The sequence below is a fragment of the Mastacembelus armatus genome, chromosome 15 (genome assembly GCF_900324485.2).
Source record: "Mastacembelus armatus chromosome 15, fMasArm1.2, whole genome shotgun sequence".
NCBI lineage: Eukaryota > Metazoa > Chordata > Actinopteri > Synbranchiformes > Mastacembelidae > Mastacembelus > Mastacembelus armatus.
The window spans coordinates 5312010-5456188 of record NC_046647.1 but is presented as its reverse complement, the minus strand read 5'-3'; the positions used below and the strand labels follow the sequence as shown (position 1 = coordinate 5456188).

General features: G+C 40.1%; 5 protein-coding genes and 1 non-coding gene across 7 annotated transcripts; 3 read left to right on the top strand and 3 right to left on the bottom strand.

Moving 5' to 3' along the window:
- Nucleotides 1-83250: 83250 nt before the first annotated feature.
- trnai-uau (transfer RNA isoleucine (anticodon UAU)) lies at nucleotides 83251-83344 on the bottom strand. Its single transcript has 2 exons — nucleotides 83307-83344; nucleotides 83251-83286 (listed from the first exon to the last, which is right to left on the bottom strand). It is a non-coding gene; the product is annotated as a tRNA-Ile (tRNA).
- Nucleotides 83345-85012: 1668 nt separating this feature from the next.
- Nucleotides 85013-87689, bottom strand: hcar1-3 (hydroxycarboxylic acid receptor 1-3). Its single transcript, XM_026309642.1, has 2 exons — nucleotides 87578-87689; nucleotides 85013-86401 (listed from the first exon to the last, which is right to left on the bottom strand). Exon 2 carries the CDS (start codon nucleotides 86330-86332, stop codon nucleotides 85349-85351), a length of 984 nt encoding a protein of 327 aa, XP_026165427.1. The 5' UTR covers nucleotides 86333-86401; nucleotides 87578-87689; the 3' UTR covers nucleotides 85013-85348.
- A 2448-nt stretch (nucleotides 87690-90137) lies between these two features.
- Nucleotides 90138-92190, top strand: LOC113131983 (transmembrane protein 229B-like). The gene is made up of 2 exons (XM_033325567.1): nucleotides 90138-90156; nucleotides 91709-92190. The coding sequence occupies exons 1-2, from the start codon at nucleotides 90138-90140 to the stop codon at nucleotides 92188-92190; spliced, it is 501 nt and encodes a 166-aa protein (XP_033181458.1).
- A 1430-nt stretch (nucleotides 92191-93620) lies between these two features.
- Nucleotides 93621-104385, bottom strand: haao (3-hydroxyanthranilate 3,4-dioxygenase). Its single transcript, XM_026309473.1, has 10 exons — nucleotides 104240-104385; nucleotides 103988-104066; nucleotides 103323-103406; nucleotides 102953-103059; nucleotides 96785-96874; nucleotides 96653-96696; nucleotides 96412-96557; nucleotides 94608-94676; nucleotides 94373-94455; nucleotides 93621-94258 (listed from the first exon to the last, which is right to left on the bottom strand). The coding sequence occupies exons 1-10, from the start codon at nucleotides 104326-104328 to the stop codon at nucleotides 94186-94188; spliced, it is 864 nt and encodes a 287-aa protein (XP_026165258.1). The 5' UTR covers nucleotides 104329-104385; the 3' UTR covers nucleotides 93621-94185.
- An 888-nt stretch (nucleotides 104386-105273) lies between these two features.
- On the top strand, nucleotides 105274-120851 carry papolg (poly(A) polymerase gamma). Of its 2 annotated transcripts, XM_026309855.1 has the most exons (24): nucleotides 105274-105629; nucleotides 106364-106522; nucleotides 107926-107992; nucleotides 108174-108255; nucleotides 110555-110664; nucleotides 111288-111341; nucleotides 111966-112077; nucleotides 113330-113419; nucleotides 113759-113897; nucleotides 114022-114094; nucleotides 115615-115735; nucleotides 115958-116042; nucleotides 117277-117330; nucleotides 117528-117647; nucleotides 117978-118087; nucleotides 118189-118310; nucleotides 118410-118567; nucleotides 118719-118819; nucleotides 119069-119271; nucleotides 119366-119449; nucleotides 119545-119604; nucleotides 119755-119858; nucleotides 119961-120061; nucleotides 120393-120851. In XM_026309855.1, exons 1-24 carry the CDS (start codon nucleotides 105613-105615, stop codon nucleotides 120566-120568), a joined length of 2502 nt encoding a protein of 833 aa, XP_026165640.1. In that variant the 5' UTR covers nucleotides 105274-105612; the 3' UTR covers nucleotides 120569-120851. The 2 variants fall into 2 exon arrangements, with proteins under 2 accessions (XP_026165640.1, XP_026165641.1); XM_026309856.1 differs by lacking the exons at nucleotides 115615-115735; nucleotides 115958-116042; nucleotides 117277-117330; ... (9 more) ...; nucleotides 119961-120061; nucleotides 120393-120851 and adding an exon at nucleotides 114289-114859.
- Nucleotides 120852-123801: 2950 nt separating this feature from the next.
- rel (v-rel avian reticuloendotheliosis viral oncogene homolog) lies at nucleotides 123802-136396 on the top strand. Its single transcript, XM_026308838.1, has 11 exons — nucleotides 123802-123916; nucleotides 124301-124339; nucleotides 125463-125602; nucleotides 125766-125914; nucleotides 126689-126780; nucleotides 132577-132717; nucleotides 133422-133526; nucleotides 133748-133966; nucleotides 134109-134174; nucleotides 134262-134336; nucleotides 134463-136396. The coding sequence occupies exons 1-11, from the start codon at nucleotides 123910-123912 to the stop codon at nucleotides 135377-135379; spliced, it is 1950 nt and encodes a 649-aa protein (XP_026164623.1). The 5' UTR covers nucleotides 123802-123909; the 3' UTR covers nucleotides 135380-136396.
- The last annotated feature ends 7783 nt before the right edge of the window (nucleotides 136397-144179 follow it).

Genomic DNA, 144179 nt, shown 5'->3' with positions numbered 1-144179 from the left:
TTAGGGGGCACCAGCTTGAGTCTGAGTCACAAGCAGCTTTAAATGCTATACTAAATTGCATGACATGTAAATGGATATGTTTAAAGTATATTTACCTGTCTGCCTGTCTGTGCAGCTCTCTGTCTGTCATTCTGTCTCCATAGACCACAGTACTCCACATGACAAACAGTCTAAACACAACCAGCTGTGCCCTGGACTGCTGGGAGCCCCCATTGCACAGATCTGCTTTCTGTACACACACAGTCAGCGACACAAGTAGTTACAAGTAAATACAGTATGAACACTTGGATGTACAAAAACACACACGCAAATGAGCACATACATACTGAAAACTGTGTATGTGTACCTTGGTGTGGAGAATCTGAGTCAAACATGGCAGAATGGAATAAATTATATACAATAACAAATCTCATCATATGGACTTTATGTATATCTAAACGTAATTACTCTTCTTCTACTTGCACAAAAGCCAGATTTTGTGTGCGTGTATGAATTTTTATATGACCAGGTCCTGTGTATGTATATTTATACATGTACAAGTTGCACAAATGTCCAGTCAGTCCAACAATCAATAAAAGCCTCTTTGTTTGAAACGTATTAGAAGCAGTAAACCTCTCTATGGGCCTTGCTGTGCCATAAACACCACTTATAAAACCTTAGGAATTGGCATTATCCAGCACAGATCTGACAGTAAAAAATGTATTTTCAGTACTGCCTTGGCTGGTGTATATCAGTAACAGCTTTAATAAGTTAATAGTGAGGGTGTGTAGAAAAGCTATGATGACAGAGGAATATGTGCCATACAGCACTGAGCTATAAACAGTGACAGTATGAATTGAACTGCATTTCAGCACCACCACCAATTAGAGGAAGGAGTGTAGTTGGGCCAAGGTTAATATGTGTTAGCAAACAGTTGCCTATTCGCACATCCTGCAGACACAAAGCAACACTCGTATTCAGCTTGAGTTGTATTTGTGTACAATTTTCACTTACCTTGTACAGTGGCTCTGTTTTTGGTCTCCACCATTTCCCGACAGAAACATTTGACTCTTTGCTAAATGCTCCACTATTTCTGCAAGCTAGTTCTTGTGTGCAGTCGACAATATAGAAATAAAGGCACTGCAGAGTTGAGTGATTATTTCTGTGGGTTGAAACAAAACTTTTCACTATTGAGTCAGTTGACCCATTGTTAATATAAAGATATGAATTGAATCACCTTTCAGGTACTACAGTGGAACAAGAACACAAATGTCAGCAAGCGTAAATGTAGATTGAACTACAACAGTGAAAAACGTAGGTGGCTCTGCATCTTCAAACCTGGCTCCACCAGCCTCAGGCTGGCTTCAGTTAAGGTAGACAGCTCATCAAAATGACTGACAATTGCTGAGGTGGGGAACTTGACCAGCCAAGAGGGAGGGGAGCATGAATAACAATATACTATCTGCCTTCAGGCTGAAAAGTTGCATAATGGGGCTTCAAGTTGTGTCTTGCATTAGCACCTAGCTCTGAGGCCATGAACAATTCAGTAAATTTCAAACAGCAGCTAATGAATATCAAACCTCTTATCTATCAGATATGAAATTAAACTTCAAAAACTCCCCTGTCAGGTAGAGACTCAAAAAGGTAAAAGTGAATCATCAGTCTTGGCTTTATCTGAAACATGCTATGGCATGGTTCTAAGAAACCTTTCATTTTGCATAGCAAAAATTCTCATGTCGTCTTCTAAAACTAGGCCAAAGAATGCTATCTCACCATGCTTAGAGTCTCATAAAATACAAGAATCAAATTTATATGTACATGCAAGAGGTTTGGTATGTGAAGGGTCCATCTTTCTCTCTTTGAAAGCAGACCAAGCATTCAGCAGCTGTAATACTATGCTTTTGACTTCATGTTGACTTAGCCATTAAAGGCTGCAGCAGGTCTGAAATCAAAACCTGCACAACTGTTTGGCTTGGACCGAATGTTCCTCATAATTGTACAGTGGGGCTAGGTTAAACACTTGTACCACTGACACAGTCCTACAGGTCACTGGTGCATCTCTAAAAGAGGAATGTCACTCAGCTTTATATGTTATTCTCATGTACTGCACAAAAATGAGTAACTCAACATGTCAAACTGAAACGTTTGCTTTGAACAAGAGCAGACTGGGGTTTCTGAAAACGCGTGCATGTTTGCCCATGTGTGCAGATGGGTGATCAATTGCCATGGATAAGCTAAAACAATAAACAGAGGAAGAGTGAGATTGTTTGCATCAACCTGGCTGTCATGTCAGGCTCAAACAACTGCCCTTTATAATTGTTAGCTTTCTTTCTCACAATACCTTTTCTTCTGTAAGATGGTTTTGCAGTGGATCAATGTATGTGCATGTGCCCCAGTGTCTATCAACACACCAAGAACCTTCCAAAAACCTCTCAGACTGATTGTTACACCCTATTACATCTCCTACAGGTTGCATGAACCAACTCGTTTTTCATCCTGTGTTTTTTTTTTTCATTTTTGCTTTGACGTTATAAAGACATTTTGGCATATTGTTGGAACGATGTTTAAAGTTCTTCCAGATGGACGGCTGATGGGCCTTAAAAGAAGTCCTTGTTTTATGGAATCAAAGTGGAGTCAGGCCTAATTAGAGTTGAGAGTGACATTAGAGAAGGAAAGGAAAGGAAAGGAAAGGAAAGGAAAGGAAAGGAAAGGAAAGGAAAAGAAAGGAAAAGAAAGGAGCGGAAAGGAAAGAAAGGAAAGGAAAGAAAGGAAAGGAAAGGAAAGAAAAGATGGTTCATCTTTCCTTTCCTTCTACTTCCAGTTAACCAGCTGCCAACCACTGTCCCTGACAAAATCGAATCCCATAATGTTTTCTCCACTGTAAAACAAATTAAAACTCCAATGAGTCATGTGACCTTTGAAATGTACACTTCTTGTACATTCACAGGATAGATATGACATATGGGTGTGTGCAATGCTCAGCACTGGGCTGAGGTGATGTATTTTATTTTGTATGTACAGACTTTATTTTTTAAAAGAGGTGCAACCCAAAAACTACATAGCAGTCTTCCTCTCCTGCTTAGAAAGCATCTGCTGGCCCCATTACTCAGAGCCGAATTAAACAGTCAAGCCAGGGTCCTGGGACCTGGAAATACTGAGCAGATGACTAACACATACACCAGATGACTAACACACACACAAGCATGTGCAAGCATGTGTTTCAGTCAGATATGAAGTTCCTTGATGAAGTCCTCCGAAGATGTCAACACACCAACATGCAAAAACACTCTCACGTGTTATGTGCATCATATTTCAACAAAAATCTCCACAGATGACGATACATGTCCCTTTAGTTATGCTGCTTAACTGACCTCCAACTCCCATGCAGTGATTTCAGGTTGATGAGGGGGAGCAGTGTAGACATATTAAAACATCAGCTGCTCAGAGCAGGGATAGACAATACAGCCACAGTTTGTAACAGTTAGCCTTGAAGCAGCACAAGGTACACCCTGTTCTTCTTTCTCAGCTAGGACGCAGGCCATTCACAACATGCTCACCATGCTTGGGGGAGCAACCTTTTTTGATAACTTATACTTTTAGATGGATAATAGTTCTTTGGGTATATCAAATTTGCACCTGTCTGGCCAAATTCCTCTGTGGCAGACCTAAATGCATTTTGTTCAGATGTCATTGTTGTGTGTGAAAAATAAAACCCCACCACCTTTGTGGTTTTCTGCACACCACTGGCCAGGTACACTTAGGTTTACCATTTAATGCCACTTCATAGCAATTTTGGTAGCATCATCTAAATAGCTACAATGGTTCAAGAGTCAATTTGTTTTAAAATTGCACTTATTGATTCTGAGGCAGACACAACTTTGACTTCGCTTTTGACTTTACAAAGAAAGTCAATTAATGATGAACAGGTTAGCAAACAGTTTTTTACTGCTTTGACGTGGACATTAAAATTATATAAGGATCTTTACTAGCAATCAGGTGCTTTCAGGAACCTTTTCATTGTTCTTAGAACTGTGAGGGGAAGTTCCCCTTTTTGTGTGTGGCCACACCGTGCGAACTGAGAACTATAATAGTTCTTAGAACGCTATTTGAGGGACTTTTTTAGGTCCTATTTAAGAGCAGGTACTTTTCAGTACAATAGGAACCACAAGTGAATAATATATTAATAGGCCTATACACTGATGATTAAACACTAATGTAAGTCAATGCAGCACTGACACCATTTTTAAAGTTCATTTCAGTAGTGTAAATATCAGCTTTCAACATGGAAAACAACACACACAAAAATAGAACAATGCTGAAGTCTGGGCTGCCTGCACAACGGAAAACATTCACAAATCTTGATGGAACAACAGGAAATATGAAATTTTTCACTATCATTGTTCAATATTGTGCAGAAGTGACATGCTATGACAACCATCAGCCAGCTTATATTACTTTAACATTACTACTGGTTGGTGTGAATATGAACAGAAAGAACACACTTACAGTCAATAGTTCTTGGGTCTGTTCCTAAGTGGGTTATCTCCTAGAACTAGTTCCCTAGAACCGATAGTTCCAAAAGCACCTACAGTCATTTTCTACTTCTATGTATATGAATAAAACCCTCTATAGCAATTTTTTGAACCCACAAGTGATATGATCATGCTGTGTGATCAGAGACTCTTAAGTATTAATCCATATAAACAAATGCTGGCTTATACATGTATATACTTTGTGACAAAAACAGATGGTAAACTCCCTCAAAAGTCTTCAGAAGGTCCTTATTACTACTACAGTGTAGGCTTTTAGCCAGCCTTTTCTCTCTGTCTCTATTTATTAATAACATTAAAGCAGCCCTGAACTAACCCTAATAACTATACTACAGTCTGATGGTAAGAGAATACAATTTCATTCACTTCTGTTGTCATTCCACATGCTAACCAGTTTGGTTGCAGTAGAAACATCCCTGTCATTCTTCTCACTATTGTCAAGTTATCAGATAATTAATATTTTCTCTCAGAATAAGCATTAACAAATTTGAACCAAGGCTGAGAGCTGTAACACAACAAGGCAGCAAAACACTGGCAGGCAGACCTGTTGACACACACAGGCAATTCACAGGCCAGGACACTCAGGCACACAATACTATACACATATACTGTAAGCACACAGACAAAGCATCAGCTGGGTAGTTATTGTGTACAGTTTTGTAAACAGGAAATATGTCGCAGGACCTCATGGTTCGTCATCAGACCTCCCAAAGCTTTGGTACACAGCAGAACAATACAAGCAAGACTCTAAAAATACTAAATTTACACACACACCTGACACACACGCCCACCCACACTCACACACACACATACACGGACACACACAGGCTCACGTACAGTAGATAAACTCGCACACAAACATGCATGCACAGACATGCACTGTCACACATGTCAGGTATGTTCAAATCTGGTGTGTGTGTGTGTGTGTGGTTAACTACGTTGGTAAGGAGGCAGAGATACAGTACAAACAAACCTGTGGTCTGTTCTGGAGAATGGAGCAATTTCCTGGTACGCGCAACAAGATAAAGCCTTGGACAAGTTAGGGCAGAGAGAATCAGAAAAAAATAAGGGAGAAACAGATGGAAAAAAAGTATGGACAATGATTTTCTTTTTCGTGTCGCTGCTTTCACAGGAAATGCTGTGGATTCCACTTATGAGAAGGATCATTTTCATTACAGCTCTCATTTTTAATCTATCAACCACAAAAAAGACATGCCTAAATGGAGGGTAAAATGCCAATGTATTCAGAAATACTTCAAAAATGTATATATGCCTTCTTAGAAAAAAATATTCATGCCAAAATTGAGTGAAACACTAAAAAGAGAAACTATGGACAAGTTCTACATATAAAGAACTGAAAATAAATCTGAACTTCCAGGTTCCAGTCAACAAGTCGAGAAACCACATTCAAAACTTCTAACTCCCTAACTAAATGACTACCTTGATGCATTTATATAAGTGTGGTGATTTAATAAAATACCTTATATTGTAATTTCATTATTTAATATTCAATGTACTGCTTGTGTGGGTTTTCTCCAGGTACTCTGGTTTCCTCCCACAGTCCAAAAACATGTATGTCAGGTTGATTGGTGACTCTAAATTGCCCATAGGAGTGAGTGTGAGTATGTGAGGTTGTTTGTCTCTATGTGGCCCTGTGATGGACTGGTGACCTGTCCAGGGTGGACCCCTGCCTTTCACCCAAAGAGAGCTGGGATAGGCTCCAGCAGATCCCTGTGACCCTGGTTAGGAATAAGTGGGTATAGATGATGGATGGATGGAATATTCAAAGCACTGTACTCATTTCCTATGAGCCACATTTGCCTGATGTTGCCTTGCATCTACCTAATACTGTACGTACTGTAAATAGTGCAAACAGCCTACAGAAACTTTCCCACCTTCAGAAAGTGATAAGTTTGACCCGTGTCCACTTTACTCACTCAGTGTTAATAAGTCCAGATAATGACATGCAGCAAAAGGCCTGTTTTTAATGTCAAATTAAATTGGGTAATTGCAGGTGCAGGTAAATTGTTCTTAAGTGAAAACAGGCTGGTTGTCTTTTGTTTTCTCTGAATGACATATGACACAGCTGAAGTTTGACGTTAGCGGCACATCCACATACTGATGTCACTGGACGATAAAGAACAATCTTCTTATTCAGTCACCTGAAGAACTCATTCTACACACTCACACAGACACACACACACACACACACACACACAAACTAAGAAGATGAAAGCAGTACATTTTATACATTGCTCTGACTGTATTTAACCTGCCAAAAATTAACAGAGCCTTTCCTATATTTAGCTTGGAGCTGGGCCAAATGTTCTCACAGCATGCATGTCTGACTTAACTTTCTTTATAACTGATTAAGATTTGTTCAGCCACACATTCTCACACTCACATGCACAAGTCATTAGTGTGCGCCCTTCACTAACACACTTAAACCCTTGCACATTACTCTGGGGATAAGCCTTCCTGATGATTTTCATTTGAAGTGTGGAGATCAGCACATTTAAATATTTTTAAAGCTTAAACTGACCACGGACGTGATTTAAGATTTTTTTCTGTTCGGATTCAACTGTGTTTTTCTGTACTAAAACAAAGAGGGCTTGTTTGTCTGCAAAGTATCTGGATTGTGATTAACTCTTTCATTACTGAGGGAGATGGAGGGGTGAGACTGAGGGAGAGATGAAGAGGGAGAGACAAGGAGAGACACAGGGAGAGGGTGGGCCAGTGGGTGATAGTGCAAGAGGTGATGAGATGAAACGTTGTGACAGCTCATCTATGCAACATGACACATATCTCAACAGCTAGTGTTTGTGTTTATTTGTAAGAGCATGGCATCATATGAGAGTCTCACACCTTTAGGTAATTGGACACACTTCTACGGTTATCTTTGTTTTCCATTATGTATCTAGAAAGTGTGTGTGTGTTTGTGTATGTGAGGGGGTGTTTGCTTCTGCATGATGGTGAAAGATTTACTCCACCTTAACTTTGAAATCTGATTAATATAGATATTGCGCAAGAGTATGTGCAACTACCCAGTGGTTGTGAACCAGTACAGCACAGACACCATTCAGTGTGCACAACACATGTAGCCTTTTCACATTGTGTTCAGTCAATTAATCAAACTGTATTTGTGTAGCATCTCTCACACACATTCATGCAATTCAATGTGCTTTACAGATGACTGACAAGGTTATAGTAACGCCGAATGAATGCGAGCAAAAAAACTATTTGGGACTAATGCACATGAGAAAAAAGATGAAACATATTAAATATTAAAGTAATAAACCTCCACAGAACAGATTAAAATAAAATACAAAATGAGATAAAAGACAATTAGAAATAAAATATGAGTGAAGAAAACATTTTTAAATATGGATACAATTAAAAAGTGTAAACAAACAAAATAAATAACTACATGAAAACAGTACCAGGTGTAAAAACATTCTAATTTTAAAAATGGTTAAAAATGTGGGTTTTTACTTTGCGATTAAAAACATCAGTTTTTAGCTGCTTTCAAATCCCCTTCAGACTGTTCCAACGGTTCTGAACAGAAAAACTTTAGAGCAACTTCCCCAGTTCTTTTCATCCTGTACTTCGGAAAAACTAAAAGACTCATGTCTGAGGACATGAGAGGCTGTAGGCCTACTGGTTCAAACCTGGGAGCATGTCAGACCAGGAGGCTAGTGCAAGAACGTGAAGTGCTTGAAAAACAAGTAAAAGTATTTTAAAACAATATGGAACCTGACAGGCAATAAATATAAGGACTTTGAAACAGGTGTGATAGGTTCGCTCCTCAGGCTGCAGAGTAGACCCGATGGGAGAGCATTACAACCGCTCAGTCTGCTGTATATAAAAGCATTCATCAGTCTTTCTGTGTCACACAGATAGAGAAATGTATGCATTTCAATGATATTTTTGAGATGATAGAAGCCAGATTTGGCGCCAAACCTCATATGTGCATTCAAATTCAGTTCTGATTTGAAAATGACACCAAGGCCAGTTGGCTTGGGGTAAGTCCTAGAGAATTTAATTTAGTCATATGAGTCACTACATTTATGACTGATGTATCAGTTTTACCCCAGTTAAGCTTTAAAAGGTTATGAGAGATGTATGCACTTACATCTAAAATACATCGAAAAGGAACATCAACTGGTCCTGTGTCATCAAGAGATAATGTTTCTCCTCATGGGTTTTAACAAATATAGGGAAAAAAAGAGCTGGCCATAAAATTGATCCTTGAGGAACACCACAAGTTATTTTACAGGTTTTGGTTAAATGGTCACTAACAGTTACCAAGAATATATTGCCAGAAAAAAAAGATGCAAATCAATTGAAGCAATTCAAGAAAATCCTTTGTGTTCCTTCAGTCTATTTACAAGAATTTGGTGTAAAACTGTGCTCAGCTCAAGCATTGTTAAGACTGAGAATTTACTGGCATCCAGATTTAATTTAATATCATCTCTGTGTAAGTCTCTGTACCATGACTGGTTACAAAACAGTCTGAAATTTCTTATTTCTTATTTATTTTCCTTTCTTATTTATCTTAGGTAACAGAAGGACAAAACAATCCGCAAATTCCTCATATTCCAGGGTTAAAAATGTGGTCAGCTTTTTTGTTGCTTGTGTATCTATTTATCAGATGTTAATAGTAAAGTTTATTAGCAGTCCAAATCCATGTATGTGCCTGTAATATAGTGTTCTGTCTTCTGCAGTTTTAATATAATGGTTTCTCCATGGTATGCTGCATTTTATATAGTTTTTATAGGAGCAACAGCAGCAAAGGCAGTAACTAAGATGTTATTAAATGCATTTACCAGATTGTCAAATAAGGAGGCTATAGATATAGTCAGGTTTTCATAAATATACTGCATGTGCTAGAAAGCTGGTGGTCATTTCATGAGTAAGGCAGCATTCTTTAATATTTTCGCTGTGGTAGTTGTCAGTAAAACACATTAAACAATATACACTGATAGTGTGTAATAATGGGGGAAATACTCATCCTGAGCCTATATGATGTTACCAGATCTACAGTGTGAGCTAAAATATGACTTTGCATTTTAAGTTGTTTAAAAACCTAATACATTAAACAAATTTTGCCTTACAATTGATCACATTAATAGAAACCATGTCAAATAATGTCAAATTAAATTGGGTAATTGCAGGTGCAGGTAAATTGTTCTTAAGTGAAAACAGGCTGGTTGTCTTTTGTTTTCTCTGAATGACATATGACACAGCTGAAGTTTGACGTTAGCGGCACATCCACATACTGATGTCACTGGACGATAAAGAACAATCTTCTTATTCAGTCACCTGAAGAACTCATTCTACACACTCACACAGACACACACACACACACACACACACACAAACTAAGAAGATGAAAGCAGTACATTTTATACATTGCTCTGACTGTATTTAACCTGCCAAAAATTAACAGAGCCTTTCCTATATTTAGCTTGGAGCTGGGCCAAATGTTCTCACAGCATGCATGTCTGACTTAACTTTCTTTATAACTGATTAAGATTTGTTCAGCCACACATTCTCACACTCACATGCACAAGTCATTAGTGTGCGCCCTTCACTAACACACTTAAACCCTTGCACATTACTCTGGGGATAAGCCTTCCTGATGATTTTCATTTGAAGTGTGGAGATCAGCACATTTAAATATTTTTAAAGCTTAAACTGACCACGGACGTGATTTAAGATTTTTTTCTGTTCGGATTCAACTGTGTTTTTCTGTACTAAAACAAAGAGGGCTTGTTTGTCTGCAAAGTATCTGGATTGTGATTAACTCTTTCATTACTGAGGGAGATGGAGGGGTGAGACTGAGGGAGAGATGAAGAAGACAGTGAGAAACACAGGGGGGAGGGCTTTAGTGTAACTGCTGCTGCGCTGTCAGAACTCTGCACTGTAGAAAAAAAGCTTTTACTGCATACCTGCATTTTTGCTGCATCATTTTGAATCGAGTTCAGCAGGTAAAGAGGTTTTCCACCGAAGCAGCAACTGGCCAGCTGAATTAATGGACAACAGTTGTGAGTCCATCAAAAACGAACTAAAAGGTAATCAGGACTATAGGTATCAGTCTTAAATGTCAATGTGCATACTTAACAAAGCGACAAATTTCTCATATCTCATGACAAAATTTTCTTCACCCTATAATATCACACTATAATATGATAGACATTAGAATTACAAGGTGAAAAAAAAAATCAATAACTGTGCTGGAAATTTGTGATAAAAAATTTATTTTAGGCAACTCTATTTTTTAGATGTCAATTTTCGATGTATTACATTCTGGCCCAGTTTATTTTGGTGGAGACAGAAAGTGAGATATCAAAAGGTTAAAATTAAGATTTAAGTAAATTAATAATGTGTTTTGTAAACTGAGTGAGCTTATCTTTCACGTGTTAACCACAGACTATAGACACAGGGTGGTTCAACTTCTCAGGCTTTTACTGCAGAAGAAGCTGAGTACTCCCAATCCTAAGGCTAAATGCATGATTTATTAACTCACATTGTTGCTGTAGCATGTAGGTATTAGAGCAGAAGTGATGTATGCTGTGATATGGATATCACTGTCATAAATGTAAAGATTTGTCAGATTTTTTTTTTTTTTTTTTGGCTGGCTTTGCCTTTGAACTGCATTGCATGTAATAAACTCTGAATTCCAGCACAATTTCCTGTACCACTGGAGGTGCTTTGTGCTTGGGCGATGAACCCACAGTTTATCTCATACATATGTGTATGGATGCACACCCACATCTACCCAAACATGCTTGTCATACAGACTGATTGCAGGACCCTAGGGAATCCAGATAAGGCTTGAGTGTGGAGACATGTACAAATTAAACTCAAATACAACCCGTCATGCAGGTTTACAGGACAAAAGGCTGTATAAAGACAGGCTGTAAAATGCAGACAGTAAATTCCTCCTCTTAATCCTCTATCTGTTCTACTTTGTTTCAAACCTGCTCTGCTTTACTAAATCAAAATGAATCTAAATAAAAAAAATTAAATCTAACTCATTTCAAGGAAAATGTATTTTGTCCAGCTAGCATACATCCATCCATTATGTATATCCGCTTATTCCTATTTCCGGTCATGAGGATCTGCACGGGCCTTTGTCCAAAGGAGGCGCATTCTAACAAATTTCTATTCATGCTTAGGGGCCTATTTAGCATGACACTATATCACATATTTAGCCTATTTAGTCTGTTAACCAACAGACAAGAGATGTGTGTAGTGCACAGAGGTATGCTGTAGTTCAGAGTCTGGTCTCCAAGTTAGGTCTGACAGCATTCCGACTGAACTTCCACTCCTCTGGTGTACAGCTTTTTAAACTGTTGTAATACTATTGCATACTGGAAGGTGCGGTTCAGTTCTAATAAATGCAAGATGAATGCTAAATGGTATTCAATGAGACTGATAGGATACACATACCAAACATTTCTCAAGTTTTTTCATATAATGTCATGTCAAGTTAAAGAACAATGAAAATGATGAAATGATGGTGGGTGGTACAGTGGTGCAGTACCAGAGAGAACACCAAAGAAAACAGGGTCTGATGGTAACCTAGATATAGAAGTCTACAGGAAACCCACACACTGACCAATACCTTGTTTTTGACTCCGATCACCCACTACAACACAAACTAGGAGTCATCAGAGCTTTATGCCACAGAGCAAACAACATCCCTACATCCATGGAGGCCAAGGGAAAGGAGGAAGAAGACAGCCCTCAAAACCTGTGGCTACCCTGGGTGGGCTTCTAACAAGGCAAAATCCACATCAGGCAGAAAAACAAGAGACACAGTTGAGCCTCAAGATCCACAGAGGAAAAACCTCATCATTCCCTATGTAGCAGGTGTTTCAGAGAGAGTAAGATGGATTGTTGGGAAACATCAGATACCAATCCACTTCAAACCCAGCAACACACTGAGACAGAGACTGGTTCACCCTAAAGACCAGACAGCAAAACAAAAGAGGAGCAATGTGGTGTATGCCGTACAGTGTAAGGAAGAATGCTCAGAACTCTACATTGGAGAAACCAAACAATCACTTAACAGGAGGATGGCCCAGCACAGTTAAAAGAGACAGGATACTCTTTTGAAGACGGTGATGTACACATTTTGGACAGAGAAGATAAGTGGTTTGATAGAGGAGTCAGAGAAGCTACCTATGTTCAAGTGGAAAAACCCTCCCTCAACAGGGGTGGAGGACTCAGACATAACTGTCTTCAACCTACCAGGCTGCCCTTTCATTTGTTCCCAGGAAATTAAGGAACAAATCAAATGTTTCCCAGGGAGGACACACTCTGCAGACTGTTGGTGAATCAGAGGGGTCATATGAGTCCACCATTAGATCCCAACAACCCTCACCTGAGCTCACTTCCTTTGTTCACCTAACAAGCCTATTCAGGCCAGGTGTGAAGTGAAACCAACTCAGGAATGTGGGTCTAATGAATGTCACCCGATTTACATAGCTCATCTAATGAGCCTATTTGGTCTAGGGGTGGAGTGAACCCAACCTGAAAGATTAATTGGAGTTTCCATACCAGCTTTGTCTTAGACAGATGAAGCTACTTTAATGAGTAGTGAAACATTTCGACCTAAAAATTAGAAGTCCAGTTGCTATGACTCAACCTCTAGATAACTTCACCTGAGAATCTCCACACACATACAGTGGTGCATTGCTGTCCAAATATCTGCATGGGTTTTCTCCATGTACTCTAGATTTCCTTCCATGTTCCAAGACCTGTACATGTTTTGAGAAACTTTTAGGTTTAAACCTCATCTGTGTTTTATTACAGTGTCCTGCTTTAAGGGCTAACCAGTGGAAGCACATTCTTCTTACTATATGTTTTCTACTGAGCACCACCATTTGAGCTGTTAAGAATTATGCACTTTCTCAATGGCAGCTACACGTAGTTGTTAAGCGAGGGCAGAGAAGGTTGAATTGAACTCAATTAAATTGTCTTCTTCCCAATACTTTTGTGCTTGAAAGTGGGGTGTAAGATAGAGATAGAGATCTCAGCTAAATCAGCAGTCCTCACTATCTAATGTGAGTCCTCCAGGCTACAGTTTCAGTAATCCAAAATCCCAACTGATCTGCCTCTCTTTGTCTTGCACACAAATCTTAAACAGCAGTGCTGATTAAAATCAGAGTACATGTCTATCAGATGTGCCTGTTATTTTCCTTCTTATGTCATACTGTTGGGGCCCTGACATGCTAAGGCCCCACCTCTTCTTTCAATTGAATGCTCCTCAAGGACTCTAGCTCATTGCCAACATGCACATATTGTATATATTCCATAGTTAAAACATCCATCCAGTCCAAGTAAAACAAAACCACTGCTCAGAAAGGAATGAATCAGTAATAATATTTCACTATGTTAAGGGCCTTAACTTTAACTTTTGGTTCTTCGGGTAGATTTTGCTGTTAATACTTCTGTACCTTTACATGAACTGAAGTATTTCACACTACAGTACTAATCCTATCTAAATACCTCTTCCACTAAGAATATGTCAGCAATCCGAATTGCTACTTCTAAAGAAGAGGTAGATGTAAACACAAAGAAATTAAACACTAAAGAGACTGATTCATTGCTGAACAGTCAGACAGAACTGCCTCACTGATTACCTCCTATTCCATCATATTGATTCAGTCACCTTTAGTGCTAGTAATGACGCCCACACTAAGTTTAACTGTATGCAGAAAGAAGCCCCAGGCCACGGTCAGTAATAAATACTAAACAATGGCCAAACAATAGGTGACTGTCTTGATGTGGTTTTGGTTGTGGCCTTGGACTTGCAGCATTTCACTGTATCTTTCAATTTTGGCTTCATTCCACAGTACTTTAACCACCTCAACCTCTTTTCTCTCCAGTCTTTGTCTCACTCTCTCTCACACACTCTTTGCCTATCTCCCTCTGTTGCTCCAGGACATTGATAAACACAGTTGATCCTGGCCCTGTGCACTGAGTAGGGAGTGTTTGAAGAGCAGCCTTTCTACTCAGGACCTTGTTTATTTTGCCCACTCCCCGTCAACCATGTTTAATGTCACCACGGCTGTTCTCTCTACAGAACACACACACACACACACACACACACACACACATAGTCTGTACATGAGTTGTGAAAAAAAAACTGAGAAAGTCAGAGGAGGGAAAGAAACTGACAGCAGCTCCATGTGTATGTGTGTGGATATGTTATGGCAGGAGGGTTGCAGTAATGCATGAAAGCCAGAGCTGCTGATTACATCTGTTTTGATGAATATGTGCATGTACTTGTACTGCTATCTTTGTGAGGGCCATTTTTGGCTTAATTCTATTGGAGTAAGAGCATTTGTCAACATGGGGTCAGTTTGGCTAGTCCTCACTTTTTCCCAACACTTGGTTTTAAGGTTAGAGGTAAAGGGCAGGTATTTAGTTAAGTGGATAGTGATAGTTAAGGTTAGGGTATGGGGCTAGAGAATGCATTATGTCAACAAATGCCCTCACAGATGGAAGTAAATATGTTGTGTGTCTGGTTTTAACCACAGTGTGGGGACCCAAACCATTGTGGGGTCACAGCCTTCCTCGTGGGGACCAAAAAACATTGAGTTTTTAGGGTGACACCATGGCTTAAAGTTATGGTAAGATTTAGGGTTAGGGAGGTATTGGGGTTAGGGTAAATCTCCAGGAAGTGAATGTAAGTGTGTGTGTGTGTGTGTGTGTGTGTGTGTGTGTGTGTGTGCATGTTTATCAAACATTATAAGGATCAGTTTGGTTCAGTGTGAGTTGTATACAATGGGATTAAGGACATTTTGGCCTGTCATCACGTTCTCATACCTCTCGAAAGGGTTGTGTGAGGACTAAGCGTTGGTTTTTGGGTTTTGGTCAGGGTAAAGCTTGGGGTTAGTTTTGATGGATACAGTTAAAATAAGTGGCTATGGAATGAATTATGTTGAAGATAGCTGTACAAATGTGTGTGTGTGTGTGTGTGTGTGTGTGTGTGTGTGTGTGCGTGTGTGTGTATTGAGCCGCTAACACTAATGTTGGGTGTATGATTTGTTTGGTGCATGTGCCATAAATGCAGGAACCAGCAGTGTTCACACACACACACACACACACACACAATGTACATCCATACTCAAACATGCAAACAGCCCCCTAACGTCCAGCCTGTTTTACAGCCACCTTTCCAAAACTCCCAAACCCCCCATGTCTGCTGAGTTCACAAAGAATTTATTAGCCAAGAGGAGCAACATCTGCAAGCTATTACAGCTGCTGTTGTTGAGTCAGGCCAGGTCAAGGAGAAGGATTGGACACTGCATCCAGCTCTTGCTTACCTACCACTGCAGCCCATCCTTTGGGTCAGGAGAATTTCCCATTTCATGTTCAGGGGGACTCTGGTTCTACAGCCATAAGGATACTGCAACAGCGAAAGAATAGCTCTTTTCTTAATGATTAGATTACCATTCAAATGGTGCGCATAGAGTACAAGCCCTTCGACATTCATATTAATGGTCCTTATGCATGTGAGTGAGACAGAGTGTGTGTGCTTTGAATATTTGCATGTTTCATTAATCTGCTAACATTGATCCTTGGGTGGGCCATGTGTGACTAGAAGCATTTAAACTTTCCACTATTTTATGCATTTGGTCTCTGTTGAATATGGATCGTCTATTCAACCACAAAATAAAAAAGAATCAGAATCAAAATGAGCATACAGAAAGTTTGGGTGGCCCTGTTGTCTGTGCTAATGTGTGGAACAGTGTATGTAAGTGTGTGTGATCTAGCAATCTACAGTAAGCCCCATGCACACAGACCACCATCAGTGATCAATAGGCCTACCTGATGAGAAGACCAATAATGGGCACACTCAAATAAATAGCCTGCTTGCAAATGGATTACACTGCACCAAGAGTAGTCATCTTCTGTTTCATTGCTTTTCTCCTCCCCCCCAGATGCACACTGAGTGTAATCCACTGTGTGTGTTTGTATCGTCCATGGCCGTCTGGATTACAGCAGCTACACAGGGAATGCTGCTGTTTTCTCCAGAATATACTGGACATTTAGCTAACCTTGAGTTTGTTCAAAGTCTTTATGATCATCTGACTGTTGTTTCTTCTGGTCAAGGAATTATTGTTAGTCTTCATGGCCAAGCCGCAGCAGAAAACATGGTCAATATAGTGTTATTATGACCAAACAAGCAAAGTTAATTATCAAAACTACAAAAATAAAACCCAAGTTCTTATAAACCAGGATAATCCTTTTGATCTGCTAAATGCAGCAACAGAGGGGCACAACAAAGACTCATGAACAGAGACAAACATCCTCTCCTCCCTGTGTCTGCTGAGGGCAGCAGCAAATAACCTGCCCATCACTTGTTCTACAACTAAGGAAACCACTGTCCAAACAAGATACGCTGCCCCTCTGACACTCCGCTCTGACTCTTCTGACTCATCTTCCTCATTTTTATCACCAACACCCCTTTCCCACAGCCACATCCAAAGCCATTACTAAACAGCTTCTGTGTCAAAGGACTATGTTGGGCCTATGTGGTTTAAGGATAGAATATAAGAGTCCAAGACAATACAGTATCCTAAAATTGTATGTTCTTGCCCGAATATTGCACATGATTAGAATTATACCAATCACTCACACTGATTTTCAAAGACATGTCACTGTTAGATGTCACTGTTAGATCTAAAATAGAAGTATCATGTCTTTTATTGATGTGTAGCAGTGTGCAAATTAAGCTTTTGCCACAGTGACACCACTACATTTACTCTCTAGGCTTTGCGGCTATTCGATGTTCAAGTTCTGTCAATGCAATGTTAAAGTGGATATATTACCTAATACACATAGGAACAGATGGCAGGTGTCATAGTCACGTTCAAAATGGCATGTCAATGTACGAGACGCTTGGGGACAGCATAGGTGAATGCACGCTACATTGGTTTGACTTGGTGTTTTAGTCAAGCTTCCCATATTTCTATAAATTTTTGACAAAATGAAAATCCAAACTGTTGTAATTTGATGGCTGTTTTGAATTTTAGAATTAGCTTTGAACAAAACATTTCCAATAGTTTCCCTCTATAAAAAACACCATTGGTTGATTGTCAAAATCATGCAAGGCAAAAGCAGTTGTAATTATATTTGCTCATTTCAAATGACAGCTTGTTGGCTTTCTCTTAGACCACCCCCTCCACCATCTGCATGCATCCGAGGTTGGACACATCTGTAAATATTTAGCTCAGTGAATTGTTTGTCTAATGCTTATTTTGTGATTCCATCTCACTAGCTCTTTATTAAATTTATTGTCACTGTTGCTTCATCCATGAGTGTTGTTAAATTGCTCTCTCGTGAGATGTTCTCTCCTTACAAAAATGATTCATCTTAAATGATTTGTACATCCAGGTTTAGCTAACAAATATAGACCAAAAGTTGGTGATGATGGTGTGATTGCAGAGAGCTGGAGGCCTGGTATGGAAAAAGAAAAGGAAAGAGTGGAGAGAAAAGAAAAGGAGGGGGTGGACGGGAACAGAAAGCAGAAGGGCGGCATTCATCAGTCAGTTATATAAGCCAGCTAAATGAGTCAGTGCAGAAATCAGAGCTATCAGACCAATGAAACGACTGACTTGGCCAAGGAAACTGGAACTCTGCGAGGAATAACACACCAAACGATAAGGCACTGTTTTATGGCCTCTTGGCTGCTGAGTCATGTTGTGTCTTAGTGTAGTTTTAATAAATCTGGAGATTGAAGTTTGTACATGTGGGTCCAGGGGTTATTGCTTTTATTTCTGTTTCCTAGTTTCTCTTAAATACATTGATCACATGCAGGTTCTGGCAGGAAAGCTGTTGATCACACATTTGTAAATACCTCCCCATCACTGACTAAACTTTCTGGCATCCTGACTGTGCTATCCATTTGCCAAAAGACCCATTACAGATATTATCTTACCTTAGGAAGGTATGCACATGAACACAAACATTGTAGAAATATGTGTGTAGTTGATTAGCTTGAGATAAAGACAGAGGTGTAGGATTTCATTCCACTAAACACAAATTTAAAATGAGCTTAGGTGTGTGTCTATTTAGGTGCATGCAAGAAAGTGTTCCTGTAGTCGTGTTTCTGAATGTGCATGTGTGTTGTGATGCCACAGAGTTTGTTTGCACAGCCACCCGAGACCCAGCAGATCCACAGATTCAATCAGACAGGATGTGGTTTCCCTTCTAATTTTACACAAACAGTTTTGGATATGCTGTGGGTTACTGTAGAGCCAGGGATGAATGGATGTACACATGGATGGGTATCAGGACACATGAGTGTGTGTGTGTGTGTGTGTGTGTGCGTGTGTGTGCAGAACTCCCAGCTCACTACTTTTATTGGAGAGCAGTAATGAGCTTATTAGTCTGGGGATGTACTTAAAGCAGGTCACAGCAGTCTGGAGTATTAACAGCAGACTAAGAACAAGAACATGTGATTTATGTGGTAGTGGCAGTAGTAGTAGTTCAGGCAGTGTCAGTGCTTATTGTTAATGTTAATGTTGCGGTTGTATAATTTGTAGGTTATGTAGAGACATCTTTTTGACAGGAGTTTTGGTTCCTCGGTTTAACAACCTCTCTGAGCAAGACGAAAGTGATGGCAGTAACTGAGTAAAAAGGTGGGTTTTGACACAGGTCAAAAGTCAAATTTTATTATTAAGGCAAATATTGACCCACTGACATGAGACCAGGATCCTCAAGAAAACAGCTCCATAAAATGAGTAAGGTGAGCAAGGAGGCTGCAAGACATTACTTGTCAAAAGTTTTTACTGCTGGTTCAAGTCACACCACAGGTCCAGCTCTCACTCTCCATTTTAATGAGGGCAGAAGCATTCCAGCAATGAGACCACTATTTGAAGTTCTCTTTTTTTTCATTCGCATTCACGAATCAAGCATTAGGAATTAATTTTGGCTCAGATAAAAATCTCTCTGACATTTACAACACTTAGATCATAAAAACAACAGGTTGTGTAGAAGGAATGAAGTGCAATAGTGCCTGACACTTGAAGTTCACTGAAGAAGAAACCAATGTGGCTCCTTAATAATTAACATTATATTGTTTGCTCATTTAGCTGCTTCCCTGGATTTCTATGTTAATTTTTTGTTTTGGTTTGTTTTGTTTGTTTGTTTTTAGATTTTAACACAATCTTTTAGTTATCCAAGTAACTCAACAATTACTCTGAAACATTCTTGTTTGGATTATTCACCCTACTGCCCAAGCCTTCCAAGTCCTTCTTAAGTTACAGTTTTCTATCTCTGACATCTGCATGGAAAAATTAGACCCTTTAAAGGTTTTCCAGTCTCTGAGGTTGGACAAAGACCCTTACTGCCTTTCATAGTAAATTACCTATATCAGTGTATGTATATCTTAGCTATATCTTCAATTGCTTGCTTTTGCTTCCAGTTGGCATTCATTATGAATAACTCTTGAATTTCAGCCAAGCAACTATCTTGATAAAGATCCTAGGGTGAAAATCTAGAGTAGAGGCCATTTTGGTTCTTCAATGACACGTAATGGAGGCTATTGAGTGGTCCCTGGACAGGAAACCATGGGCCGTTGGGGGTCGTTGACAGGCATCACTGACCCCTTTCTCCAGTCATCTGGAGATAAACTGGAGCCCGCCAGCTGACAGCACAACATCTCCTCACATTCAGAGGCAGCCCAAGATTTGGTGCTAATAGCTGTGGAATGATGATTGTCCCTGCGGTTGGGTTTCACAGAGAAGCCGTTTGTGGACAAAGGACGGGGAGAGGACACTCAGCTCAGTGTCAGACACTGTGTGCATCTAACCTCCTATAGGGACAAGAGAAATTTTTAAATAGAAAATAGCATTTGTTCTGAAAGTGTTAACACCCCAGACATCCTGGACATCCCATAATGTTACAAATTTACAAACACCAGACCTTCCCACAGGAGAGAGATGTTCGATTCCAGTGTGATCGAACATCTCTGTACCTTTAACCACTTTTAAAGCAAAATAACCTTATTTTTCCAAAAAAAACATATTTCTTTCTGCTTCTGTGCAATTAAAATACATTTTGTTTGCAGGTGGGTTGATATTGCTCTCTGTTGCAAACCCAGATACCAGAGATATCCTTTAGTATCCCTATGAGACACCAAACGTAAAAAGTATCAGTATTTGACTCCCTGCAAATATGTTGAAAGTTTGTTACCACAGTCAGTACATGAATCTTGTAAGTTATGGATTCAGAAGGCACAGCCAACCACCACAAGACCTATATACACAACGGCTCTTCTCAAATAATGACATATGCAGTGAATCAAATGATGAAGGGACACCCAGTCACACAGATCCCTCTCTTCAAACGCGAACTCAAACCCACCACAGACGAAAAGGGAGAGGCCAAACTCCAGCTCAGAACCAAACAAACCAGATTTGCCTAAGACAAGCAAGACGAAGCAGGATGAGAGCCTTTTGCAAAAACACCAACATGAAAGTCATAAAGGAATTATTTGGATGACATAGACAAAACTCTACTTTACTTTTCAGACCACAATTTGAAGTCTGAAGATCTGGATGTAGGTCAACTGTGCCAGTCGCCTTCTCCTTCTGTTTAAAAAGCATCCAGACCTTAGCTTTTCAGCCACAGATATCCTCTAATTTCTGCCAAGTCTTCCTTTGGCTTCCATCCAGCAGGCAAGCGCAAACCTCCCCTCCCTGATTCCACCCCACCATCCATCCCTCCTTCTTTTTCTTTCTGTCTGTTGTGTAAACCTTGTAACTACAGCCGCAGGGATTTTTATGTTTTTATAAGAAATGAAGTTTGACATGGTCCTTAAAGGTAGAGCAAGATGTGTGACCCACAGGTGACCTGAAAGCAATCCAAACCCGACAAAGGCAAATTAAAAATGCATTGTCATTAATCTGAAGTGACGTCTGTTTCCATGGAAGATTTTTTTTTTTTTTGTAAATTACGAGCTTGCAATCCCATCCGTCCATCTGCCTGGCAAAGCACTATTACCACTAATCCTGCTGTCTGAATCAAGCCGTTTTCACATGAATGTCCAATAGGGAGAAACCCCATCTGGGTGCGGGCAACCAAAACCACACAGCTTTATAAAGGATGTGCGAAAAAGTCAGCTTCATACTGGGTTTGGAGTAATGAGATGGAACCTAATGTAAAGCACGGAAACATAAACCCTGTTTCTTTGTTTTGTTTCTTTGCCCACGTCTTTTCTCTGTTCTTTCCCCTCATGAATCAGTGAATCTCTGTTTGTGTTGCTGGTACATTCAAAGAGCTGATAGTTGCATCAAACCTAATTTACATTGGCACAGGTCAAAAGTAAATACCAGTGCTCCAGCAGTCATGCACTATACACACACACACACACACACACACACTTTCTTTGTTTAAAGATACGATATCATGCCTGGGATGTAAAATTAAACTTGTTTAATCAACAAAGTTCATGTTTCTAGTGATATGAAATTGTCAGCAGACCCTCATTCAGTCTTTGAATTTGCCAGCAAATGGACGAGTAGTAGAGTCGTAAATTTCATCAACATTTTCATGCCAAAATATGAAATAATATATATCGCTTTAGCTATTAGCATTTAGCCATGGTGTATGCATGTGAATGTAGACACAATGGATAAAATAGTCATGCCAGAACTGGCCTTTGATGGTTCAATTTGTCATTACCTTCATAAAAGGCTGCTATCACCACTGTTGCTCAATGATGATAGCATTTACTGAAAGGGCAAGTCCAATCCGCTAAGTTAACAGATGAAAAGTCAAAGGTTACCCGGCTTTTGTCTCACAGGATAAATCTGTTTCGGGAAACCTGCAGAGTATCATCTTGCTTTGCTGAGTAAAGACACATATAAAGCCTTAGTATTAACCAGCTTTAGCCAACCCATTAAACACACATGCACACAAACACACTCACAAGCACACACATGTACAAAAAAAGCCAGATTCAAATCCCAGTGACAAGAGATAAATGGAGAGCCTAAACATGACACCCGCTGTATCAACAGAGCTGGAAGGGTCACCGAGTGAGAGGTTTCGGCCTGTAACACCTGTGTCTTAACAGCAAACACACAGCCAGAGATAATCAGAATCTGGAAAAACACAGGTGACTAATAAAGGGATCACCGCCCCAAACCCACAACAGACTGTGATATGATCGCTAGTAACTGAAAAACAAAATGGAGTTGATCCTGCATGCTAGCTCAATGTTATGCTGCTCCATTGTATATTTAGTGCACCCTTTGTATTAAGTTGGTACATTTAACATACACTCGCAAACAGTACTGCGAAAAGAGCCGCTGTTCTTAGCAGTCTTTTATGACTAATGTACTAAGCTTGATATATTCAGACTGCCAGGAGTCAAAAGGCAAGAGCTTGACTTAATGGTTTGCATTCTGATGTCAAACTATAGAGCTGTGAACTCACAAAAATCAAAAACCTATGGCTAAAGTTAACAATCTGTAATGAGGGCTAGATAACAGAACAATAAGGCTCATTTACTGCCTTTCCAATCTTAATTACAACCTGTTTTAGAGGGGAAACACAGTTTTGGCTTTGGGCTTGACATAGACCTTGAACAGCAGCTTATAGCCAAAACTTGAATGTCACTTGCATAGACCACAATGTTATAAAACTAACATTAAAGTGTAACTACAGCCTAAAGCGTGTGACTATAATAGTCACAAAGAAGACAACAACTCAGTGTAGCCAGCTAGAGTGTAGGAGCTTTAGCTGGACTAAAGTTTTACATCCAAGCAAACAGAAACTAGCTACATTTCAGCAGAAAGGGCCATTCTTATTATTCACAATATAATTTTTTGGCTACGTTTTAAATAAGTGTATTCAAAGTCAAACTCATCATCAGTTTAACACGTGATGGTGATGATGTGAAATAAAAAGCTACTTTCCCTTAATGCTGAAAAGGAGACTACTCCTCAAGGACTGGTTATTTTCCTCTTCACACCCTGTCCAACATACCATTTATTTTGGCATTTCTGAAGTGCCACTATTAGGTGCTATTACGAGGTCATTTAGTGTATATCTCTCCACACATATGCTGGCTTCACTGACACCGTATATGTGCATACACTGTACATACACCACCCCACATATACGCAGCAGCTGTTGCTTTGCTCACTCACCCATCTGTACATGTCAGACACTGATAAACCCCCATTACTTTAATAAGAAAATTACAACCACGTGAAATTTCTCCCATGGCTCAAACATACAGCGGCTGGAAACCGCACAATATGGCAGCCTGTCGCTCTGGTTCCATGCTTTTTTCCCGTCCCCTGCCACAATTGTAGATCAGCCACTTCAAGGTTTGCCAACCATAACACAGTTGGCACAACATTGGCCATCGTATCACTGCTGTACACGCAAAAATTGTTTCACTTTTTTTTTTCTTTTTGTCCTAATTTGTTTTGTTTTTTTTCTAGTTTTTCTTTTCCGAATGGAAATTTTGAGGTTGACTGGTGTTGCCTGTTCCGGGCGAGCAGTTCCAAGCACAAAGGGTAGGATGAGGGATGGGACGAGGGTTGAAAAGAGACAGAAAGAAGTTGCAGGGGAAATTTAGATATTTTAACCAGCAATAAGAGTGCTTCAAAACAATTCCCATGTGTTCTTTATTTCATCTGGGGTTCAATGGCAAATGGAGCAAGGCAAGAGCTGGCGAGACCCACTACTCAACATGCATGTACTGTATGCACACAAATTTACACATAGAGAGAGAAAGATGTACATACTCTGCCCACTTTTCCAATCCCCCAACCACATCCATTGACAACAAACCAACACAGAGCAGAGAACTGTACTTTCCCAGACCCTGCTGCCAGTATGGATTTATTATATTACCTAGAATTGGTTTATGACAATACAGCAAGCCACCAAGGTTTTAAGGAATGTAGGACTGTCCTTCAAAACCATGAATATACGCATACTGTAGCTTAGAAATATCCAGGGTAGGCAACTGAGAACACTTTGTCTTTCCCAGGATAGTCTGTTTCACATTCAGTCAGTTTCAGGCCAGGGAGCTGCCTGTGGGCCTTTGGCCACAGAGCAGTGCTTCCTGCCTTGCTCAATCAACAATGCAGCTGATGAGGCTACAGAGAAGATTACTCATTCACGTCTTCATCGTTCTGGCTGGTTAAGAGATTGAAAGAACACCAGTCTAGCCACAGCCGCAGTGTGTCATACTCAGAAGACCAATTTCTTGGCCACAGCTATTAAGAGAAAGCTCTGGTTAATTGCAACCTGGTTATTATTCTCATTATTTTGGACATCATTTCTATGTGTAATAAGGTTGTACTCACCAAAGTAATTACTGAGCTCTGGGAACATGGTGACATTGCTGTAACAAAGACAAAAACACACACACACACACACACATAGTCAAGTAACCAGAATTGTTGTAAACAAACAAAAGTTGCCAATGTGCACAACTTCTGTATGTTGTGTTTATCTGTGATCTGTCTGATCAGCTGATTTTTCTAACTTTTCAGGGATATTTTCACAGTCAGGGACCTCAGTGGTTAACTTATTATTAATAGTGACATAAATATGGTCTAAACTATTAACCCTGCTTTGGGGCAGTACAAGCTAGTGATTAACTGGGTCTGTGTCAAGCCCCCAGGAACAGCACTGAAGCAAATTTGGCCTAGTGGTAAAACTTCAGTAGTACAACTTACTACAAGTTACACGTTCATCACATGACACTTGCACAAAAGCCACAAAAGTGGCCATGTTTTGACAATGGAGCAAGTTAAAGCACCTGGGTAATTTTTAGACATGTAATCTAAGGTAGTTTTAAGTGGTCTTTCTAGTGTTTTAGTTTTAAGTGCAGAGTGGGTTCCCAAGAGCTTTGTTCTCATGAAAAATAACGCCCTCCATAAAACCATAAAAAGAATGAGCTGAAAGACAGAAAAACATTTGGGAGACATTTTCACCTTTCATTACTGATGAAAAAAATTAGAGCCAAACTGTAATATATCAGAATTATCCTGAAATCTGTTTGACTAAACTATGCATTTGATCCCATTTGTGACATCACCTATGTTCGTAAGCAATCCTGAATCTGAATGCAAATAACTAGCACAAATTACATGTTCATTTATGCTTGTCAAACTTTAATCCTTCAGAGCAAATGTTTTGCTTCTTATTGCTAGGAGGAAAGGCGGTCATGGAAACAAGCATATTACAGATAAACACAGGAGGTGAAGCCCTCCTCTGTTTGTTCTGCTGTAAACATGAACGCACTTTCATGCTGGTGGAATGCAGACTGTGTGTGTTTCTGAGTGCACGTGTGTGCTTTCATGTATGAATGTGTCTAGAGCGCTATGTCTGTTTATTCTCACCCTTGCATGTCAACAGCATTGCTCAAGTTTGACAGATCAGCTATATCACTGCGATATGTTTCGCTGAACAAACTTGCAGCCATGTGTAGGACAAATGTAACTGCAACAGGCAGGATGTGTAGCTGCCCTAATCTAGGCTGCTAATGGGAGCTGGCGTTTCAATGTTCAGCTACATATCCAACAATCTTCAACCTTTTCTTCAGTGAATACATATCTAGCATTCAAGACATACAGAACCAATGGCCATAAATATACACAACATAGAGTCAAAAGATTGGGCATACTTTCCCAAAAGGTGTAGTGCATATATCATCTATATATCTGTTATGATGAGCGGTGTGAGGGGATGAAGGAGAGGCGAAGGACCCAAATGCAGGACAGCACAAATCTTTTTTACACGATTTCCCCAAACTCAGGCACACACACAGAAAATCCCTGTCCGGGAACGAAACGCCACTTCAGCGAGGACAGGCAGGCGAAACACAAACTTAACCTCAGCATGCGTCAGGTAATGGTCCAACAAGGAACAAAGGAAACGAGGAGGTATATATACAGTATTGTTCAAAATAATAGCAGTACAATGTGACTAACCAGAATAATCTAGGTTTTTAGTATATTTTTTAATGCTACGTGGCAAACAAGTTACCAGTAGGTGCAGCAGATTCTCAGAAAACAAACAAGACCCAGCATTCATGATATGCACGCTCTTAGGGCTGTGCAATTGGGCAATTAGTTGAAAGGGGTGTGTTCAAAAAAATAGCAGTGTCTGCCGTTGACTGTACAAACTCAAAACTATTTTGTACAAACGTTTTTGTTTCTAGGATTTAGCAATCCTGTGAATCACTAAACTAATATTTAGTTGTATGACCACACTTTTTTATAACTGCTTCACATCTGTGTGGCATGGAGTCAACCAACTTGTGGCACCTTTCAGCTGTTATTCCACTCCATGATTCTTTAACAACATTCCACAATTCATCTACATTTCCTGGTTTTGCTTCAGAAACAGCATTTTTGATATCACCCCACAAGTTCTCGATTGGATTAAGGTCCGGGGATTGGGCTGGCCACTCCATAACATTAATTTTGTTGGTTTGGAACCAAGACTTTGCTCGTTTACTAGTGTGTTTGGGGTCACTGTCTTGTTGAAACAACCATTTCAAGGGCGTGTCCTCTTCAGCATAAGGCAACATGACCTCTTCAAGTATTCTGACATATGCAAACTGATCCATGATCCCTGGTATGTGATAAATAGGCCCAACACCATAGTAGGAGAAACATGCCCATATCATGATGCTTGCACCACCATGCTTCACTGTCTTCACTGTGTACTGTGGCTTGAATTCAGAGTTTGGGGGTCGTCTCACAAACTGTCTATGGCCCTTGGACCCAAAAAGAACAATTTTACTCTCATCAGTCCACACAATGTTCCCCCATTTCTCTTTAGGCCAGTTGATGTGTTCTTTGGCAAATTGTAACCTCTTCTGCACGTGCCTTTTTTTTAACAGAGGGACTTTGCGGGGGATTCTTGAAAATAGATTAGCTTCACACCGACGTCTTCTAACTGTCACAGTACTTACAGGTAACTACAGACTGTCTCTGATCATCCTGGAGCTGATCATTGGCTGAGCCTTTGCCATTCTGGTTATTCTTCAATCCATTTTGATGGTTGTCTTCCGTTTTCTTCCACGTCTCTCTGGTTTTGCCCTCCATTTTAAGGCATTGGAGATCATTTTAGCTGAACAGCCTATAATTTTTTGCACCTCTTTATAGGTTTTCCCCTCTCCAATCAACTTTGTAATCAAAGTACGCTGTTCTTCTGAACAATGTCTTGAACGACCCATTTTCCTCAGGCTTTCAAATGCATGTTCAACAAGTGCTGGCTTCATCCTTAAATAGGGGCCACCTGATTCACACCTGTTTATTCACAAAATTGATGACCTCACTGATTGAATGCCACACTGCTATTTTTTTGAACACACCCCTTTCAACTAATTGCCCAATTGCACAGCCTTAAGAGCGTGCATATCATGAATGCTGGGTCTTGTTTGTTTTCTGCTGCACCTACTGGTAACTTGTTTGCCATGTAGCAATAAAAAATATATTAAAAACCTGGATTATTCTGGTTAGTCACATTGTACTGCTATTATTTTGAACAATACTGTACACTAAGAACAAAGGCTAACTAGGCACAGGTGAAGCTAATACAGATAATGAACATAAAGCTACCTATCACTACATAGGCTACACAGGATACCAGAAACCAAAATAAAAGTCCAAACTGGAACTCAGGAAAAAACCACATCATGACAATATCATTCAGTAACAAATACAGTAAAAAAAAAATGGGTACGTCACCTTCTGCAGTTGCCACAGAGATGACTTTTTGTATTATCATAGAGGTATAAAAGAGCCATATGTACTCTGACATATTCTTATTAAAATCTAAAATTAACATGAGCCAAAGATAGTATTGTAAAACAAGACAGTCTTTAGCTATGCTATCAACTCGAGAGGCACAAGATCAGCACCTGATAAATATAATTTTGGAGGGCAATAATATGAAATGACATTTGAATTGGAGTTGTTGGTGGCCAGTTGAATGGCTCAGGCAGAGAAGCTTTCTAAAATGTATGTCCAATAAGACCAAAACTGAGCAAGCCTGAAGAACTCTTGGCATGTTTGCCCAATGAGCATTTCACTGGACTAAACAATACAGCATGAATTTCACTTATTGCATCTATGGTGTAAACACAGAACTGTGTCCCTAAAATTGCTCTGTGATGTCATGCCATATGTGGAGCTATTCTCCAGTGATGACAAATACAGTTGTGGTTTTTGAACAGAATGCACTGCACAGGTGTGGCAACATGTTGCAGCAGTTAACACTGCTGTCTCACAGCATGAAGTTTCTGAGTTTGAATATGTGGGGCCAATATATATGGAGTTTGCTTGTTCTTGCCATCCCTGAGTGGGTTTTCTCCAGGTATTACAACTTCCTCAGTTTATTGATGATTCTAGACTGAATGTGAGCATGAATGTTTGCCAGCCCTGTGATAGACTGACAATATGCCCAGGCTGTACCCCGCCTGTCACTTGAGTCGGTTTGAGATTGGCTATAGCTCCTCAACTAGAATCTCAGTGGGGGGGGGGCATGTGCCCCATTGTTATTTTATTTTGAATAGGAGTAGTTCAATTGCTTTTAAAAAGTCATGGGTCACCTCAGCTACTGAAACTGTGTTGGGCAACAATGAGCAACCTGTAGCCTTCCAGTCTAGACATACTTTAACAGGTTCCCTTGTGACTGTGATTAAGCTCTCAATCTCACAGAAAATATCAATGATCTGTGCTAAATAACTTGGTCTATAGCCTTGAATTACATACACACACACACACACACACACATATACACAAATGCACTGTGTAGATTGGCCATTTGGGTTCCTTTCAGACACAGGAAAAGGTGTGGTATATAACATATTACTGGGATATACATCGATCAGGACATTACATTGCTCCCCCATGTTCCCACACGCTGTTCAGACAACCATTTAAATCAAGCCAGAACCTCCCTTGGGGAGAGCTAACAGCAGACCAGATGTGGCTGTATTGCCGTTTTAATGTTGAACTTATATTAAAACGTCTATAAGAACGACCCCTTCATCCAAACAGCCTTCAACACATCATCATCAGCACTAGGGCCACGGTGAAACAGTGAAATCCCTTGTCTAAGGATTAATTTAAGCTTCAATACAGCAAGTTTAGGCACTAAAAGACTGAGTGTGGTGCTGCGGTGTGATAGTATCACTGCCAAACATTTGGATGTTTTATCTTTCTTAATGTTTGGGAGTTCTGCTGTCTGCTGATGATGTTTGTTAACATTGCTATGGAAATGCTGGACATAACAATTATTATCATAAATTCCCTCATGATGAGGGAATTTCCACTGGAGGAGAGTATATGTGTTTGTATGTGTGTGTGTGTGTGTGTGTGTGTGTGTGGATCTGTGGAGGAGATGTAAGCAGAGATGGGACAGATATCTGTGTGATGGTAGTGATGCTGTGGACTGAATCATCACGCACGTTGGTATTGCCAAGTTTCGATCTGATTTCTCTCCCCTTACTGTTTTCCTGACTCTGTCTTTTCCTTTCTCTCTCAGTAATTTCATTTTATGGAAAATAGTGTTGTTTTTTTTTGTTTGTTTCATGACCTACCAGATTTTTTAGCAATTATCACAGCTAATGTAAAAGACTTTATGAAAATAAATAAAATAAAGACTGACTTGTGATCAGATTAAAGAGTTGTGTCTGGAGTGGGGATGCCTGTGCGTGTTTGTGTGTGTGTGTATGTGTGTGTAACCTGAAAAATCACTGCCTCCGTCCACTGTGTCAGTGTGGCTAAATATAAGGTAAACGTTGCTGTATAACAGATGTCATTTTAGAACTTATAACATCATAACTTTTGCTTTTGCTACTGTTACACTGCTATTACCCCAAGGCCTGAACAGATGTCAGTTTCTCCTTGGTACTAATACTACTTGGTGCTGGAGCAGCCTTCCTAAAGCCTGGAGATGTGTTGAAGCTTCTCCCAAGTCAGCCTCAAAATATTTCTAGTGATTTAAAAATTCTTTCTCTTTTGTAATGTGCAGGTAAAGGGCACTGTGTGTTTTCCTTGTTGAAAAAAGTTTTGTCAAAGAAAATTACTATATTACACAACAGATTTCCTTAAATACAATCCATGGAAATTAACATTGTATTACCAGCTGTGGGTACCACTGTAAGACATTTTCATGATTTATGTCAAAACGCATAATCATGGTCAATTCTGGCACCATCAGGCAGCAAAGGTAACTGTTTTCACTGGAAAGCTGTAGTTAGTTTTTTATTCTTTAATCACTTTCAATTGTTCATTAATATTGACTCAACAAATTGTACAATAGCCCATTACATATATCTGTTTGTATGTGAGATTGTGTTTCTCATGCACTTTGCCAGGACTCTGTGTATCCTACTGTGAAGTGCTATGTGCCAGTAAGTCATCATTGATGTAACAAGAAAATCCTTGATATTTATTATACTCTGTGATTTAAAATGAGCCTTTTCCTGATCTAATGAGATGGAGCTGCAGACAGCATTTGCCAAACATTCCTGAGAGCGAGTTCCAAAATAAACCCTTGCAGACGCTGGGGTAAGTCTGTCAGTCTTGTGAAATCAAATCCATTAAAATCTTCTCGCTCCTCCTGCTCTTCCTTTACAGTAAATGTTGAAGAGTAAAAACACGCCACAGAGGGAGACAAGGCAAACAGAAAGCCTGCGTGGACTCTGCTCTGTTTAGTTCTGTCTCTCGTCATTCATTTTCCAATTCTTCTAATAAAACCATGACTACACACACTATTAGTAGTACGAGTTAAAGCCGAACTACAAGAAAATTTCATTTTTGCTGCAGTATCAGAATAACATATGGCTGTTCTAGTTGTAATGATCAAAACCATGTAATTTAAATAATATTTATTTTTCGTCTGCCCAAGCATCCCTAGTTTTGGCTCAGGGAAAGTTGCATAAAATACACATATATAATATTTTTTGTCTTGTTTGCAGTCGGAGATGTCCTGCCATATCATTGGAACATTGTGCTAATGCTAACAGCAGCTTGCCTGGCCAGCATCATGAGTCCTCCAAATGCTCGAAGGTTAAAAAGGGCCTATGATCTTAATTCCACAATGAAATCAAATGTGTTTATTCTTTATTTGACAAATGTAAAAATATGCACAACAGCTGTAAAGTCATCATAGAACATATTTATTGATCCTTTTGATTTTGTAAATATGCTATACTCTGCTGTACTACATCGTAGGTACATTGAAAAATTAAACTAGCACACAAAACAAACAGACACTCAGGAACAGCAGCCAAGCAGTTGCACACACACATGCACACATCAGACTTTTCCCCATATTTTTCTACCTGATTAAACACTAAATGAAAAGGTCTTCCTTCCTTCATTTTCCCTCTTGGGGACTTTGGCACACATAGTCCCATAATTAGCATGTATGGGACTTACACAATTTCCACATGGAAATCCATGGAACAATATTGATGTTTTTAAAAATAAAAATTTCCAAACCCCCTCGTACATACATACACTCTATGAGACAAAGAGTTCATTGAGGGAAGAATATTGAGCTAAGCCCTCTTGATTGCTGGAGCAGCCTATTCCTCAGACTCCCTTGGGTTACCTGCTCCTTCTTAACCACACCACAGCCGTTTCTTTTTCTTTCTTTACATTGTTTGCCAACAGTTGGTCAAGAATGTGTTAGGCTGCTAACCATGTCAGCCGATTAATTGAAGGCGTTTCTCTTTGATCGGAATGGCAGTAGTTAATGCTTGAACTATTTAAACCCAATCAGCAGCAATCAATTAGAAGAACAATAGCTCCAGGGTCCAGTGGAGGAGCAGTGAGTGCCCCCTTGTCGTTTTTCTCTTCCTTCTTCTTGTGTTATTTTTTCTCTGTGCTGATGATGACCCCCCAGCCAGCAATCAGGGCTGTGCAGGAAGGATTAGATGGACATTAACTATGATTAATGGGAAAAATAACAGGGCAGCCAAACAAAGGCTTCGCTACCATGGCATCTTGGAACTGCTTTGAAGAGGGCTTTTCTTTTTTCATCTCCCTGCATATACCACGCACACATGTACAATCATAAATGTGTGTGTGCAAATATGCACAGATGTACATACAGAAACACATACATACAAACCACACATTCACACACACACACACACAAAACACACTCCCTTCCATCTGTGGGCCACTTTTCACTCTGACTGAGGACCTATAAATCAAAGCCTGAAGAAAGAAGAGTCCGGGGTTTGAATTCGCGATATAAAAGAGCAGAGTGTCTGTGCATCCATGTATGTGTGCGTGTGTTTGTGAGAAATTTAAGAGAACTAAGGATGAAAACCCCATGGGCTGAAAGAGAACAAAGGGCAGACATTCATTAATCTCTTTGGTCTCTATTCCCTCCACTCTACTGGAGTACAGTCAACCACACACATACATTTTGCTGCAACATTTCTCATATGTGAAAACCTACCTCTTCAGTGTGTACGTCTGTGTGTTATCTCAAATCAGCCCCATATGGAAACACTGCTTCTTGAAAAATGCATTTTAGTGTTTATGTATTTCTTCCATTGATGTGGAAGCAAATAAATAAAATATTTTATGTGTGTGTGTGCTGTGTGGTGCTTCAGTGCTTCAGAGGGAGCTGGTGCTTAACTCAAGCCAGGGAGGCAGGATGTTCCCATGCTATGGAGTGTCAGGCAGTTGGTTGGACTTCAGCCAAGCCAAACCTGTGGCGGCTGGAAGGAGAACAGCCCAGCACCGAGATCCAGTTACCATTTCCTCAATCACAGAGTGAGAGAGAAGAGACCTGATGAAGAGTCTTTCCTGTCTACACAGAGATGCTACATTGACAGATTTGGGAGGCTCGGCTGTGGGCTAATGCCCTGTGCCAGCTAAAGATAAAAGATAAAAGCTGCTTTTCAAATTTCACTCGGAAAGATAAATTGCCGATCTTCTTGTAACTTTTTCTCCTGCCATCATGCTCATCGATGTCCACCCATGGGGAAACTGAGGTAGAGGAATAAAAAAGGGGGATGTACCTCATATGGAAGCCATTGTCCTGTCTTTGCTGTACTTGCTGCTGGGAATGTTTAGACATTTTCTGGAGATGAGTGCTGTGATGTCACACACTGGCACAGTACTGCTGTGTCAGGAAAGAGGAGGAGAAAGAGAGAACCAGGAGAACCAGGGGCGGTGATGGCAGTTGGCAGGAGGAGAGGGAGGGGAGGGAGGGGAGGGAGGGGAGGAGAGCAACTTGCTGAGCCATCGGTTTTTTCTCACCACACTGTAAATTAGCGTGCTGATTCCTTGATGGAAAACATTTGGGGGACAACACCGAGGGGGCCCCTGAAATCCCAGAAATGTGAGAGAGTCATGTTCTGCCGGAGTGGAGGGGGGTGGAGTTCAGATTTTTGTGTCTTTTTAATCCCAACAGATGAGTCCTACTCTCATACTGCTCTCTGCTTCTAATAAAGTGTCTACACACTCCCCCCTTTATGGAAAAATCAGAGGCAGTACAAACAGCCTGGCCTTGCACACCACTGGAGATAATTAGGTAAAAATAGAAGTGCACTTTCCACTGGTGAATATTCCAGATCTGCGGTGATGTCCCACTGACTCTCTCTTGAAGTGGGAAATTCTGCACTCTTCAGTCATACTCTCCCGGCTTTATCCACTCATATAGACACCCTGTGATATCACTAGATAGACCGACAGGCCTTACCTGCCGATTATGGTCTTTGAAAGAAAGACCAATAAAATGCTGGACTTAAGCACTTCCATCCATCAATTCATTATCTATACCTGCTTATTCCTATTTAAGGTCACAGGGATCTGCTGGAGGGCTATGGATCTGTTGAAAGGCGAGGTGCGCAGTATTTATGAATCGAGGTTTATCTGGAGAAGACACATGAGCAGGCTCTGACGCTCAGTGTGTGTGTCATACTGCCAGCTGCTGTTTAAAATCAGCTGAATTGAATAGATTCCACAGCTCCTGTATGGACTTGTGAAGTGATCCCTACCGTTTTCTTGTTCTGTATTACAGACTCAATGTGAAACACATGTAAACAACAGGAATCAGTTTGACCTGACAACTTCTTTTTGTCCTGAGACATGATAGAAAACTCGGGGGGATGCTAGCACTAGTCAGCCACAATCAAGGTCACAATAGCTCTCTGACACAGCTTGATTGCTAGTGAAAAGATAAATTCACACAGCTTATTTAAGACATTTGTCACCAGTCACTGTCTCATAAAAGTCGAAAATTCATGCCTCTTTTGTGGTGTATACACTATGATTAGCAGCATTCAGTAAACTGGACAGTGCAACACATCTGACACATTCAGATTCTTCCATTCAGCACTTTGAGGACAATTTGCTCTGGTCCGTTGTGGGGACTTGCCAAAGTATACCAAAGTTTTAAAGATTCTCATGGACTTACTTTTAGTAGTGTGCACTCAGTTGGTATTGTGTTACATAATGTATGAAGCTCCTTGAAAACAGGTGGTTGTATTTTGGGGGTTGTAACCTGTCGTTTCAATTATGTCTCAGAACTGAAAGCTCTGCAAAATTAAAACAGTAAATAGATCTTTGTAAATGTGTCCAAGGTTAAGAGTGAACTCTCATGCTCAGTTAGTCCACCTTATCTCTAGGTCTTCTGTTAAAGAGTATGAATATATGTAAATTAAATATTTCAAACATACAATATCTGGTATTTAAAATGCCAATACTGAATAACCTTGCACACATATATAAGAACACACTCCTCTGTTTTTCTCTCTCCCACTTGCAGCTGTGCAGAGTACAGGGCTCTCATTTTATAGATTTAAAGAAAGTGGAGTAAAAAAAAATAAAATAAAATAAAGTGGCCTGTCTTTATACGAGGCTCTACTGTATTGGCCACCACATAGGTGGTGAGGTGTTCTGTTGCACACACCTAAATTTAAGCCATTCCCAGAGGCCAGGTCAAAACCTCAGGAAAAGGCCTCAGCTCTGGTGTAGTGGACTGGCACAGAGCTGCGAGTCTGTAAAACAACAGGAAACACATGTGGAGGGCTCGATACTGGTGGTGGTGGGGGGGCTGAGGCCTGACCTGACCCAGTCAGTTCCCACTGACACTTCCTTATCCGCTACATTAGGGCAGAGGTCACAATGGTGGGGCAGGCTGGGCAGATATCAGTGCTGAGCTCAGCTACAGGAAGCAGACTGGGCACAGAGAGAGGGATGGAAGAAGTGAGACAAAAGGATGATGGATGTTTTTATCCTGTCTGAGGCTCAGTCCTTCAGTCGCGTTGTCATGCTTACATAACAGACCAACATACTACTAAATGCTTTTGAAACATACCTGTGTCTCATGTTGAGGTGGACAAGTGTTATTCAGCCATGTTTGGCTTCAGAACAAGACTTCATTTGTAGGATTACCAAATGATTTAAGCAGCTGAGATGTGTATGAAGACTTCCACAGGTTCACACACATCAGACCACTAGTATCACTACAACCACAATGCTCTTCCTCATCATTATCATCCTTACTCACTGTCATCTCATTTCAGCTGTATCTTTTCTGTTCTTAGTCATCTATCAGCAAGTCAGATAGAAAGCAGGGCAGAGTTTGGGAAACAGCAATCTCATTTTCCAATCTATTCCAGCCACTCAGCTCACAGCCAGTGTCAATGTTTAGCCTGACAGTGAACAGAGCAAGCCAAGTGCTTAGTGGGTGGAAGTGATATCAGTTTCTAAATCTGACAAACATGCATAAAGACAACTGTGAATATGTATCCTCATTTGTTTTCTTCACATTTTTATTTCAGGCATTTATTTTCTTTGTTCTATTTTTTTTGTGTTTGACCGAGCACTTATTTTCCACCAGGACCTTATTTTTCAAAATTTGCAGTCTAACATGCACAATGAGAACATTATCATGTTATGTGTTTAGCAGTGAATAATGTTTCTCAGCTACAGGCATAGTTTAGTGTGTCAGCATGCTACCATATTTTTTAGTAGTAAACACAAAGTACATCGATGGCACTGTATGAAGAGTTAAGGGATTACAAAATAACATGACTGACATCAACCCCACTTAGTATTTATAGAGTTTTTAAATCAAAATACAAACCAGTAATTAACACTGACAGGAATTTAAAGCTGTGCAATTTGTCCAGCAAGTTTGCATGGGTTTGTACCTGAGGGTCACACAGTATTGGGTTTGAAATAGGTTGGACAGGTTTATGGTATTCAATTTACACTTTTTTTTTGGAACATATAAAAGCAGGAAAAGGCAAAAGCTTTTCTTAGTCTCGAACTTTGTAGTGCAGCATATGACGATACGCTGGAGGCGATACGAGCGTAAACTTGTTTGTCCTGAACTCACAAAAATACCAGTAAGAATAATTTGTTTGATTATTAGCATTAGAGATTTAATCAGAGTCCAGAGGCAAGATATAACACGAAAAAATGAAAATAATAACTGTACCTAAGACGCTAAATCAGCGTTATTAACATGCAGATACTCAAAAGTCAGTAGGACCCTTTCTCTGGGCAAATGTATAATCTGTATTAGTTTATGTATTAGCTCATATGCCATATGAAGATATTTCAGTGTAGACTTACATGGTGGACTGCCCATTATCCCCAGCCCTACAGTTGCAATACTAATGTGAAAAAATGCTGATCCACTCTTCTAGGTTGCCTTTGATTATCATCACGTGGTTGCAGTTACACATTGTACGAGTGGCAGATAAAATTGCATTTTTGCCTTTTAGTCCATATTACAAGTTGCCTATTGGTGGATCTTGTTGGCACAATATGCAGCCTTACTTGAACCTCCACAGGTCTCAAAAATATGCTGACATCTAAGTGCATCCAAAAATGATTACAGATGTACCAGCACATTCTAACCAAATGTCGAAAAGGTGTAAACGCATCCATCTGTTGCAGAAACATACAAAGCCTTACTCTCCACTCTGTAACTACAGTATACATCAGTAGGAGCTCAGTGGAAATGGCCTCTACAGGGTCTGTTTCCTGTGCTCACACTGAAATCAGCTGTTGTCCTTCCTGCCTCATTAAAGTGAGAGGAAAATGCTGCTCCAGTGATTTCAGTATATAATCTATTATCATGCAGCAACGTGTGGTACTGATACTGAACCAGTTCAGAAAATGAATTACGTACGGGAGTAAGAAAGCAGTCTGTGTAGGAGAGGGAGCTATAAAAATGGTTAATTCATGTGTGTGTGTGTGTGCGTGCATGTATTTTGCACAGTTGTTTGGTAGCTGTTGAACTGCTCTAAAGTGTACACACAGTATTTCTTTTTCAGTTAGATTACAACCACTCACTGTGTTTGAATACAGCTGACCCTCATTTGCATGATTTTCATCATACATGGGAGAAGCAAGGTGGTTTGCAATCAGTTGGTGGTCATGCCAACAAGAGACTAAATGTGTAAGTATCACATAAATCTATGAAATCTGAAAACAGATTTTATCTATATACAATACTCCTGAAATGAAAACTGGAACCAGGGTCTTAATTTCAGAGGGAAATTAAGGTTGGCTTATAAAAATACAGAAATTTAGGCCATGTCTGTAATTCTTCTGTCAGATTCACAGACGTCACAAAGAGAAGGGTCAGTACAACTTTTTATTTGTCTCCCTACGCTTTGAAACCAAATCTACTCAACTATATTTCACTGGTATTTTGACACACCCCTGGCATGCAGTGATTCATATTTTCATGTTAAATAACCTATATATGCTGTATTCCATTCTTCCTTTTATGAATCACATTACGTTACCACTGGAACGACACACTTTCCCTAAAGGATCATTAAAGTTTCATCTCAACTTCAAAACAAACACTATTTCTCTCCACACTGTACTGCTTGCACATTTAAGTCTTCCTGCGTAAGCTTTTCTGTGTCGTATGTGTTGACAGAATCATGCGTCAGAGCCCTGTGTAAAAACCCACACCCCGATTCAAAATCATGCAGCATGCCTCATAAGTAAAACTTTATTTCTCAAGCGTTATTGATAATATGCCCTGTCAGAACACAACAGTGCAATTCAGTCCTCGATCCAGAGTCAACATCAAGAGAGAAGGAGACAGTTTAAGTCAACAGTTTTGCACGTGTGATCTAGAAGGGACTGGCAAAAGGAGGAGAAATGTGATCCAGTAACACACAGATGAACCAGCAAACACACAAAACCTGCACATGTACCGACAAGTTTTCCATAGCCCTCAGCCAATCAACATGGGAAACAGTTGATTTATTGGGTGCTCTTTATTGAAAAAAAAAAATCAATCACTTGAGATGCATGTTTAAACCATGGAACTGGGGAGTGACTTTAGGATTAAACCAGCCAGGATTAATTTCTTCTTCTTTCTGTCCTCATTCACATGGAGTGCACAGGCAAAGCTATTCCAATACATAATAAAAACAAACACAAGCCTTGGGAATCCATGTCCATTCCAAGAGCCATTCATCTCTGAAGCAACCTCATTCTTATATAAGAGTCCCTATTTTGATTTGGTTCACATCACAGTTTATTTTACTTGATTTCCCTAAATAGGGTCCTGATTAGGTTGCATAAGGAGGAGAGGGTGATGGGATGAGTAGAAGTGGGAAAGAGGGATCAGGAAGATAAAGAGGGGGTGAAAAAGTTATGACGGGGTGTTTTAAGTTGAATTTTCTACTTTATTTGTCCAAGAGGGAAACTGCTTTGGCACTGAGGAGTTACACTAACATTACTTAAATATGTAAGCCAGTCACCAGCACAAGGTGCTGAAAACAAGCGATGGAAGACAAATCATCACTGTCATCAACAGCACTGACATCTTCATCATCATCATCCACAGTCTAACATCATCAGTCACATTCATACTCCTCCAGAGAAATAAAGGATTTTTACACCACCAAGAGCAACTTTTTCCTGAGAACGCAATGGACAACAAACAGTAACCCTCATACCCAAAGGACTTTGGTTTGGTTTCTGTCTGCATCTATTTGTTAATCTAAGTGAACAGAAACCAATATTAAACCCTTAAGAAAGTCTTTATGGGTACTTTCACTGACAAAGTTCTTCTGACAGCTAAATGCAGCTGAGGCCTGAATGTCTTGTTCAGCCCCTCTGTAAGAACATATAAGCATTTCAGTCAGACACTTATGTCAAGAACTGACCATTTAATAGAAAGTGGGTAAACAGATTTAGTGGGAAACCTATGTGGTATTTCTTTAAGTCATTTAATTGTCTGACAGCAGAACCAAAAATCACGCTGCGAATGTTGATGGTTAAACAGTAAACAAGCACAGGAAGAGTGAAGCCAAGTTGTAAAATACATATGAACTGAAATAAGTCACTGTTTGCAAAATTCCTTTTTTCTACAGTCCAATATAAATAGTATCCACTTGGATGAAAGGACAAAGATGTGGAAAACAGATGTTTTCAGATGTATTGTATTCACTATCGTATTAACATGGCTATGGTTTGTTTACCACTTGTCTGCATCTCTAATGCCTCAACAGAATTCTTTTTTGTAGTATCATTAGTTTAAAAAGTAATTCAGCCTGTAGCTCTAAAAACAATTCCTCTTTGTTAACTCTGCCTGAAATCATTTTCCATAGCACTGCATTCAGCCAGTTATAATATGTAAAGTGTTTGAGAGAGAAAGAGCCTGGGAACCAGTAAGGCTGACCTCCATCAGCACTTGAATCTATCGAAATAAAACAGTTGGATGCAAGAGTTGAATTGGACTCTTGAATCTCAGAAAAGCATGTCCAGGAATTTGGCAGTATCTGACTCATAGCACTTCTAATGGTTTCTGGAGAAAGATAATAACCGATTGTCTACTTTCACAAGACTGTTTAGATTTCATGGATGTTATCCATTTGGTTATTTCAAATTGCATCTGCACCTGAGCAAAATATAATATCTTAACCAAGCTCCTCATGGCAGTCACTGACAGGAAATGACTAGAAACTGGAGACTCAGTAAAGGCCTTCCCATGGCTGCCTGTATCAGGGAATATTTTTGCAGATATTTGGCCCCCAAACACTTGCGGTCAGTACATCCAAGATAAATTTGGAGCTGAAAATGCTGCTGAAATAAAAACCCACAAACAAGTCTGATGATTTATTCGGAGAGAGTTCACACACAGCAGACACAACAACTGTTCAGTCAATAAAAAGGTACATGCACATTTCCACACAGGCTGACCTCACAACCCCCCAAAATGCAGCATCGCTACACAGAATCTCAAACTGGGATGAGTACCCACAAACAGGTGTGTGGCGGGGGGGGGGTCAGCTAACTTCGCAGACTTAATGTATAGCTTCCAAGGTCAGGTTTTCCTCCCACGCTTCTTTTCTGAATAACCCAGTGTGGTGGTCTGTCCAATGGCACATCCGGATGCCGACGCGATTACTACGGGGATATTGCAGTGTGGATTCTTGAGTGTCCACTGTGTCATTTCAGCATTAGTCATGATGGCTGATAGCATGAGCGCTTGTTAATTGCATTATCAATGGATGGCACTGTCTGTTCTGTTCAGCTATTCATATTTGAGGAACTCCCTGTTTTGTGGTATATCTCTGTTCATTCACGATTAGGATGGGAGTCAGATTACTTTTAACTCGTGTCAAAAACTGGATATCAGAAAATCTTAGCAAACATTTTGGATTTATCACAAATCACCTTTTAAAATAACACTCACTCTGTTCATCCTTTCTATTTCAGTCTATTTCTCAATAGGCACAGCAGTAATTTCAGATACAGTTTGAAGCCATGATACAGACTTTAAGCCATGATCCTCAGGAGATCACTGTATAGAGATTGGAAGTGATGGGCAGTGAGAACTATGTGGACTATGAGATCCCACTCTAAGCCCGAGGGATTGTGGGATAAGACGAAGGTTTGCAGAGGCGTCTTAGTGGAGTGCGAGGAAGCATGTTAAAACCAAAAAAAAAAACTTCATCTTCTCCCCTTCTCAACATCTGCAGCCACTCACAGTTTCCATGTTCTGGCTTGATGAGCCACAACACATGTTGAGTCTGAGGGAACACAAGCACACACACACACACACACACATAACAAATCAGGAGCAACAGAGCTGGTGTGTGTGTGTGTCTGTGTTTGTGTACACTAGAAGCAGGGGAGAGATGTTCTTGGCCAAGGCACAATCAGGAATCAGACATCTTTCTTTGCCAAGGACAAGTTTAACTCTATTCTGCTTATTTTTGGCAGCAGTGGCCCGAGTAAATCATAGCACTGCTTTATTGGCAATCGCTGACGAGCTGCCATGGGCTGCAGCCCAGCTCCTATTCATTCACTATGTCAACAATAATCCATGCCGTTCAGGGGGCAGAGGTCACATGGCTCTACAACTGCAGGCCAGGGAAGGGGCACACAAAGAGAAGAGCAGCAGTTACAGAGTGGAAAATTATTTCCCAAACGTCTGGAAAAAAGTGAGACAGCTGCCCTTTTTCTCAGTGACAGACTGAAGAGGAATGTACAGTAATACTAGACCATGATTTAAGGAGGGCCCTGACAGACAGTCGGTAGTTTCACAAGGCTTTCATAGACCAAAGAGTTTGTTAAAATCTTGCTGTTTTGGTGTTGGTCCAGATCAAGTATTAGATTGACATTTTGAAAAATACTTGTATTTGCTTTCCTGATTAGAGTTAGATGACAAGATTGGAACCATGTCTGTCTAGTAAATATGAGGCTACATCCAAAAGACAGCTTAGCTTAGCACAAGGACTGCAAACCAGAGGAAACAGCTGAGATTTAACAGAAAACCTACCTACTGACTCACTCATCTCAAGCTACTTTACACATTACAGCTTGTTTATTGTACGAAAAAAACAAAAAGTCAAGGTGATGTATTGCAGTTGTCGGGAGAAGTTTCCTTGAAGTCACTTCTCCTTGCCAGAAAACAACCAAATGGAAGTTGCACCTTTTACAATCTAAGGTTGAAGGATTTAACCTTTGGACAAAGGCAAGATAGGGTTACAGATAGGCAAGTTCTGTCCCTGATTCAAGTTTTTACGTTAAAGTAGGTTGCTAGCGGGACCAAACTGTCTTATTTCCTCAAGCCTCTAAATGGTTAAGGTTTTGTGTGGAGGGTAGGATGAACGAATGTTGCGATCTCTCCAGGGATTAGAGTATGATTAGAGGAGGATTATCAGAGAATAATCCAGGAGGTTACACTAAAGACAGCTGCAGTGTAATGTAGTTTGGTGGTCCTGGGAACTAAAGCCCAGGCTCATGAAGACACAGAACTGTATAAAATTTCATATAATTTAATGTGTAAGAGGTTCATCTACTTCAAAAACAGTGTTGTGTCTGGGACTGGAACATGTGGTGGCCAGGCGAAAGAGACCATCTTGGCTTCAAACTAGCCTCAGTGGAGGAGTCAAGTGTCTGCAGTGTCCCCGCTACAATTCATGCAAAGCTGTAACCAGACCTGCTCTCTGAAGAGCACTGGGAAACTGTGTATGTGTGGTATGCATGTGTGTGTGACCAAGCAATAAGAAAATGTAGTGGAACCCAAGGGAGGGGTGGGGGGAGCAGGGTGAAAATACACCACACAGAGCAGACTTGACTATACTGTATAACACTCAAACAGAGAGGTTACACTGACCAGACCTGCAAGTGTGTGTGTGGGGCACTGCCCATTGGCAGTTTTTATTTCCACTGTTGCACATTGTTCCATGTTGTAATTTCATACCTAAGAAACACATCCCACCTATCAAAAGAAATGCAACATGCAGTTTTTCTGAACTTTTCGGTTTAGACCCCATTCTCACTGAGGCATTTTGGGAAATAAGCCTTGTAACTTTCCTACCAAGGGTTACAGGAACATCTCACTATTACTGTGATTTGTTAGCATTAACTATGGCACTGGAGCCTGGAGGTGACGTTACTGTTCAGAAGCTAGGCATCATAATCTGAACACAGTTAGGAAAACAATATTTTATTCCATTTGAACATTACAGACCTTCAGTTCTTGAAACCTCTACACGTTAGATTATGGGTCTTGGTACACTACCAATTGAGAGAACGGATACAGCCTTGTATTTGACATCACTGCTTTGGCCTTGAAAAGAGCCAAATAGGTCTTCATTCATAATCGCTAACCATAGACCTGTTGCCTAGCAACAGCATTAAAAAACACAACTGTTATGGAACAAATTAGTCAACATGAGTCAAATTCATAAAAGAGGACATGAAGCCCTGGATGGCAACGGTTTGAGTCATGAGAGTCGTCATGCTGCACTAAAGAGCTTTAACACAATGCATGGACACACAGAGAAGTCGTCTTAATAACATATATCTATTATTCATACACTTTCACAAGCTGGAATATGCAAGCACCATGCATGCACACAAACACACATATATCTGTGTACTATGGAGTGCCTTTACAAATCCCTGTGGATGAAATCCCTTTATTAGTGGCCATTAGCCCGCTGGCTGCCTTTAAACCTGGCAGCGCCTGCCCGGGTCCCAGAGAGAGCGGCAAGCCATCTATAAATGTGATGATTGTTGCCCTGTGCTTTCCCCTGCACCATGTAAAAACCAGCCAATGACCTCGCTTCTTCCCACCCTGGCACCAAGTCTTAGCATCCCACTGGCCCCAGAATGGCTCCCACAACAGAGCCACAAGCTCCAGTCGCCTGCATTTAACTGTAATCTCAGCAATGTTATTGTGAATTCTATAAAAATAACAGCCGCTGAATCTTTCACCTAAATTATAGGGTTGAGTGTGGGGCACTTTCAGGACGGGTTGGGGGAGGGTGAGCGGTAGACAGGGTCTTGAGGAGTAAAAATAAGCAGTGAATCTGGGGGAATGTGCAGGCTGAACCCTGAGTTATGTCCACAAACTGACCACTAATGGACCAAACTCACACTCCTCTATGATTTGTGTAGGGTGAGGGGTCACCTCACAATTCTCTGTCCCTGTTCTGAATCCAAGAACCTCGCAACACAACCATTTATTTTCCCCAGCCTTCATTCGCTTCCTCTTTCCACTAACAACGGTGGTTCTCAATCTGGGCTTCATGATCCCCAGTGGAGTTACAAGACGGGTCAAGGAGTGTGAAAACATAGATATTTAATTCACAGCAACACAGCTGTGTGATTAATGCCTTTTTCCATGTGTTTGCAGTCGTCACCCTTCTAAAATGAATCACATTAAATAGTCTCAAAAAGGGAATATCATATTTGGTGTTGCAAAGTCACACATGTATGTTCACACCCATAGCAAGAGGCTCTCAGTTGGGTTAGGCTGAAAAATAATTTTGACTTGGACCAGTGTAAACCTTGCTAGAAAAATACAGGCACATGATGTTTCCATAGTCATCATTCTACCAGCTACGATACGTTTGTATCACAAACCAGTTGCTGAGATCTGGGAATAAGGCAATGTCACTTCAACAAGGTTCAACAGCAAAATCCAGAAAGTTGCAATTGGCGGAACAGTTAAAGCCATGTTAGTTTTCTGCTTTTTTAGTATAAAACTTCTTTGCTTTTCAGGAATAAGACCCACAGATGCTGTGTCTAACTTAACTAATCTCTGGCTGACCAGGTCGCCTTTTGCTGGACCCTAGAGGGAGGGTGTTTAATGGCTGGGTGGAGGTCTGAACACAAGTTTTATCAGAGGAAAAGTTACAACAACTCAACTGGGAGACATCAGATAAGCTAAAACTGTGAGGATTCTGTGTAGTTAGATTTAGCCAGTAACACAAAATTACTAAGAAAAGAGCAGATGTGATTAAAGAAGTATAAGAAAAAGTAATAAATGCACAAACACCAAAGATTAAAGATTCTTTTCTTGTGTGCACTGATGCAGTGCTATCCATTCAGCACATACAACACTTTGCCCTGTGATGGCGTTGCCCTGCCCTCCCCCCGTTTGATCAGAAGCCAACAAATCAGAGCAGCCAGCTGTTTCTTATTTTTCTACTGCAACCCCCCCAAAATCCCCCACCCACTCACTTCTCCAGATTCTCCATCAGTGCTCCCACCATCCAAATATCCAGCCCACCTCCCCTCTACATGGGAGCCACAGCGCCTACCTGATACCTAGATCACACACATATATGATTGGTTTTCACCCATGCTGGAGGTTGGGGGTGCTTTGATTGGCTTGTGCACACACAATACCACTCCTACAACAAATTTATTCCATTATGATGGATTGAGTTTAAAAGATGGATTTAAGAATTTGTGAGTGTGTTTTCATTCACAGTTTCATCCAGAGCATGCCTTTAGCCACTAAAAGACATGCTCTAGGTACCTCAGCCTTTGAGATGTCAGCTGTTTGCCTCTACAGTGAGAGAAGTACTGTACATGTACTGTAAACACTCCTACAAACTGTCCAATTAGATCCTGACATGAAAAACACTACTTAGTGCTGTTTTCTTGTAGTACTGAGTAAGCAGCACATATAAACAGTAGAAGGTAGTCACATAACTGACACGTCCTTACTGTCTTTTAAATATCACTCACTAACCTACCCTGTGGGCCTTAAATAGAATCTCTTCTTCTGGGGTTTTTTTTTTGTTTGTTTGTTTTTGTCACAGTGGAGATAATGAAGTGATCCTAAAATTTAAACCTGACTAATTAGGTCTATGGAAACAGGTGTGAGTGTCTGGGTGTGAACATATCTGGTATTGCTGACACTGTGGGGACTGCCATGTGGGGATCAAATGCTGGACCCCATCATTTAAATCAATGAATTTCACAACTATCAAAGTAACTACAACTTGGCTTATGGTTACGGTTAGGCAAGTAGTGGTTATGGTTAAGGTTAGGGTGAGTCTCCAGGAAATTAATGAACAAGTCAGTTTAGGGTCCTCACCAGGAATGAAAACAAACGTGTCCCTGAGAGCACTGACCTACTGTATGTAGGACACCTAACATATCTCCTGCTCGCCACTTCTTAGGTTTCATACACTTTGAACGTAAACAGAGGTAGCACAGGAATTCACATAAGTATTTTTTCAAAGCCTTTGCATTTGCATGTGATTTCTTTAACTTTTTCATGCACGTGTGCTCTTTGTGTGCATATACACACAAACATAATCACAAAAAACATCTATGTTCTTTGCCTATCTGGAGTGGGTGAAAGATACACAAGCATTCTTTTGGGGGAGATGAAAGCGAGCTGGAGTCTGAGGGAAGAGGAGAAGGTAGAGGGGAGGTGATGATAAGATCTGACCCTAATTATGTGGGTAAGATAGAGCCTTATATTGGAAGGGGGAGGGTTCGGGCTTCTCCTTCAGATCCAAAAAAAAAAAAAAGCTTTCAGATACTAGATACAATTGTTAATCAGGATATGGGCATCACAGAAACACTGTGATGAAACCATGTGAATTCTTTATTGGGAAGAATATATAAGAACAATATTTTAGTAAAGGAACAGTTCAACATTTTGGGAAATTATGTCTATTCTTTTTCAGAGTTAGATGAGAATATTGACATTTAGTCTAGCACTTAGCTTAGTATAAGTACTAACAAAAGGGGGAAACAGCAAGCCATGCCAAAACAAAATTCACTTACCACCTCTACCGTAAATCTCAGGAACAAAATCGGTTTTGTTTAATTTGTACTGTAATAGCAATTACACCCCATTCACACAAAAATATAGGCTGACACACACCGTATAATGTCTGTATGGATAGTGCAAGGTGATTCTGTGTCCTAGGATTGTCTAATTATTGTTTGTGAGAATAGTCATATTCATAGTTAAATTTGGCTCAAATCTAATTTCCCCCCACATTAATACAGGCATACAGCTTTAATTCTCCTTGATAATCAGTTCAATGTGAGATTACGCGTTCAGCTATAAAAGTTTAAACTGATGGATTCTTTGTGTGATCACTGAACGCTCCTTCAGGAACACCTAAAACACAGCTGGTCAGCAGGTGACACAACTCTCTTGGTGGAAACTTGGCAAGCTGCAAAAGTGTTTATAGATGAAAATTTCAAATTACATTGCATACATAGCTGATTTCATCTGAAAAACTAAAACATTCGATTATTTCTCACTGCATGTCAGAAAGGTTTTATTTTGAGGTATAGAGTTGGTAAATTATTCAGAAACATTTTAATTATACACTAAATATGATCACTTGCTACTAAGTACTATTACTTACTACTATATAAATGTTAATATAACATTTGAATTATTAAGAAATAATTTATATGAAGTGTGAAGTAAATATTTACAAGGTGTTAATTAATGGATTTTGGCTTAGAAGTTATGAAGCTCTTTTCTGGAATGTAAGTGGTCAAAAAGTGAACTTGGGGATGGGGATTAATTGAATGGTGCTGGTAATTGGACTGTTATTAAATTCATTCTAGTTTCATTTTAAATACAACGGGCTGGAGTAAGGTGAGCCATGACAGGGAGCCATAATAAGAGATAATGTGTTAATGTCCTAAACCTGCACTTCTCAAAGGATTTCATATCTAATGGCTTTTATTGTTAAGTATAAAAAATATAAATATAACATATTGTTAAACATAATAGATGGATCAGTTCAGTGCTCCTCCTTGCTCATCAGACACATTTTGATGTGCAACACTTGGTTCTCAAAAGGAAAATATGCAGTACGGTTGCTATTACGATGCCACAACCCAAGGCCTCATAAATTACACAAGAGCCAATCCTTTAATGTAAAACACTCCAGGGCATATTGTAAAAAGGAGTTATCAACCCAGGAGAAATGGAGGGAGGGAGGGGTGATGTTTGGATGGAGTATTTGTGGGGGTGGTTGAATGGAAGAGAGTGAATGGAGATAAGATTGAATTATCTGGGCAGTGTTTTTACTTTTAGAGTTAGTGATGCTGGTTGTAGTCCAGAACAGCTGAATGTGCCAAATGAGGATCAAGAAGAAAGTGAGTGTGCGTACGTGTGTGTGTGCGTGTATATGTGTGTGTGTGTGTGTGTGTGTGTGTGTGTGTGTGTGCGTGTGTGTGTGTGTGTGTGTGCGTGTATGTGTGTGTGTGTGTGTGTGTGTGTGAGTGATCATTCCCTAGGCATCATATACAAGGTCACTGGTCGAAAGAGAAAAGTTAGCTTGTATCATATGCATAAAAGCAGGTGTGCTCTCAGTCTGGCAGAATGTTTTTCTTTCTCTGTCTCTCTCAATCTTGGTTTCTCCTTCTTTCCATCAACCTCTCTCTTGCATGCTATCGCTCTATCAATTTCTCTCTCTCTCTCTCTCTCTCTCTCTCTCTCGCTTTCTCCCCTGTAGGGATTTAACATAGATTAGTGTGCCCTGTTGTAACCAATCACAGCCGCCCTGAAGTCTTTTGTGCCAAACTTCAAGTGTGTTTTTTAACTTATGTGTACTCAGTGGACCACAAAATCTAAACACACATGCACAAAAGCACACCCTCACACATGCACAAAGCATATAAAGGTATCAAATTCTACTGGTGTCATGTCTTCAGTGTATTATACAGCCACCATTTCTTCTTTTCATACTTACAGTGATGTGCATTTTATTATTGTGCCCAGCTTTACATCTATATACTGGAATATCTGCAGTGCCACTATACAGTATATACTTTAACACTGTTAAAATGATGCAGTTACTGTTACTAATGTGAGTAAAATGAAAGAAAGTCCTGAAGCATACAAATGCACTACACTACATATCTTGATATTAAAAGTACAGTGATAAATTACATTGTTTCCACAAATTGTGCAGAAATCTAACCTTATTTCAGTTTCAGACACTCTACAGTGTCTACTGCCTACAATAAATTAATTAAAACATGGACTTTGACATTTGTTGGTGTTCCTGTGTATGGGGAACAAGCAATGATAAACCCCTGATTCATTTTGAGTTTCAACAACTAGTATAAGAAAGCAGGATCTAGAGCTATGGTATTTTCCTATTCCTACAGTTCTCCCCTCTCTTTACACACTCTGCTGCTTTTCATTCTCTTGGATGGTGATTGCTGCCTGTTTTTCAAGAGCCCAGCAATAGTTCCCTAGTGAATGGGGGCCATGATACTTTGCAGATGTGTATGCCTCTCTGGGTGTTTGTGTGTGGGAGTGTGATCACGCCAGTGCAGTTTCCACTGATCTGCTCTTGGATTTACGAGCGGGCCTATCAGATGAAGAGAGGTCCTGAAATGTTGCTGCAGGTTTCATCTCACCTTCAGAAACTGTGAGCCTGAGGTATGTATGTGTGAGTTTGAGCATGTGTGCCTTGATGTGTGGCTCTCCCTGCCAACCAGCAATCCCTTTCTGTCGTTCAAAAAAGCAGGATCCAATAGGCCTGCTTTTATTAACAAAACCAATCCTTTGGCAATCCCACTTAATCCCCTATAAGTCCCCTGTAGCCCCTTTATAAATACTCCAAAAAGTTTACCTCATGCTTTGCATCATCAAGGGTCCATATTTCCAACCATCACAAGCAAAAGATGGAGAACACCCACCAATCAATAATCAGATACAGGCTGACTGATTGAAGAGTAGACAAAGGGACAAGCAGTTCTCGTCATTGGGACGAGTGTGTTAAAAGAAATGAGTTCTATTTTCATACATGTAGAAACAGAATGTATTCTCTATGTGCTTATCTCTGTTCTTGCACTTCTGTCCTGAAACTGAGCAACTGAAAGATTATACTTTTTGATGCAAGTGCAAATCTAAAACAAAAGCTGCCACGTAAAACGTTGTAAGGTGGAACACAACAAAACACTTTTGGAACATCTGTACTGCAGTTGAAACCTATGGCTGAGAAAATGAAGGCACTAAGGGTTCATCTCTGTGTAACTGCACAATGCATAAGACTTTGCTAGGGTTATCACAGAGACCAGACAGAGATGAATAAATATGTGAAGGACTGCATGGTGTCACATCGATGCTAGATGTGACATACACCATAAGAAAGAGTGACTGCCTCTATCAAATGCTGAGGTTTAATCAGGGAAAAACATGACCAAAAAAATGTACGCAAAGTAAACCGTTCCGAGCTGTTGTGATATGTGCAGTGCCCTTAAACAGGATACTAACATTTTTTCAAAGAAAACATTACTATTCATATAGTAAGCAGACAGTTTGCTCCTGGGTTTGCTTGATCTTTTAACAGGAATGGTTATTTAGTGATTAGATTGTAAAAGGGTTTATGGGAGGTTTGTTAAGGAGACATTAAACCACAGCAGTGTTAAATTAAGCAGGTTGAGTGCAATGAATGATGGTTTCATTTAGTGTATGCACATGGGGAAACAAAGTCAAAGACTTTGGATTAAATGCCAACAATATATAAACAGATGTTTTGATTTGAGATGTCCACATCACCATTGTAAGTTTAATTCAATTCAATTCAATTCATTTGTATAGCACCAAATTACATATGAAATCATTTCAAGGCGCTTTACATATAAACCCAGAAGAAAGAAACCTCCAGCAGAACCAGGGTCAGTTTGGGCAGTCATCTGCCTTGACCAGTTGGGGTGAGTGGATAGAGGAGAGAGAAAAGAACAACAAATAAACACAGTGCAGGTTGATAGGGCCAGTAAGTGCACATCAGTATTATACAGCTCTAGGACTCTCATAAAAGTCTAGCCTTTTGATTTACACACATCCCACAAACATTTCTCACCAGTGACCATTAACCAGGTTTGTTTACACATGTGGGGAATTGACACCATGTCATTCAGTAGAGAAGGGCCACATGCAATCGAGTAGTTTTGTGCAGAAATCTAGCTTTTTCTATTAGTTCTTCAGCTTCATTGACATTAAAGGGGGTGATGTATACATTAGAGAGTCAGTTCAAGGCTAGCACAGTAATCACAGCAGCACAGTCACATGTGTGTGGTGACAGGAAAGAGAGAATATATTGCTTGTGTTCTTGGCTATGCTCCAGCCACATCTGTGTCTGTACTTGAGGATTTGGTGTCTCTCAGCGCCTTCATCCAACTTCCAACATCTGAATACACACACACACACACACACACACACACACTTGTACTTCTATCTTTGTGAAGACACTCATTGACATAATGCATTAAGCTTTAGTACAGCCGTTTAATCACAATTAAATGCCTCTGTCCCTACCTCTAACCTAAACCTGATTTTAATCATAAATGTAAAACCTAAGTCTTAAACAGGACAAACCAAGGATGAGGACTGACCAAAATGTCCACACTCAGACAAAATTATACTCAAAATGAGTAGGGTAACAAAATTATAAATAAAAGTACACACACATATAGGAAATCTGTCCTAATTGTACAAATCCAGACTTCTCTTTGCTTTTGCCATCATTATTAACACATACAGTATATACAGTAAGAAAATGTCACACACATGCATTGTTATGTACACACTTACAAACACTGGCGCACAGGGTCCTTTGCATCTGCATATATGCACAAGCACACATAGATACAACCAAACACATGCTGACCACACAATGGTACAGGATTGATAGCTACATATAAGAAAATGCACAAACACACAAGTACTACAAACTCACTAATGCAAGTGTGGGATATAGATTATTAAGGCAATAATGCCAACCAACAAACAAGACTGGTTCAAGTCTAATTGCCAGAACACATATTTGGCAGGTGTTGTAGCAACCTGGTGGAAGATTATTCCCCACTGTTAGAAAATAGTGCAACCAAATCTGAAGCAAGTCAGGTCAGTAGAAGATGTGAGTTTCTTCAGCTGTTTGTGTTAACAGTAATCCATTGAATGTTCATGAGTATTACCCGCTGCTTTCATGCACACACATACTCTTCCTAATTTAAACCAGGTAAGAAATGGAGTCAGGTAGGAAGAGAATTATGCCTAAAATAAAAAACACACTTTTTAAAAAAGGATGTGTCCTTGTGGGCAAACTGCATCATGTATTTTAAGGAGTTTGTAATCTGGAATATACCTTAAAAAGTTGCAACACCAAGCAAAGCTTTAATTGAAGATATGGACTCCCCTTTGAGCAGCGTTGCATTTCAAACACTCACCAGTCATAAACCATGTTGTTTCCAAGACACCGCTCTAAAAGAGGGGTCATAACACAAGACAGGAGTCCAACCAGTGCACCTGATTTGTGTCGGAAAGGCTGTTACTGGAATAGCACTTGGTTTAATTCATGTGCATTACTGTCTTTATTTGAAGAGGCCGCAGGGAGTTTCTGATGCATGCTGGCACTCCAACAGAGAGCGGCAATGAGAAACAGACCATGGTTGGGTGGGAAGTGGATGGAGTAAAGAAACTGGAGGGTCTATATGAAAAGTGTGTGAGAAAATTTAATATCTAACATGTCTTTATGGCTGAAATATATCATATAAAACACAAACACAACAAAAAACATTTTATGCTAAATAGTACCAATAAAGCCTGATAGAGATTAAATGAACTCAAATTTGTAAATTAAAGCAAAAAAGTAAGTGGAGCAGCAGAGCAAAATGCAGTAAAACCAAATTCAACTAAACCATAAGTCATTTTGTTGGCTTGGCGGCCAGGTTGGCAGTGCAAGCTTAGAAGATCCCAAAGAACCCAGAGTTCCAATTAATTTTCAATGGGTGGATCTGCAGCCAAGGGGGACACATTCATGTCCCAGTGTCCCATTCATGCTTGACTTCCTGCTGTCCAAGCAGAATGAATAGCATATTAAAAGAACATCTGGAAAAATGAGTGGTGATCCAGAGGAGGCAAGGAAAGAGCAGAGGGAGACAGATGCAAAGTATGAGGGATTATCTTTTCCAACAGAGGCACAGCAGAAAAACAAGACTCCCTAGAGTGACAAAGGGCACCTTGCTGCAGTCTTTTGTTTTCTAATTTATTTTAGTTTTTCTTAATATTAAATGCTGATTATAATTATCAATCAAATTTTATAAACCTGACACAGATCTCAGATATAAAGACTCTCAAATGGTTGTCTTAATCTTTTTACCAGCTGCGGGGCACCTCAAGGCTCAGTCATGGGTCCTGTCCTATTTTCTCTTTATGTGCCCTCATTGCTGTGCATATGTTGGCAGCTTTATGTACTTAGAAACCTGAGGAACTCTTAGATTTAGCTATTGTCTAAGGAGATCAGTGCCGCAATGTGTCATACTGTTTTGCATTTCCCTCAAATGAGACATTTGAAATTTTACATCAGTACTTAAAGTGGCATTTTGGGCACTCTGGTTTCCAAGGAGTAATTTGTGTTTTCCACTTGAACATCATGAAACATCTTAAGTCTGTTATTTAGTCATGTTATTTTCACCATTTCCAACTACAGCCCTTCTTATTTTTTTAACAGCTCAAACAAACCATCCATTGTTTTGTCTCCTCTCATTCTGTTTATTGTAATGCACTGTATTTTTGTCTATGCCAAAAAGCTGTAGTGCACTTACAATAATAATTCTGCTGCATTTCAGCTTTCCCGCTGTGTACTTTGTAATACAAGCTTAGGATTGGAGCCAAAGTCTTTTAAATTCTTTTAATGGTGTTAGACAATATGGCTCCAACATGCAGTGTATCAGTCTATTGTTGCTGGTCAGCTACTACTATTTTCATGCACCTTGATACATGCAGACCTGGTCTGTAGAGGATGAATCCTTACCTTGTGAAATATTTCAATATCTACTGGAGGTGGCTCAAAATTAAAGGAAAACAACTGGCTGAATTTGCTACACAAATTCATGTCACCCTTTTACTTATTTGGTTTTATGACCAAATACCTGCCAAACAAATAACATTCCCATCAGGTTCTTCGTTAACACAAATACAGTGACCATACTAACATGCTTAGCATCAGCATGTTAGTATGGTCCTTGTGAGCATGTTTGCATAGTTGTAGATCATATCCTTCTGTTCACTGACTATTATGTATACAGTTTTGAATTACACCTGCATATTTATTTGTACAACTAACAATGGGTTTGTGCCAGTCAGACTTGGCTGTAGCTGGGGACTGTAAAATGGGGGAAGAGAAAGGCGGTCACAAAGGAAGAAGAAAGGAATTGTGATACAATTGGGGACAGATGGAAATAGTAACAGACTCAGGTCAAATTATTTTTAAATATTTCCTTTAACCTGCCTGGAGTACCTGTGGGTTAGGTGGAGTTTACATACACCATATAGTGTCAAGTTAAGTTGCCACCCACAGAAAAGTTCAACAAACTGACTTCCAAATACTTTCAAATGATTGTCTAATATTTCTGGCATTGTATTGTTCTATGTGGCAAATCCCACTCATCTGGCACCAATGCAGAGCCAACACAAATCATAAAAATTATCGTCAAAAATGATCTGGCTGACTTTTTGGGGCTCCTGCTGGGAAGAGAAGGAAGGAGAGATGGAAAAATAGAAAAGTTATTATTCCATCCATGAGCCTCTAGCTCCCCCAGTGGGGCGGCTGAGGTGTCTCTCAGGCATTCTGCATCCGTTTGTCATGTTCTTATCTGACATCCATTAAAATATAATGGAGAGCAGATGCCCTTGAGATGGATAGCTTACCATAACACCCACCCACACACACGTAGACACACTGAAAATCTCACAGACAATTGCAGCATCCATAGAACTAGGTCTTGTTGTCAAACACCCACGAGGTTCAATACAAAATGAACACCTATTTGTACCCTCGCACATACTTACAAATATAATTTTGCACAAATACCCAAAAAAAAAAAAGCTTATATTTCTGCATTTGCCTTTTTCTGCTTGCGATCATTCAATCAGTCACACATTCATATAGAGTGACGTAGCGATGGGGAAATGGAATAACAATTACCGTAACGCCTTGGGAGAGAAACGCCTATAAACTGCTGAGGACGCAGAGTCATTGGCCAAGAATAGATTGTCAGAGAAAAGAAGGAAAGAGGAAGAGAGGGAAAGAGGGGAAAATGTGCAGTGTCACTGAGACCAAACCACCATCATGCCTCTTCACCTGCCAAGAAAAACAGCCATCTCCAAAAACACAGAGGGAGAAAGAGGAAGAGAAAAACAGAAACAAAGGCACAAAGAAAAGTGGTACTGAGAGAAAGAATAAGGAAGCCAGTGTGAAATAGATAGTTTGCAGTCTTGTGCTGTGGTAAAGGCTAGAGGGACGACATAATTGGACAGCCTCTCTGAAAGTGATGATGATGTTGATTTTAGGTGCTGATTGAAGGTGAAGGCCTGACAAGACGGGGCCAAAGCAGCCGTCCGTTTACGTGGAAACAAATATTGTTATGAGTACAGTTTGTTCTCTGATGTCATCCCATTGCTTGTCATGGCTGGGCCTTCAGCCACACCACTGGTCTGCTGGTAACACACAGTGACACACATTTACACACAGGGCAGAGTGGTTAGTAGGAACTGAAAAGACACAAGAAAGCATACAAATAATCACTGATGTGAAATGTTTATAGAACCAGAGTTAATGTAAACATACACTTTAATATGCAAAGGTGCAAAACAGCTACAGTACTTAGACCTTTTGAATATAAAACCTCAACTTCCTATTTTACCACAAATCAACAAAGTGACAAAAATAATGAATGTGAGGATGATGATAATACAAGAGGATCCATTTACAGAAATGTAGTGAGTAAGCTGCTGAAAAGTGTTGAGAACTTTCCTCCTCCTACTAAATGGAGATTTGGGGTCTGAGCAAAGGTTAGGAAAGCTGGCTGTATCACTCTAGGCTCAGTCAGCATTGACTGATTCTATCTCCTTCTGGTTTTTGGCAAATGCTGATGGATCCTGTCACCATTGGCAAAGTGGGTCACCACATGCACAGCTGCTAGTCTCCACCCTGCAGCCTCTTAACACACATACACACAGTCAGCAAGAAGCACGGACACTGGTAGCCTAAAAACTGGAACTTAAATGTAACATTGTGTTCTAGTATATTACTAAATTTACTGGTTGTCTAGTTTCCATTAGGTCAGCACCGTGGGTTGGTGGTTAGCACTGTTGCCTCACAGCAAGAAGGTTCCTGGTTTGAAACCCATCAGGGGCCTTTCTGTGTGGAGTTTGCATGTTCTCCCTGTGCTTGTGTGGGTTTTCTCCAGGTACTCTGGTTTCCTCCCACAGTCCAAAAACATGTATGTCAGGTTGATTGGTGACTCTAAATTGCCCATAGGAGTGAGTGTGAGTGTGTGAGGTTGTTTGTCTCTATGTGGCCCTGTGATGGACTGGTGACCTGTCCAGGGTGGACCCCTGTCCTTCACCCAAAGAGAGCTGGGATAGGCTCCAGCTGATCCCTGTGACCCTGGTTAAGGAATAAGCAGGTATAGATGATAGATGGATGGATAGTTTCCATCAGGTGATGAATAAACTGGTTGTTACGCTGTGTGTGCGTTCGGAGGAGGAGGACCTACACGCAGATACAGAGACAATAAAAAGTTTATTAGGAGTTAGTGTTGGATGAGATGAGTGGTGTCCAAATCCAGTAATGAAAGGTCTCTCGAACAGTGGGGGCTGGAACGTGGACCGGATCACTGTGAGGGAGTCCAGCTGACACTGTCAATGAAAGGTAAGTCCACGAGATAGTAAGCCAAGGCGAGACACTACTGTGTAGGTAGACTGATGCACTGGCGGTCTGAGTGAGGAAGTCCAAGGCTTTTATTGAGAGGTACGTGAATCTGGGGGCATGCCATCTCACCTCGCGCACCTGTGAATAGTTAGACAGACGAAAACAACAAGACACGGAAGGAGAGAGGGGGAATGAGACACAAAAGGAAAAGGGAAATGAGGCGCCCAGCTGCCTCATGACACTGGTAGTGTGGTAATATTTCTCATTTTTGTAATTGATCATATGTACACAATAAAATCCATTGGGGATTATTCAGAGTATATTTTTGTGCTGTTCCTGCAGCACCAAAGTTTGGAGACCTCTGAATATACCTATGTTAATTTATCCAGTTATGCAATTGTAATGTAGCTGAAAACAACAAATTTCTTAAGTGACATTGGAATAATAAAACATGAGATATATTTCTCTTGTGAGGCAGTAAACACAACGCATGGGTCCACTATAACTAGGCTATTTTCAAAGTTTAACAAGATATTAAGAGTGGAGAAACAGTAAAATTATTATAACTTGGTCAGTGACACCCTCTTTCCTTAGACCTTCAAACTGGCCAAGGGCGAAACTCCCTCCAAAAACTTTTAACAAGAAAAAAACTCAGGTAGAGCAACTGAGGAGGCAAATATGAAATAGATGTAATATGTAGACCAAAATTAAAATATAAGGTATGGACAATTAGAATGACAAAATTATAACATACATACTGTATATGACTAAAATGATCCAGAAAGACATCAAGGTGCCACATGTGTGTGACCCACATGACCTCTCCACCATAAGCACAAGTACATAAACACATGAAGCCACACAGAGTTTTCCAGCAGCTGCTCAAGGGTGGTTAGCTCTGACCTCCAGCACCATGCCATGTAAAATGTTACTCATACATTGGCTACATTAGCCCCGTGTCTCCTCACCTACTGTATTTTCATGTACTATGGAGCCAAAATGCCTTGCCTCACACTGATGTTTGCCTTCCTCCTACCCCTACTCTTGTTTTTCTTTTTTTTTAAATATACTAGAATGATGAACAGAATCTGAGGACAGACTGACTCTGTAATTACTATTAGATGAGGTGTTAGGGGTGCAGATTTGTGGTGATTTGATGAGAATCAGCTCCAGCTAACAGTGCTTGGACTTGCTTGGGTCATAAGACACCCTATTCACTGAACTAAAAATAACTGATTTAACGCTTTATTGGGCCCATTTTGGCTTCCTGTGAACATACATATGCTTTAATTCATATATAAATGTGACTGTTAAAATCAGCATGATGTTTTTTAAAGTCCTATTTCAATTAATACAAAACAAAGTATTGCTTGAAGTGTTAGCTAGAAGCTATTGCCCTACACAGTGTATGCTAAAAAGCCAGCTTGGTGCCAGCTATTTGCCACCAGCGTGGACCTTGAAATGAAAAGGGACACACCAAGACAACACCATTAAACAGAAAGGAAATCCCAGTTGTCAAAGAACTCCAATCAGAGTATACAACTACTGAACTTTGCTATACTGCAGGTAGGGCCAAACAAGCTGTGACCTGCTGCAGGCATGGATTATTAATACATGACTGGATTTGTTCTCATACAATTAGGCTTGTTGATCTGCAAACACCTTGAGCAGGTTTATTTTGGCTCTGTCTCTGAGTCATGCCATGACATATGTCACAGAGGTGATCCAGGATTTTCAGATAATTATATGTATAGATTGTGTGATTGAAAATTTCCTTGGTTTAGTTAAGTGGTTAATGCTGTCATCCTAAACGAGGACCAAGACATGATCATATTTCAGAAGGCTGAAGTGTAAATTAGACTGATTCCCGAAAGGTAGGATTGGACTAAGTAGTTCAGTATTAGTGCACAGTAAGAGAAAGATCCTGAGGCCAATAGTTGAATAGGGAGGATCAAACACACACCTTATGGCTACACTGCAAAACCACAATCATAAATCTGGGAATTTGAACTACTGACCAATAGACTAACAGGTTGGAGTAGTGTTGAGGAATGCTCGTCTGTAAATAGAGGGTGCACTGAATCTTCAACCAAGGCATTTTGCCCAGGACTGCGCCATAAATAAAAGAATTGGCACTACAAGATGAAAGAACAAGGGTAAAGGTCAAAACATTTTAATAACAGATAATAGGAGAACCTATTAAGCAAGGTTTATAATTATAGTTTAAGTGCATGTAGCTTAATAAATGACTGTGTTTAACTACCCTTATCTGTGAAACCAAACCCAAACGCATTATACTTTTGTATACTGGTGATAAGTGCTCTGAAAGATATGTAATTGTTGTCCAAAACCTGCTTGTGTGGGTATGTCCTATGGGAAACCTAGATAATATAAGTCCTCTCATAAATTTGAAACTTTCTAGGAGCCTGAATGTTCTTTGGACAGCGATGATTGACTGCTCCAAGGGCCATTATTTTCTGGGTGAGTGGCTATGTCCTACGGGAGACAGCAAGTAACTCATACATCCAGGACCAAACCAATAAATCTGTTCACGTGTGTGTGGGCACAATATTCATGCATGTCAGTGAGTTTTGGTGTTTTGCCTCAAGGTTCGCTTGATGCTGCTACGGAGTTTATTCTTGCATGTCAGTCAGTTCTTACTTTACAATTGTATGGACTCAGAAACACAAAAAAATATCTAAATTCTGCAGCAACTTACTATAAGATATAGATTTTTTACCCCTTTGTTTTACTCACAAGGTACAGGTGGAACATGGAGTTGAATAAGTGATACATAACATTAGATGTTGATTCAAAACCTCTGAATGGACTGAATCCTGTGTAGAGGCGCGCATCATTTTTGTGATATCATATTTTTAATTGCTGTTCCTGTGACATTAGTCACCATCATTGACATGACAGTTATTGCACTGAAAAATATATTATGTAACCTAGCAGCAGGTGTGGTTGTGTTTTTTTGTCTCAAAACTGTTGCAGAGTACGAATGTTGGTAACTACAAAATTATGCAATTGATGTTATTGCTGACATTCTCTAGGAAATCTTCTGTTTTCTGATTCATCCATCCAACCTCTCCTAAAGAAGACTTGGTCATTTTTGTATACAGCACTATGTCACCCAACTCAAACCTCTTGTTCTCATTACTATACAATGGCCACTTAACTTTGAACTTACCAATACGATGGCGTCACTTGTTTTCAACACTTAACATAGATATTCATTCCACAAAAGTCATATTCCACCAAAGCTTGAGCAACAATGTATTTTCTTAGTCTTTTCACTTGTGCTGTACAAACACATATATCACGTGAGCTTAACTGACACATCAGGTGCACTTCTCCAAACTGACTTTACCAGTTACCAACTGATGTTCTGAGACATGAACAGGCCTGCGGCTGGCGCAATGGGGATGATTCACTCACCCATAATAACACCCTCTGCTGTGATTTGCCTAAATTAATTAAACCTCAACAACAAACGCAAGTCTTGTGTGACATTATAAAACTGAGATTTGAGGTGAACTGGGTCATGTCTGTTGTATAACCTGACAACCGATGCCATACGTTTCAATGTCAAGAACATATAGATTAAACACTGTCATTTTCAAATGTTTTTCTTATAATTTAAGTTGTTGACTACCAGTAAAGATGGTATGCTGTCAGTATTTCTTCATCTAATCAATTACAGATAATTATTGATTATTTTTTAAAAACAAAAAAAACATGGCATATTAAGAGAGGTTGTCTGAACCAGTGAGTCTCATTTTTCTGGTTCACTTCTGAACAAAACACAACCACACACTGACAGAAAGCCTGGCAGCCTTTTGTTACTCAGCTAAACTCTATTGTTTGTTTATAGCTGTGTGATGGCAGTGTAATCTGAGGAAATGTCAGCTGAGTCTGTGGTCTGCTTCTCACTGATGCTATCACATAATTTTCTCTCTAAATAGGAGGAAGAGTCTAAATCCTTCTGACGTCAGCAGGAAGCTCAGACACTGTGAATGGCTCGATGAAAAACAGTAACTGAAGAAAAGCATTGTGACAAAAGCTGTGTTCTTGTTGGTATTGTTCTGAAAGAGCAAAACAAAAGCGAAACATGTTTTATTTTGCAATGGAAAACTACTCAGCTCTGTGTGATTCACTTTGGTCAGTTTCCACCCTCGTCCGTCTACCCCCTCAAGATGTTTTTTAATGTCAGTGAAGATATGCCACAGGAGAAACTTAACTGGGGCATTTACACCCACAGCTAACAAGTTACAGTTGAGAAAGCAGAGACAAAGGGCAGCTATGTAGGTATGTATCGGCCTTCTGGCTACTTCCTTGTTATTACATGCCTCTTGACATGCCTTTCATTTTACAAAGTTAATTCTTACCATATTACACCATGTGGTAGAGATAAAATCCAAGTTTGAAATCATTTCAACAATGGGGAGAAATGTCAATGATTAATTGTGTATTTGTTAACTGCAGTTAATAATTCATTCATTCATTCATCATCTATACCTGCTTATTCCTTAGCCAGGGTAACAGGGATCTGCTGGAGCCTATCCCAGCTCTCTTTGGGTGAAAGGCAGGGGTACACCCTGGACAGGTCACCAGTCCATCGCAGAGTTAAACTACTAACAGTGTAAGTGTAAACCTTTACATTGTGTGGCAGTTCTGAGAGCTTTTTAGTCCCTTGACTAAATAACCGCCCATCCATCATCATCTACCGTTAATCTGAGATCATCCAGGGTCGCAAAGGAGCTGTAGCCAATCCCAGCTAGCACTGGGTAAGAGGTGGGGGTCCACCCTGGACAGATCACCAGTCTATCACAGGGCTGACAGATAGAGAAAGGCAAACACTCACACTAATATTCACCTATGGGTAATTTAGAGTCACAGAATAACTTTACTCCAGCCTGCATGTGTTTGGACTGTGGGAGGAAACCAGACATGGGGGAGAACAATCTACACAGAAAGGTCCCATGTTTGAACAGGATTCACACCCTGGAACCTTCTTGCTGTGAGGCCACAGTGCTGACCATCACACCACCATGACTGAGTAACCAGTGGGTACATCATGTGACACAGTGGATGTTTTGCACAGCTGTCGTTGCATGTCTTATCTTGTGGACAAGCAGAACTTTCCAACTACATCGCAACAAATATGAACTTTTCTTTAAGTGTAACCTGAATGCAGCAGTAGTAATGAAATGTTCAAAGATCCCATTGGCTGGCAAAGTATCTGTGTGTTTTGTTGTGCAGATACATTATTTACAAGTCATAATGCTCAACTCACCTGGTCATGTAGACAAACTATTTACATGTAGACATGTCAGACAAGCTCATGTGAAATAAAAACAACATACAGAAAGGAAATGTTGAAAATGTGCAAAACAACAAGTGAATGTGCACGTCTATCCACACATGTAGAAACAAAGTGGTTATCATTTTGCGTTTTCCAAAGATGAGCTGGTTACGCTTTCCTCATTTTACACTCAGAACCTTGGAGCCAAGAAGTTTTGAAACACCCCAAAGCCCACCAGCAACATACCATGAGCTCACCCCAGGGGGATCTGTAGGTAGCAATTACAGCCACCACACACTGAACCTGCACGAACACACACACAGTCCCTGTCACTCTTTCTCCTGACGATGACCCCACTGTTCATCTCCTGTATCGCTTCAGCCTCCACCCCTCTAACATAGACCAGATTACAGGCCCATCAGGTCATGGTAAGCACTCTGGGTAAAATCTGGGCGCATGTGTGTGTGTGTGTGTGTGTTTGTGGCATGAGGCAACAATAGCTGTCGGTGTACAACAACATCTATTACCATTCCTAGTTTGTTTTTTCAGGAATCATCCTGCTTTAAGTGCTGTGACACACTCAGATTATAGGCTGTTTTCCTTGTCTCCTAAATTCAATTTACTGTGCTGTGTGTTTAACTCCATCATCCTTTGGGTCCTGGTCTGTTCAGCTGTGACATCCAGACAGGTCTGTCCCAGCAGCTGAGCCAGCCAATTATGATAATTGAGAATACTGATTAAAAACACACCTAAGCCCAGCATTGTGTTATCTCCAAGATCGACCACAGACATACATATTGACAGGCTGCCTCTCCGTACAGATCCATGCAGTGAATCATCTCTCCAAGTGGTGCTCTGTATTTATTTACGCATCTAAATCTGGCCCCCTGCCAAAGCCTCCTCCCTTCAGAGTTTAGGCTGGAGCAATAATAAAAAAAAAACAGTAGAAACCTTGTGGTTATGTACAGCTGTGTATTGGATTTATGTTTACATACAAACATCATTTAATCCAAGCTGTTCAAATTGTGTTTTAAAGTGGGAATTTGGTACACAATTACAGTATAGTGGCTTTCTGGCTGAAATTTGGTTGTGCCTCTGTGGAAAGCAGGAATAAAGAGTTCAAGAGAAGTGCACATCAACAGTGTTTTTGGCCGACATTAAAACAATCCCAACTGTATCCATTAAGGCTGATCAAATAAAAAACATCAAGTGTTATAAAGAAATGTGGGCTCTCTTCTCCATGGACTGGAGTTATCCTGGACATCAAGTTAGACATTCAGCTATGTTGCTGAAGATAAAAACAAGGCCCAGTAATAGTAGCAATTATCTTTATAAAAAGATAAACACTGTTTGGTAGCAGTGCTCGTGTACTGAGTGCTAACAGACAGGCCACATACCAGTGTGACAGGCCTGTTTCCATAAAACATAAAAAGGAGTCCTGTGATCACCTGCTGAACAGGGGTGGGGCTTTCATCTGGTGCTACAAGAGCGCTGAGAGATGGACAGATTGGAAGATGGGAGACTGGATTCCTCAAACACAATCACATACAAAAACACAGACCTGAGATCAGATCATCACCCGCAAAGATAGACAGATGTGCACACATACACACACAAAGACTAGCCTCCTTCCCGCTCTCTTCATACACACACACCTTGTACAGGTAGACACATACACATGTACAAACAGTAAATTGCTGTGATACAAACCTCACAGAGTAGTGACACTACACAAAGGTTTGTCTACCTGTTCTGGTGTTGTCCACATTTTCAAAATTTTCAAGCAAATATTAACAAGGCAGGTTTATTTAAAATATCACTGTCCAGGAGGCCTCTGTCTCTGCTACTAGCTGGAAAACAGACAAAACAGAAATATAGGTCCACCGTGCATTTTTTTCATGCAAGTCAAACACACGCACACAAGCACATGGAACCAGGAGGGAGGCATCTCCTTTAAGCATTTCTGTGGGCAGCTGGGGCTCTTTAGTGGTCAAGGCAGACGCAGACACAGTCAGAATCAGAGTGGCATGGAAATCTAAGGCCCTCGTTAACACAGATGATTCAGCCCCTTTTTACTGGGACATGCTGTGTGTGTGTATGTGTGTGAAGAGGGGAGATGGGGCGGGAGTGGGCATGAGAGCATCATCCACTAAAATATTGCTTACAATGGAAAGGCTGTGACCCTCAGTATTTGCAAACAGCTCTTACAGTTAATTTCTTTCCTGTGTAGCTGCCAGGAATTAATAGTATTATAACACTCACTGTTGCTGGCGTCATGTTTTCCTCATCTAGATTGTTCTCTTATAATGGCTCGAACATAAACAGCTTTAAAAACTGGCTTAGATTTGTATGCAGCTTCTGAAGCATTGGGGTCAGAGCTGGCTGTGGAAGGCTGCAGGTGACCACAGGTGAGCGTGTGTGTGTGTATGATCACAGAGATGTGTTTTAATGGTAGCAGGGGGTCAGCTGTCACCAGTGCAACTGCTGCACAACTATATAAATATATATATGAATATAAAAAATAACAGTTAAGGAGGCAAGGGGCTGCTGTCTATACTGTCACTATGAAACTCAGTCCCTCTCTTATTACTTTAAAATATAGTAAATTGGTCTATGAGTAATTATATGGTAGGATGGATAAATTCCATAATGAATATTTAAATGTGCACAGTTTACAGGGTAGAAACCCAATAAAATTTACAAATTAAAAGTCAACCCTTACTTTATAACTTAAAGAGGTCATCAAATTGCTCTTATCTTAAATTGTTATGCCCTTAGGGGTAAATTAAGGCTCTGTTAAGAAGGTACCTTTTAATTGCTTAATAACATCTTGAGCTGACTGTTAAAGGAAAAGATATGCAGCAGATTATCAAAACTTTATTGGGTGTTTTAAGGCATACCGCCACCTTATAAAGTTATTAAGGCAAATGTCTTAGCAATTCAGCTGACACAAAGCAAAATTAGCAATTATCTAAATGCAAACAGACCAAAGAAACAAATGTTAAGTCCAGTGTTCACTCGCTCTTTAGCCTCTTAAGGAAAATATCTGGTTCATCACCTGCTTAAAGCCCCACATGTGTTCCAGGTTTTCTTGTTTGTTTTCTTTGATGTTAGTCCGATAGTGTATACTGGCTCTCGTCAGAGTTTTTTTGCTAAAAGTGTCTGAACCAAAAGAGGTTGATCTGTGGGCCTTTAAAAACAGTGAACTCAAAGACACTACACTATAAATACATAAAACAGGTTATACAGCAAGGTGAGTTTGCTACACATTCATTAGTCGTGTAAAAAATATTGATTCGAACAACCTGAATGTGTTTTTAAAAGTCTTACTGACATATGCTGTCCCTTATTAAAATCTTCAGCTGATCATTTTTGGATTTGTCAAATATTGTTATATGTGTAAACCTTTTGAAAAGTAGGTGTTTCAAGTGTGTTTACAGTAAATTCTAGCTTTTCAAATTAATGGACACTATTGGGCACCTTGGCACAATGACATAAATAAACTTAAAAGTGTTCTTTCTCTACAAGGCCAGTGTAGCTGTTTTGATATTTAGCTGTATCAGAATGTAAGTTGGCCTGTTTGTTGTGAAATTGTAGATGTTTTCCATCCAATTTTCTTTTTCTTACTGACCACTTTAAGTCTTCTCTTCCATATTGACTTAAAGGTTTAGACTGAAAGATCATGTTTGACCTTGTGGTAAGATTGTTTTGTCAATTACTGTTTTCAGCATTTCAAACTCATTCTTTGGTATGTTTTCAGCGGACAAGAATAATTAAGGGTATTTTAAGGGATTCTTGTACCATGCAGTCTAAAGTACAAGAGCTGGAATGAAAAATAGACTATATTTGGCTCAAGGAAACTGTCAGGACACTTAATCATGATTATCATACCAAGGAAAACTGGGCCTGGATAATTGGCCGATGAATGGATTTTTAATTTTTTTTAACTGGGAAGGGAACTTCAGAGGATGGTCCATCTTGCTGTGTGTGGAGTGAAGCTTAACTTATTGGACTAACTCCTTTAATTAATGCAACCTGAGGAATGACAAAAAATAGACCCCTCTGTCTCCCATAACATGAATCCACACACACACGCCCTGCTTGCTTGTCTGCCTGTCTGACCATGACCACCTGAAGCATTGTGGGATACTGGAACAGCCACCCCCATCCTGCCCTGTCTCTTGTTCTCCTCCACCCAACCCCATTAAAAACTCCAGCTCCTGGAGGAAACACCCACTTCCTCCACATTCCTGACGGATTTTCCATACAGAGAATAGTAAACAAACTTATGAACAAAGAGTGAGTGTGGGGGGGTGGGGGAGGGGCACACAGACAAGTTAATGTTATTTCCTTCTTGTTTTAAATCAATCTTAAGGACATGGGAGGGAGAAGGGGGAATTTCTTTTGTGAGTTGGTGGAGGTGTTTACTGTCAGCAGCGATAGCGGCAGGAGTAGAATAGGGAACAAAGGCCTGGGCAAAGGCCTGCCCTGCATCACCCCCCTCATCCTCCCACTTACCTTTCCCCGCTCCTGAGTACACAGACCCACACAGACACACACTGCCTGGTACTGCATGGGAGGAGAGAGGAGTTGGCAGTGGGAGGAAGGCGTCCTTATCAGCTTTCAGCATGGGAACCGCTGTGTTGTTCACTGACTCGTGTCAAAACCTCAGCCTGAACTTGACGTGGCGCTGCAGCTTTTGTGTGCGTGTGTGTGTGCGCGCGCGCGCGTGCGTGTGTGTGTGTGTGTGTGTGTGTGTGTGTGTGTGCGTGCGTTCGTGCGTGCGTGTGTGCGTGCGTGCGTGTGTGTGTGTGTGTGTGCGTGTATGAGTGTATATGTTTGAGGAGGAGGAGCACCAAATCTTAAAAGACAGGAAGAGAAATAGTCTGTTATTAACTGACAAGTACAAACAGCCAGTCAAACGGTTAGCCCAAGAAACAGACAGCTAAATGAAAACATTTGGCTCATCTCCAGTGAAAGACAGGTAAATGTCTGATCTGTAACTGCTGTGTATGTGCCAAGCACTCATCAGTGATATTTAGCATTTCAACCAGCCAAGCAGGTGAGTCTACTGGAGGGTTGACTTTTAAAAGCACTGTCTTGTCTAGATGTCAGACGTTTACTTTTTGCACCTTGGCACAAACCTCTGGGCCTGGGCCTTTAAAGAAGTCAACTTCCCTTTTTAAAGGTCACTCAACTCACTGTTGACAGTTTCAGAGGGCATGTGAATATGACATCCACCTAGCGTCCAGAAACAATAAACCCCCATTCCAGCCTTAGACCTTCCAAGCTTCATAAAATAACTACTGCCCTCAAATAACACAGGAGGCCTGTTAAACTGTGTTCCAGTGCCATGAGGCCAGCACAGGATGTGTGAATGACTCATCTTCTATCATGCTATCTAGCAAGGGCCTACTAAATGTGAGGCCTGACCTGCTGCCTGTTCTAACGACATCCTTTTTGCTCAATCCCTCTGGCAGAGGCTGGCCTATAGCTGAGGATCCTGCCCCAGCTTGCACACAGGAATGTACTATTGAGAAAGCTCTGCACCGCAAACCCTCCCAGCCATTCCAACCCGTAATCAGATCCAGCCTGTCATCCCCCATCCCGTCTCCAATCTCTTTCTCTCTCATTTTTTCTATTTAATCCCCTTCTCTCTATATGACATGCACACACAGAGAACACAAACACCCACATAGAAAACGAGCACCCAGACACCCACACAGAGTCCTAGACACCAATTTGTAAACATGTAAGTTTGTGGAAACATGGCGCTGAAGTCACAGGAACTTTCTGCCGCAGCAACAAATAAATGTAGTTCTACCGATGATACAAACACTGTATTCATAGACAATTGGGAAAATAAACTGATCAAACATCTCTATACTCTATTATAATTTTTTTCACATTTTCTTGAATTTAGGGCAGCACAGTGGGTTGGTGGTTAGCACTGTTGCCTCACAGCAAGAAGGTTCCTGGTTTGAAACCCATCAGGGGCCTTTCTATGTGGAGTTTGCATGTTCTCCCTGTGCTTGTGTGGGTTTTCTCCAGGTACTCTGGTTTCCTCCCACAGTCCAAAAACATGTATGTCAGGTTGATTGGTGACTCTAAATTGCCCATAGGAGTGAGTGTGAGTGTGTGAGGTTGTTTGTCTCTATGTGGCCCTGTGATGGACTGGTGACCTGTCCAGGGTGGACCCCTGCCTTTGACCCAAAGAGAGCTGGGATAGGCTCCAGCAGATCCCTGGGACCCTAAATAGGAATATTTACATAATTATATTTGTATAATTATTGAAGACAGTAGTTAGCTTTTAAGGTCTTCTGCTTTCTCTGGGACGTGTTATTTACCCCCTGTGACCTGTGTCTGGCATTTTGTTCTCAGAATGGTTTCTCGTTGCTTTGAATAAGGAGCTAGTAATCTTGTCAAGTGTCAGCAGGCATGTTCATTAGCAAGCTAATTAGCTCACTTGCTAACTCGGTTAGCAACCGAGCTGCGACTCAATTCACAATCCAGTAGAGGGGATTAAATAAAACAGTGAGGCTTATTACCTAAGAGAGCTTCCTCCATTTTTATCACTGTCAGAGTTTAGCACAAAAACATCCATGAATGCATGTCACCTTTATTCAAAGTAAACCTATGGAGCACCGCAAAGTGTTTAGAGTTTTAGTTGCTCTTGTGACCAGGCTTTTGAAGTTCAGTGAGCGTCTCCTATGAGACACTTTCAATTTGTTTTGAATTTTACTGATGTACTGATTTTACTTCTCAGTCTGGTTCATGAATGTTTCAGTTTACCTTCCCTACTAGTTTGTGCATGTGGTTACTAATAGTTGTAGATTTCTTCTTTTGATTATATAAGAATGTAATAAACTGTGAGAGTTCTTGCTCATTATGTTAAATCAGAAGCAAATATAGTTTACATGGCCAGTAATGGCCTCGGAGTCTTGGTTAGTTAGTCACTCTGACAGTGAGCGATCTCTTCCCTCATCTGTCTCTTACCACCCCAGATCTCCTTATCTCCTTCCATCTGAGTGGCTACGATTGCTGCAGATACTACCTTCTTCATCTCTCTATTTCCAGACCTCATTGCCCCCCCCCAGACGGGATTGGGAATATTTCTTTAAGCTCCCTTTTCTCTCTTCTTCTCTCAGGAAACTCTGACTGCGGGGCTGTTTTCTGGATTTCAATAAACTTTTGGATGCTGCACCTCTCTGAGAAACCACAGCTTCGATTACACAAAATGGAGCACCACACAACCCTGGGCAACCAAAAGGTGTTTTCAATAATTACGTATTATATGTGTTTGGCGAATCAGAAACATCTGCAGTGAATTTGAGTGAAAGAGCCCCAAAACATTCCTAAAATAGGAGTGACGCACGCAGGCTCTAGGACACACACTGTCTCTCACACACACGCACACACACTGGAGGGCTACACTGCTCCATTGTCAGTATGGGTCTATTTGGGGGCTGTTTTTTTAGCTGGCCACAGCTGCGGAAATGAATATCAAATGTGGTTCTGCTCCCATAAATCAAAACCGTTTGCCGTGTTCTGACTTTCTTTCCCCCGTTTAAAGTCAATTCACTGGGGCAGTGTGCATTACATTTACACCCCACAGCTTAACTCTTTCCTCTGAAACAGTCACAGAGGAGTGTTCAGGAGCTGGAGGTTAAGAAGAGGGGAGGAGAGGGGTACAGTATATTAAAGCTTTCAATGCACAGTGGTTTGCATGTTTATCATGTATTATGTATGACAACAGGATGCCTGAAAATGTGGGATATGAAAGGTATGATGATTTAAAAAGGAAAGACATGTTGTAGAAATTATTCTGTTATACACCCAGTATGAAATTATGTTTTCTTCCTTGTGTTAGAAAGCATCCTTTGTTCCTCTGAGTACAGTTAGCTACATCATGGGTCTGGTTTTATGGATATTACTGCAGTAAGCATTCATTTAAGGTAAGGGTAAATTCAGATATGCTAAGATATGTGTTTGCATGAATGAATTTTTACTAAACAATTTTTAGAATTCTGGTTTTCAGACATTCAAATAAAACAACTCATCTGATTTGTTGTTTGGCACCACTCACTTTTACTTACAGTCCTCTGTCTGAGTGTGAACTTCTCCACTAAGGGGGGATTAGTTTGCAGACAGTTACAATATAGGCTAAGGGCATGGAGTTAGGTATTAAGTTGTGATGATTAACGTTAGGGAATGCAATGTCCTCACAACTAGTGTATTTATTGTGTTGTATTGTGTCTGTTTGTGTGTCTGTGTGTGTGTTTTGTGTGTGTGCAGGTGAAGGAGGGTGTATGGCTGAAAGCACCAGAGGTCCTGGACTGGGCATTACATTTGCTTTTCTGGGATTAGAGGGGATCCAGTGCTGTCCAAATCTTATCCTAACCTACGGGCCAGGCCAAACCAACACACACACTCCAGATCAAGCTGTAGTACAATAGACCTAGCCGTCTGTTGGTTTAACAGGTCTGGATGCTTGCTAAAGGGGGATCGGGGAGGCCTGCTCTAATGTTCAAAGCCCCGAGAGGGCGAATAAAGGAGGAGGGAGTGATGCATTGCCAAAGGGGAATGCATGTGCATGACTGTGTGCGCACGTGTATGTAGGGCAGGGTGGAGAGGGGTCACAGAAGGCCACGTATGTGAGTGTGTATGTTTGGGACAGTGGAATGTGTTTGAGGAGAGGGGGCATGCAGCAAGGGACATCCCATTAATACCAGACCTAATCTCTTCCCCGAGCACTGAGTAGATCTACACACACTCACACACACACAACTACAAACACACACTCAGACTACCAGACAGACAATCAGACAGAAGGAAGGGTGTGAAGCCCATGTTTTCATTCACAAATGAGATGGAAAGGAAGAGGATATGTTTTTATTCCATTTGATGTACCTGACAACAACATTTATATTGTCAGAAATAAAAGAAACATTTAAATGCAGACTTGTCAAAAAAAGGTCAATTTTGACAGTGTTTTTGGTTCCAAAGTTCTAGTCCTCATGATCTCAGTCTTGCTCTCGGGTTGATTTGATGACTCCAGTGGTCAGTGTTGAGCAGTAGGGACACTAGCCCTAGCAATGCAGATCATTTAATTATGTTTCATAGCAGTGCCCAACCCTTGTCCTCGAGGGACACTGACCTGCTCGTTTTCCAATACCATTTCTCCTTGACATCCCAACCCGTCCACCCCACTGAGATGCTATCTTCTTCAGATTGACTGAACACACCTGATCAAGGTAATCAAGTGGGTAGAGCAGGGATAGATGGAAAACAAGCAGGACACTGATAAGATAAACTATCCTCTAAATTCGCTCTACTTCTAAGTCTCCTGCAGATTGCTTCACTGTTAGTCAACAGTCAGATCTAAAATTAGCCTGTTTTTCCCATTTAATCATTGTCACACTACTTTGGTTACAGTGTTTTTTAGAGTCATGGCTCTTTACCACTTCTAAATGTAATTCTTTTTATTTAAGTCCAAAACAAGAGTGTTAAAGTTCATCAAAATGTTTTATGTTATCTGTATCGAGTTACTATGGCTTAACATTGTTTTAAAGAAAGCTTATGTCCCATCAGCTATTTCCCAAAGTCTAACTTTTTAAATGCACATGTGAGTGTGGATGGTCAAATAAAATCCAGATTGCACCTTTAAACTCCATTCAGTGAAAATGACTGCTTCACCCGCACTGTACTGTCAGGCTTCATAAATTTCCCTTGGAAGCATGTTCTTAGCATGCAGCCTAATGTGTTTAAGCCCCAAGTCTAGTGAAACATATGCAAGCAAGAGCCTAGTTGTACCCATGTACACGCACACACACACAAAGACACACACTGAGCTGCAACCCCCAGCCCAGGTTTAGCTTGTTAAGATGGGCAGATTTTCAGCTGATGTCGAGGCATAATTGGTGGTTTCAACAGGGCCGATAATGCAGCAGTGTCAGCCCTATGCTCTGTAATTAAACTCCAAATTATCTGCTGTGTGTGTCTTTGTCTGTGTGTGACTGTTAGATGTGTGTTGATCTTTTCCTACTCTTATGTATGTGTGAGTATGTGTGTGCCTGTCAGTCTTAGCATGTGTGTTTGCATCCCCTTCTGTGTGAGTGTGTGCGTGCGTGTGTGTGTGTGTGTGTGTGTGTTTGTACAGTAGGAAATGACAGGGCCCCTGTGATGTCTCATTGAAATCTTTGCTATAGCTCCAGCATCTCTAAGCCAAGAATGGCAACAATAACAACCCCCTCAGCACTGGAAGAAGTGATGTCAGCCTCTCCCCACCCACACACAAACAACTGACACCCCCTGGACTGCTCACATCAGACACTGGCACAGCATAACAGCCTAACTTAGCCAGTCCTTACAAAACACACACAGGACCTCCTCCTCTCTACTCTCCTACCCTTCCTTGCACCATCTGCTGAATAGCCACATTCATAGCCGTCTGTGGCAAAATATAAAACACTATTAATAAAACAGGAAGGGCCTGCTGAGTGACACCTGCCCTGCCCTGCCAATGTACACTTCAGCCCATTCCAGCAACAAGTGCTATCATAGTCAGCCCCGAGGAAAGTGTCATAAAAATTGGAAAAATAAAGGTCCTGAGTGTAAATGGAGTGTGGCAGGGGGAGGATGGTTGTAATGTAGCTTTGAGGCAGAGTAGGATGGCAAGGCAACAAGTACTACAGCATTTACTGCAAGGTGTGAGTGCACGTACTGCAGGTTATGAACACTGAGTGTAGCAGCCAGTTTGTATATAGGGCAGAAAATAATGGTGCTACCAAAAAGAGCAAATGGAATAAGAGAGGTACGCACAGAGCCAGTGGAAAATGAAGCTGTGCCATGTTAGTGCAGGTGCCAGACTGACAGGAGAGGAGAGAAAAAAAGTAAAAATGAAAGATAATGATGATGAATAAAAGACTACAGCAAAAGACAAAAATGTGACTATGGGAGGGCCAGAGAAAGGTCAGGACATTGAGTGTGCATTGCATAATAGGCATAATTCTTAACAGCAGTTGTTCTAAAAGTGAGATCCATATAGACTGGCTAGGGGTGTTGCATGATTTGTTTATTTGTTTTAAGCCTCTGACAGAACAGGATCAGCACAAATTCTGATTGGATTGTATTACTTTCATCTATTTTCACTACAAGAGTACACTGCCAACCAGGAACATTTATATCCCACTGGGATATTGTAATTTTTGTTTGTTCAACAGATCACAGATTGTGGAATCTCAAGGAGCCCAGAGCAGCACTATGCAGCACCTGTGTGTCCACTTGCCTCCCTGTCTGTAACCAGGTAGTATGAGGGGGTTGCAGAGTTTTCCCAGCCTTAGCAAAGGTGAACATAAAGGCTGCACTGTTCACTCTGTGCCTGCATCATCTGCTCCATCTCTTTGAACTGGGAGGTCATGTCAGCAGCTCCCAGTCCCCAGGCACCACACCGCCCTTCATGTGCCCACAGGGAGCGATAGGCTGGGCGCCAACAGATCCACACAGCATCCAGGACTAATGCAAGCACACATGCACATGCTTGGATGAGCCCACAGGACACACAAATCCATGCATCTGCGGTACACATTGTGAGAGTGAGGAGGAACGTGTGCTACTGGCTTTACTTTTCCACTTAGCATACATTCAGAGAGGTTCACAGAGGTTCTATTGTAATAATGGAACCCTGAAACTTACATTGCTGTCATTGCTGTTCCTGCAGCCAACTGTTATCCATAAAATCAAGGTCGAGATAAAAACTGTTAACTGACTTTTCTGACTAGTAAGCATTTATTTAAAACCAGCATCTGTGCAATTTGCCAAGATTGTTTATTGCGGTAACTCTAGCTACCTGCAGAAATATAAATGCTTGTAAGCTAACTAGTATCTTGTGACACCTGTCACAAAATACTATATACAAGTGCCAGTGTGTATGTGTAGAACATCAACTTCTGTTTGAGTAGGACTTCACTGTTGGCAGAGATGCAGCTTTTGTTAATAAAACAGTTTAGGGGGGTTGCAGCATTAGCTGACTGTTGTACATTCCAACTGAGTGCTGATTGATGGCTACAGCTTTAAACAGTTTTGTTTCGGCAATTATGAAAAAAAATAATGATATATCATCACTTATTATATTGTAACGTCTAAATTGCTAGCAATGCAATGATTCCCTAGCACCTCCTGTTACTGGCTTATTTTGATACCTTCTACGTTTCAGCTTTACCTGCTCGAGCTACCTCCACCCACACTCACCTGTTCCTCAGTCTGTGCAATCTCAACCTAAGTCAACATCGCTTGGTCATCATTGTCAGGTGCATGCTCACCTGTTGTCTGTCATCTTACCTTCAGAAGCAACTCACCTGCTTCATGCCTCATTTTTTTGTCAGTTGCCATTGTGTTTACCAGTAGTTGTCCCATTGTGAGCTGCCTGCCTCACTTTTCTCTATCTGCACATTTGGTCTGTTAAATCTTCTGATGTTACCAAACCTCCTTGTCTATAGTCTGCATATGGATCCTCCATTTATACAGTACATGGTGACGAGCAAACTGTGGGATATATAGACATCCAGCAATTATGGAGAAACATTCATTTTGTGGTCTCCACCAGCTCATGAGGAATAAATCTGGCTCTATAGTTGCTAAATGCTCTAATATGTTCAACAGTTAGTTGCTAACTGTGTGTAACTGCTGCTTCATGCTGAGCAGTTAGTGTATAGTGGGCTTTTAGAGCTTATTTGCCAAAGCCCGCTCCTTGCTGCAGCCAAAAACAATGATATGAGAGCAGTAAGAGTGAAGCAAAATAGTAAGTGATACATGTGATACACTGTTATAACAAAAAAAGTTGATCATAGTAGATTTAACTACATCATAGTATTGTGGCATTACTTGAGATCTCTGGACTTTCAGGGCAGAGCAGCAACTTGCCAGTCTTTAAAAATATAACATTAGCAAGACAAAAGCTATAATTTAGACTAGGGGCACTTAAATGCAAGAATTAGAGGTCCACTAACTTCCACTAGTTTCCACTGCATCACAGGTCCATCAAGGAAGCATTCAGTAATTTAAGTTTCAAAAAACTCCTCTGTACATAAACAGCATTTTGGCATTAATGCGAGAAGTGTCACCTTCCATGTTTAGCCAAATCCTCAAAGTTGGGCATACAAGGTGTGATGGCCAGGCGGAGATATAGTGTGTGAGTGTTTCACTGTATTCATCAATATGTTGCAGGTGTGAACAGGTAAGGAGCATCTTTAGCAGGGGAGATTTTTGCCCAGAACATGATTTTAAATGCCCAGTAGGCCATGTTTCCATGTCATGTCAGGGATATCACAATTTAAATGGTATTCCTTTAATTCTGCATCTGTCCATGTCTCAGAGTTAGGCATCTTCATTAATTCTTGCCGGGATTAGGGTTAGCGCTGTTAGCAACCCTCTCACGGTGCATTACTACAAATGTGTGTGCACTACCTACGTCATAGGCTTGAGAAAATCCAAAATGGTGGTACTTGCGAAACAGGCTGTTGCAAATCAGGCACATTGGTCTCACATGCTATCTTCGGGCAAAATGAACACATATTTCTCAGTCCACTCATCCTTAAACACATGGTTTTCACTGTCAACCTTTGAACATGCCTTTTTACTTTTAAAATCGAAGCTCAGCTTTAAAAGATGTGACATAACAGCAGTTTGTCATTATTCTATCATAAGTAGACAGCTACATATCAGTCAGCATTATAACATAACTACACATGTAGTACAGTACAGTTGAATTTTCAAGTTCTTTGAAGTCGAATTCTGCAAAATACTCATGAAAATACTTGTGAGTTAAGTCCTGGGAAAACAGTGGGTTTCCATCCATATGTCACACAACCTTTAATTGAATTTTCAAAAAACTGGATAAGAAAAATGTGCATCTTGGTCATATTTTACTGGTATTGTTATTACAGTACTGTTTCCACCTCAGCCAAGCAGAAAAATGTCTTTGCAACATTAGTTCAGGGACTTTCTTGATTAACTCATAAACTATTTCCCACAGTTGAAAATAGGATTTTATACTCCCTACAAATTCTCTTGCATCTTAAAAAACAAAACTAGGTCTTTGTAAATTTAATATGGCTTATATAAATTGTATGATAATTTTGACATCTGTAGTAGGTTTTTACTTTTCACAGTATTGTTTATTGTCCTTTTGGAATGGTGCAGTAACCCCTTAGAAAAGTATTAGTTTGACCCCGTGCAAATAATCCTACCTCACACACTGCACACATGCAAAATGAGAAACTGTTTTAAGAAATGCCATTTTTGATGACAAAAATACATAAAATACATGTAGACAATAGAGATGAATGATTATAAAGTCATTTATAGACCCATGTTCAAATAGGCTCACAAAAACATCTGCCTAGACAAGGAAAATGCATGTGTATGCAACCCCTATCACACACACACATGCACAGTTAACACACAAACACAATAATCAGGTAACCTTCCCTCCTTTTCTGTCTGCTGTAACATTAAGCTGGCTGTGCAGGTAACATACACAATCAGGCACAGACAGTCTGCTTCCTTTATCAAAGGTCATCGTTCTATATCTGAATCACACTGTGATTGCTCCAGTGCTACACAATGGGCACATTATAAATATATTACAGTGTTTGGAGGATTGATGAAGCACAGCGGGCTCAGGCCAAAATAAAGATTATGTTGTTTGTTGTAGCAACAAAATATGCAAGTCATGTTGACCAGAGAGATACACATGCATGTTTGTGTTTATGTCATGGCCTACTGTGGTAGAACCAGATGCAGTTAAGAAATTTAGACATTAAACTTGTGTGTGTTTATCAACACATGCAAACTGTTTACAGGAAAAGACAGAGCAGCAATCAGAGAGACGAATGGGAAAGCGAGACAAATGCACGTTGGTATTAACAACGGATAAAAACTTTTCCACTCTCTTTCTGTGATGAGTTCAGGTCTTTCAGCCAAGAATGCTGCTTGCCTCAGACTGTCAGGAAGGAGCCCTATAGGGATCCTGGCCCTCCATCAGGTCACACACTTATCCTTTTCCAAAGGGCTCTGTGAACAAATAAATCAAACAAACTCTCACCCCACCCTCCACACCCCGCCATTATTTGTGACATCTATCTGGATGGGCAGGCACACTGTAGAGGATGTGGTCGCTCACCAGGCTGTGTTGTGCTTAGCCAGGCCACAGTCCCGGGCGAAGGAAGAGGGGCGGAGGCTGGGATACAAACAAATCTCTAGCCAGCATGATAATACTCCCCATGCTGTTTTTTTTTTTTGTCTTTCAACAAATGAAAGCCCTAAACCTGCTGGGAAGATATAAGAAGTTGCAGAAGTTAAGGAGCTTGAAGTAAAAGTTTCCTGGATATGAAACAAGATAAGTAAACTCATGTGTACGCACAGTATTCACTCATAGATAGATAGATAGATAGATAGATAGATAGATAGATAGATAGATAGATAGATAGATAGATAGATAGATAGATAGATAGATAGATACATAGATACATAGATACTTTATTCATCCCTCATTGGGGAAATTCAGAATTAATGTTATAAATAATTAATTAAATAATATATGCACAAATTTATACATGTTGCATGTTTGACCCAAGAGACCATAAATGAAGAGTAAAGTGTTGCAAATCCTTTAAATCCAGTCATTCCAGCCCTGTCATTTCTAGCAACTGTGTGTGTGCGTGCGTGCGTGCGTGCGTGCGTGCGTGCGTGCGTGCGTGCGTGCGTGCTTGTGCGTGCGTGCGTGTGTGTGTGTGTGTGTGTGTGTGCGTGTGTGTGTGTGTGTGTGTGTGTGAGATTGAAGTTGGCAAAGGAGCAACACTGTTGGTGGGATGTTGACTTAGGTTGAGGTGGTGCAGCAGGGAAGGCAGCCAACTGACCTACCCAGACTTGTAGACACCCCACTTCTTAAGTGTGTCTGGCTTCTCACTCTCTCTCCAATGTTCAGTACACATAAAACTTGGAAAACTGCAGGTTTCCATCAGCCACCTGCTGCTGTACTCACATTTCATTATTTCTGAGTGAGAATGTGCAGCACAAATTTCATTTATTTTTTAGTGTCTGTAGAGAACGACAAAACAAATGTGGAATTGTAAAAAAAAAAGATTTACTTTTGACCCTGATCACATATGAATGATCTTTGAATGTGATGGCAGTGATCCAACAGTGACCTGCAGGCTGTGGGTGGGTTACAACCCATAAAGAGAGTTTTGGGATAGCTGTTAGGAAGCCTGTCAAATGGCATTGATTCTTCAGTTAGAAATTCTTCTAGTATTGATAGAAGTTAACAGGGTTTCGCAGCATCAGCCACAGTACCCTCTAGACTGCAATAGGACAGACCCAGATTTGCAATGCAAATCTGCAGTCAGGTTTGTGCTGTGCTTAGCAGTTTTTCTGACCTTTTCTTTACTCCTGTCATAGACTTGCAATAGGTGTGCTGCCATTAGACCTTTGTCAAATTAAACCTATGATTTAAAAAATGTGATTCTAGTTCAACTTATAGTGCACTAGCATCCAGCGATGCACTACGGACAAATTAAATTATGCAAGCACATGTATCAGGAAGTATACCTTGTAGTATAACATTGTTTGGTTTTTTAGCATTGATTTTACCACACAATTATCACAAGAAACCTAAAGTTACTGCACTGATAACGTTCCAGAGTTGTAAAATCCTTTGTCAAGGGAGTATAAAGTATTTTTGTGTTATTTAACGGGCATCCTGGATTGCATTTCATTTGCTGGCCTTTGTTCTGCTTTGCTGTAATGCCACTTTAAGGCCAAATCCACACTTACACAACAATCCAGCACAACCACTCCTCCCAAACACACTATGTCATCCCAAATAGTTACTGCTAAACATGATGATGATGAAGTGTGAGAGACATGCACAGTTTACCTTGAGAAACTGGAGGTTAAAAAATGTAAATGGCACATCAGGGAATTCTTCACCAGATGACCCCCATAATCCCCATACTTCCCATGAAGAACAGTCACATAATTGGATTCCTAGGAACAAAACATTATCTCACGTCCAAACTCATTCACCCTCCCTGGTCGTAGGTTCAATCCAAAAACGCACACATACACATACCTCCCCATCTGACGAGAGACACACCTTTGACCTCAGTTTGCTGATGTACGGCCAGGCAAAATGACATCACTTCCTTTTGGCATCTTCACAGGCAGTTCATCAGTGAAGTCGCTCCAGGCTTGAGAGAGCAGTGGAAGGAAAAGAAAAAAAAAACAATAATGATAATAATTATACCTTCACACGTAATGAGCAGAGCCCATGGGCCACAATACGTAACAGCTGGCCTGGGAGTTGTCAGACAGCTAGATAGTGAGTGAACAGTCAGTGCTAACCAAAGACAGATGAGAATTATAGCTTGTGACACAAATGTGTGGTTACTAAGGGGCCTGGATCTAAGGATCTTAATATACTGGTGCCCAATGCTTTTCAAAACACTAAAATGTTGCATTTAAGTTTTATGTTCTGGGAAACCTCTTAGCAGTTAATGCTATGTCTGTGTTCTTGCTCAGTTTTGATGGAATTTCAATGAATGTACGTCTTCCCACAACCCTTTTTGCAGAATGTGCTCCTGTGGGAAGCAATTATCCTAAAGTTATAAGTCTGAACAGGTAAATAAAGGTGTGTGCAATCACTGGTGGGTCTTATTCATGACAAGTGTGTTTATGGTTAATCAAATACAAGCACTGGTGGTTTATGTGATTTTCAATCTAAACCAATTACATTGATTTGCACTTTTGTGTGTGTGTGTGGGTGTGGGTGTGTGTGCATGAATAATAAGGTTGTGAATAATGAGAGAAGGTGATTAATGCTGAAGGACAGATCAGGAGAGATACAGAAATTCCAACAGATGTGCAGTTACGTTTGGTGCTTCAGGTCTTTCCTTCACCACACACAGTTTGTGCAGTCTCCCACTCTTCTTTTCCCATCAAACATTTTGCTCAATCCCAGTTTCTCACTTTCAGTTATACTTGTGCACACACCCTCTGCATTGCAATAAAATGTGTCAGCAAGCTGTATATTGAATCATAACAAACCAAAGTTACTGTTCAGCTGCAGATGACGGCCCTCATACTTCTCAGACAAACAAAATCTGTCCCAATTGGAATGTGTTGGTTGACATAAGCACGACTGTATGACCAGTACAAACCTGTGATCTAATAATACTACATAGGCTGCAATGACATAATGGAAACAAAAAAGAGTGGCAGTGGATGGTTACTGGTGGATGTGACTGTCCATACACTGCACTAGCATGCATCATTGGCATGGATCCTTATAGTCCTTATAATTACATGAGACACAAATGTCACAGCTTGCCACTGAAAGTAATGTTAAAGTGTCACTTGAAGGTTTTTGGTGTGTTGGTTGTTTTGTGAAGGAAAAGTGTTTATATAGTTGCAGTGGTGTGACATTTAGGCTGCAAAGGTCCATGCTAACACTTCACCATACATGGTGTTGATGTAGCTGATTCCATGATATTTTAGCATTTTGCAGGCAATGACAGACACTGCACAATATTATTTAAGTATGTGCTATGCTGAGAGACAAAAAACACAAAGCTAACACTTTAGCATATGCCAGTCTGAAACACACCAGGCTACATGTTAATACTTTAGCATGTGCAATGTTGAGACAATAAACCCAATGAAAACATTTTACCATACGGTGAGATATGCCAACACTTTAACCTGTATTAAGTTGAGTTCTATGCCACCTCTTGCATGAATTGTATTTATTGACAGTACGCCTCATTAAAATGATAATTGACTTAAGTTGATTCAATATTTCACATTGACTGCACTTTAAACATGTACAGGAATAAAGCCATGTTGAGAGGAGATGGCTGGTTTATGCAGAGAGCTGAGTGAGGGGATGGAAATCAGCTGTGGGAGGAGGGGGAGAAAGAAAAACACTGACAATGAAAAGGCTCTCCTCCAAATGTTTGTATAAGAAAGCGCGGTGCTGTGATGATAGAAAATGTTATGAAACTGTTGGATCAGATGAGACTGAATAATGTCTTGTGTAGGTCGGATGAAGTTTCACATGCCATCACATACTTATTACGGATACTTCTTCCTTGAGTGAGTTACGGAGTACTCTCTGCAAGCATCACTGCCTCTGGCCTGATCTTAATGGAGCAACTTGAAGTCTCAGAACACTGTGTTTTTTATGTTAGCCCTGTTCTCCAGCCTTGGGATTAAGATGGCTGAAAAGTGACTGCATGTTGAATTGATGTTTGCATCAACATCATATTTATCTATCCAGCTCTGCTTTCACTTATAGGCTAGATATCAATATTATCTCTGCAAGGTTTCTTCTCTTAGGTTCTTTAAGAGGAAGCATGATAAATAAAGAGTGACTGCTTGTTTAGCTTTTAAATGTGCGAGAACAAACAGATAAACAAATTCCAAAAGGTGATTTTTCATCAACATAGATTAAAAACCAGCTAAATTTGAAAAAATCTATATGTGAGTCTTGCTGCACTTCCCACTGGATAGTGAAGCCAGCCTGTGTGAAAGGTGCAGAGAGAGGAAAACACACACACACAGGGTGCAAAAATGTTGACCAGCTGTTTTCATTCAAACAGCAGACACAGCCAGTTAAATTCAAGCAGTCACATCTGCATCAGGAAAAAAAGAGAAAACAATCAGCAAGTCCAAAAAGTGGACAACAGTGACCCCTAGTGGCATGGAAGTCATTTAACATGTCATGTCAATGACAATCTATTTAATAACCACATTTTACTCATACTGACTCATAATGTAATCACATGCATGAAACTTTGTTTTTGTTTTTTTTTGTTTTTTGCATTCCCCCCTGAAGTTTAATACCATGCCATGATATTTATGAGGGGAATTTGACGATATTCAAAAGTTTTTAATTAAATTTGTCCTGAAAACTGTTCAAGCCCAGAAAAAAGCAAGTTTGGAATGACTGATCTCTGTCAATATCATATTTAAATTAGAACCATACAAAGATCTATATTTTAATATCGATTACCCTAAATGTAATTTTTGGATATGAGTAAGACTACAAACAGAGTTTTTCTGTTTGTGGATGGATATGGAACTCCACATCATGCAGGGTGTGGAATCTGATAGCATTGACAAATTTGATATTAATTTTAAATTATTTGGAAAGGATGGGTGTGTGATATCAAGTCTGCGAATAACCACTGTACCGTATAGTAATAGTTTTTTCAACACATTTTCTGACTACGGAAATGGAAAGATGCTGCCCCCTATTGATAGAAAGATGAAATACTGCTTATACCTTGCATGCCATGTTACGGCAGTGTTATATTTGGGTCTGTCTTCAGGTTTGTGAAAACAAAACTATGTTAAAGTAATGATTAATATGGCTGTGATGATAAAAATGTGTATTTCATATATATGTTTCTATATAGGCTGCCTCTGTGTATTCATAATAAGTTAATTAAGTTAATTTAAGGGCTCTTTCTATAGACTTTTTATGTTTGGTGTGGTTGCTGTGATCTATGTATGTATGTATGTATGTATAAGTTTGTGTAAGTATGTGCTGACTTGAAGTGTTTTGTTTTTGTTTGTTTGTTGTAATAACTGCATTTATTCCTGTTATAAGCTGATTTGTTGAATGACTGGGAATAGTATTTCTCGTAGCCTATTCCTGTCTCATGGTACCGCATGTACATCCCAAGCACACTCTCCGGTGAACGAGCAAGAGGCAAGACAGACAAGAACAGAGAACGGCCGCATGTCAAAAATGCTGCCACGTATCGGGGTGAAGTGATGCATGTGTACAATTAAAGCGTCGTTTTAGTATTCGTCCAAAAATAAAATCAGTCTGATACAAAAATAGTTCAGTATCAAAAGGCTGCTCCAGGTGAGGCTCGAACTCACAACCTCGGCATTGCTCTACAGTGTACTGTCATATAAGTACCGCGCGCTAACCGATTGCGCCACTGGAGCTTAAGAGTCGCCCAGCACAGATGGATTTATAAAGAAGCGACAGTAAAGCTGACCCACGTTGTTTATTTTTCTTTAATTTATAACACTATTGCAGTAGCCTCCGGCGAATGTTTGTATTTTATGTCAAATTACGACAACAAAATGGTAAACTAGGTGATGAAATTAAAAATACCGCGTTAAGCGATATTTACAAAGTACATTTATCGATGAAAAACAATAAAAGCTAAGTCACAAAAGACTTAAAAGACGAGATTAATTGATGGTGCAACATGTGTCATATCCAACTAGTTTCTTTCTCCCCACCGCTTTCAGCTGGTTGAAGAATTGGGGTTAAAAAAGAAGGACGAGTCAGAGCATGCGTGTCATGCACGCGCCTTCAAACAGGAAACTTCAGGAAACACAGGCCGTCGTTAATTATTTCAGCAGTACAGCATCACACAGGCATCTACTAAAGTGTTATGTTGTGCAGTACAGATGTTGAAATTGTAGCACATGTTGTTTATTAGTTCTTTAACTATTTCTAGTGCCATAAATGATCAACAGAAAGTGAGTTTCATGGGGCACATCATGGACACTCTTTCCGCAAGCAGCTACTCTCTAATGCTGTTTTGCAGGAGTTTGTTACAGGATACATTTTCTCCTTGGACAATAGTGGGGTCAATTACTATATATTTCAGCAAACATGCTAACAGGCCCCAGTCTACTATCTTTAGGCCTCTTTGTCACAAACTAGTTACATTTTTGTAGTCACACAGACATGTAGCAAAATAAACATGCTCTATAGAGATGGCATACATTCCTACACACAGTCATGAAAGGACTGAACAAATATAGCCTAAAGATCTGCATATATTATGCCACAATAAGCTATTAAGAAGTAGCTATTACAGCTACATTAATACTAATGCTTGTGTTAATTAGGTATAATTTGATCATGCAGTTGAAATCTGCAGAGTTTACGTGTGATCTCCATGACTTTTTTGCAGTCATTGTATAATAATATATTGGCCAGGGTTTCAAGTTTATCTGCACCATGCTAGCCAACTGAAGAAAGATGTTGTCATGCCAAGGTAAGATTGAGTATAATATAAAAAAAGAAACAAGTGCTCAAATCCACAGACCTTTCCTGAACATCATGAACCTGAACATGAGAAAGAAGGAATGTCTGAGGAATCAGATCATAATAAAACAGTCAACAAACAAATAATCAAGACAAATCACATAGTCAAATCCCCACTGTCAATTAGCTAATTACGACAGAATAATGAATATAAAAATATTTAATTCTTGTCACACGGGCAACCTATCCAGTGTGCACCCAGTGTGACCTGGGATTAGCTCCAGCCCAGTGCGACCCTGTGGTACTGATAATGGATGGATAATTAATTCTAGCTCTACAATATGTACTTCATTTTCAGTTGATAAATATGATTTAATTTTTTTTTTTTTGAAGGTGTGATTTTTATTATGCTTAACTTTTATATATGTACTTAACCATCTCTGACAATTCCATCTGTAGGCATTCTGTATGTAAAGAGATGAAATGAACAAAAACAAAACACCACACACACTAGCATTTCACTGCTTTTATTTATGTTCATATCCATATTATCAGAATCAAAAGCAGAAATTTTCATCATTTGTTTTTTTTATTTCATTGATGGCAGTTATGCAGTTAGTATTGTACGCAGTAATATACTACATATGAGTACAGTTATTTTAAGCAGCTAAACAGCATTTATGAGAGATTAAGTACTTTGAAAACATTTCATCCAAACTAATTAACTAGTCATCTGAAACACAGAAGAGGAAAGAAACATCCATCCAATCTAGTCTTTTCTGTTTACTTTTAACTGTCTCAATAATTTGAGTTTACAAGCATTAGCCAGTGTATAATTTATGCATAATTCTGGCTACTTTGTGTATGTGATCAGTCCACTGTGAGTAAAAATGTAAGGCTGCCAAATGTGGTTTATTGTTCAGCAATCTGAGGATTATCTTATTCTAGAGCTGGTTTAACTGACTGGCTGATCTGTGCTTTTGGCTTGTCTCACATTTTTTTCCACATAGCTGAAATGATTGATGGGTCTTAAAGGTGTCATGAAATATGGAGCTGGAGAAGCAGTAAATAAGAGGGTCCAAAGTGCTGTTGAGGTAAGTGAAAGCAATACACAGCACAAAGTATGTGGTGACATTCTTGTAGGTTTCACAGTCCTCAGGGTGGAATTTCTTAATGTACACTGCCCATAGGCCTATGATGACACCTGGCATAAAGCAGATAGTGAACACCAAACTGATCACAGCTACTGTTCGGATGGACCTCTGTACCTTCTTCAGCCTATGCATCTGTCGTTGGCGCAGGAAGCATGTGATCCGGGCTGAGCAGTAGAGCAACACCAACCAGGGCAGAAAGAACTCTACAGTGAAGGCCACATAATGCACCTTTATCCCTACAGTTTCTTCCTTATACATGCCAAAGCTGCGACACAGGGAATGGCTGCTATTCAGGTAGAGGTGGTTGGTGGTCAAAAGTGGAATACGAAGGGCGATCACAACAGCCCAGAGCAGGCCTGAGAGCCAACCAGCCTGAATTAAAGTCATACGGCTGATGCTATGATGAGGATGGACCACTTTAAAGTAACGGTCCAGTGCCACAGCTGTCATGAATGCAATACTGGCAGAACGATTGACAGCGAGCATAAAGAGGTTGATTTGGCACCAGGTCTGTCCAAATATCCAGTACTCCCCTCGCAGGTGGTTGTGAATGCGGAAGGGCACGCTGACAATGAGCAGGAAATCAGCTAGAACCAGGTTAAAGAGGAAAAGAGTGTGGGGTTTCCACAACTTCATGCGGAAACAGAAAATCCACAAGGCAATCATGTTTCCTGGCAGGCCCACAATCATCTCAATGATCATGACAATTGGCAGGAAGAACACTTTGACTTCTTCAAGGGGTGGGCAATGCAGGGAAGTGTTCCCAGTCACCATTGTAGCTGTAATGATTGTCTCAATTCTCGGCCAGTTTTCCACTGCTTATTTTCAGCAGATCTTAAGTTCCTGTAATTTCCAAAGTGGAGAGAGAGAGAGACATTTACCACATTGATTGAATAGATAATAGAAGATTAGCATCACTCTCATGAATGTGGTTAACATGGTGCTACAGCCAGCAGCAATGGGGGAAGCAGGTCTGGCTTGGCTCTCAATATTTTGGTAAAAAAAAAAGGTAACAAAATCCATATTCCACATTTAGCTGACAGAAATGAGAGTATCATAAACCTCCTCATCTAACTCTTGTCAAGAAAACATGTAAGCACATTTCTGTAATGGCAGTGTGTTTGTAACTAATTTCTGTCAATATGTGAATATAGTATGTGTGTATACACCAATCAGCCATAGCATCATGACCACTGACAAAGTGAATAACACTGATTATCTTGTTACTGTGGCACCTGCCAGTGTGTTGGGTATATTAAGCAGCAGGTGAACATCAAGTCCTCAAAGTTGATGTGTTGGAAGCAGGAAAAACAGGCAAGTATAAGGATCTGAGTGGCAAACAGTGAACAGATGAGAGACTTAAAGTTCTGGGTGTCCAAGGCTCACTGATGGCGAGGTTGACCTACTGTCGATTCAACTTTTAAATGTAATTTCTATGTCTCTCTCTCTATGAAGAGAAACATTCAGTGGCTGTAGTGGTGACATCACAACAAGAGTGGGAAGGATGTTGAATGTGTTTTTAAAAAGTATCTCCAGCAGTATCAACTCCTTTTCATATGTTTTTCAGTGAATGGTGGACAAATGTATGTTTCTCTGACAGCAGAACTATGGAAGCAAAGAGATTCACAGAAGATGCACAGTGAGCTGCAGAGTGACACAAGTGCCAACCTACTGCTGTGCAGTGACTCCTGTCTACACAGTGTCAGAAGGTGCTCATAGTGTTATGGCTGACAGGTGTCAATTTTAAATGATCCACATGCTAAACCACTTTATATATATAATAGTAATAATTATTATTATAATTATAATTATAATCATATATATGTATAATTAAACATATTAAATAAATTCAATCAATTATACCAACCTTTTTCCTATTGATTTAGATCTTACAATGTGTTTTATAGTTAAACTGTCAGTTCAGTGTTACTAATGACATACAGTATAATAAGGATTGCACAAGAACTTTAAGTCTGTTCAAATTCTAAACACAGAAAATGATTAAATTTCAGTACTCACCAGCACTCACCACTCAACACTTAAGTTTTGCTTTAAAAGTCCTTTTTATCAACAGCTGCCTTGTTGGTGTGTTCAGCAGAAGAAGTACAGTAGCGTGTGAATCCAGTTCACTCAGTGAAAGTCAGATGATGATGTCACATCCCTGCGATGTTCCTCTTTCAAATACTTGTTCTTCGAGAAGTCACACCAGTTCCAGGGAAAAGAAACTGCACAAACATGTCTAAACATCAGTCGGATAAACATCTGCTTCATGTGAAAGAATACTGGTGCCACATGCAGAAAATAACTATATGGAAAATCAGAATTCACAATAAATAAACAGCAACAAATAAGTGTTATAGTAGGAGAGCTATTTGTTGACTGAGACAGGGTGTTGTTGTGGTTGATGAAGATTTTATTTATATTTACAGTGTAAATGGACTATAAATACTGATTAACACAGTCCTCGAACCTTTTTGCTTATTTCTTCCCCATTTTCAGGTATCAACTTTTGTTAATATCACATAATTCTGTATTTGGTATTATACATGAAAATGGACAGGTACTATATATCTAGTAAGTACTGCACCTCCACTGCAGTAATTTATGCTACTATTTGTGCTTTTATTGCATGTATATTTTATAAAATGCTATGTATTTACTGTTGTTAATATGTCATTAAATATGCTGATACACATGACTTTCCATCATCCATTATCTACAGTATATCTGCTTATTCCCATTTAGGGACACAGGGACACATGTTTTTGGACTGTGGGAGGAAACCAGAGTACCCGAAGAAAACCCACACAAGCACAGGGAGAACATGCAAACTCCACACAGAAAGGCCCCTGATGGGATTTAAACCAGGATCCTTCTTGCTGTGAGGCAACAGTGCAAACCACTAATCCACCATCCTGGCCCAAGTGACTTTCCACTTAATTTTTTTATAATGAGGTGTCAGTATCCTGCGATGGACTGGTGACCTGTCCAGGGTGTACCCCTGCCTTTCACCCAAAGAGAGCTGGGATAGGCTCCAGCAGATCCCCGTGACCCTGGTTAAGGAATAAGTGGGTATAGATAATGGATGGATGGATGAATGAATGGTCAGTCTGCCCTGCTCTGGTTGTGACCGTATGACTCTGTTTCCTATCTGACTCAAACAATTTGATCACACCTACTCAACTTCTTTTTAGTTCATTTTACATGAGTTACATGAGTTTAGCTTATTTGTCAACTACCCCCCTGACTCATTTTTCTTTTATATACTGATGTCATTTTAACCTTTTGATTTGATTTAATTTCACCTTACATCCCACCAAACCTGTTCTTTGTATCTAATTGCATCTTGTCTCATCATCCCTATTTGACCACTATCTAAACCTTACCTTACCTTCTCTTAACTAATCTCACCCTAGAGCATTTCAATTCACAACTAAGTTCAACATATGAGTCTCAGAGAAGAGCATGTGATGCTGCTCTGTGCATTTTCAGAATGCTAATTTTCCTAACCAAACTTTCTTTGGTAACAGCTCATACAATAAACACAGTCAGCCTACCATCATGTGAAGAGTCTGACTTTTGTCAGCTCACCAACTTTATGGTCACTGACAGTATAGTCTTTTTTTCCCCAGCCCTAAAGCGCTGTTTGCTAGAACAACTGGACTCTGATCTAGAGGTCTGCCAGCCATCTAAGTGTTTTATTAGTGATTACACACAAAACAAACACACAGAACCAAATAGCAGCACCATGTAAGGACTGTTCTTATAAAGAAATTATAGCTACACTGTTTGTGTGGAGTTCTACTGGTATAGCTCTCCTTCCATTTGTATGTAATGTCTACAGACATGCATGCCAATGTAATGTTACAATTTAACATTACATTGGCATGCATGTCTGTAGACATTTGTAGACATAGACATATGGAAAATTCATTAATAATTTTGTGGAATACCATCCAGTAGTTTAGCTCTGGACCAGTGGAGTGGGCCAGCTGACAGGTCTACATTGCGATCCTTAAAGCCAGCTGCTGGTTTAGCTAAAAATCCCCTGGATGCTCATAAAATAAATTTTCAGTGGGTCTTGTGTGAGTGTCAGAGTCAGTTCTTAAGTCTATCAATACGTTCATATTTTGGAGCAGCTTCTCTGGCACACCCAGCTACTGTGGGTCCCTGATAACCCTCAATACACAACATAAAATGCTGCATTACATGGATCTTCTGTGTGATATAGACACTGCCAAGTTTTCACACATCATTACACTTATTTGCACATGTACAGGGTGAAAGAGAACATTCATGCAGCCACTGTAAAATCAATACTAGCATAGTAGAAATTTGTATTACACAAAGACACACACATTGATTTCTTGAGTCATTCAGGTTTTCTTCCTGGGTCGCTCCCTGGGTCGTACCCTGGGTCCACAACCTCAGCCTGTGATAGAGACATCACTGTCTCCATCTTTCTGGTAACACAGAGCAGCTTAATGTTTAGCCCAAGGTCCACAAACACACACACACACACACACACACACACATACACACAGGGAAGCATAGGGATTACAAAGGCACAGACGTCCATATGCTGCCCAGACATGAAGGTGAGAAAAGTAAATGCAAGCGGAATACAAGGTTGTAATGGACAAGGTGAGAATTATTAGTATTCATTGCATTTTAACGTTATGTTTAATGACAGCAGAAAGACATGATTTGAGGTTCAGTGTGGCATTTAATGTCACAGCATCTATGTTGCAGTCAGTGAAGTGATGGAGATGGATTCAATGCTATTTTAAATGTGTTTTTAATTTTGTTGCACTGTGGGAAAATAACTCTACAGCTAGTTCATAGCCTTTTGCACTATTTTTTAGTGCAGAGTGAAAAGCTGTTGAAGCTTTTCCAAGCCTTTAATTTGCTTAGCTTGGTTATAAGCCTTTTAATCCACATTAGTATAATGTTAAACTGTGTAGACATTTGGAAAGAGGGATGAAACAGGACTGCATGCGCTGCATGGACTCCTTCAAAAAGAATTATGATACAAGTGAAAGTTTCAGAGAATTAATTTAGCTGAAATAGTTTAACAGATATGATTCTTCCCATTTAACACCAACTAAAAATATGAAGGTTCAACAAAAATCTGAATAGTATCAGCATCACGGAGGGGGGCTTATTGCACGATTTTGAGGTGTATTTATAAACTTCCAATTGAAAATATCAACACTACCTGTATATAATGGACAAAATAACTCTTCCATAAGAAAACAATTATTATTATTTAACTCATTGGTTTATTATAATTCTGTTTTAATCAGCATGCATGGTTTACATTCATGCAAAAAAAAAAAAACAAAAGTGGAAGGAATAACATATAATACTACTATAAGCATACCACTGGTCCAAAATTCAGAGCAGTGGAATGCAAACTGCAGTCACTCCCAAAATAGTTAACAGATTTTTAAGTACATGGTTTAAAAATAAGCAACTAGTGTAAATCTATGTTATTACTGTTGTCTGAAACTGTAAAAGATGTACATCAGTAAAGTAAACATTAAAAAAACAGAACTGTAGTATGCATTATGGTCAGAGAAACTTGACCTTTGTACAAACTAAAAAAGCTAGATGTACTGTATCACTTAGTAAGCATTAGCGACACGGGTTTTTTGGATATCGTCAGACAAAGAGAAAGAAAATCCAGTGTTTATGTTAAACTAAGATAACCTACTGCTGGCTACTGCTTTATATTTACTACAAAGGCATTACATTTGTATCAATCATCTCACCTACTCTCAACAAGAATGTGATATAGTTCCAAAAAATAATAAATGCTTCTTACTTTTTAATGGTATACACTTGAAGAAAATAAAAGCAAGAATATTATAGCCACTGGATCAGAAAAAATTCAGTGTAACATCTGCCTTTAATTGTTAATAAAAATAAAATACTGGGGAATGGAAATTGAATGTACTTCACTGTTTGGCTATTTGTCTTTCGTGACTGTAGGTAAAATGAAATTCAGTTTTTCACTGTAAACCTCTAGCAACAGTTAATTAAAAAGATGTTGAGTGTATTTGTGAACATTTTTATCACATTTTAGGTCACTTATAAACTTGGGTCAAATTGGGTCAATTATATACCGATTTCTGTGTGTTGTGACAGAGATCAATACTGAAAATGAAGTCCCAACAGAAGCACATGGCAGCAGCTCCAGCCACCCTCTCTCTATTCTAGTTCGTCTCTATGTGTATGCACTGCACGGCTGCCTCTGTGAGGTAGCATTCACCGCTGTGTGGGACTGGTGCAGCACCCAGGACAGGAGGCTGACAGGTCACAGCAGCCTGTGGGCCCTCCCCATGTATGCCACTGCAATCTATCTCATGGAGAGCCTGAGAGCCCGGCTGCTGGCTCAGCATCAGCCACTGCCCGTACGTCTGGCAGCCTACACCTTTTTCATCTACCTGTGGGAATTCAGCTGGGGGGCAGGACTGAGGCTGCTGGGGGCATGTCCCTGGGACTACTCAGGTTATAGGTACAACTTCAGTGGACTGGTGACTCTAGAATATGCACTACCATGGACTGTGGCAGCCTTTGTAGCAGAGCAGCATGTGATCAGGAACACGCTGAGGATAAGACTGCATTGAACTGATGTAAATCTGAAAAATCATGCTTCTAAAACCAGCCAGAAGATATTTATGAAGAGTGGTTGTGCATACCACAATACTTTGAGTAATATTGAAAAGTTGGTTAATATGCTGTAATGCTACCTCCCTTTGGTGTGACTTTTTTTATTTATTTCAGTTCATTCAGACCTATTATTTTAGAAAGAACTGGTAATCCAGTATAATTATCCTGAGCCCTGTCCATCAGAGGAACAGTTTGCCATTGTGGGAATTAAGCTTATTTGGTTTCTTGCAAAGGGTTAACAGTCACTTAAAGGTGCAATGTGTAAATTGTGAAAGATTTAGCAGCGTCTAGTGGTGAGATTGCAGAATGCAACCTACCGAGCATCTCTCACACCTCACTCCACCCATTTCCAGGACACAGGGGAGGGTGGCTGTCACCTTTTCAACAAAATGTAATTCCCAGTCTAGAGCCACTGTTTGGTTTGTCTGTTCTGGGTGTACAGTGCAACAAAATATGCCTGGTCAAGGGCCAGAAGATTTATCAGGGAGAAAATAAAAGTCAAGGCATTTCTCATGCTATAAAAGCATGTCCAGTCAGTTCTAATTTTTCCCCAGAAAAGGTCCTTAGAAGTACATAACTGGAGTCAAGTTGGACTCAACTTGGCAGACAAAACATGAATACCATGTGGTAACAAATTGAATTTCCAAACATGGAAACCTGTATTCATCCTCTTCTACGTCTCTACATTTTAGATGAGATCTAGAGACCAGTTAAGGTTAATACAATGTCACTTAATCACTTCAGTAGAGGAAAAAGGAATTCAATACAGAGGAAGTACAAGTGGTACAAATTAACCATAAACCGTTAAGGCAAGTACATGATAAGACAGTCACATCACACAGTCTAGTGTCAAACATTAACTCAAGTACTGTCCTTAGTACAATTTTGAAGTATTTGTGCTTTTTCCATTTTCTGCTGCTTCATACTACAACCGCACCATATTTCAGGAGCAAATATTGAACGTTTACAATTAGCTCTACACATACTATATTATTCAAGTGATGTACACAATTAATAATCACAATCCAATTATATATCTCATATATATATTAATATAAAAGGTGTCATTCTGCATAATGGTTGCATAATGGTTGCTGATACTTTTATTTAACATTTTGAATGCAGGATTTTGACTTGTGGGCAGCATGGTGGCTGAGTGGTTAGCACTGTTGCCTCACAGCAAGAAGGTCGTGGGTTCGCAACCTGGCCTTTCTGTGTGGAGTTTCCATGTTCTCCCTGTGCTTGTGTGGGTTTTCTCCAGGTACTCTGGTTTCCTCCCACAGTCCAAAAACATGCATGTCAGGTTGATTGGTGACTCTAAATTGCCTGTAGGAGTGAGTGTGACTGTGTGAGGTTGTGTGTCTCTATGTGGCCCTGTGATGGACTGGTGACCTGTCCAGGGTGTACCCCTGCCTTTCACCCAGAGAGAGCTGGGATAGGCTCCAGCAGATCCCCGTGACCCTGGCTTTCAGGAAAAAGCGGGTATAGAAGATGGATGGATGGATTTTGACTTGTAATAGAGTAGCCTATTTCTACATTACGGTATTTCTACTTTAACTTATCTACAGGATCTGAGTACATTTTCCACCACTGACAATAAAGAGTTTAATATAAAAGTACATGTAATTACAAAATGAATTATGTAACTATAACAATTTACAGCAATTAGCAATTTACACTTTGTATCAAAAGCTTCATGCACCCATTGAAACTGACATGAGTCTAGGTTTCCTTTACTTATAATAAAAGCTTATAACATATAATAGTGTCTGATTTCTCTGTATGTGACGATACTCAATCTACTATTAACTATATTTGCAATGATGACAAACTGGTATGTGTCATGACAGATACTTGTATTTTGTCTTTTTGTCTTGAATAAAGGAATTACCCTCACTGGAACCACTTTCTAATGCATATGTAATGTATGCAAGTGAATGGTCCAGTCATGGTCAAGGTCTCTTCCGCTCAGGGTTTTGGACTACAAACAGGGCAACAGTCTTCTCATCTCTCAGCCACTGATACCTACAAAAGAAGAAGCCATTTCATTTTATAGGCAAACATCTTTTTAAAGTCAACACTTTTATCTAGTGTGCCATGACTAAAGAGATTTGTCTTTAATTGTTAATACTGACTCACTGGCTCTGTTCTGGAATAAGTAAACTGTATCCTGGACAAACAGTGAACTCCTGATCATTCATAGTGACTTTTGATGATCCCTCCTGAGAGACAAAGAGAAGGAGATAAGAAAAGAAAATAATTTTATAAAATGCTTATAACAGATATAACAGATGCATCATACTACTGGACAGCAGCAGTGAGACTGTTGGGACATGTGAAACTGCAGATCCAACAGCACATTTAGAGAACATACCAGTTGCCAAATCCACACATCACTTTGTCGTACTGTTGTTTCTGTCAGCCCAGATCCAAACACCATTGACTGTTGGGGTCATAAGAAAGAGCATTATAGTTCAGGTGTCACTATCATCTACAACATAACCCATCCTGCATTTACAATGTAGAAATGTGTTTAGTATATTTTCATCTATAATGCATTACAGTGGTAGACAGTAAGCACATTGCCTCACATACTCTACTTAACTACAGTTTTGAGGTTCTTGTTGTCAGGATCCGTATCTTTTGACTTCCTGTTTTCTTTTATTTTGTAGGATCCTGACAGGAACTGGTTCTTGTTTCATTTTGGTTCACTTTTCTTTGACCTAATTAGTTATTGTTTTCACCTGTTCCTTGTTTGTGTCTTGTCTTCATATACCTTGGCTGAACCAGGTTTCAGTGCCAGGTTGTCTGTTTAGAGATTGCTTGTTCTGGTTATGGCCTTTTGACTTCATGCATCAAGTTCCTGATTTCCTCAAGTCTGTTTCGTTCCTCCTCCCTTTTGGATTTTGTTCATGGACTGCCTTTTGCCTCCCAGGTTTGAGTTAAGTGTCTGCCACCTTTGTATTAGTTTTCTGGTCCTTTTTCCCATGTCTTGTGTTCATGTGTCTGTCTCGTGTCGTGTTTCATGCCTTGTGTTCCCATGCCTTGATTCCCTGTGTTCCATGTTTTTGTTCTTTGTGTAGTCTGGTGCCTCTCCCTCAATGTGTGTGTGACCCAGACTACCTCATGCCCTGACTCCCCTAGTTTCATGTTCATGTTTTCTTGTATTCTGTGTCCCAGACTACTTCATGCCCCGAGTCCCTGCGTTCACGTTCATGTTTTCTTGTAGTCTGGTGCGTCTCTCCAGTTGTGTGTGTGACCCAGACTACCTCAGGTCTTGACTCCCTTCCAGTGTTCATATGTCTGTGTGGTTTGGTGCGTCTCCCCAGGTGTGTGTGACCCAGACCCTCATGCCTTGTTCCCTGGTGTCCATGTCTTTGTTCCATGTTCATGTTCCATGTCCTTGTGTTTCCATGTCTTCACCTGTAGCCTAGTTTCTGTTTCTTGCTTTTTGCCTAGTTCTGTGTTGTTGAACCCAGAGTACCGGAGTGGGCGCATCATTGGTCCTAATATTTATAATAGTTTCCCGAAACCTGACACTTGTGCTTGACTTTAGGATTTTCATTTTTTTACTACTTCATAAATAGACTTCACTACCAGGGGAAATGTACTGCACTGCAATGATCCAATAACTTTACAGTAACTTTACACTTTTACGTTACAAGTTACTTTTTAGAATCAGACTAATAAAACATATACAGTATATGAACTATAATCATACAACTTTACAGAGCTATCCATTACCTACACCCTGGACAGGTCACCAGTCCATCACAGGGCCACATAGAGACAAACAACCTCACACACTCACACTCACTCCTATGGGCAATTTAGAGTCCCCAATCAACCTGACATACATGTTTTTGGACTGTGGGAGGAAACCAGAGTACCTGGAGAAAACCCACACAAGCTCAGGGAGAACATGCAAACTCCACACAGAAAGGTCCGTAACAGTTTGCAAACCTGGGCCCTCTTTCTGTGAGGCAACAGTGTTAAACACTTAGCTGCTATGCTGCCCCCCACTACAAAACCACAGTTAGAAATTTTTTTAGAACTTAAGAAATATAAACAACATACTTTCTACAACACCCTCTTGTCACTGTCATTATTTTCAAAATTAAACCTTACCTAAACTCATAACAAAACAGTACTGAAGTTCAAAACACTGATCCTAGTACCTCTGTCTCAAACTGAGCTCCAAACATGTCAACAGTCTTGCCACTGGCAAGTGATGGTTTCTGTTTGTCCAGCCAGTCTTTAAAGGAGAAGGGTGACATCACGTTCATGGTGTTCATCTGGAAAGGAGGCACTCTGAAGACTTCGTCTAATCATTAAAAGATAATGCCAGTTTTCAAAAATGCACAAAGATTGTGATATCTCACTCAAATTTGAAAATGAATCACAAGAAATTTAACTCACTTGGATCAGGTTTTCCTGTTTTGAATTGCTTGGATGCCATGAATCTGCAAGTAAAAGGTCACACAAGAGCTGAGGCTCTGCTCTGATGGGTGGCTGTTTGTGAATGTGTAGGTAACAGTAAAGGTGTCTTACTCCTTAATCACTGGCACCAGCTGAGTTCCTAGATCCTGGCAGTAGAACCACTTCTCAAACAGGATATCAGTGGTGTTGTCTACATAATACCTGAAAGAACCAACACAGACTCATGCTGCTTTGAAATACCTCACGACACGCTTCTGTTCAGACCCAGTGGTAAGAAGGTAAAGCTATCAATAAGTGCTATCTTGACCAAAACGCTACTCTGAACCTGGACGATACAGTGTCTTTCCCAAAACTTTCAAGAGTGGGAATTGATCAAAATGAAGCCACCTGGCATAAACTTGGTGCCAAGCCAAAGACTCATAGAATTAGAAGAATGGTGGCACCACAGGACCACATGTAGCATCAACAAACATACAGCTCGGTAACAGATTTCAACCAATGTCTGAACTGAATCTTATTTAGCAAGAAATGTCTGCTGTGACTGAAAACCAAAAAAAGCAATAACTTTAAAAACAGGAGTCATGGAGCCAGTCAGAGAAACAGATACAGAAGAATCTGTGACAAATGTGAAGGACAGAGATATCCTTCTGCTTGGAGACAGTGCTATCAGTGACATAAACAGCAGCAGAATTATTACATGCAGCTACCCAAGTGCCATGGTCACTGATATAGCAGCTCTCCTCCCCCAGGTCATCTCAAAACACCATGGAGTCAAACAGCTGATTCTGCATGTGGGTGCAGTGGACACCAGAAAGGGAGAATCAGAGGTTTTAAAACAGTACTTCTCTAAATTATTAGAGGAACTTGACAAACTGAAAATCCAGTCATTTGTCAGTGGACCTCTTCCAAACATCGACAGGAGGATTAATAAATTCAGTCGGCTGCTTGCATTGAACACATGGCTGTTCAAGGTCTGTGAGATAAGGGGAGTGCACTTCATTGATAACTTCAACCTGTTTTGGCAACGCACTGCCCTGGGCCTCCCCAGCGGCATCCACATCCTCTGCAAGCTCATCATTGTCCATCCCATCCCCGGCTTCACCAGTGGGATTTCCAAATCATTTGGAAACCTTGGTGAAATCAGGAATTAAAATGGTGCCTCTTACCCCTAACCTGGCAAGGTCATGGGTATTATCATCAACTCCAGTGAATTCATCCCCCCAGCAAACACGACCCCCTTTGCCACCCAGGAGCATGACCTCTGTCCCTCAATCAATTAAAACTCCACCAGCTCGACCACCTCGGCCAACACCTGCACCTGTCTTTCCTCAGAGCACCCCTGTCAGATCCCCACCACCACCACCTGCTCCCGGACCAAATATCCTGACTAGCATCAATTCGGCTAACAGCAAAAGGATACCCAGGGACTCTGCTGTTCCAGGACTTATAGCCATAATAAACCACTTACCGACCTGAGGCCCAGGGAGAGAACACTCTCCCCTAGTGCTATAGCTCCAGTCAAAACACGCAGAGTGGCTAAAAGAGTGACAGTTAGACTGTCCAATCAGAGAAATCTAATTCAAATCCCTTGCAGACAGATAGTTTCAGGTCCTACTCAAGCTAATTTGAAACTTGCAGTGCTCAATGTCAGATCTCTATGTAACAAATCATTTTTAATCAATAATTTTATCTCCTCTTACAATCTTGATTTCATGTTTTTAACAGAAACATGGTTAGATAGCAGGACAGCAAATGCAGTTCTTATTGAATCCACCCCACCTAATTTTACATTTCTATCAGAAACATGAGAAAACAAAAAGGGTGGTGGTGTCTGTGCCCTTTTTTAGGGATAATATGGTTACCCACAGGCTGTCATTTGGGGAGTTCTTATCATTTGAGTATGTACCTTTTAAAATGGAGCAAAAATGATCTCCCACTGTACATTTTATTATCATTTACAAACCTCCCCAATGCTGTCAAAATTTTATTGGTGAATTTACTGAGATACTTTCAGTCGTCTTCACAGAGTTTGACTGTTTGGTTATTACAGGTGATTTTAATGTTCACATGGATAAGGCCTGTGACAGATATGCCAAAGAACTTTTTGCCGTCCTTATAACATATGGCCTTAGCCAGCATGTTAGGGAGCCGACCCATACAAGAGGTCACACTCTGGACCTTGTCATTACTAAGGGTGTTAACGTTTCTAATATCACTGTGACTGATGTTGCTTTGTCTGACCATTTTTGTGTCTTTTTTGATTTGTCCATAATTCCCAAAGATGCAACTGGACCTACACTTGTTCAGAAAAGACACATAAATGATAACACCAGGACACTGTTTATGGAGATGATTAGGTTTGAAAATACCACTTTCTCTCATGTTGAAGATTTGTTGAATTCATATACTTCAAGTGTTCTAAATGTCATAGATGTGATTGCTCCTGTTAAAGATAAATTAATCAGGAACAGGCAAAAGCCACCGTGGAGAAATGATGACTCGGTCAGGGCACAGAAAAGGGAGTGCCGGAAGGCCGAACGAAAATGGCGTAAATCAAAGCTCCAGGTTTATTATGACATTTATAAGCAGATGTTGTGTGTGTTCAATGAAACTCTATGTAGAAAGAGAGAAATGTATTTTTCTGAAATCATCAACAACAGTAGTAACAACTCACGTGTCCTGTTTGCTACAGTGAGTAGGTTAACAAACCCTCCATCTCCATTGCTACTGGAACTAATTTCAACATCTAAATGTAATGAATTTGCATTATTTTTTAATGACAAGATTCAGGGTATTAAACATGCAATAAATTGCACAAGTCAGATACCAACTCTATAGCCATCCAGGAAACACTTGGTAGAACTGACACACTTTACACCACTAAATGACATAAGAGTTGAAGAGATCATCTCCGGTCTGAGTTCATCCACCTGTTGCCTTGATGTTTTACCCACTAAATTTCTGAAATCAGTACTAAGCAGTTTGTTACCACAACTCACTCAACTAGTTAATAACTCATCACAGTCTGGAACATTTCCAAGGGCCCTGAAAATTGCTGTCATCAAGCCTCTCCCGAAGAAGAGCAGTCTTGATGCTATGGTACTGAACAACTACCGGCACATATCAAACCTGCCGTTTTTAGGCAAAATCATTGAAAAAGTTATTTACCAACAACTTACTGCCTTTCTCATGCTAAACAACTGCTTTGATGATTTTCAGTCAGGTTTTAGGCCCCATCACAGCACTGGAACTGCACTCATCAAGGTGACAAATGACATTCGTCTGAACACCGACGCTGGCAGAGTCTCTGTCTTAATACTGCTGGATCTAAGTGCTGCTTTTGACACAGTGGACCATGTGATCCTGTTACAAAGGTTAGAGGACTGGATAGGCATCTCTGGTACTGCCCTTAAATTGTTTAAGTCCTATCTTGAAGACAGGAAGTATTTCATTAAAGTTGGTAACTGTGTCTCAGACCAAATGGCATTGACATGTGGGGTCCCCCAGGGGTCCATCTTGGGACCCCTTTTGTTCAACTTTACATGTTTTCTTTAGGCCAATTAATACGTAGCAATAATGTGTCCTACCATAACTATGCAGATGACACTCAGATTTACATTTTACTCACAGCAGGTGAATATGGACCAGTGGATTCACTGTGTCACTGTATTGAACAGATCACTCTGTGGATGCAAAACAACTCTCTCCAAATAAACAGTGACAAGACTGAAATAATCATCTTTGGGCCTCAGAAACAAAGAAAGTGTCAGCAGTCACCTTGAGTCTCTTTCGCTAAAATTTAAAAATCAAGTTAGAAATCTAGGGGTAATCATGGACTCAGACTTGAATTTTAACAGCCACATTAAATCGATAACATCGTCAGCATTTTACCATCTCAAAAACATTTCCAGAATCAAAGGGATCATGTCTAAACCAGACTTGGAAAGACTCATCTATGCTTTTATCTCTAGCAGGTTAGATTACTGTAACGGCCTGTTCACGGGGCTCTCAAAATCAGCTGTAAGGCAGCTACAGTACATTCAGAACGCTGCTGCTGCTTCTGACTAGACCAGGAAGTACAACCACATTACTCCTGTTCTCAGATCTCTGCACTGGCTTCCTGTCTCTCAGAGAATAGACCTTAAGACAGCACTGCTTGTGTATAAGTCTCTTCATGGCTCAGCACCACATTACATCTCTGCCATGCCATATGAACCATCTCGAACTCTGAGAACATCAGGGACAGGCCTTCTGCTCGTGCCCAGAGTCAGGACTAAACAGGCAGAAGCGGCGTTTCAGTTCTATGCAGCTAAAACCTGGAATAGTCTTCCTGATGATGTTAGACAAGCCTTATCTCTGGCAATGTTAAAGTCCAAGCTAAAAACCTTTCTTTTTAGTGTGGCATATACAGTGGGTACGAAAAGTATTCAGACCCCTTTAAATTTTTCACTCTTTGTGTCATTGCAGCCATTTGCCAAAATCAAAAAAGCTCATTTTATTTCTCATTAATGTACACTCAGCACCCCATCTTGACAGAAAAAAACAGAAATGTAGAAATTTTTGCAAATTTATTAAAAAAGAAAAACTGAAATATCACATGGTCATAAGTATTCAGACCCTTTGCAGTGATACTCATATTTAACTCACATGCTGTCCATTTCTTCTGATCCTCCTTGAGATGGTTCTGCTCCTTCATTGGAGTCCAGCTGTGTTTAATTAAACTGATTGGACTTGATTAGGAAAGGCACACACCTGTCTATGTAAGACCTTACAGCTCACAGTGCATGTCAGAGCAAATGAGAATCATGAGGTCCAAGGAACTGCCCAAGGAGCTCAGAGACAGAATTGTGGCAAGGCACAGATCTGGCCAAGGTTACAAAAGAATTTCTTCAGCACTCAAGGTTCCTAAGAGCACAGTGGCCTCCATAATCCTCAAATGGAAAAAGTTTGGAACGACCAGAACTCTTCCTAGACCTGGCCGTCCAGCCAAACTGAGCAATCGTGGGAGAAGAGTCTTAGTGAGAGAGGTAAAGAAGAACCCAAAGATCACTGCGGCTGAGCTCCAGAGATGCAGTAGGGAGATGGGAGAAAGTTCCACAAAGTCAACTATCACTGCAGCCCTCCACCAGTCGGGGCTTTATGGCAGAGTGGCCTGACGGAAGCCTCTCCTCAGTGCAAGACACATGAAAGCCCGCACAGAGTTTGCCAAAAAACACATGAAGGACTCCCAGACTATGAGAAATAAGATTCTCTGGTCTGATGAGACCAAGATTGAACTTTTTGGCGTTAATTCTAAGCGGTATGTGTGGAGAAAACCAGGCACTGCTCATCACCTGCCCAATACAATCCCTACAGTGAAACATGGTGGTGGGAGCATCATGTTGTGGGGGTGTTTTTCAGCTGCAGGGACAGGACGACTGGTTGCAATTGAAGGAAAGATGAATGTGGCCAAGTACAGAGATATCCTGGAAGAAAACCTCTTCCAGAGTGCTCAGGACCTCAGACTGGGCCGAAGGTTCACCTTTCAACAGGACAATGACCCTAAGCGCACAGCTAAAATAACAAAGGAGTGGCTTCGGAACAACTCTGTGACCGTTTTTTGACTGGCCCAGCCAGAGCCCTGACCTAAACCCAGTTGAGCATCTCTGGAGAGACCTGAAAATGGCTGTCCACCAACGTTCACCATCCAACCTGACAGAACTGGAGAGGATCTGTAAGGAAGAATGGCAGAGGATCCCCAAATCCAGGTGTGAAAAACTTGTTGCATCATTCCCAAGAAGACTCATGGCTGTACTAGCTCAAAAGGGTGCTTCTACTCAATACTGAGCACAGGGTCTGAATACTTATGACCATGTGATATTTCAGTTTTTCTTTTTTAATAAATTAGCAAAAATTTCTACATTTCTGGTTTTTTCTGTCAAGATGGGGTGCTGAGTGTACATTAATGAGAAATAAAATGAACTTTTTTGATTTTGGCAAATGGCTGCAATGACACAAAGTGAGAAATTTAAAGGGGTCTGAATACTTTCCGTACCCACTGTAACATATGACAACTGACAGTATTTTATCCAAAGTGATTTATCTGCACTCAGTTTCCTCTAATATTAATTTTATGTATTTTTAACCTGTATTTTATTTCTGTAAAGCACTTTACTCTGTGTATGAATTGTGCTATATAAATAAACTGTGCTATATAAATAAACTTGCCTTGCCTTGCCTATTAAAAACCCCTGTAAGACAAGAAAAGAGGAGAGGACAGAAGGATATACAGTCGTTTACCTGAGGCAGTCAGTCTCAGTCAGCAGCCGCCTCCTCTCCACCACCAGTCCCACAGAATTGGCCTGTCTCTGAGGGGAGTGGGGGATCCGAGCTGGCAGCAGGAACATCTGCCGATGAGGGAGAAATGAATGGAAAGCATAGAAAAACAAAAAAAAACAAGGTGAATTTGAAAATTTACTGACCATGATGCATTGGAGCACTGTATATGTGAGCAGTTTATTTTAATTAGTAGAGAATCCCAAACCACTGACAGAAACAGCAGTACTGCTTTAAAGCTGGACTCTATATAAATGAATAACATGCTATAACTAGCTTATAAAGAAGGATATACAGCTGGGGTGATGAATAAAAAATGCATATAAAAGCTTACCTCTCCTTCTTTGATGTGCACATCCTTGTGTTTGCCATTTTCAATCACCTTCAGACACATGTCTCCCTTCAGCTGGTAGAACAACTATTTAGAATAGACATTGGACAGCAATAAGAAAATATTTTGCTAATTTTCCACATCAATATGTTGACAAGCACTCCAGCATACATTACATGAAAGATATGAAAAGCTTTTTGTGGCCCCAGAGGGAACTATGTGCATTCTTATGATTGTCCTCTACTGGTGTCACTTGATATGATTGTTTTTGCTGCATCAACACTTTTTGTCCAGATCACAGTATAGAGAGGCTCAATGCTGAATTGGCATATTGTGGAGAAGTTTACCCTGTTTGGTGAAGTTGACCCTATTTGTTTTAGTTTAGCTCTAAGATGCACCCAGTGTTTGGGGAACTGAAAGTGGGAAGTTATCTATGATTTGGAGTTTACAGTGAATGCAAATCTTTTAAATCAAAGGTAAGAAAACAGCAGAAATTTAGTGTCCCATAATTTCCCAGTAATGTGCAAACAGTGAGGAACATTCTGGTGAAGTGATTTGAAGGTAAAGTCCAAGTGTATATTACACAATCAGAGTGTAGTTTATCCAGGCTGAATAATGTGTAGGCCCCGTAAGATTTTACACAGAATAAACCAGCACTTCTCTCTTACCTCCTCCCCTTCTTCTATATGATAATCATTTCTGGTATTTGGACCTCCAACAAACATAATGTTCAACTGGGAAAAGTGCCTAAGGAATTAAAGACAATCATCCATGAATAGTCAGTGGAGATAAGTTATTCATTTCTCTATGCAACAGAACACTAAGCTCAACCATAAGTAAACTAAAATAAACAACTGTAATTACACACATGCAATAATGTGGCTATCATTAAAGCAACATTACAATACAATATTACTCACATCAACTTATTGCACACCGGTGGCAGAAAATCAGTATGGTTTTCTGCAATCCAGTTCTCCACATTCACAAGAAGAGGCCTGATACTCATTTTTTTTTACTGGGTTTACTTCTGCAGCAGTACACCACTGTGACTAGACTGACTAGATTAAGCAATGTGACTGACACTCCAAAAATGTAGAAGTGTGTAGTGTGGGGGAGGAGCTTTTTGATAGCCAGGTGAAAGGTGAAGCTCGATTGATTCAGTACTTTAATGTAAGCCATAACTGTTAAATTAACTCAGACTTAAGTTTTTTTTATGTTTATTTAATAAATGACAACTTGTCACGGTGGGGGGGGGGGGGCTACCTCCTTTTCACACATTCAGTTCAGAATGCATTGATATATTTCACAGTAAAAGTGAGCTTGAAAATTAGATCGCAGCATATTGTATTCTCCTCTCTGTATGACAACTATCGGTGACACATGACCATTGACAGAGGAAGTAGAAATAGCACAGTGTACCAGTATTCTGTAACAAGTAAAAGCCATTAAAAATTTTACTCAAGTACAAAAACATTACCAGCCAAAGATACATGAAGTACCAAAAGTAAAAATACTTAATGGCACATCTTCACGCATTTTATATTATTAGATAATATTTACTGATGCATTATCACTTTAATTTTGCATCTGGTAAAGGTTGAGCTAATGTTCACTAACATTTATGCTTATGATTTTAGTTAATTTCCATATTGCTGGGTAGTTTTAGAATTTCCTACAAAGGATCAATAAGGCTTTAGGATGCCAGTGTATGCACAGTGGGCCTATCTGATAGTAAGTTATAAAATAAATGTCATGGAGTATTTTGAAGGGATGTGTGAAGTAGAAGAAGTTGATAATACTCAAGCATAGATACCTCCATATTGTACAAAAACTGCACCAAGTACAGTAACTGAATAAACTTAAATACTTTGCACAGTTGCAGCTGTGAAATAATGGGCTGAGCAGCAGCAGCAGGCCTCGGCGGTCATGTGATCTGTGGCCTCCTGACGATGGTTGCTTAGCGTGCTGCACGCACACGCTGCCCTTACACTTGTAGTTTGGAATAAAAATACAGCCCTAACAGCAATTAAACGCGTGTTTAGCTGGTAGCAGCCTACAGCCTGTACGTTGTGTAAACGAGTTAGATATGATTATTCATTCAGGATTACGGACGGATACGTTATCTTATAAGAAGTGATTCCGGTTCAGTGGGAAGGTTTGAACTGTTCTCTGGAAAGTGACCATTGTTGTAACGAGAATCAGCTCGAAGCTGTTACCATTTCCACTTGCCGAGTTTCTTAGTTTTTTACGAGTTTATATCTGAAAAACGGTGCGCGCTTTTTACAGTGTCATGAAAGAAATGTCAAGGTAAGTGATGCACGGTGAGCATTTCCCCCTTGTGAACATGTTTGTTCGCGTTAGGAGACTTCGAAAGAATAGGCTAACGCTAGCTAGCTGTCACAACAGCCAAACAAGGCCTGCAGCGTCTGCTAGCGAGCGCGCTGCTTTGTTGTTGTTCACTACAGTGAAGCTAAATGCGCCTGATAACACAGACAGGTACCACTTGTTCCCGTTTGAGAACATTATTAAATTGCTGTGATTGGAGAACCAGGTTTAAGTTACATGGAGTCTTCCGTAGCAGCCAGCTAATGTTGGCTAAGTTGCTAAGTTAGCAAATCTGTTAGCGCTTTCAAGCTGTTTGTAGCCTCTGGGCTAATATTCATCTGTCTCCATTTGAGGGAAACTGTTACCTGTCAGCACAGTAGTGGACTTAGTAAACTCGCTTTTCTCATTTATTATTGCTTTCTGTTACGGGGCTGTACATGTACTTGTTCAGGTAGTGTAAATGTAACCTAACGCTAAGTGTTTACACATGGCTTCGCGCTAACAGGAATAGAAACGCCGCACCAAAACACCTTGAACACCTTCATAGTTAGCCAGCGCTGACAAACGCCGTCGCCTTAACTTGGTAACTAATCGCATTTTCACATGTTGTCCAGTCTTTGTAAAACCATATCGTGTAGCGGTGATTAGCTGCCGGTGATAGTGTTTGGTAGCTGTCATTTCATGTGCTGCACCTGTTCCCCTGTGTGTCCTCGCAGCACCATGCCTGGTGGGCAGCAGCCTCAGAAACATTATGGAATCACCTCTGCCATTAGCCTTGCACCCCCACGAGACATAGACCACCAGTACACCAAGAAGCTCTGTGATGCCATGAAGCCTTTTGGGGTGTTTGAAGATGAAGAGGAATTGAACCATAGGTGAGGAACACGAGTGTAATTTTAGTGTTGTCATAGAAGTTCTTGAGTTTTTTGTTGCAAAAATCACAGCTACTCTGAAAAGCACTGTAAACAAAAACACCAATAACATAATGCACTAGCACTTCTCTAGTGGTCTCAACAAAGCTCAAATTTTTAAGCTTTTTAAGTTAGATGTAGAATTTATAATATTATTGATGAGATAAATTTTATTGTGAAATTATAATATGAGCCTAATAGTGAGATCCTGAATGCTAGCCATGATTTTTTTTTTTAAGATATTATCTGTTATTGGTAGGAATGGCTACTGAATCCTGATTTTGAACAAGCACCGGTGCTAAATTATTATAACATTGTTATAATACTGTAGTATTGATAAGTCCTGATATTACCAGTTCTGCTATTGCTACTGGAAGAAAATTAAACAGATTTCCCATTTCCTATTATTGCAACACTGGTCCGTGCAACACACACCTGGTGACTTCTGCATTTTTTTTTGACTCTGGAATACAGAACCTAGTAGGACTTTGTCTAACTACAGTTTGCAGTGTTACACTTCGTTAGGGTTGATGCTGACCAGTCTTGTTGCGACAAGTCTTTTGCATATAAGGACAGAAACACAAGAAATATGTGGAAACGTCCATCACAGTTGTAGAAACAGTTTTTTGTTGCTTAACTCAGTTGATCTTTGTCCAGGTATGTTACTTTTGTTTGCAGCCTAGAACATGCAGATTTAAAATTATAGGAACATAGACTGATTAAAAGTAACCCTTTGCCAGTTGCTTGTTATGGGTGCATTCATAAATTCAGTCTCAGAGCATCATCTGAACTGTTCAGAGCAGGGCTGGATTTAGTCATTTTGGGGGAAGGTTTTATTTGTTTAAAAATGACAAATAGAAAACATTGGAGTGCAATTAAAATATCAAATTATTTATGCAAAAATATAATATTAAAAAATATATTTTTTATATCACATTTTTATTTTTTGCACCAAAATATGTAGAGTGGTATCAATAAGACTTTGTATGAAAAATAAAAATAAAATCCTGATGGTACCCCTCCTTAATCATCAGAAAATAAAGTGGTGTAACTCTTTGCTTTATTAAATTGAAACCAAATTTGGCTTATGTAGAAGTGGCATAGTGGATCAGTGTGTACAGTTGTCCATTTGTTTCACTACACATAGATAACTTGTAATGAAGTGCTGTACGTATTGTAATATTCCAGCCAGTTACAAACCTCTACATCTTTTAATTTCAAGTCTATATACTGACAGCTGGAAATGTGCTTTCACAGCCGACTAATTCTATGAGCAGCAGCCGCAACTTAGTGTTTATATTATCCTTTTTGGTTTCACCATGTAATGATGTTGAAATAAGCACCTGCTTAAAGTTGTCTCCTTTCAGACTTGCAGTTCTTGGGAAGTTGAATAACTTTGTTAAAGAATGGATCGCAGAGATCAGTGAATTAAAGGTACGATCCGTTATGTCATTATCTGCATTCTTATTTTTAAAAAAGTGATACGATGCCTTCTCAAATCATTAATGGGGATAGTCAAATCGAACATTAAAGTAACTGCAAGATTTCGTTTGTTTAGCCATGCAGAGGAAGAAAGTTATGTTGACTTCCTCTGTTATGCTTCTGTCTTCCGCAGAACCTTCCACCTTCAGCTATTAGCTGTGTTGGAGGCAAGATATTTACATTTGGCTCATATCGTCTTGGAGTGCACACCAAAGGTATGTGTCGTTTTTGTAAGGAGCAACATGTGAAATACAGAGGAATAGGGATGGGAATTGATCAGAATTTAGCAATTACAATTCCTTATCGATTCTCACTTATCGATTAGATTCCTTACCGATTCTCTTATTAATTCTCATTGGGTTAGTGAATAAATTATAGTACAAATAGGTTTGCTTGTATTAATTCATTAATGTTAAAAAGTGGATTAACATTTTGCATTCAATTTGAGCAAAATTCAGAATTCCTCTGTAGAAATGAACATTTTCGACAGAAGACAGCTTGTTATAAGCTCCGCTTTGAGAGTCATCACCACCACCTTTGCTAAGCAGCTTATCAAACATGTTACATTTGTGCATGCTGTGTGGCTAAATGTTTATGCATGTTGGAGGTATTTCTCCCTTATGTCGTAATGAAAGTTCTGCACGTGTTGCAAGTGGCTGTAATGGCGTCTTTTCTACTAAAATACAACCAAATTTTGGAGCGCTTCAGCCTCGATGCCATGTTGGACTCGTTCTGAACCAGAATATGGAGCATGCCTGTGAGAATCTCACACAAATACATCATCGCACAAATGTGTATTGATGTCAGTGTAACAATAAGTGGGATCGTTAAGCAAGTAGAGTAACGATTCCTAGGAATCGAACCACTCTCAATTCCCATCCCTACAGAGGTCTGAGCAGAATGAAGGACATGCATCAAAGACTTTATTTCATGACATTAACTACTAATGTTCTGGCACTAGCATGCCTTCCTGCCCAATTATGAATATTTTGATCAATATTGAAATCATGATCATTTAACGCAAGTACTCATTGACATTGGAAGCATGTTGCTTTTGTTGTAATTAAAACAAAAACCCTTCAGGTTGTTAAAAGCAAGGTGTCATGGCAAGTGCATGGACACTGCAAAGCCCTTTAACTTGGCAAAGCACCTTACCAAGAGACGTGCTGACTTGTATAAATAATTTAAAGAGCGCCAGGTTAGCAATTGGCGAATGTGATACAGAACATTTGAACAAACGAGTGCGATGTTTTTTGACTAGCAAGCTTTTTTTTACCATTGGAATTTGATGATCAGATCAAGGGCACCTGTCTAAATTAACTTAGAAAGGTTAGCATTGTGAGGGACTGATGTCAGCAATGATAAAACAACAAAACCTGAAGTGGGTGCATGTAAAGCCTGCATGCGTCATTGTTTTTGAAAAGCTCAGTGCACACTGAAACACAAGGCAGGCATTGTCATATTCATCTGCTACTGAGTGTGTGTTGAAAAGACTTGTTTTGGAGCTCAGAAAGCTGGGTAAATACTGCCTTGCTGTAGGCTGAAGGTATTAGTGTGAATGTGGTCCACAGTACCTCCCAGCTTTAAATAGCAAGAACAAGAGACAACTATTTTTTAAAAATCACTTTAAGCACGTAGTCAAAACGTATATTTCTGTGTTACTATAGGAAGTTATTTGACTTTTTCTCATCAGCATTTTTCCATTAATCTGAATAAGTGAGAATATTCAAAGTATGTCTGCAGAATTGGCATTGGTACTAAATTTAGGTGATTTTATTTGTTAATTTGGGTCAGCTGTATAACCCCAGTTTCTGATGCATTTGTTTATTGCAGCCAGTTGAATGATTGAATAACTCACACATTTCAAAAACTGTGTTCTATTGAAATAGTTGAAAGAATTATGGAAATGTGACGTGCAAACGAAAATCCCAAAAAAAGAAAAAAAAAAAGCTATAATTTCAGGTTTGAGACAAGCTCTTAGCCCAGTATCTGAACAGAGCCAATATGAACAATCTTTCTCAAGTACGCCACACCTCAAAAATGTCTTGCTGTCGATTAAGAACTTTATTAAAAACTGTGTGAAGGTCTATAGTGTTTTCATGCTGGATATGAAGACAGGCTGTCCTAGTCCTGTTCAAACCTTCCTCCCACACCCAGCTCTGTTATTCTGTTGGTGGTGTGGGACCTACAGAAGCACTCAGGACACTGTAAAAATCCAGTGATGCTACTAATTTATTCTGTCAGTAATGATCTTTCACTGTGCATAGAGGCTGCCAGGGGGGCACACAAACCTGGTGCCAAACAAGTTTAACTTTGGCATGTTGGTGTTCTGTGTGTCCAACTAACGACTTTCTCATTTTAGTCAACGAAAGATCTTTTGTCATGGCCTGAAATTGACATGTCTCTGCCTTAACATCTTTGCAAAAAGGGAGAAAGAAAAAACGACTCTGCCATTGTAAAGTAATTAACATACTCAACAAAGATGAAACTGATTCAAGTAATTGTTAATTACAGGAGCTGATATTGATGCCTTATGTGTGGCTCCACGGCATGTAGAGAGGAGTGACTTTTTCCAGTCATTCTTTGAGAAATTGAAACAGCATGAAGAGATCAAAGATTTGAGGGTAAGTCTATTTCACTATATTAGCCGTTACAGCACAGGGTAACAAAGTAAATCTGTAGGCTTTCAGAGGTAAAGTATTATGTTTGGATTTTCCCCAGTGAAGAAAGCCCATTTTTAATCCTTAAAAATAACTTAAAAAGTGAGTGTGTTGAGTTGGATATTGTCCAGAGTAGAAGATGCAAGAGCAACAGACCACTTACATCAGTGCTCTGCAGGGAGAACACCACTCTCTGGGCAAGCTAAATTAACTGAACTGGGAATTCTGACCTATAAGTTGCATTGATGCACATTGCTAGATTACATCTTTGTGGTTGGGTATAAATTCAGTTTTGGTGAATATGTATAGAATTACCACAACACTGCACCAGAGTAATAATGTAGTAACTCTCAGTGACAGTCGCATTGATGCTTTTTAGTTACTACTCTGCTGGTAAAACTGTTAATTCCCCAAGGTGTCTGTATTTATTAAAACCAGTGATCTTATTTTATTTTTTTTAAACTGTTCTGATATTTATGTGCAATATAGGAGACATTCTAGTAGCAATAAGCTGGAGCCATTATTTTACTTGACAGTCGGCCACGTGTCTTTGTTTTGATATTATTTCCTCTTTTTTTCCTCTTAAGGCTGTCGAGGATGCTTTTGTACCTGTGATAAAATTCAAATTTGATGGAATAGAGGTAAGTTATTTAAAGATACAAGTCATTTCTGTTGTTTGTATCACCAGTTCTCAGTTACTCTGGCCTGACCGAATGATAGCTGGATGTTGGGTAGCTGGTCTTGCGACATTGCACAACAAAGCACAAACTATTCAGTAATTATATTGTATAATACTGATGATGTGGGATCTTTTTGACCCAGGTTGGTGATGCAGCTTGTGGTTCAGCTTCATTAAAATTTCTAGTAGAGCGCTGAGTGTTATATTGGCTGCTGTTCGGTTATCTGCATACTGAAAATGTGCATACATGCTGTAGTTGGAATTTAAAGTTTTGGATTGTTCATATACTTTCATTTTATGAATTATATCCAGGCAGAGTTATTTAAAAGAACGGTTTCTGCAAATAGTGATTTCAAATGAAGTTTCTCAGTCTGACATATTTGTACTCAGTTGCTTTTCCTTCAAAACAGATTCAAGCATCCATCATCTGTGCTTTTGTAACTTATAAAAATCATTTTGTTGTACCTAGCATTTAAATACTTAAACTTTTTTATTTTAGTAATTTCATCTGTCTCTTTATGGTATTGATCTTGAGAACATCTATGTTTAGAATTTTTTCTTGTTTTTCCTCTCACTGCCCATGTAGATTGACCTGCTTTTTGCCAGACTGGCCTTACAGTCCATTCCAGACAACTTGGACCTAAGAGGAGACTCCATCCTGAGAAACTTGGACATTCGGTGTATCCGCAGCCTTAATGGTACACTATGTGGCATCTGTTGTACTGTATCCATACAATAGCAAAGTCAAATTTGACTTGACAAAATTACATTTAACACATACAAGAGTTAAGTAGTCCATCAAAATGGGGAGTTGCAGTAGGTTCACATTTCAGACCTCTTCACTCTTTACACACTTTTTATATGTTAAACCTTAGATTGATATAATTGCTGTTTATCATCGGCCGACTCTCAATAACCCATAATGACCAAAGTGTAAACATGTTTTTAGAACAATTGTCCAACTGATGAGCAGTGCCAGGTGTTTACCAGACATAATATTTTAAAGTTCTGCTTTAAATGCTGTGACAAACTTCAAGCTGCTGTCTTTTACCCGAAGTGCCTTCCTCTACCACAAAGACCTGATTGGAGAGCTGCTGAAGTGGTCGTCCATCTAGCAGGTTCTCCGATCTCTGCAGAGGACTTTTAAAGTCCTGTTAGATGGACCATTTGGTTCTGGGTCACCTCACTGACCAAGGTCCTTCATGCCTAGTTACTCAGTTTGGTCAGGCAGCTGACTGTAGGAAGAGTCCTGGTTGCTTCAAACGACCAGTTCCACAAACTCTGCTGCTAGTTGTCATAACATCACATACTTTGCAACTCATGAGTTTTCAGGAGGAGGGATGGTAAGATTTGACACAGAAAACAGAACTTAAATACTGATGCATATCAGGCCTCAACACTGTAATATTTGAACCGGAGTTCACAAAGAAAGCTGAAATCACACTTTACACTACCTGGCTATGTAACAGACAAGTTGTCTGCCTAGCAGTATCCCAGGTGCAAAAAATGATATATTTTCCTTTCCCAGCATCATATATATAAGACAAGAAACCATCTGTCTGTGGCTGTAGACTTGTGGGTTGGGCTTTCTCCACACATTAGAAGACACCCATTAAAATACCTGCAAACTTTTCCTGTTTTGTTGTCCTTGTTCATATCAGGAATAAGTAAAACAGGCAGGATGATCCTGAGCACACTCTGGAGTACCAGAGTAAAGGCTCTGAATTTTTTTGTAAATCAGAAATTTCAGTCATTATGGATTATTGAATGTAGGCCTAGAAATGAGGTAGTTTGTTGCCCTTGTGCTATTATAACACAAATTGTGGAAAAAGTAAAGGGGTTTGAATGCACTGTCTAGGATTCTAAGCAAGAATAGTGTGATTTTATTTGGAACTTAAACCTGGGTTTTACACAGTGTGTTTTGAGATTTGACATTTTGCCTTACTACAGGCTGTCGAGTGACTGATGAAATTTTGTACCTGGTGCCAAACAAAGAAAACTTCAGACTGACATTGAGAGCCATCAAACTGTGGGCAAAACGTAAGTCGGTTCAGAATTTTGGATGCATTTTGACAGCTACTTTGCCATGTCTGCTTTTTATAGATCCTTCAGTCATATTTAGTGTATCGTGAATATAAACACTTTTTGGGCCATGTTTAGTAGAGATAATCAAAAGCAAACTGTGATTGTCACAACTTAAGCTAATATATTGAATATTTAAATGCACAAAAATTTGTATGACTAAAGTAATCTATAAAATTAGATATACAGTCTACATGTCTTCCCTGTGTTGTATATTGTAACTTATGCTACACTCTGTGGAGAAAACACTGATATTTGTGTGATGTTGCTCACTGGTTGTAATATGTTTGCCTGCAGGTCGAGGGATCTACTCCAATATGCTGGGGTTTCTGGGTGGAGTGTCATGGGCCATGCTGGTGGCCAGGACCTGCCAGCTCTACCCTAATGCTGTGGCTGCCACCCTCGTCCACAAGTTCTTCTTGGTTTTCTCTAAATGGTGAGAATCTGGCTGCTTCCATTTGTGTCCTGCTCCACTTGATGGCAGTGTTTCACAGCTTTGTGCTATGGCAGTTCACACATTTATTTACTACAGTAGTACACTTGTCATTTCCGTTCCGCAGGGAGTGGCCAAACCCTGTGCTATTGAAACAGCCTGAGGACAGTAATCTGAATCTACCCGTATGGGATCCCAGAGTGAGTATAACACCAGTGTTTTTATTTTCTCGTCTTCATAAAGTTATGCCCCCGTTATTATGCGTGTTGCTGTGCAGACACAAACACACTGATTTAATCTGCTGAGTTGTGAAAAGCTTGGTGTTTTAAAGTAATCTCAGCAGAGAGTATAGGTACTTTTATTGTCTCTTATTTTATGTCTCCTCATTCCTCTGTCCTCATGTGACCACGACATTGATCGGGTCCCCCATCATGAGTTCCAATGCTCTTAACTCTGCTCGGAGGAGGCTTCCCAGAGCAGCTTGGAGCAAGGAAGACTTCCTACGTGGATGTCTTTTGACAGACAGCCACAGCCCGTCAGTGAAAATGCATTAGCAGCAGTTCATTAGATCTGACATCTGTGTTTAAATCACATCAGTAAAAAAACTGCAGTCAGAAACCTGTATGGACAGTTAACAGAACTGTGTGTGTAGTGCCACATATATTTCTCATGGACACCTTTAAACACTTTTGTGTCTTCATTTTCACACAAACTCCCTCATGTCATGAATTCTTATTCTGACTTTTATTGCCTTAAGAGCAGCAGAGGCTACCATTGAAATTATTTTGTTAGACCAGGCCTTGGATATTGCTTTTGCCTTTGGCTTTATTTTTTTCTGTTTTTCATAATTTTCTGAATCTCTCCCAAGCTAATGGGTTTGTTGCATTAATTGAAAACATTCTAGCCATTGTAACTGCTCTGTCATATTTTTGTCCCTTCAGCAATAAACGCATTTCAATTGTCTATTGGTGTTGTTTCCGTTTAGTCACAGGAGGGCGAACAATCAGTGGGCACAAACTAGCTTATTTCCTGCTACTACTATTTCTGTTCTAGGACATGTTCTCAACTACATTATTAAAAATTGTTCAGAATCAAGTGCATCAATAATTGCATGGTGATAAAAGGCCAGACTCATAGTCCTTGTTTTTAATAGAGAAAAGACAGACAGTCAAAAACCGATTAATTACTAAGAGAATTAAATTTATTTATTTGTGGGGCAACCGATCTGTCTAATTATAGGTTTGTTATGCACGTGTTGTTTGTGAATAAGACGATATTGTGACTCGGCCTAGACGTGTAAGGTTTGAAATTTTGTCATGTTGAACATCAGAATGAAAGTAGCAGAGGTAACGGTGATTATGAGTGCTTATTGTTTGGGTAGTACGTCACGTTATGTGGGTGAATACAAACTCCTGTAGGTCAGCTCCAGCTACAGATAGGTGATCCAACTGCAGCTGTCATTAGTAACTGAGCACTTCACATAATGTTTGAGAGGGAAACACATCTCATCAAAAATGTTTGATTGACTGCACCTTCTTTGCATCACCTGAGGAAAAAATGCAAATGAGGGAAACATAAAAACAGCAGAGGGTTTTGGGATGTACTCTGTGTGGGAGGTGTGGCTTTTCAGTGTGTGGGTGCAAAGTCATGCTCATGTGTTGGTGAATGCTCTCATTGTTGCAGTGAAAACCAATTTCGGTCCCATTTTCCATGTTTTTAGGTGAACCCATCTGACAGATACCATCTGATGCCCATCATCACACCTGCCTATCCTCAGCAGAACTCTACATACAACGTCTCCACATCTACCCGCACCATCATGAGCGAGGAGTTCAAATATGGTAATACTGAATGCAAGCGTGCAAAGCTTCACTTTTTTTGCAGTACTGTTTGAAGAAAATACATGTTTATATCTGCTTTTTAATCTGGTTAATAAAGTCTTTGAAAACGTGGTCTAGCTTTGAGGACGACAGTGGTAACAGTATATTCCTGTAATACATTATTTTGTGTCACTGAATGAATGTTGGTGTCAAACTTTATATCTCTGTTCCTTTCTTTATCAGGTCTTAGTGTCACAGATGAGATTCTGCAAGGAAAAGCAGAATGGTCCAAACTCTTTGAGCCACCCAACTTTTTCCAAAAGTACAAGTAAGTATGGATTTAGTCAGACAAAGGACTGAAGGATTGCCTTTAACCAAAGCAAAATGGATAATACATGCAGAGCTTTCTCAATTAATTAATTTATTTGTTATACTTAACTCATACTTAAAATATGAGTTTCCTATAAGGAGCAACTAGGGTTTCTGTGGTTGTAACCCAGTTTAAGTGTATACTGTATAGAGTAAACTGTAATGGTTATCACACCCTGTACCATTTGCTTATTACATGTATTAAAAAATCGACAAACATAGTATCACTGGCACACACGTATCTGCATTCTGCCTGTTAGACCTGACAACTGGCAGCACACTCAGACATGCAGCAGAGAAGAAAAGCTAATGACTAGTCGTCATTTTTCTGCATTGAGTACTTTGAATGTTCTAGTACATTTTGGTGATGATACTTAAATTCCTAACATTTTCAATGCAGGTCTTTTAACAGAGTATTTTTAGATTGTGGTGTTAGTACTTCTAGTTAGGTAAATGTGAGTACTTCCTGCACCATTGGTGATAACATGGAAACCAAAATGCTTTACGTGATCTGTTGTAGTTATAATTGTGCAATACTGTTTGTGACACCATTAAACTCTGGTATTTATCATTGGTACCATACTGTGAAAATTTATACCGTTGCCGCCCCAGTGACAGCAGGCTGTTAGTTTGGCATTAACCATATTGCCACAGACTGTATTTATGCAGTTGCAACTCAAACCCAGATGATGCCATTTTTTTTTTTTTTTTTTCTCTCTCTCTCTTCTTCTGTTTTTTTTTTTTTTCCAACCAACTTATTTTCACTTCTTGGAGTTTGGGCAGATTTGACTCATCCTGCTGTGGTCAGTGGAGTTTGGTCGACTCATTTGTTTGTCAAAGTGCCTCCCACACAGCCTCCACATCTGCGTTTTCTGCCAGGTTCTGTTGGTGCTGCTGCTACACTACCAGGGCCGCTTTGGTTGTCTGAGCACAAGTGTGTGATGGGTTATGCTTAATGTTTTACCATGTAGCACACCCAGGTGTTGACTGTCAAAATGCTGCTGAATCGCAGCATGTACACTGGAATCAGAATTCAAATCCAATAAACATGTAAAAGGGGATGTTTACAAGACTTGTACCACATACTTTGGGAGGTCAACATAAAGGTGCTGGACCTGTATAAGCATTTAGATTCTTTCAAAGTTTGACGACGTTGCTTTACATCTTCGCTGATTTCCTGTTTTGTGCTGCAGGCATTACATCGTTCTGACTGCCAGCGCATCCACAGAAGAAAACCACTTAGAATGGTGAGTGTCAAAGGACTGGATTTCTGCTAGCTCCATAAACTGTTTAATTTTCTGTTGAGCTGGCTTGTGCAGCTGTGCACCACAATTGATTTATTTATTTTGTTTGTGTAGATTTCTCCTTTTGCATTCATATGATTTGTTATGTAAGAAAGAAGCAGATCTTACTTCTATAAGGTTCTCAATCCTACTTGTGTCAGGATTGGCCTGGTGGAGTCAAAGATCCGTGTTCTGGTGGGAAACTTGGAGAGAAATGAGTACATTACGCTAGCTCATGTTAACCCGCAGTCCTTTCCCGGGTCTAAAGAGAATCGCAATGAGTAAGTAAATTTTTTTTTTTTTTTTATAGATGTATGCATACAAACTACTCAGTGAGAAAGTTTTGAATTAGTAAATTTATTCTACGGTCACTTAGTGAGTTTTCAGGTTTTTGTCTTGCCTGACAAAAGGACATGAGTATTGCTAGTATGAGTCAGAAACGCACAATATTTTTGCCAAAGGTCTTGTTAATTACTGGATAAGGACATGGAATTAGCTGACAGCAGCTTTGTGAGTACTGTAAGTGTGTACATTTCAACCTTGAACATTAAAAGCATATATAAGCATACAATAAAGATGGTCATTTCCATTTTGACCTGTTTCTGCAACAGGAATGACTTTGTGTCCATGTGGTTCATTGGTATCATCTTCAAGAAAGTGGAGAATGCAGAGAGTGTCAATATTGACCTGACGTACGACATCCAGTCCTTCACAGATACTGGTAGGTCCTGACAAATCACTTGGCATCATCACACATGCTGTAAAGAAAGTCTGCAATGGAAACAACCAATACACCTTACCACAATCTGGTGTTCTCTGTAGTTTACAGACAAGCCAACAACATCAACATGCTGAAGGAAGGGATGAAGATTGAAGCAACACATGTTAAGAAGAAACAGCTCCATCAGTATCTTCCTCCTGAGCTAGTGCAGAAGAAAAAGAGGGTGAGATGTCTATTTTTGTGTTGGGTTAAATCCTTTGTCATTTGTAGACATATTTGTCGATTGGTCCTTGTTTATCTTCCTTTTCCTTCTTTACTGCAGAGCATAGCCGAGTTGAATCGTAGCTCTAATGGTGGGAACGCAAAGCGGATGTCTCTGGACAACAGTCATCTGGACAGCTCCAGAGACACAGACTCAGGGACTCCCTTTAGCTCCCCAACAAGCAAACCCTCTAAACCTGCATCTGACACAGATGACAGGTATGATCCACTTGTGATTCGTGTTGTCTTATGCTGCACATCCAGCATTTAAGCATTAAGTGATTTTAAGTGCACTTTGTCTGTTTGTGTGTTTTGTATCTCCATAATTTGATGCTGAATGTAAATGTTCTTTTTTCATTGTATTTTGAAGTGTCATCCCTCCCAAGGAGCTATTTGTGGAAAGCTCCCCAGCACCCAGTGCTGCACCTGCTGCTACAGACCAGGGCATGTCTATTCCTGTCATTGGCTCAAGTGAGTTTACAAATGCCTAGTCTAGAAAAGGACAGTAATTGTTGTTCTGGGGCTACATTTACCTATATTTCGCAAGTACATTAAGGATTATATAGAATAAAAGACAGTCACCTATATATAATGTTTGAATACACTATAAATTAACAAAGGGCATGCTGATATATGTAGAAAACACGTCCTTAAATATCAAAGATACTGGTAAAACGTCTTTATCTAACTTTTTTGCATCTGTCTTGTTCTTTTCTTAAGAGCCTCCAGTTAAAGTGAAGCCTCCTTCTCCACCAGCCAGCAGCTCCATTAACACAGTGATGGGCGGCAGCATGAATCCCATCGACACCAGCAGCCCCAAAGAGGAGCCCAATGGCCTGGAGGACTCTGTGAATGGAGCCCTTTCCAAGAGACCACGCTCACCTACGCAGGAGGACCCAGCCAAGAGGCACAAAGACTCAGAGGTGAGTAGTGTGTTGTCAGTTCAGTTGTAAAGGAATTTATAGTAGCTGCCATGCAGTCTACATAATGTATTTCTTTACTGATCGTTGCCTGCAGGTGCTGTCCAGTGATAATTCTACATTTAAAGAGCCATATCCACCATCATCTGAATTCTACACACATGGGGAAGGACCAAATTTTGTAGGTGTCGTTTACTCTGTCTGCTTTTATTCACTGCTTGTATAGGTTCAGACAGAGCAAGATTAACATTTCACCTTTTGTCACTTAACTATCAGACTCCTCTTTCTGGATCAAAGGCAAAACCCATTCCAACCATCGATACCTCAAGAACACAGGTAACATCTTTGTAGACAACTATTATAAAACTGAATGGTTTGATTTGAATTAATATTCAATTTTTTGTGTCCGTCTCGGTAAAGCAGTTAATAACTGACTTTTAAAGTGCAAATATGGTGGTCTCTAATGTTGCTGTGTCTTTACCTCAGAGACTCCCCAGCATGGAGCTGCCAGATGCCTCCTCGCCTCTCCCCGCCAGCAACAGCTGCCGTGTCGTCAAAAATTCCATTAAACTGGCCCTGAACCGCCACAAGTAAGCTTCATCTGACGCATGAGGGTGGTTTAAACAGTTAATCTTTTTTGAGTTTTAAATATCTTCACTTTGTACGTCTTGGTTTGTTTCAATTTTGTGCAGCGTCACACCTCCCAAACCCCCAGTGTTTGAAGGCACCCTCACCAATGATGCTCCTCCTGCCAGTGAAGAAAAGGGCATGTCCATTCCTGTCATTGGCTCAAGTGAGTGTCTGCCTTTTCACCATTGGCTCAGCTATTTGAAGGTTGCAATTTACTATCATAGGAGATGTTTTACCCAGTGTTTATTTTGCCAAGAACATCTCAAGACAAAAAATATTTGAGAAACTTTTTCGAAGACCGTACTTAAATAGAAACATTGATTCTGAAAATAAGCAATTTTTAAGTGGACCAATTAACTGTAATGCAAAGTGGAATTACTATTCTCTCATGCACATAACTGGTAAAAATAAATGGATGTTTTTGTCAAAAGACTTAAGCTAGATCAAAGCGTGATGCTAAAATGATATTTTCTCCTTTGTTTTCTCTCTGTTAGAGCATGTGACATCCAAACACATAGCACCTCCAGTCGGTAGCTCCATCCCTACGTTGGTGAGCCGGGGAGGTGACCCACTGAACGGAACGACCTCCAAGAGACCCCTCTCCCCCTCTATGGAGGAGCAGGCCAAGAGGCTGAAAGAAACAGAGAAGGCCAGAATCCACATAGCTTGAACACATAACTAATAGATTGAATTTGTTCGAACAGAGGTGGGGCTTCCAGTTAAGTCAGACACCAAGAAGATGACTTCACACAGGGACAGGAAGTGTTCAGGTCTGTCAGTCTCAAGAGTGACGCAGCAGGATGGACAGCTCACCTCAGATCTGCAGAGATTATATATTTGCCAGTGGATAGGTGATTTGGTCAAAGTTATCAGCGCCCTCTATCACGCTCACAACCAGTGGGCACTTAATGCAACTTCACGGAGACATCTGGCAAGAGAACTAAAGCAAGTTTTTTTTGGTTTTTTTTTTTTTTTTTTTTTTTTTTTTTGGTTTTTGTTTTTTTTAACTCGTCTTTTCCCTCAGTGTTTAAAAATGTATACAGTACAGACAGAAAATGAGATGATGTTCTATTTGTTTTTCCTTATTTTCCAGTTAACATGTTTTAAAACAGCCCAGAACCTTTGAAACATGCTGCACCCACTTGTGGTGTATGCTGATTTTTTTCTTTTCTCCCAAACAGAAACCTGTAAATTAAATGTTGATGTACATAACTTTTTTTGTCTTAAAAAAAAGCAAGAGATCACTGTTAAGTCTTTTGACCATTCTATTGTAGTTTTATCTAAAAAAAAAAAAAAAAAAGTTTAAAAAAAAGGCTATTTTTTTTTTTTTTTTTTTTTTTTTTGTTTTTCTCTACTGCTTGTCCAAAAAAAAAAACAAAAAAAAAGTCTCCAGCCCTGGATATTTTTTGTAAAAACTGTATAGGTTTGAATACAGTTGCAGGGAGGATTTATTGAGGGTTTGTTTGGATATAACAGAAATCACCACCATGACTCTTTGGACCTCCATGACTAAGTGGACCCACGGTTAGTATTGTAAATCGCGGTGTGTAGGTGACCATAGACACCCATTGACATCGGAGCTTCTCAGGTGCCGAGGAGGAAAATCATTCCTACAACAATAGGAAATGGTGTGCATTTTTCTGGAAGTGATGAAACCGGTCTGAAGCTTTTCAGTTATTGAGGTTATTGAGCTCCTGCAAGGATTAGTACAGAACACTGGAGGAACCATATCAAAAAACACTTGTCCCGGTCAGTGTTGCTTCACTATCACAGTGTCGCTGCTTGTCTTGGATTGAAATAACAGTTTGAGTTTTCTGCTTCTGTGTTTAAGCCCTAGATGTCAGGTAAGTGTGGTTGACCCACAAAAGGTCAATACATAAGTGTACATCAAAAATGATTCTCTGGTCCATCAGGAAGGCTAAACTTCAGAAAACATTGTGTTCCAGGATATTGCTTGACCGCCTATCCCCACCTTTTCACCGTAGTCTGTCTGATAGTTATTCTTGATCTTCCGGAGCCAAGTCCTGGTTGTTTTTGTGTTCCATGTCCATGAAAGAGTTTATGGTGCTTTGTGAGAAATGGTTGAAAGCTTTTTGATGAGTTGTACTGGTTTGTGTGTTTATGCATGCATTTATGGTTGACTGTGTGAGAGCATCCTTGCATAGATGGCTATGTTTATGTGTTGGAGACAGACAGAATTCCCTGTTTTGGGTGTTAACCCTCTGTGCCTCCTGTGGAGGTTCTTAAAAAGGCATCTCCTGGGGCCATGTGTGTGAGGGAGGGGTCAAGAGACAACTTCTTCCTTGCTTGGGCCTCAACTCCTCCATCTTTATGGTCTGAAGCTGGCTGGGTGTCTTTGTGTTTTGTTTCAGCACAGAGGTTATATGTATACAACAAAATGTAAAGTGATGCAAAAGAAGTGTCTTCATCAGAGCAGGTTGGGACACAAGCTCTTTTTCCAGCATCAGTTTCCCCAACAAAATGTACAGAGAACAGTTTTTTCAAAAGGCATATTCTTCATTATTGGGGATTTTCTTATCACTTTATTTATATTTGCATATTTGTACCATGTGATCTTTTTTTAATAGCATTCATAGCAGGTAGGCCTTTTTGAATCAAATCTGCACCGCTCCGTTTCAGACAACTCATGTTTGCTGTTTGGAAACATTTAACAAAACAGATCATTTAGATGTTTGTTTCTAAAATGTATTGAAAGGGTATTTTTGTATGTGTTTATCACTTCCTTTAAATGAATCCGTACACCCATTAAACCCCTAAAGACTACTCTGGTGTCTGTTCTTTGTAATTTATTTTTGACTTAAATACCAGTTGTGCCATCAAAAAGGAATTTGTTGTGACCTATGTGTTAGTTCTTTGATAAAAAATCTAAATGTCTAAAAGTGTCAGATTACCTCAATTATAAAAGAGCCAAATCACATTAGGATTGAGCTACTTTATAGTTTACCTGTAGAAAGAGCTCCAGTTGAAACAATTGTGTACTCTGAATTAGTCCTAAAGTGTACTTTATGAGATTTTGTCAGATGCACTTTTAGAGGTCAAGACTTTACTGGCTGTGTTTGTGCCTGCACAGACAGCTGAGCTTCATCTTAAGAAAAAAAAATAACACCTGTTGACTGAGAAGGTCAATTGATAAAGCTGCTCAGAAAGTATTGCAGGAGTGATCTCTCTGACCTGTGAACAGAGCCCAGCTTTATTCCAAGCTACACGTGACTGACCGCCGATCTTGTGAGAGTATGATCTTATCATCTAGTTAACTCTCCACAAGAAATATAAGGCCAGGCTAATTACCTGGCTCCTGATACACGTTTTCTCAGCTGACTGCAGATTACTGAAGTTTGCCTTTAACCGACTTTTCCAGTTGTTGGAGAGTTGTCAGGTAGGTTGTACATTTATAGTCTGAGAATAGTCTAGGTCGTCCAGGAGACGTTATCTAGACCTTCAGTCATGGCAACTGGACTTCTAGTGGTACAACTCTTCAGCCTAAAAACCGGTCTGAAGTTACTGTGCTACTGCAAGGATTAGTACAGAACACTACAGGAACCATAACAAAGTTACCATATCTAGTTTTTAGGTCGAAACGTTTCACCACACCTGTCCAGGGTGTACCCCTGCCTTTCACCCAAAGAGAGCTGGGATAGGCTCCAGCAGATCCCTGTGAGCCTGAATAGGAATAAGCAAGTATAGATAAAGGACCATTCGTACACAAAAAGGACGCAGGTTGGGCTACGTCCCCCTCAGCCTGCCCCTGCTCTCGGCCGCCGTACGTTCCTGTGACCAACTCGTGGAGGCGGGGCTTGTATCAGTCAATGCTCGCTGCTGATTGGTCAGATCGTAGGAAAGGGGCGGTGACGGAGGGGAATTCCCCGCTAATCCGCTCTAACAAATATTACGTTTCGCGGCCGCTGTCACTCATTCTCCTCTATGCTCCTGGTTCTGTGAGACGGTGACCTGTGCTACAGTCCACACTGAGAGAGTGTGTGTGCCTGCATCATGAATGGTGAGTAGCAGCGTCTTTGTTCCCTCCTAATAACAGCGGTGTCGGCTAAGACAGGACGTTGTAAACATTAACAGAGCATCTTCTGACACAGTAGTAACATCGTGTGTTATTACAAATATTTGAAGCCCAGGAATAAAACAGCACCGCTGCTGCTTCATTGAAAAGTCAAACGGTTTTTGGCACTTCTGCTTAAAAACATAGTGAAACTTCCTTAAGACTGTCATTGTTGTCGGAGCCAGTGTCAGGCACTACAGGGCAGCTTTAGCACGACGTACGGAGCGCTACCGTCACTAAACCAGACTGACTGAAGTGATATCTATGCCTTTATATCCAATGAACATGTATTTGCCTAATTTGTTCCTATATGTTACATTTCCCTCTCAGTTCTTATGCCCGCCATGCTTGTGGACGATCCGCACCTAAGTAAGTACATTTTAATAGTTCTGAGCTGTCTCCACTAGTCAAACTTGATATATGTGCCAAAAATAACTGAATGTCTTGCTGTCATTTCACTTCCTCATTTTCTTTTTTCTTTTTTTTTTTAGCTTTTTTCTGACGTGTGTGTATGTATATGTATGTGTGAGTCTGTGTGTGTGCGTGAGAGAGAGAGAGAGAGCTATATGAGCTTTATAATCATCACTTTTATGAGTTTTTGATGTGAGTCTGTAAGTTGTGTTACAAATGGATATGTGTGAGAGCTTTATCAGCATTCAGTTCTGTTTTTGCTGAAGTAGCGGCAAAAAGAGGAAGGTGGGACACAGCTGAGGATCACTTTTTGCTGCTGTGCTGCAAACTTCCATTTCTTAATTATCTCAGAAATGTAGCTTGACTTGTTTCATGGGCGTATGTAGCATCTGCGTGCGTGTGCACTATGCTTTGGTCGCTCAGATGTCATGTCCACAAACAATATTTCTGTGTTGTTAAATCACTGGAAAGACTGCAGAGCAAAGGCAGAAACACTTCCTGGATCAGTTCTAGTTCCTCTCTCAAACAGGGGCAGCTTTTGGTTCAGAGGTGTAATGACAAACTCTGCGTCCTTCTTAGTAAACTGATTAGTTGATTTACAGCAAAAACTGAAAGATCTGTAAACACCCAGGATAAATATAATGTTTAATTAATATGTGAGCAACTGTTTCTGTAAGAAATGTACATCTGTATGCTGTTGCCTACATTTAGCCACCATATGTAGAATAATTCTAAATGAATTAGTTAAAGTAAGATGCCGAATGAAGGAATGGAGGCTGTTGTGATCTCATGAGTTATACATAAATACGTAGGTAATTAGAAAGGGATGTACGCACCATCAGCCCTTTGAAAACAAAAAGGGGAAATGAAGAAAAACTGTGAAGAAAGATTGAATCAGTGGCTGAAAATATCAAGATGGGGCATTTTTAATTTTTTACAGAAAACTACTGTAACAAACAGCAGCGAATTCTGCCTGGTCTGTGTACAGATTCAGCTTTGCTCTGCTTTGTCATCAATTCTCTGTATACACTTCGCTCTCCAGATCTCTTCACTGACTGTTTTTGTCATCTGTGCTCTCTAGTGGCTGATCCTGCGATCCAGATCTTTGAACAGCCTAAGCAGAGGGGAATGCGCTTCAGGTACAAGTGTGAGGGTCGCTCAGCTGGCAGCATCCCTGGTGAGAAAAGCTCTGACAACAACAGGACCTACCCCAGTGTGCAGGTGAGCCAGCTCAACCTTTCCTCAACTGCAAAGATTTAACATGTATATTTGTACATAAAAACACATCTTGGCACCTCCTCTCACCTCTGCATGAGTATTTCTATACAGGCATTAGCATCAGTGTGTATAGTGAATGTAGTAACCTCCTCTTCTTTCTCTGCAGATCCTGAATTACTCTGGTAAGGGGAAGGTACGTGTTTACTTGGTGACGAAAAATGAACCGTACCGACCGCATCCACATGACCTGGTGGGCAAGGACTGCAAAGACGGATTCTACGAGGCCGAGTTTGGTCCAGACCGCAGAGTGATTGCGTGAGTCCTCCTCCCACTGTCACCTCTGTCCAAGAATTCACCGACTTCTCTGTCACTGTCATCATCAGAGTTATTATCCCCTTAGTCTCAGTTTTAATCAGCATGCTGTGTTCAAAATAAGTAAACACACTCACACCACAGTGTAATCAATTTGCTCTCTATTAACTGTATGTCATGTTTCACTTGGTGGTTACAGAAAATACCCAGTGTAAATTGGTGACCTCTCAGATACAGAGGAAGAAACTCATACAGCAAATAAACACACACACACAAACACAGAGCATAGTTGTCAAACCATGTCTGTGATGAAGATGGCAAGATGGGGATTCCCCAAGTGACATCACCCATTTTTGCTGTGTGTTAGACAAAGAAAAAGTGTGTATGTGTGTGTATTCGACCATATGTGTGAGAGTTTAAATGAGTCAGTATCTTTTGGTGTGTATAATTTGCAAATCCTTCATGGTCTTCTGCAGTAGATTCAGATCAACTTAGAACTCAACTCCTATGTAAACAAATTAGGCCTGTGGACTTTGGATAAAATAGATAATGATTAAGTCATTAGTAAATAATTTGCCTGTGGTAATGCGCTTTACTAGCCAAGCTAGATGGGTGAGAATAATGGCATCATCGCTTTGACCTTTACATGCAGTATGACACACAATAACATACTTTTTAGCTCATGCCTCACTCATGTCTGGCCCCATATGTTTTATTCTTATTAGCTTGTTGCAGTAATGTCAGTCTCTCATTACATTGTTGTGTTATAACTGGCAGTTTCCAGAATCTGGGCATCCAGTGTGTGAGGAGAAGGGAAGTGAAAGATGCGATCTTACAGAGGATTACCAGAGGGATCAACCCTTTCAGTGGTGAGTCTTCCTGCTCCAAATTTCCATATGCATATCTCTTTCATGGAGAATACGTTCACACTCACTGCAGTTTAGCACTGACAGAGATGGGTTCACTTTACTGGTGTCAACAACTAACATGAAAAGACCCAAACTAACAATGAATTGGTTATACAACAATTATTTTGAGTATCCACTTTCATATACATCATATGCCTCTTTGCCATATTCATTGTTGTTGTTGTCCAAAAACTATAGCTACACTGGATGGCATATGCTTCTTTATCACTATGAACACACACATTTTATTTTAGCTCAGATAAACACACACGCAGTTTTGGTACCTAAACCTAAATGTTCACTTGAAGTGAAATGTGTATCCCTTGTGCCACTAAAAACAGTCTCCTGTTTTAATAACATTTGTTGGTGAGCCTTAACTTTACATTTGTGAGTATTTTCAGTAGGAACCAACTGGCTTGGGGCAGAAAGTCAGAAAATGCTGAGAGGCAGACTATAGCATTTTTAGCTTGGGTCTTGTTTGCTGAGTGAGACAAGAATTCATAAGCATTAAAATACACCCTTGCTTGGTCAGTGTACTCGGTGTTTTAGATTGCTGCTGCAGTGTAGCAAACATTAATGAGCTAATTTGCTGATTTATGACTCCACTTTTACTTTTTAAACAACATATACTGAAAATTTTCTTTCAGCATATCTGTTGGTATTCTGTTTATATGCTGATGCAATTATAGGGTGGTCTGTTACTGTGGTTACTTTTCCTGCTGTTGTTACTGTTAAACAGGTTCAAAACATTTCAAAAGAATTGTTTTCAAATGCTGGTTGACCCAGTTCTCATGCAGTTGAGAAGATTTTCCTAACATCAAGTCAAAAATCCGCTCTTTGAACACAGCACTATCTACAGTAATGCCATTTCCTCTAAGCGCTTTCATTCTGCGGTCCTCCGATGCAGACAGACAGTGGTTCTCATGTACAAACAGGCGTTGAGCTACTTCCCCATTCTTGGTTACAGTTGCTCAATTCAGCACAGTGCAGGATGCCACGTGAGAGCTGGGAATGCAGGATTCATTAAAAGGGGGAGGGTGGACTAAGGGGGTTCCCCAGCTCTCAGAGATGATAAAAGGAGGGTATAGTGCTTTACAGTCTGTCTGTATAACCATGCACTTTCTGTTTTTGAAGCATATAAGATATGAAACATTATCATATGTTTTTAAAACTGTGGTAGGCAAATTTGCATGTTGGCAAATTCAAGTAGTGAACATATGTATCTGCAATTTGCTCTTATGATTTGACTTATTACTTTCTTACTTGCACTGTCTGCAGAGTCTCACAGACTGATAGGGCAAGTGACTTAACAACAGCATGAAACAAATGGTAAATGTTAATACAAATGGTTTCAATGCGATTTGAAACCCTAACCGTAGCTGGCATTTTTAGTCTTTTACTATTGACCAAGCTTCATCATATATGACCACATCTCTATTCCTTTACCTGCTTGATAGCGTCACAGTTGAGGAGCTAAAATGGAAGCTCTTAGAAGCTGGAGACATAAGATTGCAGTAGTCATCTCTGACAGTGCAAATGTTGCTGCTATTATCCAAAAAATGATAATGGATATTATAGTCAGTGTGTGATTCTTGTGGTCTATGGTGAATATTTATAAGCTTACGCATACCTTCCAAAGCCAGCTGCTTGATTTAGTGGCTGTAAGGAGATAAAAAAGTAGCATTTCTATATCTAAATGAGCAACAAATACCATATGGCACATTCATATTTTCATATTGCCATCCTCCGTCTTCTGAGTATACATCTTTCTACATGTTTTAATAGAACAGTGAGGCTTACAGAAAGATATTAACTTCTATAGATGGGAAAAGCTGTGAAAATGTAGATAGCATGACAGAATTCAGTTGTTTTTCTTTTTAAAGGAGTATTATTTTGCATCTTTATCTAAAAGTGAGTGTAGGGAATTTAGAGATGACTAGACAACCTGAGCTTTGACTTCTCATATGGCTGAAAACATATCACTTTGAAAGTCATTTTGAATTTATATTTTCAGTATTTTGACACTGATCACATTTAATGAAATGGTGCCAGTGGTCTGGTTGCAGCACAGCACCATAGGCACTAGTTGCTACAGACTGTGGATGTCTTTTTCACATGGTTCAACCCTTCCCCACTCTTCAGCTCACTTCTGCTGTGAAACTCAGCTGCTTCCTGTGTTGGGGAAAGATATATACCCCCCCTTCAGCCCCAGCACACTCGCACAGCCACCTTTATAGACATGTACAAACCCTTTACTTCATGTATGTGAAGCACTGTTTGGCCCTGCTGTTTATGGGATATCTATGACCTAATGAAATAATAGAGGGGATGAGGTCACTGTTTTGCTGAAAACCTTAGTTGTGTGAGTGACGACACAGTAAATACCGCCTGTGACGTAGTAATATGTTTCAGTATTAGTAATCCCTCACATGTCACAGTGGTGGGGTGGTGTGCCTGGTATGTTTACTCTGTTCACATTTTTAAGCTTTAATAACTAATTTTAACAATTAATTTTGAGATGCTCATAAGAATTTCTTTGGTGTATTATCACCACTGGTCCTGTGTGTGTCTTTGCCTTACTGAACAGAACTAAGATGCTGGAAGTGTTTTTTCCTTTGGCTTTTTCTCTTTCAGTCATTTAACTTTACCAGGACACTAGTGCTGTATTTCTGTTGGAACTATTTTCTGTCATGTTTGTGCCTTAAAGCAATTTCCCTGCGTGCTATAAAGCAAATGGGCAGATTTCCGAGATGGTTTTAGCTGTCATCTGTGGAACTTTAAAATGTTAAAATGCCACACGATGTAGTTTTGTTGTATGGTGAATGTATGCATGTGATCTAATTTACATGATTCTGGCGTCAGTGTCTCAGCCTGAATAAGATGCACAAACTAAATGTTGCATTTCATGAGACCTGATGAAATTGTGAGTCATGCAGTGGAGACACTGTTTGTGGTGAGGGTTGGCACCTACCTCCCCTTCTTTCTCACTCTCACACTGCTCCCACATTCATTATAACCGCCTACCACCCACCTCGACCCCTCCACCCCCCCTCTCATTCCCCCACACACCATCACTGTCCCCGTCATCACCACAACCAATGACCTTGTCCCTCTGCAGCTGCAGCTTCATGCAGCCAGGTTGTTCAGTGACTCTGGGCCTGGTTTCTTTCCACTCATCATTAGTTTTAAATACAACCCACTTTCCTGCCCCTGTCCAGCATGTGCCGCAAACACTCACAGAATATAGTAGACTTTCAGACGAGCTTAGCATGTTCCATCAGTATTTGTTGCAACAGTTCCGCTTTCATACACAAGCAAGTCTTCATTTCTCCCTCCTTCAGTTTCTCCACTGTGTGTCTATTTCTGCCACCTACAGAAGACAAACATGATGACCAAACAGAAATCTGAAATCTGAGCAGAACTGAATGCAACACTTTATTTGTGCAAAGACTGTTTAACTCGTTGATTTGGTTGTTGTTGTTGCTGCCACCTGTTATGGCCTGCCATAATGATTTGGTATATTAGTGAAATAGGCTGTCAAACAAAGTGTGAAAACTATAGACAGTGATTCATAGGAACTGCAACAAGTGGTTGCTAAGTGCTTAATTGCTCTTTATTTCAATGTCATAAAGAGATCATAATCTCATGCTGTTAATAATAATTGGAAAATGAATACATTTGATACTTATTATTTTCTTGTAATAAAATTATGTATCAAATATAATGTTATGCATTTCAATATAAATCCAGCAAATCCAGTCAGGTAGGCATTACAGTATATGATTTGTACCTGCCTGTCAGGTTTTGTGTGGATTAAACAGATACCACTGTAAATGAGTGAGTTTCAGAGGAGCTGTTAAACTAGCTGTTTGCTGTATGCAATAATATAGAATATATTATGACTGAAACTGATACCTAATATCACAACTTGTGAACAGTGCTTGAAACTTCATGTTGACGCCAGACAGCTTTGTCTTGTGTGTTCTGTCACTTCTTAGTAAAAATCCTTGAGGAGACTTGGAAAAAGCTAAACTTATTAAAGACATATTAGCAGCTTTTTTGCTCTTTTGCTTCATTTATTAACTCTACAGCATGCAAGGCACAAATTTGATGACTCCTGACTAAGCAAACTCAGAACAGACTTGCAATTGTACTTATGACCCATGAGTTCACTTGGATGTGAGCTTTGAGATGTGGTGCCAACAGTGCATGCAGAGACAGAGCAGGATAAATACTGGCTGTCTGCGCTGAACATCCAGTGACACATTGAGTAAGGATGAGGAGTTTCCCTCCATCTCGTATGTAAGTGCGCTGCAGTGTTTCTGTCAGGATTATTAGTATGGAATGTTTGTAGAAACAAATTCTGGTGTTAACGCTGTTTTGACTAATAGCATTTTGAAAATTTGGTGAGAAGCACAGAACCTGTGAAACAAAGCTTAAGATTTGACTTTCGCTCTTGTTTCACCACTTTCACACACGTCAGGAGTCACTATGGTCACTCGTGCAGGGAGTCTCATCTCTTGCCTCTGTGTATTGTGCAGACACAGGCACACACTTCTTTCCACACTGAGGTGACGTTGCCGAGCGTCACCGTAGCGACAAGGTGTAGGCGGGGATGGCCTTGTCTAGAGCAGGATAGATAGAAATTGAGAGATGGAGGAAGAGACAGTAGGCAGATGTGAAAGCCGGTGTGTGCGTGCGTGTCAGTGTCAGTGTGTGGGTGTCTCTCTGTAAAAACTCTCCCTATAAGGTGTGTTTGTATGTTGCCTTTGAGGGTGGGATGTGTGACGTGCGAATGTGTATGTATGTGTGTGTGTGTGTGTGCAGATGAGAATGTAGGCTGGGGACGCTTCAGAAAGATGTCTTATCTGTGACGTGTTTATGTTGATCCAAAGTTGAGGTTTTGGGGACAGCCTACAGATGAACTGACAGAACATTAACAATTATCTACAGTTTCTAAATTTCTATGTATTTAGCATGTTTATTTTATGTCATGCATTTTTAGTACACCGTATTTTTGACCAATTGGTTTTCTTATACTGTAACTGTATTATGTATCATGCAATTTTTGCATTGTTACATTGTTGTTGTTATGTCTTTTGATAGTGAATGTGGTGGAGAGTTAACATCCTCAAATATAAACCAGGTTTAACCACCGTTTGAATATTGTGTAATAGGTTTTTAAAGAGTTATTTTATTCAAATGACATTTAAAAGACATCTTTCCCCTCTATCTTTATCATGTTGATATCATGTTGTACTGTGAAATAGACACATTTCTTGGACATTTTAAGGTGGTCAAAGCAAAAAAAACTCCCATGTGCGTTTTCAGAAACAGTCTCTTGGTTATCCTAGATAATTCGCAGATGGTGCTGTTACTGTATACGTACTCAATACCTGAAGTATAAATTTGAGGTATTACTCCACTATAATCCAGAAGAAATACTGTACATTTAATTCAACTACATTAATTTGGAAGCTTTAGATAGCGGTCCCCTTACAGAATCAAATTTTACATACAAGCCATGTGAGCAGATATGAACAGTATGTTAAAACAAATTCACATTAGCTCCACTTTAACTAACAACTGTAAAATATTGCTTCCATATTACCACACCAAAAATAATTATGATCCAGTATAGTAGTATAAAAATTAGATATTTGCATTAAAAGTACAATGCCTTGAATAAGTTTTTTTTTTTTTTCCATCTATATCTGTGATATTGATGCCTGTTTCTGTGTCTGTGTGTGACCTCAGTGCCACATGAGCAACTGCTGCAGACAGAGGAGTACGACCTGAACGTGGTTCGCCTGTGCATCCAGGTTTTCCTGCTGGACGAGAACGGCCACTACACCCGTGCACTCAACCCCATTGTGACCAACCCCATCTATGACAACAGTGAGTGGAAGAGCTCTGTGTGTGCCAACTGCATTCATGCTGACGTCAAGTTACGCAATTACAAGGGATGAGAACATAATAAAATCTCTCTTAATTTAATACAGTCTGCCTGGAAGCAGGTGTGTCACCTGACAATTGAATGCACTGCAGATTCCAAGAATGATGATTTAACATTATGTATGAATGTAAATGGCATGTCATTTTGTACCTATACCTAGGTAGGTCCTCCTTATTAAAGGTAATGACAACACTATGCAGGAATTGAGTTTCTCAATTAGCATCCCTGCAGCTGCATTGCCTTTGTACATAAGTGTTTGTTGCAAGACCTGTGTACGTGTGTCCACTTTCAAGTGTTGCACTTAGTGAACTAGCTCAGTGTTCCTCACACACACTGAGAAAGGGGAAGTTCTTTATACACACACTAACCCTCAAACAACACTGTTACCATGGAGCACTTCCTCTTCTGACAACTGCATGTGACATGTGACTCAACCTGGTGAGGTAAAAAAAAAAAGCGTAAATTCAGAGTGTTCTTTCTTTCTAAACTAAAGCAGCCAATGAAGCACTCGGTGACCAGATTCAGTTTTTCAGGGCAGTACATCAGTAGACCAAGTCATGGCAGATTCAGATGTTCAAATCTTCTTCATCAGATTTGTTGCATCTGTTGGGTTGCACAGTTAAAGCTTTTTTTTCTGCACCAACAGGGGCCCCAAACACAGCAGAGCTGAGGATCTGTCGTGTCAACAGGAACAGTGGCAGCGTTAAGGGTGGGGATGAGATCTTCTTACTGTGCGACAAAGTACAGAAAGGTACTTACTATCAATGCTCTGTAGACCTTTTGCAATGAACAAATAACAGTGTATTATTTTACACATTCATCACAGTATTTGTTTTTCATCTAGCTTGCGTCTGTTTTCTCTTCATTCATCTTCATTTAATCCACTTTGCTTTCCTTAGCCATAGCACCCATCTTTTTATATGAACATTCAGTTTTCCATTCCTGTCATCCCTTCATCCCTCTTTCCTCCAGATGACATTGAGGTAAGATTCTTCTCCTCTGATGGCTGGGAGGCCAAAGGCTCCTTCTCCCAGGCCGATGTTCATCGCCAAGTAGCCATCGTCTTCAAGACACCACCCTACTATAATACCTCCATAACAGAGTCAGTCACTGTGCACATGCAGTTGCGACGGCCTTCCGATCAGGAAGTCAGTGAACCGATGGATTTCAGATATCTTCCTGACGACAAAGGTGAACTACAATTACCTTTTTCTGTGACCAGTACATTCAAACTAATAGCATTCTTCTGTGTCCAGCTGTAGTCTCCGGGAAGAGGAGCCTAGTTCCAAGTTAGATTCAGATGATTTATGTGAACATTTTCTGTGTACTATAGATCCTTATGGCTACAATGAGAAAAAGCGCAGAAGAGAGCATTTGATGAAGATATCGGCATTGTCGGGTAAGAGAAACAGTGCTGTATGAAAAGTAAAGCCTGTCTGATATCGGTATACATGTATGTTGTAACGAGGTTTCTGCCTTTCTTTAGGTGGTCCTTTTGTTGGTCTGGCCATGAACAGGCCAAAGGCGGTGCCACAGAGTACCATGAGTTCCATGCGGAAAGGTGATTGGTTTTATTTGATTTTTCTGAAATAACAAGGATTAGATATCAAGATGAATGCAGTATGTAATTCAATATCAAGATAATATAGCCCAACTGTCACACTAAAGTTCATTATATGTATTCCAGACCTAAATAGCATGTACCTGAGGCAGCAACCTACACCTACAATGCAGCAGCCAGTATACAACCAGCCCTACCAACCAGGCACTCAGAATGTAATGATGACAGCACAGGCTCCAAATTTACAAATCAGTCATCCATGGGTAAATCCCAACCCAGCGCTTTCAATGGACACAGTCACCATAAATCCATCTGCTACCATAAGCAATCTGTCCCGTCCTAACAGCAGCAGACAGCAGCAGCCCAGCCGTGTATCTGCTTACCCCCACAGACTGGAGAACAACAGCTGTGAGAATAACACCCTCCCTCAGCTCTCCATGAGGGACCTGCAGTGCTTGGATACAGTGTCCCAGGCCCCTGTAATGAGCCAGTCACAGCCAGAGTCACAGCCGCTCTTTCATGTGCAGCACCAAAGGGATGAGCTAGTTGCTGAGAACCGGGCCCAGAACCACATAGTCAACCAGAATCACAACCTCCAGACTGTGTGGGCCAATTTCAATACCCTCAGTCCAGTCCAAAATACCTTTAATGGATCAGTACCTGGAGGTGGAGGGGGGTCACAAGGGCTGGGTTCTTTCCCCTTCCTGGAGGGGATGGAAGGAGATGATTTTCTGAAAGGCCTGGTGGGAGGAGGGTCCCAGTCTGGCTTCCAGCTGAAGCAGGAACCCCAGATGACAGTGGGACAAGAGACCCATGTTTCTGTCATGCAATCTCCAAGGGAAAGCCAAGGAAATACTTACACAAACTTGCTCCCTCGTCCTATGAGCAATGGCACCAACATGGATCCACTGAGGCATGACAGCAGCGGCAGGACCCAGCCTCTTAAAAGTCTTCAGAATCCTTACTTAAACAATGGTATGGCCTCAGAAGAACACTTTGCAGATTTGACTGAATGGGTCAAAGCCACTCGGCAAAGTGACTGAAGGAAGTGACATTTTTGGTATTAAGAAATACCAAAGAAGTGCTTCAGTCTTGTTTCGCCTTACCAAACCTTGCTTTGTTCAAGATTGGTATACACCAGAATACTGTAGAGCTCCACCCCAACCATTAAAAACTCTGACGTGTTGTCAGTGTTGTCCAGCTACTGGTAACCACCAAACTAATTAATAAGTCTGAACTTCCGGGAGTTCACGTGCCTTCTGCAAGCCTAAGACCTGTTAGAGGATGAACCCTGCCCTAGATTGTAATGATGATGAGGATCTCATCAAATGACACTGTAGCCAGATGATGCTTCAAAGCCAAAGTTAGATTTCTGAAGAAGTGAATGTACTTATTTCTTTCTTTGTCTTCTTCTTCAGGTAAAGTTGGATTCAGTTTAAACGTACTGTATAATAATGAATGTTTTGTGGAGGTGGATTTTGGGGGGATTTTGAAAGAGCAGAAGAAATGTTATATTATCATGGGTTTACCTTCTATTGCTTTGTAAAATATTCATAAATGTTACACCTGTCAATTACGGTTTGTCACTTTTATATTGCTGTTTTATCAGAGTATTTGTTGTTAGGCACCCTCTGTATATACATGTTAGCCATAGTTGAGAGTGAAAGCAATAACTGTGCTGAAACACTCAAGAACTGGCAAGGTACTGAAATTTCCATTGAGGAAGTGGGAGGAAACACATTCAGTGGTGTCGTTCCTTTGTAATGACTATGTCATAACAATGATCACATGTGTTAATCAAGAGTTCTCAGAGCATTTCTACAGATTTTATCATTTATCACTTAATTTGTTTGGCTCTTGGTTACGCTCAGTGACAGAAAGCGCCTTGCATGGGGCACACGGCTGATTCATGCAGGACATCTGCAGCCCAGCTCAGCGTAACATGTTTTCTTACTTGTATGCCTTCCAGGAGTTGTACTGGTCTTAAATGAAAATAAGATTTACTATTTTTGTTTGTTTTTCTACATAATAAATTCTTAATAAATTTGTCCTTTTCCACATTTTTTGTCATTTTGTATTGTATTTGTACAAACAGAACCAGAACTTTCAAACAAACTTTGAAGTCATAATGCATGAACAGGAGAAGAAGGCCTTATTTTCTATGAAATTAATATTATATATTATTTGAAAACTACATGTGAAGCAATAAACTACAGAAGGTTTATTATAATAAATTTGTTGAAATGACACTGACCACAGTCAATCAGAAACATGACTAAAGTCAAAACGTCAATTTAGCCCGGATGGACAGATGTATGTGAAAATCACCGTGTGAGACAAAACTCCCAGAATAAAAAATAAAATTATCTCACAGACAGGAGTTTAGGGAGTGTGTGGCATATGGCAGATAGCTCTGGCCATCAGGTGTGGTCAAATACACAGAGAATGAGTTGAAAGCCTGATAACAAACATGTCTTGACACTCACATGCTTTATGTCTCAACAAGTGATGACTAGACTGAGACATATGACTTTGCACTTTTAGTTTCAACTCTACGGAGCCTATCCTCCTCATGCGTTTATTCAAGATCAATACAGTTTCTTCCCTTTCTGAGATCAGTCACACAAAATAACAGCAAAAATCCTAGACTGAACTTGAAATCTGAGTAAGGTGGACAGTGAACCCTGCTCCAGTGGCCTGATCGAAACCTGTTACTTTCATATTCAGATACTGTAATACTGTGTCAGACACTGTAATAGTGCTGCTGCTTATTTACATCACTTTTAAGTCTTTTTAACATACCTAGACCAGCGCACCCAGTTTAAGCTCACATTACTTTCATTTCTCAGTAGAGGCAATAGAGGAATACACACTTTTTAAAATATTTAATACAATTGATTCAATAATGTAATAAAAATATTCAAAATATTTTTTAAATATTTTACATTATTACTTTTATTTTTTACTAGTTTTTGTCCAGGATATGGTCAAAGTCACTTATTGCTCAATAAAGGAAAAGTGGCTATAATTACAGTCACTACTGTTGAACAATGTCCATTGAGTAAGTGGATGCAGTATTTGTCCTTTTAAAGTTCCAGGTTGCTATTAAAAAGCCAATCTTCTGTATAGTTTTCTTTTCAGTTTATGAGTTCAGACACCTACACATCATCATAGATTCATCAAACATTATGTCTTACAGCCAGAAAAATTAAAAGTCAGAATAATTGCTTTCTTTTTCTATATTCGATATTAGTTTTTATACAGTTTGTAATTGTTCGAACTGAATAAATGCAGACATGTTTGCTGAATAACAGCTCAGTGTTTAGTGCTGTTTAGGCCCTGTTTCTGTTAAGTTCTTGGTGAACTGCTCATGTAGTTCTGTAGATGAGTATCTTCTTCATATGATCGTTGGTAGATATTGGCCTAATAGTGCTCTAGAGATCCTCCTTTTAGTTCCTATCAATTCATCTTCTTATGTCACACTGCGACCAATTGACCTTTTGCCTTTGTTATGACTTTTTGTTTGTGTACAGTACTGGTCACCAAAATGAATGAATGATTTGCACATATTTTTGCATCAAATGAAGTGCCACTCTAACATGTGAAATCAATCATGACCTCAGTGTTTCAATAATCTTGTGCTAAGAATAAGAGAAATGTCTAGTGAATATCTATGTAAAAGAATTTACTCTGTGGCACTTCAATAGGACTGTCACTGTCATGATGCATTTGTTAGCACAAAAGCTGGACCTCAGCATGTGCAATGTTTTTCTTTTGCTTGTTTTTATTTTGTTTTTATTTTGTGCTTTTTTTTATTGTGTCAACTGCACTTTAAAATGTTATAGGTTGTACTATTTTATTTATTCTTTTGTAGATTTTTTTTCTTAACAGGACATTTTCCCAAAGAACTATAAAGTAGGTCTTGATTTTTAGTATATACAAAGTCGAAGACATCTGAAGATATCTGTGTTTTACGGTTCATTTTAATAAATCATTTCTTTCTAATAGTTTAATCAGAAATGGGCTCTAAAACTTATTCCAATATGGAGAGGTGCTGTCAAAGTTTGCAGTGAGCCAGACAGGCAGGAGTGCAGAGATATTCGCTTTCTAAGTCTCGCCCTTGTAACCAATCTGAGAAGTCAGGGGTGAGAGCTCATCGAGGTCAATCAATACGTGAATGAACTTCTGGGCTGTGTCTGAAATCGATTCCTCATTTGCTCATTCATTACTTCCTATATAATAGTAAATTAAAAATAGTAATTAGTAGATTAGACTCAACAAGGATTGATCACTAACAGCTTATGCCAGTGCAATGGCACCATTTTCAGAATGTGCATTTTGTAGATGTAAGAGACCTTTCTCTGTTTTATTGTCAAAGTATGACATACTTTTTTACTTTGAATCACACAGACAATATCATCGATTTGAGGAGCACGAATATAAAAACATATTTTTGTAACGTTAATGTAAAGTTTCATATTTACATCAGTGACGTTCACATTTTCATCACAGTTAACCGATGAATTTTGTTTGGATGAGAAATCAACATTTTGATTCTAATCTTGTTTCTTGAAAAATTCTGCATTTGCTATCGCCAAGGTACTTTACAAGCACTGTATCCTGAAACGTCATTACCAAGGAACCCAGGATGTGCTACACAGGAGATGTTTGTTTTCTCTTGTATTGGGAGACTGAGGTGAAATGTCTTCCTTCCTGTCTCGTGGTAAGGAACCACAGTGAACCATGAGTTAACCTCAGCACACAGGATACTGTCAACAATCTGCTCACAGGCTTTTGGTTTTGATTCACTGGCCCCACCTCATTTGCAGAATACATTTGTTTTTGTTATGATATTTAACTTAAATGACGTTAGCCCTGCACAGTAGTTGTACATTTTTCTACGCAACATTAAACATGATAGTCTTATCGCTGCACAGTTTAGCAAATTCTGGTCGGAACTCCCCAAAAACCTAAAAATCACACCATTTGAGGAATTATAATCTTATGAAGTTTAGATTATTTGCATTCCAGTAAACTATTCCCACCTCTAGGAAGCATGGAACCATCTCACCACTCCTTTAAATCATGTTTTTGGCCACCGATCATACATCCCATCACTCTTCATTTACCTTTTAATTTTCTGGTCTGAGAATTGTGTTAAATTCACCAACTAGTCAACCTATTTTTAAAGTGGGAACATAGCACCCAGTGGGTTCATTAGAGTTAGTTTGCTATGGTTGGAAACGGTATTGAACAGTGAGTATGAACCAAAAGAGTAAAGTTATGTCTGCAAAACTGAAACGATGAGCTGAAAGATGCTAAAACGCTGTGTAATGCTGGTGGGGACTGAGGGTGATAATTCTGGCTTTTGGACCAGGGCTTTCAATTACTTTTTAAAGACTTTAGCCCAAGAGTAACCGAACGTTGTCTGGTTATATTCAGGTTTACTGACCCTACTATATGTGTTAAAAAAGGTTACATTATCTTTGTGCTGTGTAATCAATAAAACCAGGTGTTGCAACATTAAATCCACTTTATTGGGTAAATATTAAGTGAAATGTCCTCAGAAAGACTGATGAAATCATTTTTCAACAGATAGGATATTTCACTTCTCCAATGAACTGCAGTAGTATTATGGTTTGGCAGAAAGTACAAATTGAAGTACAAACACAGCATGATTGTTGGTGCACATGCACACACATTGTGTTGTGTCTGTGTGTCTCTAAATTGCACTAGACACTCTTAGAGACTCGCTAGACACTTGCAGTGTGTCTCTTTCTATATTTCCTAACCAGGTCCAGGAAAAGGCAAGCGAGACCTGTTTAGCCACCTATTTCCAGTAATGCCCCTCCTTTGCTTCTCTGTCTCCTCCCCTTACCCCCCTTCACACACACACTATCCACACCCTCTTCCTTTCAAAGCTCAAAAACCCTGTCTCACTGCACATGGCTGCTAACAATACCAGCATCCGGTCACACTCCACCTTAATGAATGTGCCATTATCTCATAAATCTAGGTTGAGCTGGTTTGTATTTAAATGTATTCTAATCGCACACATTATATTGTGTATATTTCTTCTTATTGGTATTGTTATTGTTATTGTTATTGTTAACAGCTGCTGCTGTTGTAGCTAGAAAGGCTCATGCAAGACCTGACTCATGTTTCAGAGCAGGGAAAATATGAACGTTGAACCAGATCAGTGTACCCAGGTGTCTCCAAGGTTCAATAGATATTTGGGGCCCCGCTGTTTCTAGAGGTCCTGTTCTATGGCTAGTGGCTCAGGTGAGTAGCCACTCCCTTTTAATGCGATTAATTGCATTAATTGATCAACAGCTTAATACTTGAGATTGTTATACAAAGTACACGACTCAGTGACTAAATATCATTTTAATAGAGGAAAAAAATAACATCAGATAAACAAGTTGCACTAAAGGCTACCTCGCTTACAGGTCTTTTAAATTGTCCAAAGATCTTCAATGATAGTATATGCTTTCATTCTAATAAAGCTAAGAAGCCTTGAAACGTCAGACTTCAGATCACTTTTCCTGACTTTACTGTAACATCTGCTTTTTTAACGTTACACTTGCAACTCAGATAGCACAACTTGATAATATTGCCTTTTAATGAGAACAGAAACTGTGTTATCTATTGCAGTCAGTTACTGCATTTCCTTATTTGACGGTAGCCACACAATCATGTCAACATACAGTGGCAGACATAGGGGATGAATGCATAAACTTCAACTCAGTTCTGTACCTTCCAGCAATATTTTTTCTCAGCAGTTCCACTTTTTGTATAAGCATCCATCTTCCTCTCCTGTCATGTGTTTACAGCAGTGATCACACACACACACCCCCCCCCCCCCCCCCCCCCCCCCCCCCCCCCCACACACACACGTACATACACACACACAGAGCAAGGGGGAAACAGCTTCTGTGAAAAGTGCCCACATCACTTTCAGGCCAATCCAGCGTGCTGCCCAGCAAAAATACACCACAGCCTGATAGAAACACTGGAATTTCAGCATAAGTAAAGGAATGCTGTGTTAGGTCTGGTCGAACCAGTACAGCTAAATTTGTACTGAGAAACAGAAAGAGTTTTCACAGGCATAAGGTGTCAGAGGAAACTTAGGGCTTCTTTGAACTATTCTACGGTGCCAACAGCCTTTTCTGGTTGCACTTGCATAAAGACAGAGACATACAGGGTTGCCCCAGCAACTTTTCTTTTCAGTCTCTGTGAAATGTAAAAAAATATATATATATTAATAAAGCATTTTGTCCTGAACATGTCAGGCAGCCCTTAGAGACATTACTGGTTCGAGAAACCCATGTTGGACTGCAGATAGACAGATGTCTTCTACATCCTGGTTTTAGTGATGTTTTTGCCCATTCAAACAGTAGATCAGATTATTTCTCTCAGCACGCCTAGACGTTTAAACATTCTGCCTGAGCCTTATAGTACTCCCTTTCCTTATCTTGAAGTATCTTATACTATATAACCAAAGGTATGCCTACATATTTCTATGTACTTTTAATCCAGGGTTGTTTTTTCATTATTTGATTTAGGCGTCTTAGTTGTAACTAAAGGAATAGTTCAACACTGTGGGAAATACACTTCTTGACTTATTTGCGTTGACAGAGAAAATCAAAGAGCCCAGCCCAGTACAGTGGGTACGGAAAGTATTCAGACCCCTTTAAATTTTTCACTCTTTGTGTCATTGCAGCCATTTGCCAAAATCAAAAAAGTTCATTTTATTTCTCATTAATGTACACTCAGCACCCCATCTTGACAGAAAGAAACAGAAATGTAGAAATTTTTGCAAATTTATTAAAAAAGAAAAACTGAAATATCACATGGTCATAAGTATTCAGACCCTTTGCAGTGACACTCATATTTAACTCACATGCTGTCCATTTCTTCTGATCCTCCTTGAGATGGTTCTGCTCCTTCATTGGAGTCCAGCTGTGTTTAACTAAACTGATTGGACTTGATTAGGAAAGGCACACACCTGTCTATATAAGACCTTACAGCTCACAGTGCATGTCAGAGCAAATGAGAATCATGAGGTCGAAGGAACTGCCCAAGGAGCTCAGAGACAGAACTGTGGCAAGGCACAGATCTGGCCAAGGTTACACAAGAATTTCTGCAGCACTCAAGGTTCCTAAGAGCACAGTGGCCTCCATAATCCTCAAATGGAAAAAGTTTGGGACGACCAGAACTCTTCCTAGACCTGGCCGTCCAGCCAAACTGAGCAAACGTGGGGGAAGAGCCTTGGTGAGAGAGGTAAAGAAGAACCCAAAGATCACTGTGGCTGAGCTCCAGAGATGCAGTAGGGAGATGGGAGAAAGTTCCACAAAGTCAACTATCACTGCAGCCCTCCACCAGTCGGGGCTTTATGGCAGAGTGGCCCGACGGAAACCTCTCCTCAGTGCAAGACACATGAAAGCCTGCATAGAGTTTGCCAAAAAATACATGAAGGACTCCCAGACTATGAGAAATAAGATTCTCTGGTCTGATGAGACCAAGATTGAACTTTTTGGCGTTAATTCTAAGCGGTATGTGTGGAGAAAACCAGGCACTGCTCATCACCTGCCCAATACAATCCCTACAGTGAAACATGGTGGTGGGAGCATCATGTTGTGGGGGTGTTTTTCAGCTGCAGGGACAGGACGACTGGTTGCAATTGAAGTAAAGATGAATGCGGCCAAGTACAGAGAAATCCTGGAAGAAAACCTCTTCCAGAGTGCTCAGGACCTCAGACTGGGCCGAAGGTTCACCTTTCAACAGGACAATGACCCTAAGCGCACAGCTAAAATAACAAAGGAGTGGCTTCGGAACAACTCTGTGACCGTTTTTTGACTGGCCCAGCCAGAGCCCTGACCTAAACCCAATTGAGCATCTCTGGAGAGACCTGAAAATGGCTGTCCACCAACGTTCACCATCCAACCTGACAGAACTGGAGAGGATCTGCAAGGAAGAATGGCAGAGGATCCCCAAATCCAGGTGTGAAAAACTTGTTGCATCATTCCCAAGAAGACTCATGGCTGTACTAGCTCAAAAGGTGCTTCTACTCAATACTGAGCACAGGGTCTAAATACTTATGACCATGTGATATTTCAGTTTTTCTTTTTTAATAAATTTGCAAAAATTTCTACATTTGTGTTTTTTTCTGTCAAGATGGGGTGCTGAGTGTACATTAATGAGAAATAAAATGAACTTTTTTGATTTTGGCAAATGGCTGCAATGACACAAAGAGTGAAAAATTTAAAGGGGTCTGAATACTTTCCGTACCCACTGTATGTATGTGGCTCAAACAAACAAGATATAATGTGTTAAGTAGTGTGTTTAGCATTGCTGGTTGATACATTTGTTTTACCTTTGACCAGGCTAGGTGTTTCCTCTTGTTTCCAGTCTTCATACTAAGCTATATCCTCACTATAGCTGCATACTTAACAGACAGATGTGTGCAGTGGGTAATGTTCCACTTTCCGCTGTCATTTTAATACGACTTCACGGTTATAAAGGCATTTGAATTTTAGAACAAGTGAGAAAAAAGAAACACAATTTTGTGTTTGCTTTGGGACTTCTTTAATTTGTGAGCCTTTTTGGGAACCGCATTTTTACACCATAGTCTGCTTCCAGCTTCTCACATTCTCATGTTTCAACATGACAGTGTTTCTGTGCCCAGGGCCACGTACATAGAAAACAGCTTCTCCAGGTGGCTTCAGGAGAACTTGACTGGCCCGTACCTCAACGCCATCCAGCATCTTTGGGATGAACTGGGACACTGACAGCTAGACCTCATCGCCCTGCATCATTGTTGGTTGGCTCACAAGTGATCTT

Coding starts and splice junctions, on each gene's coding strand:
- hcar1-3 (XM_026309642.1), bottom strand. CDS start 86,332: ATGGTGACTGGGAACACTTCCCTGCATTGCCCACCCCTTGAAGAAGTC.
- rel (XM_026308838.1), top strand. Junction 126,781..132,576: donor AGGGATCAACCCTTTCAGTG/GTGAGTCTTCCT, acceptor GTGTGACCTCAG/TGCCACATGAGCAACTGCTG. Junction 134,337..134,462: donor CATGAGTTCCATGCGGAAAG/GTGATTGGTTTT, acceptor TATGTATTCCAG/ACCTAAATAGCATGTACCTG.
- haao (XM_026309473.1), bottom strand. CDS start 104,328: ATGAGTATCAGGCCTCTTCTTGTGAATGTGGAGAACTGGATTGCAGAA. Junction 104,067..104,239: donor CCGGTGTGCAATAAGTTGAT/GTGAGTAATATT, acceptor TTAATTCCTTAG/GCACTTTTCCCAGTTGAACA. Junction 94,456..94,607: donor ATGTGTGGATTTGGCAACTG/GTATGTTCTCTA, acceptor TTTGTCTCTCAG/GAGGGATCATCAAAAGTCAC.
- papolg (XM_026309855.1), top strand. Junction 106,523..107,925: donor GAAGAGGAATTGAACCATAG/GTGAGGAACACG, acceptor GTCTCCTTTCAG/ACTTGCAGTTCTTGGGAAGT. Junction 119,272..119,365: donor AGAGGCACAAAGACTCAGAG/GTGAGTAGTGTG, acceptor CGTTGCCTGCAG/GTGCTGTCCAGTGATAATTC.